Source organism: Oncorhynchus mykiss, chromosome 21 (assembly GCF_057628025.1).
Source record: "Oncorhynchus mykiss isolate SJ-2025 chromosome 21, ASM5762802v1, whole genome shotgun sequence".
Classification (NCBI taxonomy): Eukaryota; Metazoa; Chordata; class Actinopteri; order Salmoniformes; family Salmonidae; genus Oncorhynchus; species Oncorhynchus mykiss.
Window position 1 is genome coordinate 43,301,024 of NC_143042.1, and position 144,179 is coordinate 43,445,202.

Here is a 144,179-nt window from a genome sequence, read left to right on the forward strand (position 1 = left end):
GCCAAACACACCGAAATAGAAAACATAGAAATAAAGAAACTAGAATGCCCACCCGAATCACACCCTGGCCAACCCAAAATAGAGAATAAAAGCCTCTCTATGGCCAGGGCGTGACAGTGGGAAAAGTCAAGAGGTGTGAATACTTTCTGAAGGCACTGTAGCTGATAATTTAACACGTGAAATGTCTATCTTTATGAATGCAATATTTACTGTTAAATTCAAATCGTTTTTTTTGTCGATGTTTTGGGTCCTCTCACTTTTGCTTATTTCACTTGCTTTGGCAATGTCAACGTGTAAACACCTTAAACTTACAGAAGGCAGAAAAAAACATCCTAAACGAATTATAAGCATTGATATTAGTTGGCAGGGGTCTTCAACATGATTGTGGTTTGATGTATTTGTAATACCTTAAGACTTTTTCTGGTAGATGTTTTATAACACCCCTTCGGGAGAAAGAGCGAGGGGAAGCTTCCCTGCTACAATGAGTCGGACCGTTTGGATGAATCTCTCCCATCACAGAAACATCTGGCTGTGAAATCGGCCAGTAAAAGGCCCATTGGCCGCGTGCGTCATGATTGACTAATTGAGCCCCTTCAAATGACAGCCTTCACAAAATCAAATGTCATCATCACGCAGGTGTATCGACAGAGGCTCATCCATATTTAAAGAGAAATAGCTATTGCGATGGTTAAATCAGGTCAATCAACAAATCCAAATTCTTTACAGCCCAACTGTATTCCAGATCAAACTAATTGACAATACTAATAAGACCAAACTAATGGATGATGTCAAAGTGTTGCAGATAAACCATGAATGTGAAATAATTACACCAGCCTCGGTTGTCTTGACAGTTATCTGTCAGGTGGATTAAACTCAACGTATATTCAATTCAGCGTCTATTAACCATCATCTGTGATGCTATATGCAACAGCTAGTTAAGCAAGAAAACCAGGCAAGGTGTTGTCACAACTGGAGCGCGCATGAGGCTGTTCAGTAAGACATCTTAACCCTCTGCAGTACCAATGAAAAGCTAGGTTGTGAAGGTTCTAAGCACCTAAAAGCTAGTTTACATCCAGCTAACACCTATAATGTGGAAAGGCCGATTTCGTTTTTTACATGTTTTTTTTATTCGTTATTTAACTAAGGAAGTCAGTTAAGAACAAATTCTTATTTACAATGACGGCCGATTAAAGTACATGTTCTATCAAGAGCAGACACTTTTGCATGTGAACACTCCTTAGTTGTTACTCCACATGCTTGACATAGGTCACTTTAGGAGAAAGCTAAAGGTCACTCAGTTATTTCCCACAATGCATTGGAGCTGAAGTCTGATGATGGTAGGTGTGACAGGCCTGCCATGAGAAGGGAATGTTCAGCCATAAAGCATCGCCGGTTTTAACAGTGTGTGTTTTCACCAAACCGGAATGTACATTTCTAGAATATGTCATTTTGATGACTTTACCTGCGGCTTTGACCGGGGCATCAGGCTCAAGCCCGAGAGGCCACCCAGTTTTAAAACGAATGCAATAACGCTTCACCTGGTGCAAGCGCCCTCATTGCTGTCTTACCTTGTCCATAGACTGCTTGCAGGGTAAAGAAACCACTGTGCCATTTTGTAATTTGGGTGAATTATCCCTGTAATGACTGACTCTACAAACCGAAGCATGTGAGTTGAACTACTCGAGAGTCAACAGTAAGCAACAGACAATATTCAGATGCATTGTCACGCTCAACGTCCCAGCAAATAAGAAATAATAACAAAATATGTGCCTCCTCCCTTCGCTCTCTTGAAGTGAGAGCCCCGCTTTCTGCATACCTCTAATTCAGTCACTGGTAAATGTGTCATATCAGCTCGCTCCGAATCTTTAGACACAGTAGTAGACATAGTATTGCATGCAGGGACAGACAAGCTCACAGTGCCATTGTAACATTTTCACTAGACAACCGTGTATACACCCAGTAAATATTCAGTTATTTCCCACAATGCATTGGAGCTGAAGTCTGATGATGGTAGGTGTGACAGGCCTGCCATGAGAAGGGAATGTTCAGCCATAAAGCATCGCTGGTTTTAACAGTGTGTGTTTTCACCAAACCTGAATGTACATTTCTAGATATATGTCATATTTCACTGGGTACGAGTGGCTTTCTTCAGAACAGCACGCAGTCTAAAAGAGCTGTGTGTGTCACCCCTGCAAACACTATACCCAAGCGTGCACACACACACCGCATACAGTAAGTGCAGTACCCAGAGGTCGAGCCTCATGCACAGTTAATGTTTCTCCTGTCTAGATGATTAACATTGCCTGATCCCCACTCCCAAACGGCGCCCAAATTTCGGTCTCCTCCGGACTCACCTTCTGTGTTCAACACACTCCTGGGCCTCAGTAAAAATAGCTGTTCCACCCCTGTGGTTCACTTTGTTCCAGCTTGCTGTCAGAACAAGCTCTTTGTCCACTATGATGGCAGGCCTGGGAGATATCGATTTAAAGACAGGCAATGGAGAATGTTTGGAAAGTTCACAGTGCTACTTGTTTAAGCTGTTTGGCATTTTATTTATTACATGTATTATATCTATTCAGGCAAACACTTTTAACAATGAACTGACCACATTCACTGCCATACATAAACTCAACTACTTCCTGCTTTCTTCTGACAACTAACCTCTGACCAATCAGAATAGAGAAAAATAGTTGCTAGGTAGATAATCAATTACAATTCCAAGCAACTGATTCAGCATATTTTAGAACTACACAACATTGACTTAGAAAATTATATTTATTGTAATATAATTCTACACATGGTCATTTACATGTTAAAGGACCCATGAGCACCAACATATGGAGTTTATAGGAGCATATCAAATTTGGTGTCAAATGAAAGCTAAGAGACAATATTTTGGGGAATGAAGGCATGAATATGTTTTTCAACCATTTTCCATCCTGATGGAATAGGAATAGGAATAAGCAAAGGCTTCTGTTCCTGGTACTTCCTGTGTAGAGCTCCATTTTTGTGTATTTTCTTTTATTCCTCATGTTAGTTACTATTTCATTTTTTATTATAATTTCTTAAACTGCATCGTAGCGAAAGGTTCGTAAGCAATCACTTCACTGTAAAGTTTACACCAGTTGTATTCGGGGGCATGTGATAGATACAAGTTGATTTGATGCTTTGATTTCTAGTCACACAGATGGAAAAGGGGTCATAAAAAATTGACTTGAAAAAGTCTTATAAATCCATTAGAAATACATCAAAACACATTCATGTTGAAGTAAATTAATATGTAAGTTTAAGAAATACTTCCTAGAGTCTGGTCATTCTGTTAGAAGAAAAGAAACACATACAGTGTGCTCTGAAAGTATTGACACTTTGGTTGTTGTTTTGACTCTGTACTTTGGATTTGAAATGTTACAATGACTATGAGGTTAAAATGCAGACTGTCAGCTATAATTTTAGGGTGTTTTCATCCATATCGGGTGAAGCTTTTAGAAATTGCAGCACTTTTTGTACATAAACCCCCATTTTAGGGGACCAAAAGTATTGGGACAAATTCACTTAAATAAGTAGTCAAAAGTTTAGTGTTTAGTTCCATATTCATAGCACGCAATGATTATATCAAGCTTGCGACTCTACAAACTTGTTGGATGCATTTGCTGTTTGTTTTGGTCGTGTTTCAGATTATTTTGGGCCCAATAGAAATGAATGGTAAATAATGTAGTGTGTTATTTGAGTAATTTTGATTGTAAATAAAATTAGACTATGTTTCTAAACACTTCTATATTCATGTGGATGCCAATCATGATTACAGAGAATCCTGAATGAATCGTAAATAATAATGAGTGAGAAAGTTAGATGCACAAATATCATACCCCCTCTCACCATTGTAATAGCAGAGGAGGTTAACATTTTTTTTTTGGGGGGGGGGGGTTTGCATCTATAACTTTCTCAAGCATTATTATTCATGATTCATTGAGGACTGTCCGTAATTATGGTAACATCCACAATAATAATCAAAAACAACCAAAAGAAAAACAGCATGTGCATTCAAAAAAAGTCATTGTATCATTTCAAAACTAAAGTGCTGGAGTACAGAGCCAAAACAAAACGTGTTCACTGTCCAAGTACTTCTGAAGCTCACTGTACCTTTAACATATTATAACATCTCTCTCTCTCATAAGGAGGGAGGATTATGAAAGTTCAATTAGTTCATTTTTTTACGGATAAAATATGAATTATTAAGTGATTCAAATGCTGCACTCTGTTACCAAATCGGTAACAGTAAAAAAATAAATAATAAGAATTCAGGAACAGAATGAATGCAATTGAAATGGCCACAATGGGAAATCGTAGTAGTCACAAAGCACAGCTGTAGTAGAGTAAAGTAGAATACAGTACTGTAGAGCACAGTAGAATACAGTACAGTAGAGCACAGTATAATACAGTACAGTAGAGCACAGTAGAATCCAGTACAGTAGAGAACAGTAGAATCCAGTACAGTAGAGCACAGTAGAATACAGTACAGTAGAGCACAGTATAATACAGTACAGTAGAGCACAGTAGAATCCAGTACAGTAGAGCACAGTAGAATACAGTACAGTAGAGCACAGTAGAATCCAGTACAGTAGAGCACAGTAGAATACAGTACAGTAGAGCACAGTATAATACAGTACAGTAGAGCACAGTAGAATCCAGTAGAGTAGAGCACAGTAGAATACAGTACAGTAGAGCACAGTAGAATCCAGTACAGTAGAGCACAGTAGAATCCAGTACAGTAGAGCACAGTAGAATACAGTACAGTAGACCACAGTATAATACAGTACAGTAGAGCACAGTAGAATACAGTACAGTAGAGCACACGAGTAGAGTACAGTACAATGTCATTTATAAACCGGGGCGATCGAGCCCTGGATGCTGATTGGCTTTAAGACGTGGCATATGAGACATTATAAACCAAGTGGTTTGAGCCCTGAATGCTGATTGGCTGAAAGCAGTGATGTATCAGACCGAATACCACAGGTATGACAAAAAATGACTATTTACTGATCTAATTATGTTGGTAACCAGTTTATAACAGCAATAAGGTACCTCAGGAGTTTGTGGTATATGGCCAATATACCACGGCTAAGGGCTGTATCCAGGCACTCCGCGTTGCGTTGCGCATAAGAACAGTCCTTAGCCGTGGTATATTGGCCGTATACCACAAACCCCCTCGGACCTTATTGTTTAATATGCCATACTAACTTTACTAGTCTACTCTACTTTTCTTTACTGTATTGTACTGCAGTGGTTCCCAAACTGTGGGGATCGACCCCCTAAGGGTCTGCGGGGTGGGTAACTCACTCTGTCTTTAAACTTACTCTTCAAGTGGTAATGGTAGAATGCACAAGGTGTTTCATCAGTTTTCCTTGTCATGTCTGCCATTGCATACCGTAGAGCGCTATTTATAACTTGTCAGAAATGTACAGATCAATTAGACCATGTATGTCAGCTAACATTTTTTTTTAGCCCATAGATTTTGTAGTAATGTTCGAGTCACTCTAATATCACATGAATACACATTAGACATGCACAGTTTTTTATAGAATTGCAATAAAATTTGCTTTAAAACGGATCCAGAGCATCCCAAACGTGCTCAATGGATAACATGTCTGGTGAGTATGCAGGCCATGGAAGAACTGGGACATGTTCAGCTTCCTGGAATTGTGTACAGATCTTTGCGACATGGGTGAAACATGAGGTGATGGCGGCAGATGAATGGCACTACAATGGGCCTCGTCACAGTATCTCGGTGCATTCAAATTGCCATCGATATACAGTGCCTTGCGAAAGTATTCGGCCCCCTTGAACTTTGCGACCTTTTGCCACATTTCAGGCTTCCAACATAAAGATATAAAACTGTATTTTTTTGTGAAGAATCAACAACAAGTGGGACACAATCATGAAGTGGAACGACATTTATTGGATATTTCAAACTTTTTTAACAAATCAAAAACTGAAAAATTGGGCGTGCAAAATTATTCATCCCCTTTACTTTCAGTGCAGCAAACTCTCTCCAGAAGTTCAGTGAGGATCTCTGAATGATCCAATGTTGACCTAAATGACTAATGATGATAAATACAATCCACCTGTGTGTAATCAAGTCTCCGTATAAATGCACCTGCACTGTGATAGTCTCAGAGGTCCGTTAAAAGCGCAGAGAGCATCATGAAGAACAAGGAACACACCAGGCAGGTCCGAGATACTGTTGTGAAGAAGTTTAAAGCCGGATTTGGATACAAAAATATTTCCCAAGCTTTAAACATCCCAAGGAGCACTGTCCAAGCGATAATATTGAAATGGAAGGAGTATCAGACCACTGCAAATCTACCAAGACCTGGCCGTCCCTCTAAACTTTCAGCTCATACAAGGAGAAGACTGATCAGAGATGCAGCCAAGAGGCCCATGATCACTCTGGATGAACTGCAGAGATCTACAGCTGAGGTGGGAGACTCTGTCCATAGGACAACAATCAGTCGTATATTGCTCAAATCTGGCCTTTATGGAAGAGTGGCAAGAAGAAAGCCATTTCTTAAAGATATCCATAAAAAGTGTTGTTTAAAGTTTGCCACAAGCCACCTGGGAGACACACCAAACATGTGGAAGAAGGTGCTCTGGTCAGATGAAACCAAAATTGAACTTTTTGGCAACAATGCAAAACGTTATGTTTGGCGTAAAAGCAACACAGCTGAACACACCATCCCCACTGTCAAACATGGTGGTGGCAGCATCATGGTTTGGGCCTGCTTTTCTTCAGCAGGGACAGGGAAGATGGTTAAAATTGATGGGAAGATGAATGGAGCCAAATACAGGACCATTCTGGAAGAAAACCTGATGGAGTCTGAAAGAGATTTGTCTTCCAACAAGACAATGATCCAAAACATAAAGCAAAATCTACAATGGAATGGTTCAAAAATAAACATATCCAGGTGTTAGAATGGCCAAGTCAAAGTCCAGACCTGAATCCAATCGAGAATCTGTGGAAAGAACTGAAAACTGCTGTTCACAAATGCTCTCCATCCAACCTCACTGAGCTCGAGCTGTTTTGCAAGGAGGAATGGGAAAAAATGTCAGTCTCTCGATGTGCAAAACTGATAGAGACATACCCCAAGCGACTTACAGCTGTAATCGCAGCAAAAGGTGGCGCTACAAAGTATTAACTTAAGGGGGCTGAATAATTTTGCACGCCCAATTTTTCAGTTTTTGATTTGTTAAAAAAGTTTGAAATATCCAATAAATGTCGTTCCACTTCATGATTGTGTCCCACTTGTTGTTGATTCTTCACAAAAAAATACAGTTTTATATCTTTATGTTTGAAGCCTGAAATGTGGCAAAAGGTCGCAAAGTTCAAGGGGGCCGAATACTTTCGCAAGGCACTGTAATGCAATTGTGTTCGTTGTTCGTAGCTTATGCTTGCCCATACCATGACCACACTGCCACCATGGGGCACTCTGTTCACAGCGTTGACATCAGGAAACCGCTCGCCCACACAACGCCATACACTCTGTCTGCTATCTGCTTTGTACAGTTGAAACAGGGATTCATCTGTGAAGAACATACTTCTTCAGCATGCCAGGGGCCATCGAAGGTGAGAATTTGCCCACTGAAGATGGTTATGAACCCGAACTACAGTCAGGTCAAGACCCTGGTGAGGTCGATGAATACGCAGATGAGCTTCACTGAGATGGTTTCTGACAGTTTAAGAAGAAATTCTTTGGTTGCACAAACTCAGTTTCATCAATTGCCCAGGTGGCTGGTCTTAGACAATCCCGCAGGTGAAGAAGGCAGATGTGGAGTTCCTGGGCTGGCAAATTCTCTAAAACTACGTTGGAGGCAGCTTATGGTGGAAATTCTCTGGTGGAAATTCCTGCAGTCAGCATGCCAATTGCACACTCCCTCAAAACTTGAGACATCTGTGGCATTGGGTTGTGTAACAATACTGCACATTTTAGATTGTCCTTTTATAGTACCCAGCACAAGGTTCATCTGTGTAATTATCATGCTGTTTAATCAGCTTCTTGATATGACACACCTGTCAGGTGGATGGATTATCTTGGCAAAGAAATCCTCACTAACAGGGATGTAAACAAATTTGGGCACAACATTTGAGAGAAATAAGCCTTTTGTGTAAATGGAACATTTCTGGGATATTTTATTTCAGCTCATAAAACACTTTACATATTATGTTTATATTTTTGTTCAGTGTAGCTACATGCAAAATGTGGGTAATTGTGCATCAGTCAGATAATCAGCATTAGTATTTACCAAAGCCTATAAAATGGATCCCTTGTGATGCATGGTGTACAGAAGCTTCATTATCAAATCCAAACGTTTTAATTGTAGTGGTCCATATTCCAATAGACATTTTGAGTGAATATGGTAAGAATAAATAAATATACATTATACTGCAAGGTCGCTTTTAGAAAGCCTAGAAAACCAAGGCTATCTTGTGTTGTTTGAATCCACCTAGCTACTTTTTTGTTGCTAGCAGCTAAGTCATGATACTCGGCTGTCATGCACAGGCTGCACTCTCAAAGCAATGTTGATTAGGTCCAGGTGTGTGTTTGTCCTTCCAAATATGCTAATCAATACAGATTCTTTGGTCTAGTGGTTGTTCCCATTTACACACTCACATAACTACATCCTTCTTCTGGTTTTACCTGTCTATGTTTACTTAAGCCTGACAGGGTTCAAATACTTGAACAATCATTTCAAATGCTTTCACCATTTGCTTGAGTCTGCCTGGAGTGCCAGATGGGTGGGGTTTGCCATTTTGGCACTTTTCTATTGGTTTATTAAACCAGGCACACTTAAACAGGCACAAATAAATTATCTTTTTATTTGCATTGTGAGATTTTTTGTGGGGGGCGGGTTGCCATATCAGCATTGATGATATATGTATTTTTAGGCTACTGTGGGTTGCTAAAATGATGTACACGTTGTCTTCCTGTAGACACAAAATGGCTTTCCATATGACATTTAATTACCAAAAGACTCCCGCGTGAGCTTCCTTCTAGTATCCTGATATTCCCTGTCCAGTATCTGTAACAAGTAAGAAGCATGCTCGAATGAAGAACTGTCTCTCTCCTTCACACTGCCTGATTTGCTTAGCCAAGGCACTGACGTCTAACGCTGACCTGAACGAAACCAGTGGAAATCTTGGCTGTGTTTCAGAGGGCTCGATTTGGGCTAGCCCAACGACCGTCTCTCAGAGATCATAGAGAGTTTGCCGGGTCAATACGTCACAGCCAGCACAAGCTCAGAGAGAGAACAAAAGTGGAAATTTGAAATGTGTTGAAGGTGTCACTATTGTTTGTAGTAGACATGACTGGAGGAGTGTAGTAACTTGTGAACATGTGGCTCATGTCAGAACATGTATCACTGATTGATCATTGATTATTTGGATCATATTTTTTGTCATATAATAAATACACACTGGATATGTGTAAATATAGATTAGAATGCATCAAGATTTAGATACTTGTAATTTAAACTGTGTGACAATGACAATATTCTGCTTCTGGTCACTTCAATGCACGTCAATGCAACACATCAGAGATGCTCTATATCGTGATGAGATGGTCTTGTGTCCACCCTGACAATGGAAGTCGTTGTTGCAAAGGCAGAAAGGCAGGCGGGAGGAGGCGAGATCAGGTGGGAACATTCGAGCCAAAAAAGAGGGTCGAAACGTGCGTGAACAACAGACACAACGCCGATATAAAATAGTTTTTCTCAAAGTTGCAGAGATGCCACATGCGTCCACTTATATCAGTACATTCGTAACAACCTAAACACTACAAAACTTCTACTCAATGTTAGAAAATACAAAATACATGTATTTAAATTAAATACATCTCAAAATACAATTTTGTAGTTTATTTTTGATACATTGATCTTTATGGTATTTTATAATTGTACTAATATATAAAAACATTTAGACCAAATCTGACACTCTCTCATACTAAACATTCCCACTTGGTCTGCTTATCTCTGTTTTCTCGTATGGACAGATTTTGACGGGAGTGGAACCTCTCTCTTTGCCTCTTCCTCTCTAAACACTTCAATATTCAGAGCCACATGAACACCTACCAACCATCTCTTTGGGTGGGAATAATGTGTGAACCTTATAGGATGACATCCGTAGAGAATCAAGATAAACAACTGTAATCCGGAAGAATTCTCCAGACGTAATTATAGTGAGTGAAGTAAGTTAACCAACTTAGCCTTCCGGAGTATGTTGAAACAAAGTGTTAAAATGGGGTTTATTGAATTTCAAGACATGTCACAGAAGATTATGAAGCCCATGAAACACCACTTTAATGACGTTATTAACATGCGGATTAGGGCGTGGAGTATTTTTAACCAGTAATTGGAGTCACACTGTCTATGCATAGGGTTGGGCTAAAATGACAAAATACTAATACAAAGTACAATTACAAAATACCATAAGATCAATGTATCAAAATAAACTAGAAAATACATGTATTTTGTATTTTTAAATACAGAAAAACATTTGCAAGTAGCCGGCCCAAACAAATAAAATAAAATAAAATTGAATTTGTAACATGAGCCATGGTGTACAACAGGTGTAGGTAGACCTTACAGTGAAATGCTTACTTACAAGCCCTTAACCAACAATGCAGTTTTAAGAAAAATACCTAAAACAATAAGAAATACAAGTAACAAATAATTAAAGAGCAGCTGTAAAATAACAATAGAGAGGCTTATATACAGGGAGTACCAGTACAGAGTCAATGTGACGGGGGCACCAGTTAGTCAAGGTAATTGAGGTAATATGTACATGTAGGTAGAGTTATTAAAGTGACTATGCATAGATAATAAACAGGGAGTAGCAGCACCGTAAAAGGGGGGGAGGGGCAATGCAAATAGTCTGGGTAGCCATTTGATTTGATGTTCAGGAGTCTTATGACTTGGGGGTAGAAGCTGTTTTAGAATCCTCTTGGACCTAGACTTGGCGCTCCGGTACCGCTTGCCGTGCAGTAGCAGAGAGAACAGTTTATGACTAGGGTGGCTGGAATCTTTGAAATTTTTTAGGGCCTTCCTCTGACACTGCCTGGTATAGTGGTCCTAGATGGCAGGAAGCTTGGCCCATACACACTACCCTTTGTAGAGTAGTGCAACAACATTCTCAGTAACAGTTACAGAAACCTTTTACTTGCTATGACTGTGATATGTGATATGTTTATCTACTTTAGTTGAATGCACTGACTGTAAATCACTCTGGATTAGAGTGTCTGCTAAATGACCAAAATGCAAATGTGAAAATAAACATCAAAATGAACTGCAAAGCACACTGGGTATTACTATTTTCCTTGTTTTAGGGCGGAGCTCATTAGAGTAATAGTCATGAATTGCAATCGTACATCTTCAGATATACAGTACCAGTCAAAAGTTGACACACCCACATATTTAAGGGTTTTTCTTTATTTGTATTATTTTCTACATTGTAGAATAATAGTGAAGACATCAAAACTATGAAAAAGCACATATGGAATCATATATATTCGGCGCCCGTGACAAATAAACTTTGATTTGATTTGGTCTTTTACCAAATAGGGTAAAATCTTCTGTATACCACCCCTACCTTTTCACAACACAACTGATTGGCTCAAACGCGTTAAGCAGGAAAGAAATTACACAAATTAACTTTACGCACCTGTTAATTGAAATGCATTCCAGTTGACTACCTCATGAAGCTGGTTGAGAGAATGCCACGAGTGTGCAAAGCTGTCATTAAGGCAAAGTGTGGCTACTTTGAAGAATCTCAAATGTCAAATACATTTTGCCATTCCATATGTGTTTTTTCATACTTGTCATGTCTTCACCATTATTCTACAATGTAGGAGGTGAGTAGGTGTTTCCAAATGTTTTGACTGGTACTGTACATTTAGTTAATTTAGCAGATGCGCTTAACATACCATAGTGCCATCAGACTTCTGAAACTAAACTAAACATAATTGTGACCTGCTATAAACAAAATGATACAGAAAAGTATTTTGTATTTTGAAAATACCAATTACAGCTCTCAAAAGTATCTTGTTACAAAGTGCATTGGAGTGTAGTTCGGCCCAGTGTAATACAAATGTCAAAATACTCCGTGAAGTAATTGAAACACTCATTTCAAATACGTGTAACAGAAATACTGCCCATCTCTTTCCATGCATCTGAACACACATTGGTTGTGGTCTGCAAATTCTATTTCAAAATAAATAAGCCTCCCTGACGCGTTGAGAAAATGACATCTCAGTGTTATTTGGAAATGGGTCCTCTCAATATCTTCTGAATTAAATGGATATATGGTGTTATTGGGGTGTTAATGTGTCGTTATAGCTTTGGTTTCATGTGGTCTATCAACTACAATAGATACCCTAGAGGACAGTATTATTCTCAAAAGTTGTTACTGTTGTGTTCCCAAACAGCATGTACATGTTCAGTCTTGCACTCCAGACATTTATACGGAACAAAAATAAACGCAACATGCAACAATTTCAAAGATTTTTAAAAAATATTTTTTATTCATTAGGCCCTAATCTATGGATTTCACATGACTGGGAATGCAGATATGCATTTGTTGGTCACAGACACCTTAAATAAAAAGGTACTGTACGTTCCTGGATCAGAAGACCAGTACATTTGTGTGTATTTCCGTGACTAAGGTAGTTGTTGTGAATTTGTTAGATTACTCGTTCGATTTTACTGCATAGTCGGAACTAGAAGCACAAGCATTTCTCTACACTCGCATTAACATCTGCTAACCATGTGTATGTGACCAATAACATTTGATTTGATGCTTCAGCATGGTTATGCATGGCCCCATGGCGCAAGGATCTGGTGTATCTGGTGTGACCACCATTTGCCTCATGCAGCGCGTCACCTCTCCTTCACAATAGAGTTGATCAAGCTGTTGTTTGTGGCCTGTGGAATGTTGTCCCACTGTGCAAAGTTGCTGGATATTGTCGGGAACTGAAACACGCTGTTGTACACCTTGATCCAGAGCATCCCAAACATGGTCAATGGGTGAAGTGTCTGATGAGAATACAGGCCGTAGAAGAACTGGGACATTTTTAGCTTCCAGGAATTGTGTACAGATCCTTGCGCCATGGGGCCATGCATAACCATGCTGAAACATCAAATGAAATGTTATTGGTCACATACACATGGTTAGCAGATGTTAACGCGAGTGTAGAGAAATGCTTGTGCTTCTAGTTCCGACTATGCAGTAAAATCGAACAAGTAATCTAACAAATTCACAACAACTACCTTATTCACGGAAATACACACACATGTAAAGGGATGAATAAGAATATGTACATATAAATATATGGATGAGCAATGGCATGCGGCATAGGCAAGATGCAGTAGATGGTGTAGAATACAGTATATACACATATGAGATGAGTAATGTAGGATATGTAAACATTAATAAAGTGGCATTATTTAAAGTGACTAGTGATACCTTTTATTAAGTCAATTTATTTAAGTGGCTAGAGATGTGAGTCAGTATGTTGGCAGCAGCCACTCAATGTTAGTGGTGGCTGTTTAACAGTCTGATGGCCATGAGATAGAAGCTGTTTTTCAGTCTCTCGGTCCCTGCTTTGATGCACCTGTACTGACCTCACCTTCTGAATGATACCGGGGTGAACAGGCAGTGGCTCGGGTGGTTGTTGTCCTTGATGATATGTTTTGCCTTCCTGTGACATCGGGTGGTGTAGGTGTCCTGGAGGGCAGGTAGTTTGCCCCTGGTGATGCGTTGTGCAGACCTCACTACCCTCTGGAGAGCCTTGCGGTTGAGGGCGGTGCAATTGCCATACCAGGCGGGGAGACAGTCCAACAGGATGCTCTCGATTGTGCAACATGAGACATGAGGTGATGGTGTCTGATGAATGGCACGACAATGGCCTCCACTGCCCTGCACTCTTAGAAAAAATGGTTCCAAAAGGGTTCATTGGCTTCATGCATAGGAGAACCCCTTTTGGTTCCCGGTAGAACCCTTTTTGGTTCCAAGCGGAACCCTTTTAAGTTCCATGTAGAACTCCCTGTGGAATGGGTTGTACATGAACCCCAAAAGGTTCTCCCTGGAACAAAAAGAGTTCTACCTGAAACAAAAAAAGGGTTCTTCAAAGTGTTCTCCTATGGGGATAGCCGAAGAAGCTTTTTAGGTTCTAGATAGCAACTTTCTTCCTAAGAGTTTAGGACACACTGTGTGAAGAGCACTGCCATAAATACACAACAAAGTTTTAAAAAAAATGGCAGCCATTTGAATGTGTTGGGACATGTTCCCAAGATGTGATGTATCATCTAAAAGTAAAGCTTGCATTTACTGTACATTGAGGTAAATTGTTCACACAAATAATGTGTCCACTCTCCATTCTAATGTACAGTGACAGCTATTCCTCCCATGTGGTCAGCTACAACTGAGACAGTGTGTAAGTGTCTGTGCCTCACCGGAAGAGAGTTAGAGAGAGGGGGGGGGGGGGGGGGGGGGGGGTGGGACAGAGAGAGAGAAAGAGGGATAGAAAGAGGGAGAGCGAGTTGCAGCCAATCAGACTACATAAATGTGTCTGTCTGTACCCTTCCAAATATAATGTACCCTTCCAAATATAAGGTACATGGAGGTCTACACTGGAGAATCAGGTCCAATAATATGATGTACTGCTGGAGCAGGATAGTGCATCATTCAGTGTCTAATTGCCTCCAAGCTGTCTATTTGCAAGAGGAAATGAACATATTTGATTTGTCAGATTCTTGACTAAAGTCATTAAGGACAGTGTAAGTCACGGGAATTATGCTAACGGAAATTGATGCCACTTGATGATTACCAAATAATCACTGACGATTTGGCAAATGCACTCACATCACTTCATTTGCATATTTTATTCAACGCTAGCTCATCAACCATCACACTAAGTGAACCTCACCAAAACGCCTCACTATCACTTGCCTCTCTCACCTGCTGCTGGCCATTTGAATTTACAGTATCCTTGAGGTGGCTAGGCTATGTAGCTTTTGCCATTACAGTCAGGTTGCCCCACAAAGCACGGGCCTGTCAGGTCGAATCAATCCCCCTCTCGATCTCTTCCTTTCTCAGGTGATGCGCGCACAAAAAGGACACCTGTCTGCGGCCGGAACCCTGTTCTGTCAGTCGACTATCCCCATGGTGGCCGCGATCTTTCTGCTGACGTCCCGGTGTGGCATTAGTTGCCAGCCCCAGCATTCTAAAAGGCCTACCGTGGCCCGGAGGCATGGTAAATCCTTGGTAACAGGCACAGCGCAGGTGCGTCTTGTTGTGCAATCAGCTTCTCCTCTACGATTCAGACAGCAGCCTCAACTGGAGGCCTATCAACAAGGGAGGGTTGTAGTTGCGTCTGGGACTTTTTCGCTAATCCGCTAACGCTTTCTCTTTCCCCTCCCTGTCTACGCACAGTGGAGCCACATCTGATTCATTTGATCCCAACTTTCCCTTTTTTGTTGCTCTAATTAATACGGCACGTCTTGGGCACACTCAAGGTAATTAGCGTTGTTTTTCTCCAGCGACACACAGCAGATGGTGATTGAAAATAGAAGGATGAGTCGCTCAATCAGCCGCCATTTGTGTGTAACCATTAATTATCTAGGAGAAGTATCCACTCGTGGTCCCCAAAGTTGATAGTTTGTGGGGGGGGGGGGAGGGGGGGGGGGGACTGTCCGTCTGTTGTTCATTACTCTTTGAAAGACAACTGTTGGAATGGGGAGTGTGCGATCATAATAGCGCTGTCATAATCGTCTCCCCATCACTTGCCGCACGATAGACAGACGCATCTTGGAGGCCTATAGACGGCACTGGTGCTACTGAAACAGGTCTGGAGCCTTTGGAGCTACAAATACTGTACAGTATATATACTCTGTCAGTGCTAGTCGTGTGGTAGAGGCCAAAAACAACATAATAATATACTGCACCAAAATGATCATTTAATAGGATCCAATGAGAACAATATGACCGTGGGCCTCCTAGTTGTTAGCTCACATGACCATCATGGCACATCTTACCATGCCACAGACAGGATTAAAGAAGCAGACTTTCTTTTTGTGCATGGCAACCAATGGGAGTTGGAACTCTACCGGCGATGGGAATCATCAAGATGATCATGATCAAGAATATCATCAAGATATTTCAGGCGAAGATAACATTTAGCATCTTCCACCGGTTTTGGCAAGACTCGTTGGAACTGGCAAGCACGGGTTATGCATGAGTAGAGCTCATGGAAGGTATACTTTTCCTGGTGACAACGAGGGAACAGCACTGCTTATCAAATCCTCTAAAAATACAACTTGAGGAGGAGGGAGGAGAGTGGAGGTTTGGGGCTCAAGCTTAGGAAGTCTTGAAAGAAAACGTGAGGCAAGAGAACTGAGGAATCCAGGGACCTCGCCTCGCCTGCATCTCTTTGATGTCATTCAGTCATCGCTAACAGTTCACTAATCCTACTTCTTGGCACACTCTAATCCTGTTTTTTCTCCCCCTACTTCCCAGTCCTAATGGTGTCACTTAACTTGAATTATTATGATAGAATTATACAGGCAAGCGATTTAACTAGAATGCCAGCTTCACACTATTAGTGAGAAAAAAATGTGTTCCTTCTGAGATGGAATTTTCCCAATGAATCATGTGCTTGCCTGAGAATAAACTGGTCCTGATACTAAATTACGGGTAGCATTACACATGTTCCACCCCACAGCCTTTAATGAACTAGTCTTGAGTAGTGTAATATTCTTATCAAGGTTTTCTTCCCCCCCCTTCCACCCTGACCTGCATACTTTGTATGTGAGAGGCAAAAAGGTGTGGGAAACGTGTGAGAAACAAGGTGCTTGTTGTTAAAAACTGCCTTAAGGCCTCAATGACTTGACGATTTATTTCAAAATAAAAGTTTAATGCGACTTTGATTAGACTTCATTCTATGCTCAAGTTTAATACGTCTACTTTAAAATGGTCCATTTTGTACTCCACGGAGCGTTTGGACGACAGTGCCAACCCTAATACCAGTGCTACTCAATGAAGTGGACGAAGGACAATGGCCGCCCCGCAACTCTAAACAGCATCTCCTGTTTGTCCTGGAGAGAACCGAAGCTGATCAAACCCCATTATCTGCAAGGCTTCCACTTACTGTTCCCTTGCTTTTCCCCTCCCCCTTTTCCCCCATCACGATAGGATGCCCGACATGATCTGTTATGTGTTTTTTATTATTAACCAGTAAGATAAGAACCTATCTGGATTGAGATTTCCCGGGACTATTTCATTCTGTGGAAAGGGCAAGCAGAGAGACCTCCAGCTGGAGTGTTGCAGCTGAGCTGAAATGAAAGCTGGCCACCACTTTTTCTCTGGGGCTAAACGGCAGCCCTTAATAAAAAACACAATCAGACCCCCAGCCTTAAAGTTTAATGCACATTCCTCCCACATTTCCCTTCAAAACGGCAGAAAAAAAGGTTAGGGGGCTCGCAGTGAGAGGCCCAGACACGAGGGCAACCTGCGAGCGATACAGTCATAATGAGCAGCCCGTCGCATATCAACGAAGCAATCATCAGCTTGCCAGTACTCCGTCGGCCATTTTGTGACTTTAATGAATTTGTCCTCTCAACTTTTTTAATTAACTTGCAGAGTCATGGTGCGCTGGGCTAAAGTTGTAGACATAGATAACTAGGAGAATATATAGCATCGCTCAGGTGATAGGAATATCAAAAAGGGGAAAGCTGGGGTCTAATTAATTTCTTAGTGGTGGAGAGTGGTAGCTGAGGGAGAAGGATCCAACACTTGAAGGCATTGAAATGTTACATGAGTAGACTTTCATTTCATACAGTCCATGATGCTAGAGAAACCTAATGCGCATATATATATATATATATATATATAGCTCTGTCAAACCTACAGTAAATGCTAACAACTACAGGCAGTGTGGTCTCATGTCTAACATTGCACACAGTAAAACGGGTATGTTCATATATTAAGTTATAGCATAGAGGGTAGACTAAGGAAACGCCATTACAGTCATACCCAAATTAAATTGGTCACAATGATCCCTGACTAAGGCAAGTACACACTCTCACCATGACAATAAGAGAGGAAGCAGGAGGGATGAAGGTAAAGAAGAAAGTTACCTGACAGGACAGTTCCCAGTGAGTTTCTTTCAAACACATTTCCCTTTATTGACATGTTGAGGCTGATGAGAATTGCACATCAAAATAAAATTCACAAGAAAGTCATACAATAGGAACCACAAAAGGCATCGATTAGGACTTGGCAGAAGGCAATGTGGATAGGACACAAACAGGTAACAACCCAAAGCAACCCACCCACCCACCCCCCCCAACACACACACATACAGTATCTGCCTATAAACAGACACACACACACGCTCACACTCGCAAACATTATTGTCCTTCCAAAAGAAACATGATCACCCAACAAACGTTTAAGCAGTGGCGAATTCCTCAGTAGTTCACATTAATAAAGAGTCTGCCACAGGTGACATTTGGAGGACCATAAGGTGTTATAATATATTACTACTCTAGGCGATTTACAAAGCGAATTCTTTATTTTATTACAATGATTAAAGCCACATCTATCAAATGGGACGCGACGCCATTACCCATGCGCTGTACAGAAAATCAAAAAAGATGTTGAAATACAGGTGAAGGGGGAAATATTTCCCCCACTGATTTTTGCCTCTTTGCATCAGGAGAATTAGCTCGTTTTCATCTACACAGTCAATCTTAATGAAAGGTGGCCTGTGATCAGTGAAGCTTTCATACAAAAAAGGTCCTACGTCTCGTGATGGAGCCAGTTTCTTCTCGTTACTTGGCTCTCACTATAAACAGGATATTAATTCAACCAGAAAGCACAAGGTTACCTTTAATGTCACGGCGAAGGTGCTGTGATATCTGGACTGTGTGGCAGCATCGCCTAATGGAAAATGGTGCAGTAGCATGCAGTATTGAGTAGTTTCTCTAGGCTTATAGGATGTCATTCAAGTACTGCCATTCAGACAGGAGAGCCTGATAGCCTAAGTAGTTTGTGCTTTATCGGCTGTCATTTAATAGACATGCGCTACACAGACAAATGTTTTGGTGCTAGGATGCTTGTTGCTGAACACTACAGTTTTAACACTGTGTTTTCCGTTGCATTCGTTTACATTTGTACAGTTGCCACAAGGTTTCTACAGAAAGACACAGACCCAAACTAACACTAAATGTGCAAACATGAGTGTTGACTGACTAGAACATACTGTAAGTGTTCTCGGTTGGGTGATGAGTCATGTGACCGTGTTAAGAATGGAATGGAATCCCCGTATGTAGCCAGCGATTGGGTAATGGGTCAGATCTAAAACCACACAACAATATAAGCTAAAGTACAACTTTGAAAAATAATTTATTGCTTTTTTAAATACTTTTTCTTTCATTTATATTATTATTAATTATTTTTGTAATTACTGTGAATAATGTAAATATTATCAGCATGTATATATATTTTTTGAACATCAAATACAAGATTTAAAAAAAATTCTGGAAAGAAAATTGTAAACTTTTGTTTGGCATTCACATAATCAAGCGTGTGTGGAGCAACAAATCAGATTTTTACAGTGTGGTACAACAAAATACCTGCTAAATCATTTTATTGCTTCATGTTCTACGTGTATAAAGGAAAATAACGTGGTAGACATTTTGTCATGGCTGCAAACCACCGTTGTGGAGACAGAAATCACTTGGACAATGAGCAGCATATCTCATCCCACTGTTCGAGAAGATTGTTAAGAAAATGTTGATTGTTTCTGAAAGGCATAGAAAGAAATATTCCCACAAAACTGTTATTTATTGTTCATCTTACCACTGATTGTAAATGAAATAACAAAAATCTAATAACAATATAAATAGCTAAAATGTGTGAGGTACACCATGTGACATGGGAACCATAAATATTTTTGAGTCAAATATTAAAATAAATAGATAAATATGCATGGTTTATCCTGTTTAAACAGGTTAAACATAGTAGTAGTCTTTCCTCAAAGAGGGTAAAATTATCAAAACAAGAACCATAGAAATCATTGAAATCAAAATGAGTTGATACATACTGATTGTTTCAGAAATAATTCATAAAAATAATGGGGTTCGTTTTTTTACAATCATGAAAAAACACGTTAAAAATGCATTTTAGACTAGTTGTCTAAGGAAAAACACTGAGAAACTTTAAACAAAAAACTATAAATGGTTAACTTTTTATCCCAACAAAATAAAGGTCAAAAAAGGAGATTTGTTGACATGCTCCCTCGAAATGAGCCTCCAACACATTTTTACAATCATGTCATGTCCTCTAAACTTCATGTAGGTGTACAATATGTTTTACATCATTGTAATAACTACAGATCGACATTCTTAATTAAGAAAATTTCTTCATCAAAAGGCTGCATTTTACAGTGCATAGCTGTAACAAATAAAGAACTTTGTCTGATATGTACACAAAAAAATACAACATATTTTGATCATATCTGTAAATACAGGGCTACATTTTTGTCCGAAAATGTAGACAGCATTGTTATCTCTCGTTAATAGTGTAACACCACATCCAAACACCAGATTTTTAAAAAAGAAAAGAAAATCAGGCACAAAAGAAAAAAAAAAGAAAAAGCCTGAAACAACCTGCACATTTTCACCACTCAAAGCATTTGTTGGGTGTTTGTAGTGCTTGGAGAGAAAAATCTCATCAACGTCTTTGTCTTTCACTGACCGTTGTACAACAGTACAGCACACACATCTATCTGTACACAGGCTATGAGGATTCACTGGCTCTCCCGGTACTGTCTCTTCCCAGCTTCTTCAGAAGCTATGTTCATGTAAACATTGTTGTTAATATACTTTATATATATATATATATAGGTCTATATATAGAGATTCATCTTTATATACTCTCTTACATAGAGTGTAAAACTTCTGGAAGTCTCGTAGTCGACGGACAGAAACATTAGTGAGGTATCAAGACATCCCTCTTTGTAGACAGCAGGTGACAGGGCAACTGTTACCTTCTCAGGCTGCACTGGGCCTCTTTCAGCAAGCTGTCGAAATCCATGGAGTCGTACTTGCTTTTAGTGGAGGCTGGATCAAAGTCGTCAGAATGGGAGTCTGAAACGAGAGATGGATATTGACGTCAGGGTTAAGCAGTCTAAGTGGTCTCCAATTCTTGTCACAAAATCACCTCTCACCTTTGTTTTGTTTTGCGTATTGAGGGGCAGTTTCCTGGACACATAAAGCATAGTCCGAGACTAAAAAGCATGGCAAGAATCTCCACTGAAATTCCTTTCAGTCCAGCACTAAGATGAATCTTTGTCCAGAACTGCCCCTAAATGTTTGACAACTTAAGTCATCGTGAATTAGTTATATTCTGAATACATCCATTTCAAAGGACGTTCAAACCATTTGACATAATCCTATAAACAACTGCAAATCTGTATGACTATCTGCATCTATGTGAAAGGACTCATCTGAATCGGTTGCTTTTCAATAAGTCTGAAAGCTATCTGTACCCCCCCCCCCCTACAATGTTTCATATCTCCCCACAAATTAGATGTTTAGACACCATTCATCTTTACATCATTCAAAGGCTCAGGGTGGAAAATAAAGCTTTTCTGATACTGAGCGACAAAATCGTCAAAACTGAGCGAGCGGCAGGGGGCATTTATTTTGATTGGTCGGCGCGATAATAAATGTGTCTTATCTCTCGTGGCAGACAGCTTCACAAATGGGGCCCCCACACGGGCAGCAGCACGCTTTGAGAGCTTGAGAAATGGGAATGACCATGGCATGCAGGAGATGCCAGTCGTGATCTAATGCTATGGCCAAGGGGTACGCCGCGCACCTTGAGGGATGACAAATACCCATGTGCACTATTTAGAACTAATGGACAGTCAAAAAAAAAAAAAATGAGACGAGACGAGAAAGCCAGGCAAGATTGAGAGGAGGAACTGAGGCCGCTACTGCATGACATTATTTAAGTTCCCTCGCTTTGAACAGGAAGTATTTTCCTCTCCCTTTCTTTTATCCTACTCCCGTCATGGGCAGTTTGGGATAAACTGGTCTTCCTCTCTAAAAAAAGAGAAGGAAGCAGAATGAAGGTCTTTCTTTTCATCCCGAAACTGATTAGTAGTGTCAGTCGTCAATGTCTTTCCTCAAGGGCCTGGGATTAACGCATCGTCGCTGTACACTTCACAAACGTCTACGCCATGAATGCCACTGGTTTCAGGCCCGAGCCTCAGAAATAAACATTAACGTCTTTGTTCCTTGGAAGAACATTCCATTTCCTTTCCTCTGCTGTGACCTACTGACCTCCCAGTTCGCCCTGCATTAAACATTCCCCGCCCTACGCTTTGTCGTGGAACGAATGTCGAGTGGAAAATAGGATCAACAATACAAGCCCCACTTGGCATCTTAACCGCCATCATCAAATGGACCAAATGACACACAGACGAGCATCCATCTTGATGGACTGACTGACTCCGGCTATAGTGCTATTTAAACATCGCTCCCAGTGTCTACCGTCTGTTAATGATAGTGTGGCTATAGTAAAGAGAGGATGGAAAAAGGAGGGATGGAGACCCCACTTTCTGTTCTGGTTTTCAACAGGCGTCTACGTAGGGAGAAGCCAAGATTTGTCTCAGTGCCTTGCATTATTTATCAAATGCGTCATCCGGCACTATAGCCGTGTCCTTCTGAACAATGAGTGCAGTCTTTCGGGCGTATACGCTTTCTTTTTTCTGTGCATGCACTCGCACGTTGTGTACCTTTTCCTCAGATTAATCGACTAGCTCTACCCGTGCTTTTAAGTCGCCGGCACTTTGTAGGGCTGCCGCCATGAGGAGCCGACCCTGTGTCAGCGTCTGTGTCCAAAAGCATGAGGAAGAGAGTGCTGATTATTAGTCAATCAGGCCTCTGCTGTTAGGCTCCCTCCCTCCCTCCCTCCCTCCCTCCCTCCCTCCCTCGGTGGATGACACGCTGCTAGGGAACACAGCGAGGTCTTGCCTCTGTTGAACACCACAACAGCTGGCAACAGACGGAGGCTCACCCAGGAGGGTGGGGCTGAGGGGATTTAACCTTGCACCCCTCTTCCCTTCATCCCTCCCTCCCTCTCTCCTTCCATCTACCTACCTCTCTTTACCCTCCAGAGCATAAAATATACATGCCTGTATATAGGGTATCAAAACAAACCGCGGACTAGCTTTTAAAGGGCATCGTTCTCTTTCTTCCCAATTCCACACTTCTCGAGTATCGACTAAGTACAAAGATATAGGCTGTGAACAATTGAATGGAACAATGCCTCTCCATTCCTCAAGATATACTCCTATATGGGTGCTGGTTAAAGGGGAATTGTACACAGATTGACCCCTGAACTGTTTTTGCCCGTGATGACTGGAAGGTAGACTCTAACGCTTGAGGCAGGGTGATAAGAGTAAAAATAAGCTTTTTGGTTTTGAAAGGCATCATTCGAGCCTTTTTGCTTCCCGGCTTCCTGACCCTCCCCTCCATCCTTCACTCCCTTTGACAGTCTGCGTGTATTAGCAGAAGCTCCAGGGTTCTCCCGAGCAACAACAAAGCAGCACTTACCCAAGTCTGTATAATTCGATTTGCAGAACTGCTTTTGTCCACCGAAGCACAGCTCGAACTGGGGCTCGTTTGTCCGGCGCAAGGTGTGTCCGTTTTCAAGGGCAGCGACGGCGTCACAAGTGTAGCGGTAGGTGATGAAGCCAAAATTGTCCCTGCGGTCAAGAACAGAAAATGAAAAGTCAAACCAACAACGTCAGGTTCTCTTCTGGTAGCGGACATCCAGACTATTTATATGCAAAAGAGAAATCAATAAAAATTTATCTTTGGGGCTTTTTATAGGCTAGGGATAGATAGGATAACAGACATGACTGGAATGCAAAAAAGCGCCCTCCTGCCCTGCGTCTACTCCTGACTTTGACATAGAAGTCGATGCAAAGCCCAAAGTTTTCTGTGTTCCACCTAACCCAGAGGGTAGAAATGAAGGGAACGATGTACTACAATGAATCCTATTACACCCCCCCCATAAACCCAGCACACAAACACACACATGCGAGCACACAGTCCCGGGGCCTTACCCGTCATCTCTCAGGTTCACGGCACACTCTTCGATCTCGCCGAAGACTTCAAAGCGCCGCTTCAGCTCGGTCCGCGTGCTGTCGGACCTCAGTCTCCCCACGTACACCACCCGTCTCTCCTCCTGCTCATTAACGGAGAGAGAGAGGGAGAGAGATTAAAGGAGGAGTGTAATTCCTCTCCTTTCTGCTGTTCCCTCCCCTTCAGGCCCACTCGGTGGCCGTAATGAACTACTCGGAACTCCTGATGGCGAGCGCTGACTCGAGGCCACCCTTTTGTCACATCGCTCTTGTTTTTTTCCCCCGTTGATTGGTCGGGCTGTGCTAAATACCTCCTCTTATCTGATAGGACAGATTCGTTATGGTCCCTTGTCTTTTTTCTTTTTTCCCCCCTAGCCTTTATAGAACCGTATACATTAAGACTATCAGAGTTTTGCTCGTCCTCTTTCGTTTTGTGGTCTGAGAACCTAAAATGAGCCAATGAGTTGTTTGGTATTACACAACTTAAGAAGCCTGTATCTGTAGTCAAAAGAGGACAAATGCATTTTTAAGTGTCCTTCAATTATGGGTAACTGTTGCACTAGAGAATTAGACCTCTCGCTTGGCTCTGAATATCAGACAATAAGCTGCCGTTACACAAACACCATTAAAGAAACCTGTACGAAACACCATTACTAAGAACAGGCCGTGGGGGAGAAAACACCATTACTAAGAACAGGCCGTGGGGGAGAAAACACCATTACTAAGAACAGGCCGTGGGGGAGAAAACACCATTACTAAGAACAGGCCGTGGGGGAGAAAACACCATTTTCCACGAACCACAAAGGACACAAAGGTCACACCGGCATAATTTAGACCTACCGCACGAGGCTGCAATTATGGTTGTGGGAGCAATTTAATTGCATCTGCTAATCATATAATGCAGAACAAGCCTCTAGGCTGTTGTATCACTGGAATTATTTATTCACTCATTTACTTGCCATTACTGGGGCGAGTCTATAGAGATCCATTCAAATGTTGAATGCTACCCCGGGGCCACTGGTAACTGATACATGTAAATCAGTCACCTGGTAGTGAAACTCGAAGTTCACCTCCGCAAAGAACCTAGACTAAGGTTCTGTTCCAAATAGCACCCTACTCCCTACATAGTGCACTACTTTTGAGCAGAGCTTTATGGGCCCTGGTCAAAAGTAGTGCACTAAACTCAGCAAAAAAAGAAACATCCCCTTTTCAGGACCCTGTCTTTCAAAGATAATTCGTAAAAATCCAAATACCTTCACAGATATTCATTGTAAAGGGTTTAAACACTGTTTCCCATGCTTGTTCACTGAACCATAAACAATTAATGAACATGCACCTGTGCACCTCTTAACGGTCGTTAAGACACTCACTGCTTACAGACGGTGGGAAAATACAGTCACAGTTATGAAAACTTAGGACACTAAAGAGGCCTTTCTACTGACTCTGAAAAACACCAAAAGAAAGATGCCCAGGGTCCCTGCCCATCTGTGTGAATGTGCCTTAGGCATGCTGAAAGGAGGCATGAGGACTGCAGATGTGGCCAGGGCAATAAACTGCAATGTCCGTACTGTGAGACGCCTAAGACAACGCTACAGGGAGACAGGACGGACAACTGATCGTCCTCGCAGTGGCAGACCACGTGTAATAACACCTGAACAGGATCATCCGAACATCACACCTGCGTGACAGGTACAGGATGGCAACAACAACTGCCCGAGTTACACCAGGAACGCACAATCCCTACATCGGTGCTCAGACTGTCCGCAATAGGCTGAGAGAGGCTGGACTGAGGGCTTGTAGACCTGTTGTAAGGCAGGTCCTCACCAGACATCACCGGCAACAACGTCGCCTATGGGCACAAACCCACCGTTGCTGGACCAGAAAGGAAGGGCAAAAAGTGCTCTTCACTGACAGGTCGAGGTTCTGTCTCCCCATAGGGTGATGGTCGGATTCACGTTTTTTGTCGAAGGAATGAGTGTTACACAGACGCCTGTACTCTGGAGTGGGATCAATTTGGAGGTGGAGGGTCCGTCATGGTCTGAGGCGGTGTGTCACAGCATCATCGGACTGAGCTTGGTGTCATTGCAGGAAATCTCAACGCTATGTGTTACAGGGAAGACATCCTCCTCCCTCATGTGGTACCCTTCCTGCAGGCTCATCCTGACATTACCCTCCAGCATGACAATGGCACCAGCCATTCCGTTCGTTATGTGTGTGATTTCCTGCAAGACAGGAATGTCAGTGTTCTGCCATGGCCAGCGAAGAGCCCGGATCTCAATCCCATTGAGCACGTTGGATCGGAGGGTGAGGGCTAGGGCCATTCCCCCCAGAAATGTCCGGGAACTTGCAGGCGCCTTGGTGGAAGAGTGGGGTAACATCTCACAGCACGAACTGGCAAATCTGGTGCAGTCCACGAGGAGGAGATGCACTGCAGTACTTAATGCAGCTGGTGGCCACACCAGATACTGACTGTTACTTTTGATTTTGACCCCCCCTTTGTTCAGGGACACATTGTTCAATTTCTGTTAGTCACATGTCTGTGGAACTTGTTCAGTTTATGTCTCAGTTGTTGAATCTTGTTACGTTCATACAAATATTTACACATGTTAAGTTTACTGAAAATAAATGCAGTTGACAGTGAGAGAACTTTTCTTTTTTTGCTGAGTTTATATAGGGAATAGGGTGCCTTATGGGATACATTCTAAATGGTAAGACATGCGCTCCAATCCTCAGAAAAATACAAATGAACCGTAATATTCAGTATTGTTATTTTTTCTTCTCCTCCCTTCACATACAGTGTGAGACAAAGTGTTTGCTGAATTAGGGATTTAGATGCTGACAATTGAAAAATACGCCGGCTTTCCGAGACGGCACCCCGAGGCTGGCCGTCTGTGTGTGTGTGTGTGTGTGTGTGTGTGTGTCTGTGTGTGTTGCCCTCGCATCATCTGGCCTCCCAAACCTCTACTGACAGCTTGGCTTTGCTGCCCGTAATTGTCTCACCTAAAATGTATGCAGGCCAAAGATAGCGTGTGTGCATTATTTGACGTGCACATTTATCATCCTGTGTTAGCATGTTTAAAATGTGTGCAATCTCACACAGAGACAGGCAGAGAACGGAGAATTGATATTCATCCCATTTTCATTGAATTTGAACTAGATCACTGGAAAGATTCCTTATTTAAACAGTGTACATTTCCATGGCAGTGAATTTCCTTTTTTTAGCCTTGTTCCCTCTCTCCCTCTCTTCCTGTTTCTAACATCTGCCCCTGTGGTGTGATTAATAAGATCCGACACCGTTCCCAGACGCTGGAGACTTTTAAAAATACACAACCCTGAGATAAAGAGGAAACGCGTGGAGCCCTGAATGATTCAGTGACTCACTTTGCATCTATTCATTCATTACAGAGGAACAGTAGGCAGCAGGCACGGCAACGAGCCCTCAACTGTCTGCCCTGTCTAGGTAGTGCAGAGGGTGTGTGAGACAGCGATGGGGCACAGCCGGGCTATATTAATACCAGGCTGCCATTAGAAGGACGAGAGAAAGACAGAGAGAGCGAGAGAGAGAGAGAGAGAGAGAGAGAGAAGGGGGGGTTGAGAGATGGGCAGAGAGATTCACTGAGTATACAAAACACGAAGGATACCTGCTCTTTCTGTGACAAAGACTGACCAGGTGAAAGCTATGATTCCTTATTGATGTCACTTGTAAATCCACTTCAAAATCAGTGTAGATGAAGGGGAGGAGAGAGGTTTAAGAAGTATTTTTAAGCCTTGAGACAATTGAGGCATGGATTGTGTATGTAAGTGCGTTTCAATGGGGTATGGTAGTAGGTGCCAGGCTGCTGGGTTTGTCTCACTCAACAGTTTCCCGTTTGTATCAAGAATGGTCCACCACCCAAAGGACATCCAGCCAACTTGCCACAATGTTGGGAAGCATTGCAGTCAACATGCGCCACCATCATGGTGGAACGCTTTTGACACCTTGTAGAGTCCACGCCCCGACGAGTTGAGGCCGTTCTGAGGTGCAACTCAATATTAGGAAGGTGTTCCTAATGTTTGAAATACTCAGAATATAAGACAAAATGACAGGGGAACTCACTATTGCTTTTTCCCTTTGCCTCTCCCTCTGCTCAGCCCTCTCAAACTCCCTCTTCTGGTAGTCCTGGCGATACTCCTCCCGCTTCAGACACTCGTGCTGGTATTCCTCGTAGCTGTCGTACCTGCGGAGGGACCAAACCAAACCCATCACTTTCACTGTCCTCCACCGCCCTTCCGCTGTCCTTCCAACATCTGCCCTTCATTTTCACGTCCGCACTTCTAAAACGTATCGGCCGAAACCCCACCAAGGAGTTGGGCTAAATGTGGAGAAACAAACAAAGGCATTAATAAGAAGATGCCTTCTCCTGGTCGTAAAGGTTATCCTGCAGGAGAGGCCCACGGGAGAGAGCGGGTGAGATGCACAGTAGAGAGCTGGACAGCTGCCACTGTCAGCCCTACTTCACATCATTACTTTCAGCTTAGTTAGAGCTTCATCCGGGGAGAAAAAGTGCAACTTTCGTCAGATGTGGCCATGCATTGGAGAGATGGGAAAATAGGACTTTGGGCTTGTCTGGTGTCATCGGGCAAATCAATGGCTAAGGAAGGAGTGCCCATATTCAACACCGTGATCCACAATCGTGCTGGTTTTCAGTCAATACATATTTTTGGTTACAAGGCAAGGATGAAAACTAACTTCAATTGAAGGAACTGGATCATGAGGGACCCGAGCTGTTTACCCCTGGTTTAGTGTAAGGGATGTGTTGAACCCTTACCGTGGCCTGCGACTGAGGGGGGATCTGGACTGTGAGTGAGGGCTTTTGTGGGTCCTGGACCGCAAAGTGCTGGAGTCCATGTTGTGGCGAGACCTGCAAAAACAGAATACATATTAATCACCAAGATGTCAATCATCTGGAGTCTAATAATAAAGTATTGTCTAAATGTAACTGTGCATTCTGCGTAATTCAGTCTTATCGACTGCGAGCATTATTTCAATAAATTAAATCATATCTGAGATGGGTATCTGTGAATCTGATAAAATTGTCTAGACATACTTAGGCATTCCTCATTCATCATATCCTTTCCTTACAAGATGACAGAGCCACACTGTCAAATCTGACCATTTAAAAAAAACCACAAAGTCCTAATATATTCAGCAATATTTTCAGAACGCTTTTCCCAAGTTTGACTGAATTTGACTTCCTTCACTCTTCCCCTCCACAGTGCAGCTGGGTTTAAATGTTCTCACCTTTCCTCCCACCAGGGCCAGTATGTACTGTACAAGCACCACGTATCTATGTTAAATGAGGGGAAGTTCCTTAGGCCCCGCGGCCAAACGCTAAAGTTAGTATCCCGATAGAGTACAGGCTCTTTAGCTCCCATTGCTTTATTATTGAACTGATGCTGAAGAAGGGAGACTTGAATAATAGAAGGAGAGAAGTTAGGCTATGGTCCAACGTCCACAGAGTTAAGGAAGTGGAGAGTTTGAAAAGAGAGAGGGGGAGTAGAGAGACTTGAGGACATTTTGTTGAACATTTTTCACAGAGTTCTTGAGATACTCGGGTATCCCTGACCTTTTACGAGGTTACTTTTTCCCCGCTGTTCTTCTTTCAACCTCTAACCTGGACATCTTTAGCAACCTTTAGCAACCTAGTGTCTCTGTGTACTGTATCATAACGTTGGCGATAGTCCTCAGCCTGAATGATTTATCAAGGATATACTGCAAAACAGAAGGCAAAGCTCACCTCCCTTGAGACTGACCTTTCAGTAACCCAGCAAACCAATTCACTTATGAGCGTGAGGGAAGTGAATGAATAGTCTATCCAGTTTGCAAGGCACTCAATGCAAGACTGCTGAAAGTATACCTACTGTATATCCGTTCCCTTTGCTCTGATCAAAGGGAACCATGGGAAATGTAGTTTTTCCTGGGCTGCTGTGATGATGCACATTGTTTTCAGAGGAGGGGATAAAGAACTAAACTCCCCAGATTTGGCTTTCATCTCTGGGGACAAAGAAGGGGTCTCGCCTGGCGCTCAATGAAACAACAGCTGCTGCCTAAAACAACACGCGCCACATCAAATAGTAGATCCCGGGAAAACGGAGGTGGGAATGAGAGTGACAAAACGCTCCGATAACAGTCATTGCCAGGGGAAAGGAGGCTTTGACAACGTTGAAGCAACCAAAGCACAACACCTCAGGCGCCGCTCATTTTCCTAGTTGCCGCCTTCTCTGATATACAGTTTTGATCTCACAGTTTGACTAACACACCAAACCTCCTCGTCTGGTATCTGCTAGTGGAACCCTGGGTCTGCATGTACAAGCTTCTCAGAGTATGAGTACTGATCTAGGATCAGTTTCCTCAGTTAGATCACAATGAATAAGATTACATGTACAGGAGGGGCCTGATCCTAGATCAGCACTCCGACCCTGAGAAGTGTGAGACATATGGCCTCTGCTCTGTAGTTAAGCACTGAGACGGTTGAGCTTGGCTAGCCTCACTACACCAGCCTAACACAATCCACCGTCTAGTAGTCCAGCCAGGAAGGATTCTCCCTGGCCCCGTCACACTCTCTCCTGTTGTTAAAGCCTCTTTCACCAGGAACATAACAAGACTTCTCTGTGGTTGGGGATGCAGAAGCAGCTAGAGGCCCCATTCCGGGGAGACTGGAGAGCCTCATACCGCAGGGCCTATCCTCTCCTGACACCGTCTCTGACGGCTGAGGAGACCTGTTAACACGACTGAGCTGTCCACCTCCTGCCGGGAGCACCGTCAGAGCCGCCCATAACGCTTAGGCAACGTTCAAACAACAGAAGGGAAACGTCTCCCACCAGGAGGGAACGTGCTAGTTGGCTGTATTCCTATATTCACACTGGCAGGCTACTTAGAATGAAGCTAAGCAGTAGATATTTTGGGCATGATGTCTAAGTGGTGTGGTAGTACGGACATGGGAACCTAGCCACAGTGAGTAGAGGGTTTACTCACCTGGAGGAGGGGCGTCCGTCAGGCGAGCTGGAGAGGGAGCGCCTCCGGTGGTGGGAGGAAGAACTGCGGGATCGGGATCGGGAGTGAGAGCGGGAGGAGGGGGAGCCCGAGTGGGGCCAGTGGAAGTGTCTGGGGGAGAGGAGGAGGGAGGAGGGGGGCGAGACGGAGCCCCGTGAGGGGGAGCAGCTGGACAGCGAGCAGGACGGCGAGCAGGACTCGAAAAGCAGGTCCAAAGGGATGCCCTCCCAGGGGTAGAGGAAGTGCCCCTCGACGCCTTGACCCTCCAGCTCCTCGTGGAAGGGAGAGAGGCCCGGGTGCAGGTACCCAGTAGAACCAGACCCAGAACTAGGGAGCTTGGGGTAGTTCTCGTACCCAGCAGGGCTCTCTTTGGAGGTCTGCAGGGCTCCGGCCATCTCCCCTCCTCCCCGTCTCCCCTCCTCCACCACCACCTCCTCCCCCTTCTCACCCTGGCTATAGATGGCTTGCTGGGGGCGGCCAAAGTGCTTGTTGAGCTCCGCCCGGATATCCTGGTCTCGCAGGGGCTGCTTCCTGCTGGCAGAGTGCTGGTCCCCTTCTGGGGTCTGTGGTGGGTGTGGTTTGTCCTGGGTGATGGGGGTCCGGTCCTGCCCCCGAGCCTCCTTACCCACAGGGGAAGAGCTCTGCTGCTGCTGCAACTGCTTGGCCAAAGAGGATGAAGATGGAGGAGGAGATGTAGAGGATGAAGAGGAGGAGGAGGGTGGCATGGCTGAGTCCTTACATTCCACATGCCTGTCCTCCGCCACACCCGGATTGGGCTTCAGAGGGGTTGTCGTAGTAATCGTCATGGTAACGGTAGCGTTAGCCGCATTAGTGTTAGCGCCGGCGGCAGGGTCCTGTTTTGTGCTGGTCGCCGTGGACTGACAATAGTCGTGGTCACCGTAGCAGCGAGGCTGGACACTCCGCTTGTTGTTGCCGCAGCAGCGCTCCTCCTTGCAGCCCCCTGTCGTCGCAGCAACCACAGAGGTGGGGAGGGCAGTGGACGCTTTGCTTAGCTGGGCGTACAGCTCAGTCTGCTCTGGGCCCTTCCTGCCTGGGGCCGAGGTTGGGGCTAGGGGCCTGCAGGGTTTCGCCTCGCTCAGCCGAGCCCTCTTGCACGCCAGGGCAGATGGGGAGCATGAAGACAACTTGGTTTTGATCGATGCTTTGAAAGGGTTCTCTTGACTGACTTTGTGGGGGGGCGTGGTAGGTGGTGTCAAACCTGGAGAGAGAGAGAGAGAGAGAGAGAGAGAGAGAGAGAGAGAGAGAGAGAGAGAGAGGGTCGATAAAAGAGAATGGAAATATAATGCATTCTTCCTCCCAACCTTCCACCCTCTCCTCGCACTCCCTACAACCTGTTTAAAGACAGTGGACACACACAGGGGTTGATTAAAATATTCACTTTCATCCCTGGTCCTAATCCTGATCCGTATTTTATTGCAATCTTGACAGATTAATGCAATGCTCTGTGTAATTTAATATGGTGGAGCCGCTACACGGCTCGGCTACCACCGCCATCCCTCCCTGACCTTGGACCATCCCTCATTCAGGAAGAAAAGAAAAACATTGGCAGCAGACAAACATCCTCCTCGAAGTGGAGCGTCCTTCGAACATGTAACCGTCAAATCTAGCCGACACGTTGGACGATGGCCAAGCGATTTCAATAAAAGCAAAGGCATTTTGGCTCAGTTTTGAAAATCTATCACAAGTGTCCTATGTTTTGGGCTTCTGCTCTCTACTGCAAGTCAAGGTGGTGAGATATGTCAGGCAGCGAGATGTGTCAGTTTTCGGCACTGCATGTTGCTATAGCGTGCCACTGTGCTGTCATATGATAGTGGCGGCTTGGTGCGGGGGAGATGTCTGACTGGTAATGGAGGCTCAGTGTCTGCCGGGGGAATGGGTTGTCATTTTTCTCAGATCCTGCTTGCCTCTCTGTGGCTCGTGCCGAACCCGACCCCTCCTGACAAGTTTACGAGCCGACAGATGGCAGTTATATGGGAAGTCCTGAGATGGGCCTGCTTTATAGCATTGTTAACTATCACGCAAACAACCAGCGCTAGGTAGGCAGTCCCTTTCCTTCTGTCTCCCTCTCGTCTCTTCCCTCTTTTTTCCCGTTCTGTCTCCCACTCCGGTTCAATCTCTCGTTCTCTGTCTCTCTAGTTGGATCTCTCGTTCTCTGTCTCTCTGGTTCAATCTCTCGTTCTCTGTCTCTCTGGTTCAATCTCTCGTTCTCTGTCTCTCTGGTTCAATCTCTCGTTCTCTGTCTCTCCGGTTCGATCTCTCATTCTCCGTCTCTCCGGTTCGATCTCTCGTTCTCCGTCTCTCCGGTTCGATCTCTCGTTCTCTGTCTCTCTAGTTGGATCTCTCGTTCTCTGTCTCTCTGGTTCAATCTCTCGTTCTCTGTCTCTCTGGTTCAATCTCTCGTTCTCTGTCTCTCTAGTTCAATCTCTCGTTCTCTGTCTCTCTGGTTCAATCTCTCGTTCTCTGTCTCTCTGGTTCAATCTCTCGTTCTCTGTCTCTCTGGTTCAATCTCTCGTTCTCTGTCTCTCTGGTTCAATCTCTCGTTCTCTGTCTCTCTGGTTCAATCTCTCGTTCTCTGTCTCTCTGGTTCAATCTCTCGTTCTCTGTCTCTCTGGTTCAATCTCTCGTTCTCTGTCTCTCTGGTTCAATCTCTCGTTCTCCGTCTCTCTGGTTCAATCTCTCGTTCTCCGTCTCTCTGGTTCAATCTCTCGTTCTCCGTCTCTCTGGTTCAATCTCTCGTTCTCCGTCTCTCTGGTTCAATCTCTCGTTCCCTGTCTCTCTGGTTCAATCTCTGGTTCTCTGTCTCTCTGGTTGGATCTGGTTCAATCTCTCGTTCTCTGTCTCTCTGGTTCAATCTCTCGTTCTCTGTCTCTCTGGTTCAATCTCTCGTTCTCTGTCTCTCTGGTTCAATCTCTCGTTCTCTGTCTCTCTGGTTGGATCTGGTTCGATCTCTCGTTCTCTGTCTCTCTGGTTCGATCTCTCGTTCTCTGTCTCTCTGGTTCAATCTCTCGTTCTCTGTCTCTCTGGTTCAATCTCTCGTTCTCTGTCTCTCTGGTTGGATCTCTCGTTCTCTGTCTCTCTGGTTCAATCTCTCGTTCTCTGTCTCTAACCATCTCTATTTTTTTACACTGTCCGTCTTTCTCCTCTAGACAAATACATAGGCATGCACACACGGACACACACACACACAATAGTCACATACAGCCTCCTTCTCTGGAGTGGAGCTCAGGCACTTTGAACACCTACGCTCCCTGTCTTTGCCATTGTTATGAATGCACATCACTCTCCCTTGCAGTGAATTGCACCAAATGACAGCTATTAGTATCAAATCCTGTGTAAGAGTATTTACTGCTGAGGCTTGGAGCCTGAAAAAAAGAGAGGGAGAGAGAGAGAGAGAGAGAGACATAAAAATTCAGTTGCGGGGCCATTTCCTGAGTTTGGGCTCTCTAATCCAACCATCTTATCATCTAGACTTATCTGGATTTTACGGTAAAGCCGAACCGCAAACCCCCATCCCTCTTTAACAGTCAGACGTGGTACACCGATAGCGACACAGAGACTTGATGCAGTATTTCAGAGAGATAGAGATGAGAAAGAGGGCTATATTTATCATTACGCCAATGAAATGAGCTATGAAAAGGGAGGGCCGGTGTGGTGCCTGAGGAACTTCTGTTTCGCCAATGAAACGCCATCTGTGCAAAACAATGCGCACTAGGGTCATAAACTAGGAGCCATTAGTGCCGGGGTGAAATAAATCAGAATTAGATAAATATGCGCCTCTCAGTCAAACCGGCTTGGGATGGATGCTCGGCAGACACAAACACCAATCATACAGCGAATAGAGTTATTTTTTTCTCTCTCTTTTTTTCTGTAATCTGTTTCTTTCCGGACTGTAAATTGCGAAGAGACCTCAGAGCAAACGACTCTGACGCCAACTCAGGGCTTAAAGAGTTGATCCGGTGGTAAGCCATGCAAATAGCAACACATAGACCCAACCCCGGTGTCATGAGATACTGTAATTAAAGACAACACAGTAAATCTATTAGCAAAAGGAGATTAGTCCTTCCAGTCAAATCCATGGGCTCTCTCAGTAGTGGGGTTGTCTAAGGTTTACCTTGTGATGGAGGTGGGACAGGGCCATAGTAAAATGATCCTCGTGTAAATACAGTTTGCAGTATCAAATTCTGAATAGAAGATAATTACAATTACTTTTCCTACTACTACTACTACTCCTCCTACTACTACTACTCCTACTACTACTCCTACTACTACTCCTACTACTGATAATGTAGAAAACAACGCTATGTGTCATTCTTGAATTGCGGTGGCATTTGGGGATTTATGAAAATGTTTACCTTCTTGTTTTTAAATTTTGATTTAAATGTATTTGGGTACATCTTCCCCTTCTAAATCACTAATATGGCAGCTTAATGACTTTAAATACCGTTACACTCTGAGAGAAAAAAAAGGTGATCTAGAAACTAGAAAGATCTAGAAAATAAAATGGTTCTTCGGCTGTCCTCATAGGAGAACCCTTTGAAGAACCCTTTTTGGTTCCGGGTAGAAGAACCCTTTTGGTTCCAGGTAGAACCATTTTGGGTTCCAGAAGAACCTTTTCCACAGAATGATCTACATGGAACCCCAAAAAGGTTCTACCTGAAACCAAAACGGGGTCTCCTATGAGGACAACCGAAGAACCCTTTCCGAACCCTTTTTCGTAGGATAACATTGTACCACCAGGAAGAGTAGTAACACCAACGATGGTGACACCAATGAGACATTTTAGGTTATTGTGGATTTTCTTAAATGGAGGCCCCATATTTGTATTTATTAAAGATCCCCATTAGTTCCTGCCGAGGCTGCAGCTACTCATCCTGTGGTCCAGCAAAATGAAGGCGCTTATACAATTTAAAAAACATTACAATACATTCACAACAGATTTCACAACACACTAAATGTGTGCCCTCAAGCCCCTACTCCACTACCACATAGCTACAGTACAAAATCCATGTGTACGTATAGTGCGTATGTTATCGTGTGTGTGTATGCACGTGTCTGTGCCTACGTTTGTGTTGCTTCACAGTTCCCGCTGTTCCATAAGCGTGCTTCAATTTTACCGCTTGCTTCAGTTACTTGATGCGTAGGTATTTAATTTTCATTTATTTGAGTAGGGACAGATGCAATAATACTGACACATTGCAATGTACAACAGTAAGATGAATTGCATCATAACACTATCTTTGTAATGAGAGGTGTTCAAGGTGGTAACACCAAATGACATAAAACTGAGGGGCAGACATTATCCTAGTACAAAAAAAAGGTATTTTAATAGCCTTTGTTTTTATTGATCTATACAATATATTACATCTTTTTTTTTCTTCTTCACTTTCTAGCATTCAAAATAATAGATACATATCTCTAAATCCCCAAAACATGTCAGTACAACTCTACACATTACTACTGGGACAAAGCCAATTTTCTTACCCTAAGTACATTAAACAATACCTAACCAAAGACTTGCAGTATAAAGGACATTATGTGGTATCATAGTTCAATATCAACAAAAACATGTATGATGTGTTAACTATTTCTCATGTAAAGTGCAAATGCCACTGCAGTTCAAGAACGACCCCCATGTCATGGAAAAGTTTACAACTGAAATGCTAACCTACTACTGTACTACATAAATACGTACAAGTGTCTCTCCTTAAAGATGCACTATGCAGAAATAGCTCCACCGTGGTTGAAAAAATGTATTCTTATAGTTCCCCTAATAACAGTTGATGTGACACACCAGGCGGTCATAGTGTAGAGAATCATTGTACCATTCTAAACCGCTGTGAAATATGCTTTACAAAATAAAAAAATGTTGTGTTTGAAGCTGGTACACAAAACCAAAAGTAAAAGAGGCAAAAATGAAACTTAAAAATGGGAAGCATAAAATAGCACGCATAGAGAATATCTATCGCTTCTTAGACTTGTTTCAAAGGGAATGAAAGATCTATAACTCACATTTCTATGTGGATTTGGTCGGGCCGCCCAAAAAGTTACATTTTGTAGCTTTAAACTTGCCACGGAAAATTCCATGTCCGATTGAAGCACTGACCTACTTCCACCTGAGGGATGACCTTCCTCCTTTGGCTTACCTCCACCTGGTTATCAATTAAAGAAGCCTAATCTCCAGATCTACTGGAACGGGTCTGCTGAGGACACATTAACTCAAGGGATCACAAAGATTTCATTCCCCCTGTTTCTCCATATCTGGCGTTCCTGAGTCGCCTACCACACGGGACTAGACTAATCCTTAAACGTAAAGGGGCTCAGTATCCGTTACCATTGTCCTCTAATGGCTTTTCCCCTAATATCTAATCCCAAATCCCAAAGGGCAGTGGAGTCAGAGTTTGGCTTTATTAACTATGGCAGAAGCAGGAACACAGGGAGACGAGGAGAATGGGACTGGATTTAACCCTGAGGTCAGAAGCAGTAAAAAAAGAAAGAAATATTAACCGTGTTTGATTGCTCCAAAGCTCTTCATTCCCTATGGGTGTCCCCTCTAACCTCGGATGCTTATGTACACACAGGATTAAATGGCAAGCGGAGCATGGTCAACTGGAGGAGCCCCCTTGGGACTTTGGTGTCCCACAAATCTACCCCCTCCCGACTCTAAAGAGATTCCAGATCATTCCTTCCCATTGGGCCTTGTTCCCAAACAAAACACCACCTGGAGTCTAGGAGGCGAGTCAGGTGTGTTACGTCGAGGGCTATTTCTTTTATCCGTTAGCAAATGAATACCAAAAAGGCCCATTGACGCGTCACATTGTGAGGGAGAAGAAAAGGGCCGCCATTTTGCTTTTATTGACCTGGGATGATTCATCTCAGGGCAGGAGTGGGGGGGTTGGGAGGGAGGACACTGAAATAATTACCTGCATAATTCACACAGAGAGAGAGAGAGAGAGAGAGAGAGAGGGAGAGAGAGGGAGAGAGGAGAACTGCTGAAGCCTGGTGTTTTAGATTTGCCTGACATTCACTTCATCTGGCTTTTAATTACCTTTTGCCTATAGCTTCTCACCGACGTACTTAATGAATAAGTGTATAATATACAGGGATAATGACAATAATAATTTTAAAATCCCCCTGCGTTGACCCCATTTGGAAAATTGCATCCTTCCCATAAATACAGACCCTTAAAATGGGAGAATACCTTACATGTCTCGAATCAAATTACCAGACTGTCTGAGGGAAAAAAAGAGACACAGATAATATCGGTCAAACCGAATTATGTGGCAGAACCAATTAAAACAATAATAATGCCACATCAGTTTGTCGGTGATGCGTTGGTTAAGTGAGCATTGCAGTCAAAGAGCATTAAGATCCCGGCATATGAGAGAGAGAGAGAGAGAGGGAGAGGGAGAGAGAGAGAGAGAGAGAGAGAGAGAGGGAGAGAGAGAGAGAGAGAGAGAGAGAGAGAGAGGGAGAGAGAGAGAGGGAGAGAGAGAGAGAGAGAGAAAGAGAGAGGGAGAGAGAGAGAGAGGGAGAGAGGGAGAGAGGGAGAGAGGGAGAGAGGGAGAGAGAGAGAGAGAGTGGCAGCATATTAACTCTTCACAGAGAAGAGGGGGGGGATCTGTCTAATAAACCCAAAGGAGATTGGATCTGTTAATCAACAGTGAGGCATATAAAACATGTCACCCTGTGTCCTAGTCCTTCACCTTGAACTCTGAACTTTTATGGAACTATCAAGATGGTGTGAAAAGCCCCGTGGGTAGTGACTGGAATGTAACCCCTAACTGGCTTAGTAAGAGAGCTGGGGTTTACCATTATGCCGGTACAAAGCAAGGTGAGCTACTCTGTGATTTGTGTGAACATTTGCATCTAGCCCTTCCTCATAAATTCACTGGAAACACATTCTTACCTGGGGTTCCAGAGATCTCCACACTCAATGTGCGTTCAATGGTTTTGTTCTCAAACGGGGATCCCTTGTGGTCACTGAAAGACAAAAGAGATTGAACACACCGTTTTACTTCACATGGGAAAATGTGACATCAATAAAGGCCGTTGTGATCTTAGAAATGGAAATGAGAGTTAACAAAATGCCTCATGTTGGTGCACATTTTTTGTCTTTTCGATTTACAGTAAATACACAAAAGTATGAGGACACCCCTTCAAATTAGTGGATCCGACTATTTCAGCCACACCTGTTACCGACAGGTGTATAAAATCAAGCCCATAGCCATGCAATCTCCATAAATAACATAGGCAGTAGAATGGCCTTACCGAAGAGCTCAGTGTCTTTCAACGTAGGCACCGTCATAAGATGCCACCTCAGATCGTAACATTTCTGCCCTGCTTGAGCTGCCCCGGTCAACTGTAAGTGCTGTTATTGTAAAGTGGAAATGTCAAGGAGCAACAACAGCTCAGCCGCGAGGTGGTAGGCCACACAAGCTCACAGAACGAGACTGCAGAGTGCTGAAGCGCGTAACGCATAAAAATGGTCTGTCCTCGGTTGCAACACTCACTACAGAGTTCCAAACTGCCTCTGAAAGCTCACGTCAGCACAAGAACTGTTCGTCGGGAGCTTCATTAAATGGGTTTCCATAGCCGAGCAAGCCTAAGACCACCTTGCGCAATGCCAAGCATTGGCTGGAGTGGTGTAAAGCTCGCCACCATTGGACTCTGGAGCAGTGGAAAAGCATTCTCTGGAGTGATCACGCTTCACCATCTGGCAGTCCGATGTACGAATCTGGGTTTGTCGGATTCCAGGAGAACACTACTGGCCACAATGCAACAATGCCAACTGTAAAGTTTGGTGGAGGAGAAATAATGGTCTGGGGCTGTTTTTCATGGTTTGGGCGAGGCCCCTTAGTTCCAGTGAAGGGAAATGTTAACGCTACAGCATACAATGACACTAGACAATTCTGTGTTTCCAACTTCTTGGCAACAGTTTGGGGAAGGCCCTTTCCTGTTCCAGCATGACAATTACCCCGTGCACAAAGCGAGGTCCATACAGAAAGGGTTTGTTGAAGAAATTGACCTCAAGCCCATCGAACACCTTTGGGATGATTGGATGCCGACTGAGAGCCAGGCCTAATCGCCCAACATCAGTGCCCGACCTCACTAATGTTCTTGTGGGTGAATGGAAGCAAGTCCCCGCAGAAATGTTACAGCATCTAGTGAAAAGCCTTCCCAGAAGAGTGGAGGCTGTTATAGCAGCAAAGGGGGGACCAATTCCATATTAATGCACATGATTTTGTAATGAGATGTTCGACAAGCAGGTGTCCACATACTTTTGGTCATGTAGTGTATCTTTGTTGTTTTCTTTCGTGTGCTCTATGTAGAATGTTGAAAAACTCTTGCACTTACTTTGGAGACTCTGGGGTCAAAGGAAGTGGCAAGGTGGTTGGTTTGGCTGCAGAACACAAAGGAACATGGGTAATTATTTAACTAGATAGATAACAAGTTGAGGCAAAAGAGATCAAGTCCACGTCTGCAAATCAATCTCAGATTGGCACATTAACAGAAGGCAGCATTCCAAAACCCAACCCAGTACGGTTAGCATAATGCTCTCTTGCTATTGATTTACAAGAGCAAAAAACCAACATCTGTAATTTTTGTTCACTGTTGACTTCGTGAGGATGAAGTGATGGAATTGGCAAGTGTACAGAGTACAGAGTTTGACACAGATATCCCACTCAATAAAAACAAACTAAAGAGGCGACGGCACAAACATCACACTGGGAGGTGGTGGTCGTAGTGGTTAATGGGAGGTGGTGGTGGTCGTAGTGGTTAATGGGAGGTAGTGGTGGTCGTAGTGGTTAATGGGAGGTGGTGGTCGTAGTGGTTAATGGAAGGTAGTGGTGGTCGTAGTGGTTAATGGGAGGTGGTGGTCGTAGTGGTTAATGGGAGGTGGTGGTCGTAGTGGTTAATGGGAGGTGGTGGTCGTAGTGGTTAATGGGAGGTGGTGGTCGTAGTGGTTAATGGGAGGTGGTGGTCGTAGTGGTTAATGGGAGGTGGTGGTCGTAGTGGTTAATGGGAGGTGGTGGTGGTCGTAGTGGTTAATGGGAGGTGGTGGTCATAGTGATTAATGGGAGGTGGTGGTCATAGTGGTTAATGGGAGGTAGTGGTGGTCGTAGTGGTTAATGGGAGGTGGTGGTCGTAGTGGTTAATGGGAGGTGGTGGTCGTAGTGGTTAATGGGAGGTGGTGGTCGTAGTGGTTAATGGGAGGTGGTGGTCGTAGTGGTTAATGGGAGGTACTGGTGGTCGTAGTGGTTAATGGGAGGTGGTGGTCGTAGTGGTTAATGGGAGGTGGTGGTCGTAGTGGTTAATGGGAGGTAGTGGTGGTCGTAGTGGTTAATGGGAGATAGTGGTGGTCGTAGTGGTTAATGGGAGGTGGTGGTCGTAGTGGTTAATGGGAGGTGGTGGTCGTAGTGGTTAATGGGAGGTAGTGGTGGTCGTAGTGGTTAATGGGAGGTAGTGGTGGTCGTACTGGTTAATGGGAGGTGGTGGTCGTAGTGGTTAATGGGAGGTGGTGGTCGTAGTGGTTAATGGGAGGTGGTGGTCGTAGTGGTTAATGGGAGGTGGTGGTCGTAGTGGTTAATGGGAGGTGGTGGTCGTAGTGGTTAATGGGAGGTGGTGGTCGTAGTGGTTAATGGGAGGTAGTGGTGGTCGTAGTGGTTAATGGGAGGTAGTGGTGGTCGTAGTGGTTAATGGGAGGTGGTGGAGGTCGTAGTGGTTAATGGGAGGTAGTGGTGGTCGTAGTGGTTAATGGGAGGTGGTGGTCGTAGTGGTTAATGGGAGGTGGTGGTCGTAGTGGTTAATGGGAGGTAGTGGTGGTCGTAGTGGTTAATGGGAGGTAGTGGTCGTAGTGGTTAATGGGAGGTAGTGGTGGTCGTAGTGGTTAATGGGAGGTAGTGGTGGTCGTAGTGGTTAATGGGAGGTGGTGGTCGTAGTGGTTAATGGGAGGTGGTGGTCGTAGTGGTTAATGGGAGGTGGTGGTCGTAGTGGTTAATGGGAGGTAGTGGTGGTCGTAGTGGTTAATGGGAGGTAGTGGTGGTCGTAGTGGTTAATGGGAGGTGGTGGTCGTAGTGGTTAATGGGAGGTGGTGGTGGTCGTAGTGGTTAATGGGAGGTGGTGGTCGTAGTGGTTAATGGGAGGTAGTGGTGGTCGTAGTGGTTAATGTGAGGTAGTGGTGGTCGTAGTGGTTAATGTGAGGTAGTGGTGGTCGTAGTGGTTAATGGGAGGTAGTGGTGGTCGTAGTGGTTAATGGGAGGTGGTGGTCGTAGTGGTTAATGGGAAGTGGTGGTCGTAGTGGTTAATGGGAGGTGGTGGTCATAGTGGTTAATGGGAGGTAGAGGTGGTCGTAGTGGTTAATGGGAGGTAGTGGTGGTCGTAGAGGTTAATGGGAGGTGGTGGTCGTAGTGGTTAATGGGAGGTGGTGGTCATAGTGGTTAATGGGAGGTGGTGGTCGTAGTGGTTAATGGGAGGTGGTGGTCGTAGTGGTTAATGGGAGTTAGTGGTGGTCGTAGTGGTTAATGGGAGGTGGTGGTCGTAGTGGTTAATGGGAGGTGGTGGTCGTAGTGGTTAATGGGAGGTGGTGGTCGTAGTGGTTAATGGGAGGTAGTGGTGGTCGTAGTGGTTAATGGGAGGTCGTGGTCGTAGTGGCTAATGGGAGGTGGTGGTCGTAGTGGTTAATGGGAGGTGGTGGTCGTAGTGGTTAATGGAAGGTAGTGGTGGTCGTAGTGGTTAATGGGAGGTGGTGGTCGTAGTGGTTAATGGGAGGTGGTGGTCGTAGTGGTTAATGGGAGGTGGTGGTCGTAGTGGTTAATGGGAGGTGGTGGTCGTAGTGGTTAATGGGAGGTGGTGGTCGTAGTGGCTAATGGGAGGTGGTGGTTGTAGTGGCTAATGGGAGGTGGTGGTCGTAGTGGCTAATGGGAGGTGGTGGTTGTAGTGGCTAATGGGAGGTGGTGGTCGTAGTGGCTAATGGGAGGTAGTGGTGGTCGTAGTGGCTAATGGGAGGTAGTGGTGGTCGTAGTGGCTAATGGGAGGTGGTGGTGGCTAATGGGATGTGGTGGTGGTGGTAGCGGCTAATGGGAGGTGGTGGTGGTGGTAGTGGCTAATGGGAGGTGGTGGTCGTAGTGGCTAATGGGAGGTGGTGGTGGCTAATGGGATGTGGTGGTGGTGGTAGCGGCTAATGAGAGGTGGTGGTGGTGGTAGTGGCTAATGAGAGGTGGTGGTAGTGGCTAATGGGAGGTGGTGGTGGTAGGGGCTAATGGGGGTGGTGGTGGTGGCGGCTAATGGGAGGTGGTGGTGGTAGGGGCTAATGGGAGGTGGTGGTGGTGGCTAATGGGAGGTGGTGGTGGTAGCAGCCAATTGGGAGGTGGTGGTGGTAACGGCTAATGGGAGGTGGTGGTGGTAGTGGCTATGAAGTAATTGTTGCATGCATTTGGAACCAAAAGCAGAGGAAGAAAGGAGAGTCAAGGAATCTTGTGCAGTTGCCTGAGGCTCTGGCTGTCTCCAAATGCAGTTAAAGAGTGTCGCTCAGTCAGACAATTAAGTCATTAGGGCAGAGCTCTGCCCAGAGTAACTAGGTAGACATTCAGCACCTCCGCTTGATCCAGCCAGATAGTGGTTGATTTAACAAATGCCATGCTGAATCAAAACATAACAGGCTACTACCCCTCTCCCACCTCCCTGTTAAGTCAATGTTGAGGCAAGGGTCTGTACCAATTCTAAAGAATGCCTTTTGGAATAGATGGTGCACCAAGCAATTTATTTTTTGTACTCAGAGTGATAGCGTCGAATTAGCATTGGGGTTAGTGTGTAGTCAAACTGGGAAGTGGTTAAAGCAGGAGAGGGAGAAGAGAGAGAGGGCAGGGATGCAGCGATGATTACCTAACAACAGGAGGCTCTGGTCCTCGGGGTGCCTGCAGACTGCCTGCATGTGTAGGTGCTGCTGTGTGACGGAGGGAGTGGGGTCTGGATTTCTAGAATCTGGGAAGAATGGGCTTGGCAGGCCCCATGAGAGCGCCATGGGGCTGCCTATGGCATCATCATCGCGAACATCCTCCCCGAAACAGTCAGCCTGCTCCACTAGGCCAACCTCTAGCCAGCCCAGCCCCAGCCCCAAATCTAGCCCCTGGTCTGGCTGGCTAACCCAGCTGCCTAGGCCTAAGCTCTCGGCCAACAGGGGGTCCGAATCAGGCTCCTTGGCCTGTCTGAGACCCCATCTGCAGGGATCGATATTGACAGTCCCTCTGTGCTCCTTCTCCTCCACCTCAATAGCCTGGCTGGGACACTGATCCCTCTCCAGGACTCCAGAGCTCATTCTTGAAGAACGGCTCTTGCAAGGCTGAGGGGTAGTAGTGGGCGGGAGCAAGTGGGCCTGATAGCGGGCGGGCCTCTGCTTGGAGGTCAGCAGCTGGCTAAGCAACGGATGCCCTGGCTCCTCCTCTCTTTTCTTAACGGTCACTGCAATGTGCCTAGGCGCCGCCCCACCACGGTCATGCCTGCCCCAGCACTCAATTGCCTGAGTGGCAGCGCCCGCCTTATGGCAACGCCCACAGCTGCCTGTCTGACCCGTCTCTCTAGGAGGGAGAGAATAAGAATGCATGTACCTAATGAACCTAGCGGCTGCCAGGCGCCCCGCGTCCACCGCAGGCTGCAGACCTGGCGGCCTTCCTTCTTCACTGGACGGCCTGCGCTCCAGTTTGGGGCGGGCATGGGCGCTGTCGTTCCTACGTGCCTGGGGGACAGGAGCGGGTGCCGCCGCGGGTTCGGACTGTCCCTCAGTGCCACCAGCCCCATGAGCGCAGCGACGCCACTTCCCAGCCCCCACACCAGCCACACTACACTCGCCAGCAGCCCGGCTCTCACCTCGCTGGTGATGTGGCTGCTGCTGCTGCTGCTGTGACACGACAGACGACGAGGACGACTTCTTCTTGGAGGCGATCGAGGAGGAGGAGGAGAGGGAGGAGAAGGAAGTGGTGGAGGACGGTGAGGAGGAGGAGGACGAGGCGCCCAGCAGGCCGCCCTTGTCTTTGCCGCCGCCCCCCCAGGCGCTCTTGGCTTCGCTGGCTTTGGTCTGGAGGAGGATGTCGTCGGTGGCGGTCAAGTACTTGAGCAGCTCGGTGCACGGGCGCCTCACTAGACGGCTCTGCTGCGGACAGCCCCCCCTCGGCTTGCTGTTCCAGGAGATCTCCGTCTGCAGGGGGGTGTAGAAAGACAAAAGAAAGAGAAAGAAAAAGAGAGGAAGAAAGAGAGTGGAAGAGAGAGAGTGAGGCTCAGCATAGTGGGTCGCCCAACTGTCTGGGAGGCGGTGGTGGGAGCGCCGCCCGCCCATCATCTTAATTGCGTGGCCCCCGAGCGCCACCGCAGCAGCGCTGTCCTCAGGGAGCCTTCCAAGCACCGTGCTCCAGAAATGGATGTCAAAAGTACGGTTTAAAAATAGACTTTTCAGAGATGTGTAAGCTGTGTGTATGCACTGTTTACCAGACAACAATGCTCCCAACGCATTCCAAATGCAGTTTTTTAAACACTGAGGGACGTATATTCAGGCGTATATTCATACGTTTTTCCAAACAAGGAAGAGTAAACAAACGCATTATTTATGTGCCATCGTACTAAATAAAAATCTAATCTTCAGGCGCATTCATCATGTTCCAATGAAATGCTGCAAGTAGCAAAATACTGGAACCACCTACTTCATTTAATTGGCATTCCTGTGCCCATTATACTTAAACCCAGTGAAATACTAGATTATCTCAAAAGAAACCCATTCGCTCTACAGAACAGTAACAGTAAGAACGGGTAACAACATCAAGACTGTATGACTAGATATTTAAATCTAGATCTAGCAGCATCAATCTTACCGCTTGTCAACGTTTGATTTTCCACAGACACCGTTACAAGGGAGGGGGGGATAAGTGCTTTAGCTAATGAGACAACAGTCCTGAAACAGGCAATCAGGCTGTTTTCATTACGAGATGGCCCCCAGGAGGGTACAGTGGAACAGAAGTTTAACATCTTCCAAGGCCAAAAAAATACAAGAAGAACTGAGACGGTGAACAAACATGGAAGGGCCCACGGAAGCGATGCATTTGAAGTGAACCAATGGCGCGACTGGGTAGATACCTTGACAACAGCAGGTGGTGGTCTGATCCGGTGGTTGCTGGCTGCATGGTTTTGTGCCTTGTCACCTATGTATTGATTATAGCTGAGCTGGGAGTTCGCGGGCGCCAGAAGGAGCTTCTTCAGCTGCAAAAGACCCAAACAGAACAGGGAGGAAAGGGGAGGAAGAGGAATGAATGGAGAAAAAAGGGGTGAGCAGAGTTAGAGTTTACCCAAACGCTGCCTCTGAAATGTCATCATTTCACTCAGTTAAACAATCCGAGAGAGATGGTCAATGCTTTTGTAAATGTGTGACTGAGGATGTTTGATTCATCTCAGTGTACAGAAACAGTATGAAGACAAACACATTGCCGCCTATCAATAGAGGCCTTTCACCTTGTTGTTTACAGTGCTAAAATGACAAGTCAAAGAGGTAACCTGTCTTTCACCTCGTTGTTTACAGTGCTAAAAGGACAAGTCAAAGAGGTAACCTGTCTTCCACCTTGTTGTTTACAGTGCTAAAAGGACAAGTCAAAGAGGTAACCTGTCTTACACCTCGTTGTTTACAGTGCTAAAAGGACAAGGCAAAGAGGTAACCTGTCTTTCACCTCGTTGTTTACAGTGCTAAAAGGACAAGGCAAAGAGGTAACCTGTCTTTCACCTCGTTGTTTACAATGCTAAAAGGACAAGTCAAAGAGGTAACCTGTCTTTCACCTCGTTGTTTACAGTGCTAAAAGGACAAGTCAAAGAGGTAACCTGTCTTCCACCTCGTTGTTTACAGTGCTAAAAGGACAAGTCAAAGAGGTAACCTGTCTTCCACCTCGTTGTTTACAGTGCTAAAAGGACAAGGCAAAGAGGTAACCTGTCTTTCACCTCGTTGTTTACCGCTCCTAAAAGGACAAGGCAAAGAGGTAACCTGTCTTTCACCTCGTTGTTTACAGTGCTAAAAGGACAAGGCAAAGAGGTAACCTGTCTTTCACCTCGTTGTTTCCAGTGCTAAAAGGACAAGTCAAAGAGGTAACCTGTCTTTCCATGGCAGGTGTTTTGGGATATTGACACAATGTGCTTTACTAGTGTGATTCACAGAACAATGAGGAGGGGTGGCATTAAATACATGGACTATGACTCACCAAAATAAACAACATTCCAGGTAAAAACCCCCTCAGGAAAGGCCTGATCGAATAAATGATGCCACTGTCATTATATGAGGTGAGATGGATTTCATTTTTCATCCCTAGCTTGATTTCAAGGCCCGTGGCATAATGTCGACCATTACAGACCCACCGCAGTGCATGTTTCATTACATTGGTGCTGCTCGTACGCTACAATGTAATTAGCACCTCACAGCTAACACTGAGCCATTCGATTTCCTCTTTCATCCAGGCATCTGCATCATGGTCAGCTCAGCACACAGACATGTATGGGGGGCTGCAAGGCACACAGACGCTTTTGGTCACTGGCCTGCTTCGCTCGCAGTTCCTTATCTGGTGTCGGCGGTGGCCCCAGGAAAGGGGCTGGAGCGAAGGGGGTGTGCTGGGGGATGAGGGTTTGTGGTCGTGGATGGTGGGGAATTGGGTGGTGGTTGTGGTGGAGGTAGGGATAAAAGAGAGGTCGTGGAACAGAGTCTTACCAGGGAGGGTTCCTCTGGTTCGGGGGTGCGCGGCGAGCCGTCAGGGGTGGAGGGACAGCTCTGGTCACTGGCATTGGTCACGTCCCCATCTGCCAGGGCCTCGAACGAAGGCAATCCGTCCTCGTCCACTGGGATGCTGTCCAGGGTTTCTGTAAGCACTGCCAGCAAGTTGGCCTCATTTTCCTCATCTATCTTCTTGGGAGGGGAAGAGAGAGAGAGAGAGAGAGAGAGAGAGAGAGAGAGAGAGAGAGAGAGAGAGAGAGAGAGAGAAAGAGAAAGGGAGGGAGAGAGAGAGATGGAAAGAGAGAGCGGGAGTGAAAGAGAGAGCGGGAGGGAGGGAGGGAGAAATAGGACATTTTAGTTTGGAGAAGTTGCTTTAGCAATACGTCTTTTCTTTGCAGATGGGGTTGGGAGGGCGAGTGTTTACACGCTTCTATTGTTCATAGAGTAGGCCAGTTTTGCAGCAGAGCGGCTCTTTTCAGCAGTCCTATCTTTTTAAAAACAACTCTCTCTGTTCGCATGAGAGTCAGCCCTGTCACTCATATTTTAAGCATGCAGCTTACTGGACCAAAATAATATCTCCCCCAAGAAATCCATTAACAAGGCTGACACACAGCAAAGTGTCTAGGGGGGAGGGAAGTTGAGTCGCCTCAATCCCCCAACTCTCCCCTCAGAAAAGGGAACGATCGACTTGTCGACAAGATGTTTGCAAGACATCCTCCGATAAGGCGAATTACCGCCTGCTAATGCTAAATGAATCTGATATTTTTAAGTGTCAGGAAAAGACAACTGACCTTCGTCGAGGAGCATGTGCGGGGGGAGGGGATGTTGTGAGTTTGCTGCAGCTGTTTCCCACTTAAAGGGGTGACATAATGAGAGAGGGAGCAAATGAGACAGAGAGGGAGCGATGTGGGCTGCCTAGCATCGACAGGGGAGTTGAGAGAGACAGAGGATTATGGAGGGGGGAGACAACAGGCACTGGAAGTTCCAGGACCAAAACCCAGGGGAACCGGGAAAAAGTTAAACAGCGAGTCGCCAATAAGAATAAGAACAAATCCTTTTATACCACATGGCAGGATTAACATTGCTTGCCGATAGCGTGCAGTGATCATCGCGCCAAAGGGGAACCATCCCTAAAGATAGCGCTGCTTGCCTGCTCATGCTTGGCTCCCACATGCAGACAATTACTCCAGGCCGCTTGCTCCCATTCAACCCCTCTGAGTTTCCTAGGATTCCACACCGCCGTGGATAGCTCTAGATAGTGGACATGTCATCCCCCCCCCCCCTCCCTTTTCTTGCTTAGATGACACAGATAGCCTCAGCATTTGTGTTAGCCATCTGACCGGGAGGAGAATGTGAATCCAATGCTCTTTCATACGATATTCATCCTCTAACAACATAAAAGTGACATATTTCCCAGAGATAACAAAACGGTGACTGGGGCCACGCCAGCACTGGCAGTAAATGGTTTGCAGGAAATTGCTCTCGATGAGGTACCATGCTGTTTAATTACTTGCAAAGAGCTTCAATCCACTGTGCCGGAACCTATGTTGCTGTTCCCAGTTTTCAGACATCCCACTTTATTAGCCGAGCGCTAAGCGGGTGGGTAATAACAGTTGATACAGACAGAGACTTTTCTTAGAACCTAACACTCGCTCCTCAGCTAGAAAATTGTAACTGGGATCATTTCAGATTATCTCAAAATGAGAACCATCTGTTTGGATTAAACTTGAACAACTTTTCACAGAAGGCTAGGGTCTCACTTTTTCCAGTCTATATATGCAGACGTTTTGGCAGCGAAATCAAGACCTCCATCTTACCTAAGTGCCAGTCAAATTTCCCCACGCCACCGAGCTTCATCGGCAGGAGTGGTCTCAGGATTTTCACTCCGGATAATACGTGACTGTAGCAAATCCATACCTGGGTTCAAATACATGTGTATTCGAGCATCTGGTATTTCAACAAAACAAATCTGTGTATTTGCAAAAACACAGCCCAAAACAAGTACTTTTATTTGAGTATTTCAATGGTTCTTTGTAAAAAAAAAAAATGGTGTGCCAACTAGTTTTTGAGAGTATTTTCAAACATTTATTTCAAATATTACTTTCAAATACCTGGGTTAAATGCATGGGAGTGTACTTGAGTCATTGTATTTTAGTATTTTCAAATACTTTCCAAGTGTATTTCCAAATACATTAAAATATTAAACTATTTGTCTTTTCAAATAAAAAATATCTGAATAGTTACTTTGAATGTATGTGAAAGTATTTCAGATATTTGAAATAGTATTTGAACCCAGGTCTGCTGTTTGGAAAAAAAAGAGTTTGAACAACTCTTACTAAAGTCTAGAGGACTGTAATGCAGTGAAAGGGACACTTGTAAAAGCTCAAGTCGTGGCGGTCATGCTACAGGCCTTGCTAAAGCTCCGGCTGGTGAGTCCCAGGCCAGTCAGAGGATTTTCAGGGGCTGTGGAAAAAGAAGAGACCTGAGTAAGTGGTTCTCCTCTCGAGAGAGCCCCTGTCCAGCAAAGCCCAGCTTTGCCACGCCAGCTTAAGACTATCCTCACGCCACTTCACTAGACCAAAGTCAATCCACTACCTCTTGACTCGTCACCACCCAAAAGCTATGCAACCCCAAAGGAGGATGACATCAGAGCTAACCTGGCAACCCAATGACGGCCGCGTCCACATTTATCGATTACCACAGCGGCTGTTTAGAGACCGAAAAGGGTGTGGCAAAGGAAAAAGATATGGCCTCGGGTGGAGCACCATCTCTCCCATCCCGTTTAATGGACCTCACCCAATTAAAAGACATATTAACCATCCAAGACTAAATGTAGGATCACGATATATTAACCAGCTTCAATTCCAAAGGGTGCCATTCATGGCTGTTTTACTCCAAGCGTTTCAATTAGCCATAAAGCATGATGGCAGGCGCCGGTAGGGCCGCTCCATCTTTCTCCCCCCTCCCTCCTACCCGCGTAGCCCTCTGCCTCTCACTTCGGAAAAGAGAAAGCAGCACACCAGTCGTTCATTATCAGGTGAGGGTATCTTGTTATCAGACGGGCTGTCTTTGAAATCCTCCTTGCTTTCAACTCTTTGACTGAGTTCCGCCGAGCCATTGTGACCCAGAGATATAATTCATGTCCCTGGTAACGGGATGTGCGTTTTTTTGTTTGTTGTAAATACAGACTTTTGAACTCTGACTTTTGAAATCCAATTTAAAACAATGAATTGCTTCTTGAAGATTTGTAGCCTCTGAGCAATGTCCCAGGGATCACATTTCAAGTAGGCATTTGGCAAGGCATCTTTACATTTTTGAAGAAACGGGAATAATAAAAAACACTATTCAATGTTTCTGCAATTACAAACCTGACCATTTAATAACACACAGGTTCATCTCATACACTGCTGTGATCTCACAATGAGAGACAGAAACTGTTACAACTGCCACTCAGGGAGAAGAAGAAAACCCCTTGCATTCTAAATGAGTCATCTGGTTCTGAAAGTATGGCTTAGACTCGCTCCGCAAATACAGGGAGACATTTTTTTTTAAAAAGAGACCAGTCTACTCAGACAGAAAACATTTCTTAATAAATTGGCCTGCGAATTGATCGGGGTTAAATCCATGCCTTGACAATTGAATTGTGCTACTTCGTCTAGAGATGCACTGGGTACCAAACATTAGGAACACCTGCTCTTTCCATGACATGGACTGACCAGGTGAACCCAGGTGAAAGCTATGATCCCTTATTGATGTCACCTGTTAAATCCACTTCAATCTGTGTACATGAAGGGGAGGAGACGGGTTAAAGAAGGATTTTTAAGTCTTGAGATAATTGAGACATGGATTGTGTATGTGTGGCATTCAGAGGGTGCATGGGCAAGACAAAATATTTAAGTGCCTTTGAACAGGGTATGGTAGTAGGTGCCAGGCACACTGGTTTGAGTCAAGAACTGCAACGCTGCTGGGTTTTTCAAGCTCAACAGTTTCCTGTGTGTATCAAGAATGGTACACTAACCAAAGGACATCCAGCCAACTTGACACAACTGTGGGAAGCATTGGAGGGAACATGGGCCAGCATCCCTGTGGAACGCTTTTGACACCTTGTACAGTCCATCCGCCGGCTGTTCTGAGGGGGGAGTGGAGCAACTCCATATTAGGAAGGTGTTCCTAATGTTTTGTACACTCAGTGTATATTTCTCTCACACTCACAATTTCAAAGGCATTCCCTCGGACGATATTAAACGAGTAGCCAGACATAATCATAGAACAATCAGAAACGGGGGGGTCACCTCAACGCGGCATTACATTTTATTTAGATTTCATAAACAAATAATGTATTCTGTATTATTGCCCCAGATTTCAGAGAACATGAATCAAAGTCAGCCACTGCTGAGGCGTTAGTCGAGCTGACACAACGGCTGGTCACACAGGCGCAACATATGGCAGGAGAGGGGCGAAGGGAAGGGGAGAGGGGGGCGAGAAGGGAGGGAAAAGGGTAGGAGAGGGGGGAGGAGAGGGAAGGGGGAGGAGAGGGAAGGGGGAGGCAAGGGGGGAGGGGTGGGGGAGAGAGGGGAGGGGGGGGGGGGTAGAGGTGCAGCAAGATGCAGAGCATAGACATGTCATGCAGCCACCAGAGACGACCAGTCATTTAGCACTCATTATCTGCTAGTGAGAGAGAAGAACATTGTAACCTATAGGACTGACACAATACAATACTGTGCTGTATAGATCGGGTGTGTGTGTACATGTGACTATGTCTATGTCTGTGACTGGCTGCACTGTTCATCTCAGTTCTTCGAAACAACATTAACTACATGTTAAAACTGTCAAATTGATCAAGGCCATGCCAGAGTTGAAGGCTGGTCTCCTTTGACCATCTGGCTATGGGAGTCAACAGTGCGTTGGATTATTCAAAGTCCATTTTCCAAGCAAACGATCCTTCGGGCTAGAAGAGACCGGGTTCTGCTTGCTCTGGACATAAGGCTCACTGTGTGGCATCGGTCAACACCTTCAAATGGTCGCAAGCCAAGTCAAGACTATCGCCCCTGCTCCACGCACACACAAATACACACACACATAAGCGCACACACACACAGCCCATTTACACAGCAGTAAATGTGTAATTCCTTGAGGTGTCTGGGTTCCTCTCTGAACACAGATAAGAGTGGTCAACAGCAGCACCGTGGGTCGTCCAGACCAATACTCTCTGAATACAGATGAGTGGTCAACAGCAGCACCGTGGGTCGTCCAGACCAATACTCTCTGAATACAGATGAGTGGTCAACACCAGCACCGTGGGTCGTCCAGACCAATACTCTCTGAATACAGATGAGTGGTCAACAGCAGCACTGTGGGTCGTCCAGACCAATACTCTCTGAATACAGATGAGAGTGGTCAACAGCAGCACTGTGGGTCGTCCAGACCAATACTCTCTGAACACAGACAAGAGTGGTCAATAGCAGCACCGTGGGTCGTGCAGATCAATACTCTACCCTGATGAACAACGGGACTCATCTCCACACCTGCCTAAGCTCCTAGGAATGTACTAATAGAGATCCTGCAGTAGTACATTGACCGTTTGATCCAAACCAGAACTTTTGGCCCACACGCGGTTTCTCAGTTGCATCACATCAAGGAGTGACGTCAAAGACAGGACATCTCTGTCAGATGTCACTTCCATTGACAACCAGTGTGAATATTCTACAGTGGAAACTCCATTCGACATGTCAATGAAGCCTCGGACTGTGTGAGGGAGAAGTGTTCGAGCGAGGGAGCGCTGATGTGTCTCCTGGGAACCATTTGGACCGTTAGAGCGCTATCAGATGAGAACAGAGAGAGAGAAAGACAGAGTGGGAGAAAGAGAGGGAGAAAATCCTCCGGTGACCAATTCTCTGTCGAAGACCGTCAAACCTGACAACTCGCTCGGATTCTGAGAGAAACCTAGACGTGTTCCCAAGAAACTCTACTCTGCTTTGTAAAAGGTTGACGGACAGTCTTTGACCGACAGTTCCAGCACTCCTGCCACAATTCCTGACCGAAATCCTGACCTGAAACAAGACCAGGTCTCTGAGATCTGCTGACGCCACCTCGCCCTACGGCCATTTTTAGACTTCAGCCTTGCATGTCGTACAGTACTGTTGTACCTCGGGGTCAAAAGTCAGGAGAGAGTCGGCAAAAAAATACACCACCACCACAACAACATCATCATCAGCAGGCATGAAATAAAATGTCATCCTTGGTCAGGATTCTCTAAGCAGGTGTACCCATGACAGAAACACACAAACACAACAGCTAGTTCTCGAATGAGGATGGACTGTCGGACAGCAACAAACGAAGGGAAGGACAGTGATACACCACCAGCAAGGGGGAACAGAAGGCTTAAAACAAACTCTACTCCCCTCCAGGAGGTTTGGACTTGTCCTCCCAACACCACTGCTGCTGACGACAACTGAAACTCTCCAGGTACTAGAATCGCTAGTCTAAGGAGAGGCTTTTAGTCACAAGTGTTACGGGCCCAGGAGAGCCCTGCGATCACCAAACAGCTGAAGCCAAACCACGAGGGGGGTTTATATTAACAGTGTGAGCAGGAGAATCTATATCTAAGGCCTAACGCAGAGCTGCTGTCGTTTTTTCCCCTCTTTCCAACAGATGGTGTTCTTCGGTTTGTTTTACTCCAATGTAATTATACACCAATGTTTGAATGCTCTTTCCCATAGTGGTCTAGGGGTAAAAAAAAAAATTGTATTAGCCAGGTCGATGCAAGAAATGAAGGTGCTGGCGTTCCTACTTAGGTGAAATGGGAATTCTGACACGAGTGCTTTGCTTTTATCAAACATTCCACTGGATATACAGAAGTGAGTTAGGGAATATTTTCTGGCTGTTTTTCTCATAACATGCAAATAGCTGTTTGCTTGAGTAGGCAGCTATGAATCTGCAGTGCTAAGCATCCCTTGGTACGTGTCGGCGCGTAGATGGTGAGTAGAAGGAGAGAGAGACGGGTGGAGGAGGGGCTGCTCTGACATCAATCCAGTAAAACGGACATTGTCACGTTTCCTTCACGCAGGTCGGTGTAACACACAAAACCATCACAAATTTGGGTTGTTGCTACATTTGCAAGGAGAGAGAGCAGAATGGTCAAAGCCTCTCCGATTCTCACAGAACGGCCAAGGATAACATACTCTGCCCCCCCCCCTCCATCCCTCCATCCATCCCTCCCTCTCCTGACCTTTCAGACCCTGCCAAGCTCATCAACGGCTGCAGGCCTTTTCATTTGTCACAGTATTATCAGAGGAGGATGGGGAGAGCAAGGAGAGAGCAAGGATGGGGTAGACAGATACTGTATCACACAGTAGTGTTGTGTACTGGGATGCAAACAGGAAAATATTGTTATGCAGGGAAGCACACTTCTGCTTCTAATGTGTGTGTGTGTGTGTGTGTGTGTGTGTGTGTGTGTCATGTGTATGTGTGTGTGTGTGTGTGTGTGTGTGTGTGTGTGTGTGTGTGTGTGTGTGTGTGTGTGTGTGTGTGTGTGTGTGTGTCATGTGTATGCTTGTTGTGGAGAGTATGGACCCAACATCACAAATGTATGGTAATTGAAACCACAGAAATCTTTTTGGAAAATGCAGTCAATTTGATTATGCGGCAAAAGGTCACCCTATTCAATTTACACTCTATGCGGAGTACAATACAGAGGGGAGATAACACCTGAAATGATCTTATCAAGCTTACAGACCTCAGCACTTACCTACTGCATTAAAGCTATTTGCTGATTACTAAATAAACGCATTATCTTTTACCTTGACTTCTGAGCATGGGTGTGGCTTTGTTTCCCCCTGTTTCAGGTCAGGGTGCTGCAGCAGGTAACCCTGGTCCGTGCCTGGACTTTGTGAGCAATGGAGCTGGGATGGAGGGATTTGGAGCTAGCACTTTTTGGGAAAACGGATTCTCCTGGAAAGAGTCGATTGTTCGAGACAGCTAGATAATCAGGTCGACAGCACTCACAGAGGACAAACACTTTATTCCCTGAATGTGTCATTGCACAGTTTCATAACAAACGTGTGTTCTTCCTGGCAGTGAGAATGAACACGCTAATCTCTTAACACACACACACACACACACACACAGAAAAACTTCTCACACACACACACACACACACACACCATGAGAATGTCCGTGCCACAGCTTTCTCCCTAGCCTACTGTCTGTCGGTGGTGCTGATTGTCAAGCCATGTGAGTCATCCCACTCTCTCAAGCGCAAGGAGTTACTTCAAGAGCTTCTTCAACTATTTAAGGCCCTGTCTGAGACCAAACATTCAATTATAGAAAAGCACAAGCTGGAACCATATGCATGCTCTAACGTTAGCATAGCTCTACTGATCTGAGTGTAATTCTGGAATGACCAGGTTGGGGACAGAGTTTGAAGAGGAGACACTGCAAAACAACACGCAAGACCAGCTACGTTGTAAGAGACCGAACAGACAAACTACATCCGGTCTATAAAGCCAATTGTATATTTCCAGTGCAGACAAAGACATCCTATTCTATGGAGTAGGGGCCAAGGGGCTGGCTATAGGCTAGTGATAAGCACTAGTGAAGAAATGCTAGCTTCAGTTAAAGGTGGCTGAGCTGGTCTGGGGAGGGCTGCACACCTCTGATCGATATGCCTCTCCCGGAGAGTGGAAGTGGAGGATCACACAGGACTGATAGCGCTTCACATCTAATCACTGAACCAATGGATTGAAGGTCTCCCTCTCGGCTTCTTTCTTTTGTTCACTGGCTCTCACTATCTCTCTGTCCCTCTCTACCCCTACTTATCTCACTATCTTTCTGTCCCTCTCTACCCCTACTTATCTCTCTGTCCCTCTCTACCCCTACTTATCTCACTATCTCTCTGTCCCTCTCTACCCCTACTTATCTCACTATCTCCCTGTCCCTCTCTACCCCTACTTCTCTCACTATCTCGCTGTCCCTCTCTGCCCCTATTTCTCTGACTATCTCTCTGACCCTCTCTACCCCTACTTATCTCACTATCTCTCTGCACCTATTTCTCTCACTATCTCTCCGTCCCTCTCTGCCCCTATTTCTCTCACTATCTCTTTGTCCCTATTTCTCTCTCTTTTTCTGCCCCTCTCTCTATCCCTATTTCTCTCACTATCTATCTGTCCCTCTCTATCCCTATTTCTCTCACTATCTCTCTGTCCCTCTCTGCACCTATTTCTCTCACTATCTCTCTGTCCCTCTCTGCACCTATTTCTCTCACTATCTCTCTGTCCCTATTTCTCTCTCTCTTTTTCTGCCCCTCTCTCTATCCCTATTTCTCTCACTTTCTCTCTCTCTCTACTCCTATTTCTCTCCCTCTTTCCATCTCTCTCTCGCTCCGTGCCCATTGCATAAGTGTGTGTGTGTAAATAGCATTCCAGGAATCCAGTGTTCTTACACCCATTTGAAAGAATACAGTATTAAATAATACAGGAAGGGTTGGCTTGCTGTTTGAGTTTCTGTGTATATGTGAGTGAGGGGGGGGCTAAGCATTTCTGGCCTGGTTAAACAGAAGTGGTCCTGAAAGGCTCTTAGTAGAGATTACCCCCTTGCACTAAAAATAGCCACGCAACCACCAACAGACACACACAGACAGACACACACACAGGAAGTCTATGGAAGTGCAGCGGCTAGCCATTTATCACATGCAAATGGAACCATATTTTTCTGAGTTGTCTCACTCACATGTGCGTCCTCAGGCGCACATACACTCACACACCACACACACTAGCTATTGGTATAGCTGGAGGAAGTGTCCGTGTCTATTTAGTGCAGCAACGGCCTGACAACTTTACTCCTTAGTCTCACTCTTAGAACAACACACACACACACACACACACACACAGAAGGAAAAAAACACACACACACACAAAATATACCCTCACCCACAGACACATAAAATACACCCCACACACACACACAGATAAAATACACCCATCCTATACACACACAGGTAAAATACACCCCCCCACACACACAGATAAAATACACCCCCCCCCCCCCCACACACACACAGAAAGACAAAATACACCCCCTCACACACACAGTTAAAATACACCCCCCCACACACACACAAACACACACACAGTTTGAATACACCCCACACACACAAAAGTCCCTCTACTTGTATTTGAGGTGAAAATGATGAATCAGACACCTTATCGATAGCAACAGCTCATGGTCCTCCTGGAATCAGAAGTTTTTGTTGACTCAATGGAGGAGCGTAGTCAGAGAAATGCTGATGAATGTCTTGCTCGAGCTGTGTATGCAACTGGTTCACCTCTAATGCAAACAGGCAATGTGTATTTTAAGTGTATGCAACTAGTTCACCTCTAATGCTAACAGGCAATGTGTATTTTAAGTGTATGCAACTAGTTCACCTCTAATGCAAACAGGCAATGTGTATTGGAAGTGATTTCTGAACGAAGCAAATCATAGAGAAAGCTGTTTGTGGGCCAGGAATAATGAACTACATCATCTCCACCCCTCAACCAATATTCTACAAGAGCACAGACACAAGGGACAACAGACACACGGGTCTCTATACTGCAGATGAGCTGAAGGCAGTCATCAATGACCTTGGACCACAGAAGGTATTTGCACTGGTGACAGACAATGTTGTGAACATGAAGGCTGCTTGGTCTAAAGTGGAGGAGTCCTACCCTCACATCACAACCACTGGCTGTGCTGCTCATGCATTGAATCTGCTCCTCAAGGATATCATGGCACTGAAAACAATGGATACACTCTACAAGAGAGCCAAGGACGCAAAGTTCAAGGGGGCCGAATACTTTCGCAAGGCACTGTACATGTTGGACCCCAAGTACGCTGGCAAGAGCATCCTGTCTGGTGCAGAGATCAACAAGGCCTATGGTGTCATCACTACCGTGTCTCGCCACCTTGGCCTGGATGAGGGCAAGGTTCTTGGCAGTCTGGTGAAGTACACTTCCAAGTCGTGCCAACATATCTCATCAGCCACCTGGTGGAAGGGGCTTTGTGGATCTGTGGCTCTTTCCCCTGTTGCCCTCACAATCCTCCAAATCCCACCAACATCAGCTGCCTCGGAGTGAAACAGGTCCTTGTTTGGGAACACACACACCAAAGCACACAACAGGCTGAACAATACAAGGGTTGAACAATTGGTGGCCATCCGTGCAAATTTGAAGCTTTCTGACACTGACAACGAGCCATCCTCAACAAGGTTGGAAAGTGACAGTGAAGATGGAAATGTTAGATTACTTGTTAGATATTACTGCATGGTCGGAACTAGAAGCACAAGCATTTCACTACACTCGCATTAACATCTGCTAACCATGTGTATGTGACCAATACAATTTGATTTGATGTGAAGATGAGGCCTCAGAGTCTGATGTTCAAGAGGTGGACATTGAGGAGGTCCAGGGAGAAGACATGAAGCCTGAGAGGAAGACAACCAAAGCTTTTGTTTCTAGACCATCATTTTACAGATGTATGTTGAAAAGATTTTTGAAAGATGCGATGGATCATTGGGGATCATTCAATATTCCCTTTCTTTTGTTGTTCAGTGAAATCATCCCATGTGAAGAGTCAACTCATTTAATTCAAGTTCAATTCATAACTAAATAGTTTTTTTGTATTTCTATTGGAAGGATTTAATAATTTGCAATTATTTCTACTTATGAAATGAAGGTAAAATGTTTATATTTCTGTCTCCATATGATAGGGTAAATATATACAATGCAAAAAACTTCTAGATTTAAATGGTACTAATATTAATTTGCATATATTTAATTTAATTCCCATATATTCCCGTTAATTCCCACAGAAGGTTCCACCTCTGAATATTCCCCAAAATGTGCAACCCTACCCCCACACACCCACACAGTTAAAATACCCCCCCCTGCCCAGTTAAAATACCCCCCCCCCCCACACACACACACAGTTTAAATACACCCCCCACACACAGTTAAAATACCCCCCTCCCACACACAGTTAAAATACCCTCCCCACACATAGTTAAAATACCCCCCCCCCCCCACACACACACACAGAAAAAATACCCTCCACACACACACAGATTAAATACCCCCCCCCCCACACACACACAGATAAAATACCCCCCCCCCACACACACACACACACAGTTAAAATACCCCCCCCCCCCCACACACTGTTAAAATACCCCCCCCCACACACACACACAGATAAAATACCCTCCCCACACACACATAGTTATAATACCCCCCCCCCACACACACACACACACACAGATAAAATACCCCCCCCCACACACAGTTAAAATACTCCCCCCACACACATTTAAAATACCCCCCCCCCCCCCCACACACACATAGTTAAAATCCCCCCCCCCCCACACACACACACACAGATAAAATACCCCCCCCCACACACACACACAGATAACATACACCCCCCCCCCCACACACACACACACAGATAAAATACCCTCCCCACACACACATAGTTAAAATACACCCCCCCCCCCCCCCCCCCCCCACACACACACACACACATTACAACCTCAAAGAAAACACAACCTATCCTAATAGACAATAAACCAGCTATGGGGGCTTGACTCAAGTGGCTGGCGAACACTGTCTACTTTGACGTGACCCTTTCATGGTTAACCTTTACCCCCATGTCCTCATTAGGGCCTTCGGGAAGGGGACAGGCATGACTCTAGGTCCCATAGTGGGTCGCCAGCCTGGTGTCGTCAGATGTCACAGTCAATGGGTTTTCCATCCAGGGAATGTACATCCAGTTCAGATTATATTATTAGACACACACACCCCCGAAACATTAGGACCGGCTAGCACACTACACACACACAAACGCTACACACACACACACCCACACTCTACACACACTCACTCTACACACACACACACACACACACACACACACACACACACAAAATAGTTTTATAATGGGTGTGTGTGTGTGTGTGTGTGTGTGTGTGTGTGTGTGTGTGTGTGTGTGTGTGTGTGTGTGTAGAGTGTGTGTGTGTGTAGAGTGTGTGTGTGTGTAGAGTGCCTGTGTATAGAGTGCTTGTGTGTGTAGTGTGTGTAGCGTGTGTGTGTGTTTGTGTGTGTAGCGTTTGTGTGTGTGTAGTGTGCTAGCCGGTCCTAATGTGTGCAGGTATCTTATTAACCAGAAGAAATCAGCCAATATGTTTGAGGAGACTCAGGTGAGACATTTATTTGCTCCAACCCAGCCCTCAATCAGAACTATCTCTTCTGTGAGACAAACAGCCAGCCAGTTAGCCAGCCAGTCAGTCAGTCAACCAGTCAGCCAACCAGTGGGTCAGTCAGCCAACCAGTCAGTCAGTCAGCCAGCCAGTCAGTCAACCAGTCAGCCAGCCAGTCAGTCAGCCAACCAGCCAGCCAGCCAACCAGTCAGTTAGCCAGCCAGTCAGTCAGCCAGCCAGTCAGTCAGCCAGCCAGTCAGTCAACCAGTCAGCCAACCAGTCAGTCAACCAGTCAGTCAGCCAACCAGCCAGCCAGTCTTGGGGTGAATTAATTTGTTTATGCCCACTGAAACTTTCTAACAGGGCTGCTTGCGGATGGCGTGTGTGTGTGTGTGTGTGTGTGTGTGTGTGTGTGTGTGTGTGTAAGAGAGTTGGAGAGCCAGTGGACTGTTCTACCAGGGAGGGAGAGATCGAGAGAGAGAGAAGGATAGAGGGGGAAGGAGAAAGAGGGAGAGTCTTTGCTGTGGAGTGAATCTGACAGACGCTTGGAGATAACGCTCGGACTCAACCATCGTGTGTGTATGTGTGTGCGTTTGTCAGTTAGGGCTGTGGCTGTCACAAAATTTAGTCAGACGGTGATTGTCAAGCAAATAACTGCTGGTCTCACGGTAATTGACTGTTAATTAACATGAACACATTTAGCATCTCCTAGCTTCCACTCATAGCCTACAAGCCACTGATGCAGACCTCTGTAACATCTACATTTTAAAAAGTCTAATAAATCACAATAAATCAATGATATATGTTAGACAGGTCTAAAGAAACATGGTATGAAGAAAATGTATTTCAGAAGAACAGAATAACATACTCTGAGTTGTCCTTATGTTAGGCCATGACCTGGCTATGACATATGGCTGTGGGTTACACTAGTTCATTTAGCAGACAAGATTTGCTTAGAATCCCGTGGCATTCTTTTATATTATTTTATAGTATGAAAAATACATAGCTGAATAAAATAGAAAGGATATTTTCTCCAAACTATTTGAGGGACTGTACATGAGGCTATTCTGTGTTGAGTGGTTAACAAAGAAATAGGTACTCCTATATGTTTCATTTAGAGTTATTAATGTAACTTTAGTTGTTCTACAAATGTTGGGCTATATGTTTAGATTTTTAATACATTCTAAGGCTGCATGATGCAACTAATGATGATTTGAAAAAGGTTTGCTCAGGCTGTACACAGTCTATCATTCACAATTTGACAAGCACTTGATAATGTCTCAAATTTCACGGCGGCATCCCCTTTGTGTGGCCGTAACGCACCCTAAAAAAAATCCATGCCTATTTGCGGCCAGTTTCCATTGTGCACTTGGGCTGAATATAATAATTATAATTCCCTTCTCCCTGAGTGCTGCGTGGCGTGATCATCACGTGATCAGGTCTTTCTCACAGGCTATAAGTGAAGAGAGACACATCAGGGATGCAACTGCGTGCTTCCTTATCCAATTCCGAGGTGCATATTGAAGATATTGGAAGAACGGTCCACATTTACTTTGTCAGCCAGCAAGATGAGTAGGTCTAACGAACAGTAAAAGCACTAGCCTATGTCAATCTACTATCCCCCATAGTACAAAAGTTGACCTATTCTATTCTGTGCGAGAAGTAAATATTCCAAACATAGTCTGGGACTTTTTTACACAATGAGGAAGACTAAACAGATCCGAACGTTTAGCTTTAAATGTTGATAGACTATTAGACTATTTGTTCACATTATAAGCGCAGCAATGCGCACATGGCAGTAGGCTAAAAGTGCAAATGTTCCATTAGCGAGAAAACACCATTATCAAAAGTGACCACAAATGTGATTATGCATGTTCTGCTTTTATTATAGATGTGCATTTTTATGGTGAAAATGATCTTCCCCAAACTTCAAACTCAGGCGCTGCGAATGTATGCCAGTTAGGGTCTACACTCGTTGTAAAGCAGATTAATGTTCTTTAAGAAGTTATTTAGCCACTTTAGTTGTCATTAGGGATGCACAATATATTGGTGAACATATCGGAATTGGCTGATATTAGCTAAAGATGCCAACATCGTTATCGGCCCGATGTCTAGTTTAATTAACGCCGATGTGAAAAACCGATGTCAAAGCGTTCTCTGTCGTGGGTGATGTTGTCTTTTCGCTTTTTGCTCGACTGGTCGAGCACCGGTACACACTAACGTTACCAAGTGAGCTGTTGTTCAGATGTTGCCCTACCGGAGTTACACAGTAATAGTGTCACTGCTATTAGTTTCACGACATACTATGGAACGCCATTTGGGTCTTTGCGTGTCGAAAAAGATACACGTCAAATAACACTATTTGACGCGTTAAATAAGCGTTTAATTTGACAGGTCAAATAACAGTTCTATTATAGAATGTTGTGTGTTCTGAATTTGCATGTGCAAGCCAAGCACCATCACTACTATCAGTAGCACTGTCAAAGATGTACAGAAATGTCTGCAAACAAGCAAACACCATCCACGAACGATGTGTTTACAATACCGCGTTGGTAATAAAGCATTATTTGTTCGATCGCAACTTCTGGGGTAGCTAGCTAGCTTTAGCTTGGTACCTAGCTAGCACCAATACAACCAGCCTGAAAACATTGGCGAGTAGAAACTGCAGTCACTTTCACTATTCTTAGCAATGATTTAGGAATCCTTGTGAGTAAGTATTTACTAGGTAGCCACTTGTTGTTTGCGTATTGAAATGTAACTTCAGTTCATGAAAATAAATAGCTAGCCAGCTACTTAACCCTGTTGCCCAAAGCTAACGTTATAAGCAGCCAGCTAGCTTCATCTGGCTAGTGAGGCTCGACCTGACCGGGTTACGTGTTGTGAAGCTAGCCACAATAAGGATTAGTCATAATAGTGGAATTTGCAGTTTGCCTTCCATATAAAAGTACCTCTTTGAAAGTGATGCAGAAGGTTAAAATTGGTGGAATTTATGCCATATTTAGACTAGATAATGTTAAACAAGGTTGGAATGTGAAGCAATGAATTGGGGTATCAGTCTACTTGGTGACACCCACAGAACACAATTGTTCTGAAGCGTTTATGCAAATATTAGCGTTGTAGCTCTTATCGTGCACTGTGACTGTGTGAAATCACCTCCCCAGTCATTAAATTGTGTGTATTGACAATCATATTGCACTGTACAGCTTTACTTACGGATTGGGGATCAATGTTGATTTTATATAACAACATTCCAACCTCGTTTAGCATGATCTATTCAATTATGGCATAAATCTATTTGTATGCATTTGTGTCACTGTCAATGACATACTTTTATTTTGAAGGCTAACCGCAAAGTCCACTATTGTAGCTAATCCTTATTGTGGCTAGCTTCACATAGATGGGTCCGACACCATTAATCAGTGTTATTTGACCTGTTTCTTTTTTGACATGCAAAGATCCAAACGGTGTTCCATAGAATTAGAATGAAACGACTGAATAAATGAACAACGAAACAGCACAGTAAGTAACTGAAAAAATAGGTTTTGATTAGGTTTTACTGGAAATGGGGACAGACGTAAATGCAAACAAAATAACTTTTTGATCAGTGTGATGTGTGTGTATTATTTAACTATACTTTATTTAACTAGGCAAGTCAGTAAAGAACAAATTCTTATTTACAATTGGGTTTGGCCTACCCTGGCCAAACCCGAACAACGCTAAGCCTATTATGCGCTGCCCTATGGGACTCCCAATCACAGCCGAATGTGATACAGCTTGGATTCAAACCAGGGACTGTAGTGACGCCTCTTGCACTGAGATGCAGTGCCTTAGACCGCTGCGTCCATGTGTGTGTGTTAACTATTGAACTGTCTAGAATACTTAAAAGGCTGCAAAAATGTTAAATATTGGTTATCTGTATCGTTTCTTTTGACAAGCAAAATATCGGATATCGGTATCGGCCAAAAATGTCATATTGGTGCATCACTAGTTGTGATACAAACCTTATCAAAACATATAGGCCTATGGGCTAGGCTACATGAGGTGTGCGACTAATGATTCAAAAAAGTTTTAAAAAGGCACTGCTTTTTCTTTATGCTGGGCATCATTCAGAAGTGATAATATATAATTCACAAGTGATAGGCTAATATTGTCACCCATCAGACTAATCTTGATTTCATCTTGTCTTTACATATACTAAATAAAATATGTGTGAAATTTGTTTTGATTTAGAATGGACCATTTATCATGAACCTGTCTCAAAACAGGGGCAGCGGAAAAAATACGTCATCTATGCACTTAAACAGCGAATGGAGGACGCTTTTCCCATGGTTCATTTTCATGCCAGCCAGGTAGGCTAGGCTCCTGTTGTTAAGAGAAGCAATGTGATATTAATATTAATATTAGGAAAGTTGAGAAATAAATATAGTAGGCCTAGCCTATAGAAAGTTGATGGGATCCTCCTCCTTTTAATAGAGGCCATCACTCTGTTTTCTCACTCAATTGCATAGCCTATAGAAAAATGATGGTATCCTCCTCTTTTTAATAGAGGCCATCACTCTGTTTTCTCACTCAATTGCATTGCCTGTAGAAATATTACGCAACATGTGCTCATGGGCTCTTGTCAAGTGTTTGATTCGATTTTCGATCACATTTGCATTGATGTCAGAGTGATTACAGGGACAATAGAGTGCAATAGAGTTAGCAAGTTTGGTAGACTACTAATGACCATCAGCAGCATCAGAGCTTGGAGTAGCCTAATTACCGTGACTAAACGGTGTGACGGTAATGCGGTCACCGCAACAGCCTTATTGTCGGTGTGTCGGTGTTCCTATTAGTCTACACGTGTGTGTATTAAAGAAGGGAGTATTGGAACAAAACATTTTGATCAGCACACTTGCAACACCCCTCCCCCACAAAAAAACAAGACTACTTTAAAGTCGGAATGACAGATCCCTGGGTCTCTTACACTGTTACAGAGATCGCCTTTGTTTTTCAGAGTAAGGGGAGCCTTGCAGTGCAAATACTGTATGTGTGTCACGCCCTGATCTGTTTCACCTGTCTTTGTGATTGTCTCCACCCCCCTCCAGGTGTCGCCCATCTTCCCCATTATCCCCTGAGTATTTATTTAGACCTGTGATTTCTGTCTGTCTGTTGCCAGTTCGTCTTGTTTGTTCAAGCCTACCAGCATTTTGTGTCTCAGCTCCTGCTTTTTCCAATTTCTCTTTTCTTATCCTCCTGGTTTTTGACGCTTTGCCTGTCCTGACCCTGTACCCACCTGCCTGACCACTCTGCCTGTCTCTGCCCCTGCCTGCCGTCCTGTACCTTGGCCATGACTGGATTATCAATTCCTGCCTGCCTTGACCTGTCGTTTGCCTGCCCCAGTGGTTACCATAAACATGGTTACTTCACACAGTCTGCACTTGGGTCTTATCTTGGTACCTGATAATGTGTGGACAAAGCAGGGGCCCTAACAATGAGGGGAAGTGTGTTTGATTTTAACAGGGCTCACATGAGAAAATCGTATTATACAGTACAGTATGATAATTCATGCACCCCGGCGCTGTACACTCAAATGTCAGCATAAATTTGCAAAATAAACTTAGCCACCGCTCAGCGGGGACTGGTAACAGGGAACGATGAGGGTCTGTGTGTGTGTAAGTGTGTTGGTGTGTGTTAGTAATTGTGCCTGTGTGTGTGTGTGCAAGTGTTCTACTTGTGTTGTACAGTATGTGTCTAGGGGTAGGGAAGGGGGGCTATTCAACAAGACATTTTAAACTTGACACATTCAGCACTTCCAAGCACACACACACACACACACACACACACACACACACACACACACACACACACACACACACACACACATCCCCCTTAATCAATCCGGACTGCCTTTCTCTTCCTCACCCGGCTATGACTAAGCACTGCTTCTGCCCAGGGAAACATGTCAACAAGAAATAAACAAACTGCAGAGGAGCCTCTCCCAGGCACAATACCTTCTCCGCCTAACAATCCCAATCCTGCCGCAAGAAAGATCGCCCACCTTCGATGACTAATCTAATGTGTGCGTGTGCGCTCAGGTGTGTGTGTGCGATCGACACAGAAAAAGCCATTTCATATACAGTACATTGCCTGGCTAATGCTCTAAATCCTCTGTCTTTCTCCACTCCCTCTCTGTCCCGCCTCTGTTGCTTTAAATTCATCAGTGGGGGGATTTCAGCTGGCACTCTACCACCGCGGCCCAATTCCATCCCTGCAGTGAAAACGACGCCGATCACTCAGCCCGCGGGATCATCGACTTGTCGACACACTCAACATCTTGTTTTACCTCTGGTGATGTTGACTTCCTCGCTATCCTTAATGAGAGACTCACTTAATCGTCTGATTGCTTTACTCTGTAATGCTGAGTGATTGACAGCTGGGAATAGTCGTCTTTAAACGGCTTGATCCGTGTGTCTGAGGACGCCTGTCATTGAGCTAATGCTACTTCCACTCCCTACTTACAAGAAGACGGCAGCCATATTTGACGCAGTGGAGAGTAAGTTGCACCTCTCAACTGATAATGGATTAGATCTTGTTTAATGCGCCTAATGATTTAGGTAGGGAGTGAAGATAATGTCATCTGATCCTAGGTAGGGCAGGGACGATACCAGTATATCGCGATACTCATTTGTATCGTGACAAGGAAACAAAACAAAGTGGAATTAACTTCTTTAGGAGAACAGCCCTAATGTTGAAAACAAACATCATTATGTTGTCATCCAGAGTCACATGTGTTTATGTTCTAAGCTACAGCACACTGTTTACATACAGCAGGACGTATGTACATACAACAGGACCAGAGTTTGGTCTGCTTCATGTTCACAGCTCTAATTCTAGATCTGTCGTTCGGTTGGAGTAACTTTGAGATCCCACGTGACTCTCGTTCCACATTGGCAGGCGGGTTGGGAAGTTTTGGACATAATCCCAGTATAAACTCACTGGAAGCCCCAAAAAGCCAAAGTCTGACATAGAAAGTGTTGGTTTAGTGGCCGGGCCATGTTGAAGAGGTATTGGAGAACACTGTGGTCCAGACTGATAGCTGGCTTGGTAAGAGGCTGTGTGCCATTCTCAGCATAGGCCGGATCCCACTGGACTATCGCTGGCAGAGTACAATAGGCAGTCCAAGAGACAGCATACACACACATAACGTGCGTGCAGAAGCAGACAGTCTCACACACACACACACACCACAAACACTATATCAACACTTTATACTAGTCACACACACACACATATACCACAAACACTATATCAACACTTTATACTAGTCACACACACACACCAGCAGCAAGCAACATTTTCAATTTCAAAATATGGAATAAGAAGGCTGTTTACACATGTTCCACTGCCTGTTACGCGGCTGGCAGCATCTGCATCATACAACACTACTTTTTGTCTGTCCATTTTAAGAAGGATTCTCAAAGGCTGTTCTTTAAAAAAAGCAAAAAGGAAAGACAAAGATTTATTTCTCTTGCCTCTGTCGCTCTCTCTCACCGTCTCTCCCTTCTCTCTCTCTGTGTTTCTATCTCAGTCGCTCGCTGTCTCCATCACTCTCGCTCTGTCGCCCTATGTTTATCAGTTTCTCTCTTTATCGCTCACTCTCTCTCTCCCCCTCCCTCACTAGAGTTGTGTGCAGTAGCCAGAAGGAGCCTAGAACACATCCCCCTGTTTTGGTTCCTGCTTCCTACCACCCACGCTACAGAGAGGGGCCCCACGGTGACAGCTGCACCCAGCTTCCAGGCACCCTCCCTGGGGAGCAGCGCAGCCTCCACTCCCCTACTACCACCATCACTCCCAACCTCCTCCAGACTCAACTCCACCATTTTAGCCCCGGAGATGGGCCGGATAAATCCTGGCCAAGCGGACTGGCACTTAAGGGCATCAGCTGTCAAGTTTGCAACAATCCACCGTGCCTTTTCTGCTGCTGCTCCCTGATACTATCTCTCTCTCTCTCTCTCTGTCTCTCTCTCTCTCTGTCTCTCTCTGTCTCTCTCTCTCTCTGTCTCTCTCTCTCTCTGTCTCTCTCTCTCTCTGTCTCTCTCTCTCTCTGTCTCTCTCTCTGTCTCTCTCTGTCTCGCTCTGTCTCGCTCTCTGTCTCGCTCTCTGTCTCGCTTTCTGTCTCGCTCTCTGTCTCGCTCTCTGTCTCTTTCTCTGTCTCGCTCTTTGTCTCACTCTCTGTCTCTCTCTCTGCTCATCTGCCTGCCAACCCTGTTCTGTTCTGTGCACACTAGAAGAACTCCATGATAATTCACACATGCAGGATAAAAAACTGCACTTTGTGTGTGTGTTTGTGTGTGAGTGAGTGGGTGTTCGTTTGTGCATTGTTGAAGGTTTGGGTTGAAATGACCTACCAGGAACACCCGGTAACCCCTAGTCAGGTAGTGAAAGAAAACAGTGGCAGTAGATTGTGAGAGAGGGAGAATAAAACATCCCCTGTGCCAACTTGTCTCCCACAAGAGCTGACCAATCATGAACATATTCTGAAACCTGACGTTGTGATTGGGTGCTGCAGTGCCCCACACAGTCCAATCAGGGAAGTGCCGGAAGTGCGTTAGCAGCTACAAGCATCTGACTTGTGAGCGCACACACACACACACACACACACACACACACACACACACACACACACACACACTTAGAACCAACCAACTTTCCCCTGTCAGATTAGTAAGGATTAGCAATAACAAGAGCCAACTCCCAGCGTTGCTGTATGATGTACTGAGCACTTCGTATGGCAACTTGAAAACTTTCCACTTTCCAATTCCAGATGGCAACTGCCAGTACAAGGGTGGAATACATTAGTTGATTGTAAAGCGAGCTCATTTGAAATGCATCACATTCATTACCGTTTTTGGGTCGTCTCCCATGGCAAGGCAGAGCCAGCGGTGTAGTATGGGTGTTGAAATAATGTAGTTTACTACTGTTTTCCTGTATGTTGATATGTGCACAGATCTGCCCACACACACACACACACACATGTCGTACTGTGCTGGTTTCTCTCAAAAAGTGATTCAACGAGTATTAAGCTCCATGCTGTTTTAAAACATGACACAGACACTCTCTTTTACACACACACACACACACACACACACACACACACACACACACACACACACACACACACACACACACACACAATGACCCTAGTCATAGACTGTTCTCTCTGCCCAGTGGTACCGGAGCGCCAAGTCTAGGTCCAAGTGGCTTCTGAATAGCTTCTACCCCCAAGCCATAAGACTCCTGAACATCTAGTCAAATGGCTACCCAGACTATTCACATTTCCCCCCTCCCCCCACTCTCTGTTGTCATCTATGCATAGTCCCTTTAATTAACTCTACCTACATGTACATACTACCTCAACTAACCGGTGTCCCCGCACATTGACTCTGTACCGGCACCCCCCTGTATATAGCCTCCACATTGACTCTGTACCGGCACCCCCCTGTATATATTATTTTTTACTGCTCCTCTTTAATTACTTGTTACTTTTATCTCTTATTCTTATCTGTATTTTTTTAAACTGCATTGTTGGTTAAGGACTCGTAAGTAAGCATTTCACTGTAAGGTCTACACTTGTTGTATCCAACGCATGTGATAAATACCATTTGATTTGATTTGACAGCCATTTTTATCCATCCCCCGAGCCACGGACCCCCGAGCACAGGGCACTGTCTAGGGCCCCCCCTGTTATGAGGTTGAAGGACCACAGGGAGGTGTGTGTTTGTGTATATTTGAGTGTGTGTGTGTGTGAGTAAAGAATTCCGTCTGCTATCAACTTCTCCCCGATTGGGCCATTGAGACAAACACATGTCCACCCCAAAACACGACGAGCCACAGAAACACAGCGGCATCCCCCTAGCATTCTCCTCTCTCCAGCCAAGCCAGCACCAATCTCTGTCTTCCTTGCCTATCTCCCCGCTGATAAACCAGTAATGAACTGGCTCTCGTAGCTCATGACTTTATTGCCCCGCCAGCGTGCTGCTTTCAGTGGACTTTCCCCTGAATGTGAGAGAGTGCAGCGGGTTGAACGTTGAAAGTTTTACTCCCAAGCCCTGTGGAAGGGGAGGGATTATGCAATATGGCCGACGGCCAAGCGCCGGGTTTAATCGTGCTAGTGGAAGTTGTTACCTGTCTTTCGTTAGATGTGTGCTGCAGCAGAGCAGAGCTTGGGCTGGACTGGAATGAAGGACGTGGGGGATGAATGAGGTACTGTTAGAGAGAGAAGCCAAAAGCCAGGACAAAGGTCTCTGGGCTTATCGCTGGGCCCCCCTGTTAACTTGACTTTGTACTTTTCAGGGGGGGATATAAAGTCCCTGTTTGTAAACTAACTCAATAAAGTCAGTAATACTACATACTATTACAAGGCGGGAGGTTTTTTATCAAGTACCTGGAAGGCTTTCGACAGATGGCGACCTCAGCGTACAGAGTCGAGTCTGTGTGGCACGCGTTTGTTTTTAATCGCTGACTTGAGCTCAAGCTGGTGACCTCTGGAGAGTTCATTTACCTGGCCTACACTTCATAAATAGAAAAGAAAATGTATCGGACATGAGTCCAGGCTACCATTAAATCTGTAAATAGTTCATGACCATATCATAAATCATGTTATAATTTGACATTTGAGTCATTTAGCAAACGTTCTTATCCAGAGAGACTTACCGGAGCAATTAGGGTTAAGTGCCTTGCTCAAGGGCACATCGACAGATCTTTTACCTTGTCGACTAGGGGATTCTAACCAGCGACCTTTCGATTACTGGCCCAATGCTCTTAACCGCTAGGCTACCTGACTCTGGGGTAAAAAGGAGACCAGAGAGACTTGGGAAAGAAAAACAAGATGTAGTATGATATGCTCTCTTACCTCAAACAAGTTAGAAGCCTCGTTGCCATATTGACTGGAAATTATCTCTGATTGGTCACTGTACCACTTGAGCCCGCCCAGGAAGCTATCTGCATCCAGGTCGCTGACATCAAGCTCTGAGAGGTCAAGTTCGGGGAGGTCCGGGCAGAGGGGTTGGTCTTCGCCAACCAAAGCAGCACACTGGGGAGACAAGAAGATGGGAGGAGTAAAAAACCTCATCAACACACACGAAGGTGCGCAGAGACACACAAACACACAAACTGAGGCAAATGATGAGCGACAGTTTTTCACATGAATTCACAAGGTAAGATTACCCCCACAGGTATTTAGGGTTATTATGCGATATCTGCACACTCCATCCAGACCTTGAGAACATTCATTGCTTCTTTGATGGTTCTTGTCACGTTGGTATGAAGAGATTCGGAGATCCGGATTCGTTTTCTAATAAGCCCAAATTACGGCGTGCCGTGTAAAGGCACGGGGACGAAGACCAAACAAACACGTAACAAAACACAGGGTAGAAACCCAAAACAAAAGAGCGAGTAGTACCTCGAATAAATAACACTAGCGCACAATGATTATCACACGGGACGAGACCCGTAATCATCTGCACAATCCACAAGGGCGTGAAATCCCAAAACACACAGAACAGGTACTCACACGCACCAATGTAACAATAATCGACCGCACCATGGTGAACAAAGGGCACATATATACAAATACAATCACTGGGAATAGGGACCAGGTGTGCGCAATGAAAGTTCCAGAGGGATCCGTGACAGTTCTGATTATAAAAAGTTATCTTTATTGATAGGCGTCCCTCTTCTAATTTGTCATACTGCATGGTTAAGTGTCATACTGCATGGTTAGGAGTCATACGGCATGGTTAGTTGTCATACTGCATGGTTAGGTGTCATACTGCATGGTTAGTTGTTATACTGCATGGTTAGGTGTCATACTGCATGGTTAGTTGTCATACTGCATGCTTAGGTGTCATACTGCATGGTTAGGCGTCATACTGCATGGTTAGTTATCATACTGCATGGTTAGGTTGTCATACTGCATGGTTAGTTGTCATACTTCATGGTTAGTTATCATACTGCATTGTTAGGTGGCATACTGCATGATTAGTTGTAATACTGCATGGTTAGGTGTCATACTGCATGGTTAGTTATCATACTGCATGGTTAGGTGGCCATACTGCATGGTTAGGGGTCATACTGCATGGTTAGGTATCATACTGCATGGTTCGGTATCATACTGCATGGTTAGTTGTCATACTGCATGGTAAGGTATCATACTGCATGGTTAGTTATCATACTGCATGGTTAGTTGTCATACTGCATGGTTAGTTGTCATACTGCATGGTTAGTTATCATACTGCATGGTTAGTTGTCATACGGCATGGTTAGTTGTCATACTGCATGGTTAGTTGTCATACTGCATGGTTAGTTATCATACTGCATGATTAGTTGTCATACTGCATGGTTAGTTATCATACTGCATGGTTAGTAGACCATGAAAGCCTGCAAGCCTAACAAACTAGGCCAGACATTCATAAAGGCTGATAATGCATGGGTATTCTTACTATTGCTCTCTGTTCACATCACTGATAGGTCAATCTAAATGACAGCGTGGCTAGATTTGCCACCTGACTGGTTGCCCAGGGCGCATGGGTGCGTCAACACAATGGTAACAGTAACCGATGGCACAGATTTCACTCCAACGCAAGGGTCGTTTTCCACACGGCACATTGTGATCCAAACCGGGCCTCGCTGATGCTAAATGCTACCTGTTGACATTTCATTATTCACTGTCCGCTTTTATGTAGGGGCTTATGTCTATACGACAGCTGCCCCGCTGTGTTTCAGACACAAATCATTGGCTTCATCGAACTGCGATTGAGGAGATCCACAGACCTTAAAGGCCCAATGCAGTATTTTTTTCTCTCTCAATGTCAAATCATTTCTGGGTAACAATTAAGTACCTTACTGTGATTTTTTTCAATCAAATTGCCAAAAAGAAACAAAAATAGCTTCTTAGCTAGGACAATTTCTCAAGCAACCATTTGGGTAGGACTATCTGGGAGTGGTCTGAGTGGGGAGAGGAAAACTGAAAACTAGCTGTTATTGGCAGAGAGGTTTGGAAATCTCTTTCTTATTGGTCTAATAACCAATTAACAGTCTGATGATGTCAACGGGCAGGCCAACACTTTATCCCACCAATTTCTGGCTGTCTTTTAAAACAGCTCTTTAGCTAAAAGGGCATTATCATAATTTCCACAATTTCACAGTATTATTCCAACCACATAGTGTGGAAATATATATAAAACACAGGAAATCACGTTTTTGACACTGGGGCTTTAAAGGGGCTATCAGCAAGCTACATCAATTTTTGGACTCATAAATTAAGGATATGTACCCAATAACTATTTAGGAATATATGAGTTTAGTTCAACTGTCATACCCCATCATAACCCAAAATATAACCTTGTTTTACTACAATGTTTGTAACCAAAGTACATGCTAAGTTAAACATAGTTAAAACTATACATTTGCTCTGTGGTTACATTTCTCCAGCCCATCACTCTGCTTTTTCCCGAAACAGGGACAAAAAGGCTTCGTTATTATTTCTACAGTTGATTGACACCTTTACATCTGTCAACACGCGTTGGTGTGGAGAGAGGAGGGAGATGAAGGCGCAAAGTTTGACTGCGCCTGCAGTTGCAAGCTCAATGTAAACAAGTTCCAGGAAGGCGCTTTGCTAACTTACATGTCTTATTCAAGTGCCAAGACGTTACAAATGTTAATTGCTTCAGAGGCCCGCGCTTGCTTGCAGCAAGGTTTACCTACTCCATCACTGCACGGAATGCGTGCATTCCGTTCTGGAACATGGCAGTCACTTCGTACAACCCCCAGGCAAGCAAGGAGAAGTCAGCTCCGAGTGAGCCAAATGTAGGTATTTTTATCCCAACGTAGCCTACTCAAGCGTCTGCTCACTCACACCCTCGTTACGCATAGATAAACAGGCGCTTCGAGTGTGGTAAATGTCAATTCGAACCCCACATGTCATACATGTTGGCTAGGGAGTTGGCAGGATTCAATGTATTCATATCAGATTTAAGGGAGAGTTAATGGTGATATCCTCGGGCATACCCGGGAGGCAGTTAGTTGGCCAATGTGCCAGAGACGGGGAGGGAGTCTTGTCTGGAGACAGAGATGAGCCCAGGGTTCGGCTCGGGGCAACAGAATGACAGATACACAAAAAGAACAACGCTCGTGCCGACATGTGCTACAGTTGATCAGGCCTCTGGTTGCGCTCATGCGATGTCATAGCTCACCTATATGTATACCGCAACTCCCTCTCCTTCGCCCATAGGCTAGGTTAAAGATGCTAATTCATCAAAGTCAAAGTCCCAGCTCTGCAAAATGCCTCACTTTATCAAGATAGGGGGGGGCGAATCAAACGGGGATCTGATAAAAAGAAAATCCCTCAAAAGGTACATCTCCTTTCAATCTTCTCATCGACTTCCAAGGAAGTTAATGAAATAGCGCCGCCAGACAGAGCGATGGGGAAGCGCGCCGTGTGATTTACGCACACAGAACACATAAAAGCACCTGCTATGGTGAGATTATTAGGAATATGACTGGGGACTTGTAGTGCAATTCACTGATTGTAAAAAAAAGCGGGGGGGCTTTGAGAATTTCACAGCATGATTTATGCTCAACTCAGAATGAACTGACGCACTCAGAAAAGAAAGAATAACTAATGCATGTCACAAGCAAGACAGGTTATTGAAAAACACGCACATTTGTACGAGGGGATGCAACACTATAGATTGGCAGCAGACATCAATACGCTGATCTACTCGAAAATGCCCAGACAAACAAGAAAATAGATTATTTTTTTCTTTGACACGCTGGCTCAGCCGACCGAGCATCCGTCAACCTTTATGAATAATTGAGGTAAAGTGTAAAGGAGTGCTACAGTTTCATAAAATCATACGCCAAACGCTGTCAAGGAAAGCAAATAAATACATGCATACTTGGTAAGTAAATCATGGATTATTAAACTGACATTTCCAGGCATTTGTCAAGGGAATTATTTCCATTCAAGCTTGCCTCATATTGATTGGTGATAAACAGACAAACGGAGAAAAGCTGATAAACCAACTGCAGTCGCATATCGAAGATGAGCTTCGATCCCATTAATGCATTTAAGTCGATGGTATCTGCAGACAACTATACTGCTCAATGCCTATAACAAACTACATAGACATGCATAACACAAAACGATGATAATAACAGATCTCTAAATCACTATTTGCATTATTTCATGTTATTTTATTTAAAAAATCATCCCATTGAGTTGCCAAGCTACCCCCCTGTGCGTTTTAAACCAAGAGCTTACTAAATCTGCTATGGGTAAAAACATCCCCTATGGCAATTACGCAAATCTTTTGATTAACGGGACGAAATATTCCCATAGCCTACGAAAAACAAGACAGTTGGTCACATGCAACTAGGCTACAGATATTCTTTACTCATCCAAAGGGATGACGCCACATATGTTAAGACGCGCCCGATACCATGCAAGAGAAGATGCTCCTCCTAAATACCAAACCTCGGCGCCTGTGATCATCTCTGCACTTTCCAATTTAAAAATCAGATAAATCCAGACAAAGCCTATATTAAAAAAGACACACATCGTCCGAGAGGTAGTTTATGGCACTGTACGATACCTGATTTAGAAACATTTCTGTAATTCTAACTTCAAGAGCGAACCCGTCACACAGCAGCGCAGGAGGGAATACAGTCCGTGACTGGAAAGATTCCACAAGCATGTAAACATTCTTTCCGACTGCACGACATCCTAGGGAGACGCAGCCAGCAGCAAACTCCAGCGCTGCAAGATACGCACCGCTCCTGTAGCCTACAACCTTTATTAGATCTAACAATTTAAACAGACAATATGAAGTAAAAAACTGCGATTATCCCCTCCACTTGTCATAAAATCCTGCGCTTTGTATTTCCCCCGTATCGTATCCTCAGCGCAATAACTGCGATATTACGCATCCCGTGCCAACACCAGCAAAGGAAAAGCCGTATTCGCAATCGGAAATCACGGTATTGGATGTTCTGCGCAGTCCATTTCCCCCAAAACGGTCCAGACTGGTACAGTTGACAATAAGTTGGATATTTTAGAACTGCTCACCTCTAATTCTCTCCAGACCGAGTCTTGGTTACACCTGTCCCACGCCATCCAGGCACTGAATGACGGTCCGAAAGAAACAAAAAAGAAATCAGGCAAAAAGAAATCCACTCGCGCTACACTCGATCTCGTACAGGCAACTGCCCCTTACTGAGAATAAACTGAGGGCACCTATCTTACAACTGCTTTCAATCACATGACAAAGCTATTAAAAGTAAGCAGGGGAGTGACTTCCTTCAGTTCACCCCTGCCCACTACTCGCCAATGACGTACTGTAAAGCAGGCGGAGTCTGGCAGGCGCATAGTAAATCTTTTCCCAACTATAAAATCGCTCAATTCTAATGAGACAGCGAGATAAAATACATTTCGAACGCAAACCACGTAAATTGTTGCTTGACAATCGAATCACCACCACGGATGCAGAATATTCAAGACATCAACATGTACAGTGGTGATATCAATGAAGTATTTGTGCCGCCCTTGTTCACCGTGCCTACAGGTAATCTGTCCAAAATAGTAATTCCAAACATTGTAAAATAGCGACGTTTAAAACGAACCAGCGCCATAATCTTATTAGGCTATTCTCTATATTAAATATGATGGGGTAGGCTTAACAGTGTAGGCTACAATGAAATCACGCACGGTGTTTAGTTATGTTAAACAAATAGTAAGCAATTACCGATGCTCATCTATTCAAAAAAAGTGGGCGTTCTGAGTTCCTATGGGCGAGATTCTAAGTAATAATAACGGATCATGTGAATATAGAAGGCGACAAAACATGACAAAAGGTTACAAACAAACAGGTTAAAGTTCAGCCTATTGGTCGGACTTCAAATCACCTATCCCGAATGTTCCAAATATGCACTGTAACGTTTTAAGATATCTCTAGCCAAGACTACTGCATTTCCCACCGGAGTGTTTCAGTATCTCCTGGGCGACGCAAGGCTTGTGCTTAATTTCCACGCCGCCCTTGTGCCTGCATGCTACTCCAAAACCACAGACTAACGTCAGACGAATTTCTTGAATTTCCAGTCTTCTTCCCGAATACCAGTAGAGAGAACAGAAATTGTGCATGTGTGGACATGATTCCCCTTCTCAAAGGATGTTACAGTTTTAGACATTTTAGCCAACTGTAATTTCAAGACAGTAACCTTATACATGTTTGTTTGAGACTAATGTAAACCCCCCCTGTGGTTTCTGTCTGTTTAAAAACAGAACATTTACATACATTAAAAAAAATGCTGGGTTGTTTGGATAACTTAACTGCTGGGTTGCAGGCATTTGGGTCACTTAGTTGGGTTGTTTTCTTTAAAAAGAGCAAGGTTGGGTTGTTGAGGCTGCTTTATTGAAATATGACCCAGCTGGTCAGATCAGAAGACTGAAGCCATGGCTTTCATATAGTTATTTTTGGCCACCGGTGAGAGTAAATGTCATTCCTGTTCATCTGTTCTGTTGTATTTTTAGCACATGTTAAGGTTGAAAAAATGACAGCTTATGAGGCTTACAGACGTGTATTTGTTCCTTAAGACAGAGGTTCTCAAACTGGTGTCCGCGGAGGTCCTGCAGGGGTCCGCATTCGGAAAGTATTCAGCCCCCTTCCCCTTTTTTCCACATTTGGTTAAGTTACAATCTAATTCTAAAATGTATTAAATTATTTTATTCCGCTCATCAATCTACACACAAGACCCCATAATGGCAAAGTGAAAAGAGCTTTTTAGATTTTTTTGCAAATTTATAAAAAACAAAAAACAGAAATACCTTATTTACATAACTATTCAGACCCTTTGACATGAGACTCAAAATTTAGCTCAGGTGCATCCTGTTTCCATTGATCAGCCTTGAGATGTTTCTACAACTTGATTGACATTCCTAGAGTTGGCTGCCTGGCCAAACTGAGCAATCGGGGGGAAAAGGGGCAATGGCCACTCTGACAGAGTTCCAGAGTTCCTCTGGGGAGGTGGGAGAACTTACCAGAAGGACAACCATCTCTGCAGCACTCCACCAATCAGGACTTTATGGTAGAGTGGCCAGATGGAAACCACTCCTCAACAAAAGGCACCTAAAGGACTCTCAGACCATGAGAAACAAGATTATCTGGTCTGATGAAACCAAGATTGAATTCTTTGGCCTGAATACCAAGCGTCACGTCTGGAGGAAACCTGACACCATCCCTACGGTGAAGCATGTTGGTGGCAGCATCATGCTGTGGGGATGTTTTTCAGCGGCAGGGACTGGGAGACTAGTCAGGATCAAGGGAAAGATGAACGGAGCAAAGTACAGAGAGATCCTTGATGAAAACCTGCTCCAGAGCGCTCAGGACCTTAGACTGGGGCGAAGGTTCACCTTCCAACAGGACAATGACCCTAAGCACACAGCCAAGACAATGAAGGAGTGGCTTCGGAACAAGTCTCTGAATGTCCTTGAGTGGACCAGCCAGAGCCCGGACTTGAACCCGATCTAACATCTCTGGAGAGACCTGAAAATAGCTGTGCAGCGACGCTCCCCATCCAACCTGACAGAGTTTAAGACGATCTGCAGAGAAGAATGGGTGAAACTCCCCAAATACAGGCGTGCCAAGATTGTAGCATACTTCCAAAGAAGCCTCAAGGCTGTAATCACTACCAAAGTTACTTCAACAAAGTACGGAGTAAAGGGTCTGAATACTTATATAAATGTGATATTTCAGTGTTTTTTATTTTATACATTTGCAAACATATCTAAAAAACAGTCTTTGCTTTGTCATTATTGTGTATTGTGTGTAGATCGAATAGGGAAAACATTATTTAATCAAATTTAGAATAAGGCTGTAAAGTAAAACAAAATGTGGAAAAAGCCAAGGGGTCTGAATATTTTCCAAATGCACTGTATATACAAAAGTACGTGAGCACCCCTTCGAAAGAGTGGGTTTGGCTATTTCAGCCGCACCCGTTGATAAAGGGGTATTAAATCGAGCACACCGCCATGCAATCTCCATAGACAAACATTGGTAGTAGAATGACATTGCTGAAGAGCTCAGTGACTTTCAACGTGGCACCGTTATAGGATGGTTTCCAACAAGTCCGTTTGTAAAATTTCTGCCCTGCTAGAGCTGTCCCGGTCAACTGTAAGTGTGCTATGGTGAAGTGGAAATGCCAAGGATCAACAATGGCTCAGCCACAAAGTGTTAGGACACACAAGCTCACAGAACGGGACCGCCGAGTGCTGAAGAGCGTAGCGCATAAAAATGGTTTGTCCTCGCTTGTAACACTCACTACCGAGTTTCAAACTACCTCTGGAAGCAATGTCAGCACAATAACTGTTAGTCGGGAGCTTAATGAAATGGGTTTCCATGGCTGAGCAACCGCACACAAGCCTAAGAACACCATGCGCAATGCCAAGTGTCAGCTGGAGTGGTGTACAGCTCACTGCCATTGGACTCTGGGGCAATGGAAATGTGTTCCCTGGAGTTATGAATCACGCTTCACCAATCACGCTTCACAAATCTGGGTTTGGTGGATGCAAGGAGAACGCTACCTGCCCCAATGCTTAGTGCCAACTGTAAAGTTTGGTGGAGGAGTAATAATGGTCTGGAGCTGTTTTTTATGGTTCGGGCTAGGCCTCTTAGTTCCAATGAAAGGAAATCTTAATGCTACAGCATACAATGACATTGTAGACTATTCTGTGCTTCCGCAGTTTGTCGAGATGTTGATGTTGAAGTACTTGACTGGGCTGCACAGAGCCCTGACCTCAACCCAATCGAACATCTTTGGGATGAATTGGAACGCTGACTGAAAATGAACCGAAACAAAATGTCAAATAAAAATCTAAACCAATAGAAATTAAAACTAATATTAAATCACAAAACTATAATAACATTGGTTCTGTCCAATATTTACCCAGCGCTGGGTTCCCCAAAAAATCCAAATTGAGTTGTTTTTAACCCAGCATTTATTTTTTGAGTGTAAAAGTAAAAGAAGACATTGAATGGCAGGTGACGAGTACCAACCGTGTTTACAGTGTCAACAGTGCGTGTATACAAAACAGCAGCATAGACAACTAAAAACACAAGCTCTGTGTGGACATTTCAAATCCCATCAGTGGGATTGTGCGAATACCTATTGTTTGTGGTAGCCTATTCATTTCCACAGATAATACACTTGTAGTAAGACCATACATGGTATGAAATTAGATATAATTCTCATCAAAGGAATTTTAAAAAATGTAGTCCAAAATGTTTCACTAAATTGACAACTAAAAGTTTAACACATCATCCATCACCTAGGACACATCTTATATAATTCCAACAATTTAATGAAGATATTTTATCAGGTAAAAAAGCAAAAACCCAATGATAATGTAGCCAGAGGTCAATGATAGATATTCCTAATATTTTTCAAGTGAATGACCCTTGTGATGACATTGAACATCAGTAGAATAATTCAAGGAAGATTTGTGTATTGCGAAATAACACAACTCCATTACAATTAAATTACAAAGCAATTACTAAATTACAAAGTAACAACAAATTAATACATTGTTGTTACTATAATTGCGCCATTACAACTCAGGTATAAGAGCAACTTAATGTAAAGTGTTACCAATGTACAGTGCCTTGCAAAAGTATTCATCCCCCTTGGCATTTTTCCTATTTTGTTGCATTACAACCTGTAATTTAAATATATTTTTATTTGGATTTCATGTAATGGTCATACACAAAATAGTCCAAATTGGTGAAGTGAAATTTAAAAAATAACTTGTTTATTATTATTATTATTTTTAAATGGAAAAGTGGTGCGTGCAAATCTGGTGCAACCAATTACCTTCAGAAGTCACATAATTAGTTAAATAAAGCCCACATGTGTGCAATCTAAGTGTCTCAGTATATATAAACCTGTTCTGAAAGGCCCCAGAGTCTGCAACACCACTAAGCAAAGTGCACCACCAAGCAAGCGGAAATACGAAGACCAAGGAGCTCTCCAAACAGGTCAGGGACTAAGTTGTAGAGAAGTACAGATCAGGGTTGGGTTATAAAAAAATATCAGAAACTTTGAACATCCCACGGAGCACCATTAAATCCATTATTAAAAAATTGAAAGAATGTCCCCACAACAAACCTGCCAAGAGAGGGCCGCCCACCAAAACTCACGGACCAGGCAGGGGGGGCATTAATCAGAGAGAAAACAAAGAGACCAAAGATAACCCTGAAGGAGCTGCACAACTCCACAGTGGAGATTGGAGAATATGTCCATAGGACCACTTTAAGCCATACACTCCACAGAGCTGGGCTTTACGGAACAGTGGAGAGAAAAAAGCCAATGCCTAAAGAAACAAATAAGCAAACACGTTTGGTGTTCAGCAAAAGGCATGTGGGAGACTCCCCAAACAGATAGAAGAAGGTACTCTGGTCAGATGAGACTAAAATTGAGCTTTTTGGCCATCAAGGAAAACGCTATGTCTGGCGCAAACCTCATCATCCCGAGACACCATCTCCACAGTGAAGCATGGTGGTGACAGCCTCATGCTGTGGGGATGTTTTTCATCATCAGGGACTGGGAAACTGGTCAGAATTGAAGGAATGATGGATGGCACTAAATACAAGTAAATTCTTGAGCGAAACCTGTATCAGTCTTCCAGAGATTTGAGACTGGGACGGAGGTTCACCTTCCAGCAGGACAATGACCCTAAGCATACTGCTAAAGCAACACTTGAGGGGAAACATTTAAATGTCTTGGATTGGCCTAGTCAAAGCCCAGACCTCAATCCAATTGAGAATCTGTGGTATGACTCAAATATTGCTGTACACCAGCGGAACCCTTGAAGAATGGGCAAAAATCCCAGTGGCTAGATGTGCCAAGCTTATAGATACATACCCCAAGAGACTTGCAGCTGTAATTGCTGCAAAAGGTGGCTCTACAAAGTATTGATTTGGGGGGGGAATAGTTATGCACGATCAAGTTTTCAGTTTTTTTTTACTTGTTTTTTGTTTGTTTCACAATAAAAAATATTTTGCACCTTCAAAGTGGTAAGCATGTTGTGTAACTTAAATGATACAACCCCCCCCCCCCCAAAATCTATTTTAATTCCAGGTTGTCAGGCAACAAAATATAAAAAATGCCAAGGGGGGTGAATACTTTCTCAAGCCACTGTACTCTTTAGCGGTACATAGGATAAACATAGATCCTTCCATACAACACAACACAACGAGGAATAACATTTAACTCCATGGAATAGACCAGCCTCACTTCAGGTTTGTTATCAAGGGCCTATTAACTCCACCTGAGCATGCGAGGAGCAATTGTTTCCCTAAATTAGCAAGCCACATAAGCCTCAAAAACATGAAATTACACAGAAACCTGTAAAAAGGCTTCCGATGCTGGAGCTGGGGACTTTTTTTGTAGGCGGTGGTGGCAATGTGTCTGCTTATTGCTATCCGAGGGCCTTTTCTACCAGTAAACCTACACATCTGCTTTGCCATGCATGCCCATTGCCCACAGACACTACCCAGAAGCCACGACGAAACCTTATTTGAGCAGGTGGCGTGCGGTGACCTCACTGGGCCCAGATGGAACAACCCCACCCTCACACACACACACACACACACACACACACACACACACACACACACACACAATAGTTGGTGGCTCTGGAAGCATATCTGATATATAAAGCATCGAGACAATGTATACTCAACGGAGCACGGCAGATTTAAAACATTGAGACAACGTATACTCAACGGAGTATACGTCTAGACAAATGCTGAAGTCTATTTTGCTCCACTATGCTACAGCACAGGACTCACACACCCAGCTTCTAGACCATCATACTGTTGAACAGCTTCTATTACCAGACCATCAGACTGTTGAACAGCTTCTATTACCAGACCATCAGACTGTTGAACAGCTTCTATTACCAGACCATCAGACTGATGAACAGCTTCTATTACCAGACCATCAGACTGTTGAACAGCTTCTATTACCAGACACTCAGACTGTTGAACAGCTTCTATTACCAGACCATCAGACTGTTGAACAGCTTCTATTACCAGACCATCAGACTGTTGAAAAGCTTCTATTACCAGACCATCAGACTGTTGAACAGCTTCTATTACCAGACCATCAGACTGTTGAAAAGCTTCTATTACCAGACCATCAGACTGATGGACAGCTTCTATTACCAGACCATCAGACTGTTGAACAGCTTCTATTACCAGACCATCAGACTGTTGAACAGCTTCTATTACCAGACCATCAGACTGTTGAACAGCTTCTATTACCAGACCATCAGACTGTTGAAAAGCTTCTATTACCAGGCCATCAGACTGTTTATCAGCTTCTATTACCATCAGACTGTTGAACAGCTTCTATTACCATCAGACTGTTGAACAGCTTCTATTACCAGACCATCAGACTGTTGAACAGCTTCTATTACCATCAGACTGTTGAACAGCTTCTATTACCATCAGACTGCTGAACAGCTTCTATTACCAGACCATCAGACTGATGAACAGCTTCTATTACCAGACCATCAGACTGTTGAACAGCTTCTATTACCAGACCATCAGACTGTTGAACAGCTTCTATTACCAGACCATCAGACTGATGAACAGCTTCTATTACCATCAGACTGTTGAACAGCTTCTATTACCAGACCATCAGACTGATGAACAGCTTCTATTACCAGACCATCAGACTGTTGAACAGCTTCTATTACCAGACCATCAGACTGATGAACAGCTTCTATTACCATCAGACTGTTGAACAGCTTCTATTACCAGACCATCAGACTGATGAACAGCTTCTATTACCAGACCATCAGACTGTTGAACAGCTTCTATTACCAGACCATCAGACTGATGAACAGCTTCTATTACCAGACCATCAGACTGTTGAACAGCTTCTATTACCAGACCATCAGACTGATGAACAGCTTCTATTACCAGACCATCAGACTGTTGAACAGCTTCTATTACCAGACCATCAGACTGTTGAACAGCTTCTATTACCAGACCATCAGACTGATGGACAGCTTCTATTACCAGACCATCAGACTGTTGAACAGCTTCTATCACCAGACCATCAGACTGTTGAACAGCTTCTATTACCAGACCATCAGACTGTTGAACAGCTTCTATTACCAGACCATCAGACTGCTGAACAGCTTCTATTACCAGACCATCAGACTGTTGAACAGCTTCTATCACCAGACCATCAGACTGTTGAACAGCTTCTATTACCAGACCATCAGACTGTTGAACAGCTTCTATTACCAGACCATCAGACTGCTGAACAGCTTCTATTACCAGACCATCAGACTGATGGACAGCTTCTATTACCAGACCATCAGACTGTTGAACAGCTTCTATTACCAGACCATCAGACTGTTGAACAGCTTCTATTACCAGACCATCAGACTGTTGAACAGCTTCTATTACCAGACCATCAGACTGTTGAAAAGCTTCTATTACCAGGCCATCAGACTGTTTATCAGCTTCTATTACCATCAGACTGTTGAACAGCTTCTATTACCATCAGACTGTTGAACAGCTTCTATTACCAGACCATCAGACTGTTGAACAGCTTCTATTACCATCAGACTGTTGAACAGCTTCTATTACCATCAGACTGCTGAACAGCTTCTATTACCAGACCATCAGACTGATGAACAGCTTCTATTACCAGACCATCAGACTGTTGAACAGCTTCTATTACCAGACCATCAGACTGTTGAACAGCTTCTATTACCAGACCATCAGACTGATGAACAGCTTCTATTACCATCAGACTGTTGAACAGCTTCTATTACCAGACCATCAGACTGATGAACAGCTTCTATTACCAGACCATCAGACTGTTGAACAGCTTCTATTACCAGACCATCAGACTGATGAACAGCTTCTATTACCATCAGACTGTTGAACAGCTTCTATTACCAGACCATCAGACTGATGAACAGCTTCTATTACCAGACCATCAGACTGATGGACAGCTTCTATTACCAGACCATCAGACTGTTGAACAGCTTCTATCACCAGACCATCAGACTGTTGAACAGCTTCTATTACCAGACCATCAGACTGTTGAACAGCTTCTATTACCAGACCATCAGACTGCTGAACAGCTTCTATTACCAGACCATCAGACTGTTGAACAGCTTCTATCACCAGACCATCAGACTGTTGAACAGCTTCTATTACCAGACCATCAGACTGTTGAACAGCTTCTATTACCAGACCATCAGACTGCTGAACAGCTTCTATTACCAGACCATCAGACTGATGGACAGCTTCTATTACCAGACCATCAGACTGTTGAACAGCTTCTATTACCAGACCATCAGACTGTTGAACAGCTTCTATTACCAGACCATCAGACTGTTGAACAGCTTCTATTACCAGACCATCAGACTGTTGAAAAGCTTCTATTACCAGGCCATCAGACTGTTTATCAGCTTCTATTACCATCAGACTGTTGAACAGCTTCTATTACCATCAGACTGTTGAACAGCTTCTATTACCAGACCATCAGACTGTTGAACAGCTTCTATTACCATCAGACTGTTGAACAGCTTCTATTACCATCAGACTGCTGAACAGCTTCTATTACCAGACCATCAGACTGATGAACAGCTTCTATTACCAGACCATCAGACTGTTGAACAGCTTCTATTACCAGACCATCAGACTGTTGAACAGCTTCTATTACCAGACCATCAGACTGATGAACAGCTTCTATTACCATCAGACTGTTGAACAGCTTCTATTACCAGACCATCAGACTGATGAACAGCTTCTATTACCAGACCATCAGACTGTTGAACAGCTTCTATTACCAGACCATCAGACTGATGAACAGCTTCTATTACCATCAGACTGTTGAACAGCTTCTATTACCAGACCATCAGACTGATGAACAGCTTCTATTACCAGACCATCAGACTGTTGAACAGCTTCTATTACCAGACCATCAGACTGATGAACAGCTTCTATTACCAGACCATCAGACTGTTGAACAGCTTCTATTACCAGACCATCAGACTGTTGAAAAGCTTCTATTACCAGGCCATCAGACTGTTTATCAGCTTCTATTACCATCAGACTGATGGACAGCTTCTATTACCAGACCATCAGACTGTTGAACAGCTTCTATTACCAGACCATCAGACTGATGAACAGCTTCTATTACCAGACCATCAGACTGTTGAACAGCTTCTATTACCAGACCATCAGACTGTTGAACAGCTTCTATTACCAGACCATCAGACTGTTGAACAGCTTCTATTACCAGACCATCAGACTGTTGAACAGCTTCTATTACCAGACCATCAGACTGATGGACAGCTTCTATTACCAGACCATCAGACTGTTGAACAGCTTCTATCACCAGACCATCAGACTGTTGAACAGCTTCTATTACCAGACCATCAGACTGTTGAACAGCTTCTATTACCAGACCATCAGACTGCTGAACAGCTTCTATTACCAGACCATCAGACTGTTGAACAGCTTCTATCACCAGACCATCAGACTGTTGAACAGCTTCTATTACCAGACCATCAGACTGTTGAACAGCTTCTATTACCAGACCATCAGACTGCTGAACAGCTTCTATTACCAGACCATCAGACTGTTGAACAGCTTCTATCACCAGACCATCAGACTGTTGAACAGCTTCTATTACCAGACCATCAGACTGTTGAACAGCTTCTATTACCAGACCATCAGACTGATGGACAGCTTCTATTACCATCAGACTGATGAACAGCTTCTATTACCAGACACTCAGACTGTTGAACAGCTTCTATTACCAGACCATCAGACTGATGAACAGCTTCTATCACCAGACCATCAGACTGTTGAACAGCTTCTATCACCAGACCATCAGACTGTTGAACAGCTTCTATTACCAGACCATCAGACTGATGAACAGCTTCTATTACCAGACCATCAGACTGATGAACAGCCATCACTAGCTGTCTACCAGGTGATGCACACTCACACACAAAACAAACATACAAGCAATCGCACGCACGCACGCACGCACACACACACACACACACACTCATTAAACTAAACCACTGGACACCTCCCATTTCATACTGTGTATTTAAATACTGTATACTCAACATATCTCATTCTAATATATCTACTACTGTACATTACATTGTAGTTACACTGTTTATACACAGCGCATATTCATTTATATACTGGATTCTTGACATAGCTCATTCTAATATATCTACTGCTGTACAAACCATTCTTAGTATATCTAGCGGGAAATGCATCCAGTGTACAGACGTATAGATTGCATTTGGGATTACTTTTACAGTGCTATTTGTGTTGTTAATTAGATTTGTTCTGACCTTTCTTGATTTTAATTTAACATTTTAAATGATTTGTGTACTCATTTTACTGCACTGTTAGGAGCTAGTAACATCAGCATTCCGCTGCATCCGTTATAACACCTGATAAACGGTGTATTCGACCAATAAAGTTTGATTTGAAGCAGAAGCTTTGAGGATTGACACATACTGCATGCTGGTGACCCCAATCTGACAGCTACATGGTTGTGAATCCTCCATCAATAGTTCTGCTTTTACGTCATTTAGTAAATTATTAGAAACATGCTGTCAGTTTCTATGGCAAACTCATCACTAGCTAGCTCCTTTGTCTTTGTCTGGCAATTCTTTGCCAGTTGGGAGAACCAGAGACTGTTCCATGAAGCCCTTTGTAGACTAGATTAGATGACGGCATTTCACAGAAATGGAATTCCTCTAAATGGTTACATGATTTGTCCAAGAATTAGCCGACAGGTGCATCATCTGGAATTCTCAATATCCAAAATAATCCACAATTATCTCACTTTGACCTTTGCACTTCCAATATTGCCAGAATATTACTGCATTTAAGCCTCTAATATGAGATAGTTATATTCAAACATGCCTATATTCAATATTTTCCCATGATGAATGAACTGCTTAGAGGTTGGCCTGATGCCACTGTCCTTGATTTCAAGTCATGTGCCCCAGTTATAGCTATTACAGATCTCCACAGAGTTAGGTAAATCTGCTTTACACCTGACATGTGGAATATTCTCCAAGGCTCTCTAAAGTTGGATGAATTGGTGCCTCTGGGGAAATTCAAAAAGGCTGATTGAAGACATTTTTACCGATGAATGTGTTTTGTTTTCCTATGATCGTGTTTGCTTGTTGTGTCTTGATGTGAATATCGATGCATATTGATGTGATTTATGGTGTATTGATGCGCATACAGGGCTCATCTGTAAAAGAGACCCTGGTCTCAGCATGACCCCCTGTCAAAATAAAGGTTCAATTAAAAAAATAAATAGAAAACATGACAGAAAACCCAGACAGATGTTTCACCCCTGTATTTCTCATATATTCTGAACTAGAAACTAGAAAGACGTTCTAATCTAACGTTCAGAACCCCCCCCCAATGATCAGGAGGCTTAGTTTGAGACCATTGCTACCATTTTCACCATCATTTGTTACAGGAAACAGTCCCTTTAGGGAAGTTTGAGTGCTATGTTAATCATTTTGGCAAAAGTGACCATTAATCCAGAATATATGAGCCTATGAGAATATGTTTCATGGAGCTCACCGAGACAGTATCTAACACCTTTGGAAGGTGATTCATATCACTTTGTCGTGTGTCACGCCGTCCCAACAGAATCTACCCAAGCATCTGGCTAGTTTGATGCGCAACCGACGCATGTATATGAATTAATGGCAAGCAGAGTTGGCAGGGGATGCTCAGTCTATTTGTGTGTTGTACAGGAACAAGATAAGATATGCCATCTCTTCTTTTGATCCTCGTTTGACGTCTCTTCAGACGCTCCAGAGCCCCGGTCATTTTTCCTTTAATAAATGAGTCGTTCGCTCCGGAAAAAAAAAGAAGTGTCTATTTCAGGATGGGTCACGACCCCTGCGAGGCCACGCTTCCACACAACATTGACGGCAGCAAATGTAAAGGGATACGTGTGCTATGAAGATACGACCCATTGTGTTGGCTTCATGGCTTCCTTATATGTAAGATACACCTTGGACAAACAACTATGAGGCAATTTTTCCAATGCAAAGACCACCAGGTGCTATATCTGTGTAGGATGTCGGGTTGAATATTTTTGACATATTTTGTTAAAATTCTATTACCTATTAAAGCATGACAAGCAGGCCATCACATAAGTGTTATTGAAAAGATGGAACACATAGCCGAGAAATGGAATTAAAAAATTAGGGAGGGCACTCAGGGTGACTCACTACCCTCCCATTACGAATGGGATGCAGTAGGCACTTTCTGTGAAGAACACTACACAAGGAGTGCTTAACACAAGGATAAACATGCATAAGCAATCAGCTTACTCCCTTTGTCATCTAGGTGAGCCACCTCTTTCCTGTAAACATGATCCATCGCCTTTGTGCAGTGCCCTTCATAGAACATGTCGCTTCGCCTCGCGCCCTGTGTGCAAGCATGTAATCCTTTCCATCAATGAACTCCACTGTGTCATTAAGCAGGTCTCAGGGTGGCGGCGATTCTCCCCGTCGAGAGTCCGGCCCACGTTATTAAGGCAAATGGCATGACGGGGGCTGGGGCCGAGTTAGCCGGGACTGAGCCTTGAAATTGAAAATAACATCAGTCCCACGCAGGGGCGGGTAAACACAAAAGGGGCCCGGGGCGCTGAAGGGCGGCCCCCCCGTCCTTATTTTCGAGGAGCGTAGGGCGCAGTGGCGAGCCTCGCTCCCCCTGCCGATGAATAATATCGTGGTCACTCAGCGAAGCGAGTTGGAGTCCCCTGTCGGAGCTCCCTGTTGTAAGGGCTGTTATTGGGCCTGTTGAAAACCACCACTGAGTCATGAAAGATGCATGGGAGAAAGTGTCGGCGGAGGGAGAGGCCAAAGAACCAATGCATAATGCTCTTGGTATAGAGACCTGTGGTACGCTAACTCTCCGGGCAGGCACCGTAGGGCCGCTTTGGGTTTTGCTTGGGTGGCACTCGAGAGCAATGCTAAAACTGCTGGACCATAGGGGACAAGACTGACACACATGCATGCTCACACCAAAACATGCAAAAGTTTACATAAACTTGAATTTTAAGACTGTTGTAAAATTCCTACAGATGCCAAATTATGCAAATTATGTCAAATGTGACAAAAGCTGACAAAAAGTGAAAGAATTTAGTGGAGTCGTTTTAGACTTAAATTCAATGGGATCACCATAAACAATGCAGTTTAATTGCCAAATACTAGAAAGGCACCTGTTGGAATACCTTGAAAGCGAGTCTCGTGCTCCTTATGTACACTCAGCACAGGAAGTGTGCCAGACAAGAATTAGGTCAACCGAAGTACACCGTGTCTTGTAGAACTCAATGCTAAAACCACACCAGAGGAGGAGGGGAGGTGTCACATACAGGTAGAATGTTCTAGACCAGCACAACCTTTATTTTCTCCTTCTTTTCGTCACGTTTCACAGAACAGTGAGCAAGGGCGTTCCGCCTACGAGACCAGACGGCGGCCTAATTATTTTGAGTAATAAAAAGATGTAAGGAGAAAAAAAAAAGCTGGTGAATTGCAATTATATCCTATCGGCCTGCACTGTGCATATACGGGGTGTGTAACCACAGGTGCACGGAAATCCTAACGCCACAATAAAACAGATTTTTATCATCACCTTTTCCCCCCCTTACAGGGTGCATTTCAACTCTAGAAAAAAGACAAGCAGGTGAACACAGGGGAGGAGAGCAGAGTGACTAAAAGGGAGGGATGGGTTGAAAGGTCTACGGAATTGAGCAGCTCCCCGTCATGTGACAAGATCTTCCTGCTTACGATGTGTATCTGGCTGTATTCATTTAATGGAAAGTCTACATTTCCACGCATGGGCACAAAAACACACACACACACAGCCTACACACGCCCCTCTGTTTCCAATGCTAACATGACCTCACTGCCCAGGGTGAGTATCTTGTTTCGAGGGAAACGCAATTCACCTTTGCAGTTTCACTATCTCTTTAGTCAATAATATCTCTTGGAGCGAGGTAATGCATTGTGAGTGCTATTCATTGGTGGTAAATCGGGGTTGGTGTCAGATGCTGACAGATGTGGTTAGACTTAGATACACTACATCAATATTTTTTTATTGTGTGTAAGCATATCATTCTCGGAGATAAGCATCAATGTTTGGCCTTTTCCCATGAATGGGCAACTTTCATGGCGCTTTGGTGTTTTTTTCAGGCCTTTGTTGCCTCTGCTACTCAGTCCTAGGGCTATTCCCATGGTAAAGAGATCCAATAATTTACATGAAACCGCTCTGAATCATTATAGCATCAGCAGATCCCCAACTGTTAAGACTAGACCACTGTATGTCAGCTGTCTGTCTACTAGTGGCTAATCATAAACACCTATTTACACGTTCATCACCAGAACACCCAGAGCCCATTTCTCTGTCTGTCTGTCTGTCTGTCTGGTGGCCAGCCATAACCACAGGGACTCGTCGCTACGGTAAACAGGATTAATCAGCGCTGGTGACGGGCACACTGGTCCAGATGACGCGTGTAATTAAGGAGTAATTGGCATGTCAGCCAGAGATACGCAGAGGTGCAACAATCGCAAAGGGGAAAACTGGCAGCAGTGGCGGCCATGACAGTTCCACTGAAGAGCCTAACTTCCAACGTCCTTCTTACTGAGGAATACTTCTTCAATGTCTTTATTTACTCGACTAACTCACTCCCTGGCATTGTAATTCACCCGCTGATTCATTTATTTCTCGCTAACTCGCTTACACACTAATTTGCGAACTTCTTCATTTATTTACATGCTAACTCGCTTACACACTAATTTGCGAACTTCTTCATTTATTTACATGCTAACCCTCTTACACACTTGTCGCCACCGACTTATTAATTTATCCACATCCGAGATGACACAGTCGCTTGCTTGCGTATTTAGTTATGCACTTGGGAAGTCACTCTTGTTCTCGCTCGCTTAATTGCTTAGACCTCTATTTTCTTTTCTTTTTTTTTGCACAAAGAAGAGGGTTTTATTTGGCTTAATATAGCTACTGTAGTGCCACAATGTGAGATGGCTGAGATGCCCTCAGATGTTTGGGGTCACTCTGGCCACAACAATGGGCTGCTCCGCTCTTATCTCTGCTTGTAAATGTGTGGAGCTGCAGAATAAAGTCGGGCATAACTGCAGGAGTGGTGGTGGTGGGGGGGGGGGGTTTCTCCAGTGTGTATTCGCATGGATTCAACGGGGAGTTTTGTTGAAGGGAAAAAGGTATTGCTGTGGTCCATGGTGCTAAGATTTTACAACCTGATTGGATTCTACCTGTGTTAAATAAAATTGGTCTATGGTGGTATTGTGAGCTCATGAGTTCCTGTTGTGTTTCAGTGTTTCATGAAATCCTCAAAGGAGTATTGATTTGATCCCGGTCTGTGTTTGTTTCAATGGATCTGATTTTGATGTCTTGTAAGTAAAAGCGAACACAGTAACAACCACCAAACTCGATCAATCAAACACTTTGGTATCGTCAGCAATCAAACCAATCCTATCCACTATTCTCCACCTAGTCAGTCAACTGCTGCAAAGCAGGAGCAGAACAGCTCAGCCTTCTAGTGAAGTTCTGCTGGAGCTGCAGATGGACCGTCGCTGGTTTCCAGATGTGGGAGACGATTGCCGGGAGGGAGTCGGCGGTGGGCAGGCCTGATAACCTGAAATAGCTGCTGGGTAATTTGCATTGTGTTGCCTATCACAGTGGACACCCCAGCGCCGTGCTGAGGGGAGAGAGGGACGCTATAATGGCAAAGCAAATGGCTCATAGAGGTATCCCAGTTGTTTTTCATCACATCAATTTCACGGCCGCGCCACTGGGTTTCTGAGAAACGTGACAAGGTGAAGATAGACAGACAGAAAGAGAGAATGAAAGAAAGAGATTGAAGGGAGAAATGGAGAGAGAGAAAGAAGTGTTCCTTTTAGTGGCCCTTTGGAGGTGTGTGTGTATGTGTGTGTGTGTGGGTACAAGTGTTTGCACTTATGGACTGAATATGAAGTAGGTGAAGGTTTTACTTGAATTCTTATGTAAAACGAGCTTTGGGTAATCTCAGATTTCTCTTCAGAGAATCATTTTTCTGCAAAAACATTTTTGTGTATGGAAAAACACGGTAATGACTTCAAAGCATGAAAATAAACATTATTTCATACGAGGGCATATTTCCTTAGATTTCAGTTATTGCAAATGTATTTCATATCTGAAGGAATATCTTACCTGCCATTTCTGTCTTCAAGAGAAATGTATTGCCATGATATTCCAAAAATGTTCCCTTCCACTGAATCTTTGTGAATAGCACAGTTAGCGATCTCATCCGTAGTGCAAACAAGCCTGTTTATCCAAGATGAATATCACTACTAGGACCTAAAGCACCATCTCACCATGTTCAGAGAATATTTAACTTGACTAAGTTTGACTGGTTTCTTGACGTTGAGGTGTTTTATAGCACCCTGGGTCAACGATTGGTCAATGAGACTTTCTGTAAAATATGAATCAAGGGGTGGTTAATTTGGTGTGAGATTGGGAATTCCTACACACAGAATTATCCTAACAAATGAATATGCCCTGTCAATGAGCGTTGACCTCATTTGTGACCAAACATGTTCAAATACTTCCCAATGTTAGCTTTGAGGTGCCAATTAGACAACAAAAAAAAACTGAAAAAAAGGAAAGATATGCAGGCAAAAGGAACATAATAGTAGTAAGTATTAAGACCCCTTGACTTTTTACACATTTTGTTATGTTATTGCCTTATTCTAAAATTGATTAAATACATATTTTTTTCTCATCAATCTACACACAATACCTCATAATGACAAAGCAAAAAACGTTTTTTATAACTTTTTTGTAAATGTATTAAAAATTTTAAAAACGGAAATTTACACAAGTATTCAGACCCTTTGCTGTGCGACTCGAAATTGAGCTCAGGTACATCCGGTTTCCATTGATCATCTTTCAGATGTTCTCACAACTTGATTTGAGTCTACTTGTGATACATTTAATTGACTGGACATGATTTGGAAAGGCACACACCTGCCTATATAAGGTCCCACAGTTGACAGTACACGTCAGAGCAAAAACCAAGCCACCAGGTCGAAGGAATTGTCCGAATAGCTTCGAGACAGGATTGTGTCGAGTCACAGATCTGGCGAAGGGTACCAATATATTTCTGCAGCATTGAAGGTCCCCAAGAACACAGTGGACTCCATCATTCGTAGATGGAAGAAGTTTGGAACCACCAAGACTCTTCCTAGAGCTGGCCGTCCAGCCAAACTGAGCAATCGGGGGAGAAAGACCTTTGTCAGGGAAGTGACCAAGAACCCGATGGTCACTCTTACAGAGCTCCAGAGTTCCTCTGGGGAGAATGGAGAACCTTCTAGAAGGACAACTATCTCTGCAACACTCAACCAATCAGGCCTTTATGGTAGAGTGGCCAGATGGAAGCCACTGCTCAGTAAAAGGCACATGACAGCCTGCTTGGAGTTTGCCAAAAGGCACCTAAAGGACTCTCGACCATGCGAAACGAGATTCTCTGGTCTGGTGAAACCAAGATTGAACTAGTCAGGACCGAGCAAAAAAAAGATGAACAAAGCAAAGTACAGAGAGATCCTTGATGAAAACCTGCTCCAGATCCCTCAGGACCTCAGACTGGTGCAAAGATACACCTTCCAGCCAAGACAATGCAGGAGTGGCTTCGGGACAAGTCTCTGAATGTTCTTGAGTGGCCCAGCCAGTGCCCGGACTTGAACCCAATCAAACGTCTCTGGAGAGACCTGAAAATAGCTGTGCAGCGACGCTCCCCAACCAACCTAACAGAGCTTGAAAGGATCTGCAGAGAATAATGGGAGAAACTCCCAAAATACAGGTGTGCCAAGCTTGTAGCAGCATACCTAAGAAGACAAAGTACTGAATAAAGGGTCTGAATACTTATGTAAATGTGATATTTCATAAATGTGCAAACATTTCTAAGACCCTGTTTTTGCTTTGACATTATGGGGTAGTGTGTGTTCATTGGTGAGGGGGAAAAAAATATTTAATCAATTTTAGAACAAGGCTGTAACATAACAAAATGTGGAAGAAGTCAAGGGGTCTGAATACTTTCCGAATGCACTGTATACATACAAATGCTGGTAACCGTAACACAGAAAAAAAGTTTTAAAACATTGCAAACAAAATGTATTTGTTTGAAAATAAAATGTTTAACCACCAATTATAACTTCTTACAAAAAGTTAATTTCTCCATGACAAAGAGGGACTTTCAGAAAAAGGGATGTTTGGGGGCTAACCGTGACACTCGAGAAAAAACTAGCATACAGAAACTGAAAACTATAGGTGGTCCAACCATAACGAGACTAGAACACATAGTTCTCTCCCCGCGTTAAAACCAACGGGTAAAACTTAACCAGCGATCTCCTGCTCTGACAAAATTAATGACTGCACTTTTTGAATTGACCCCGTGCAACGATGTTTAATCGAGCCCCGCAGATCCCCATATTAACAGAGTTAGGTTAATGATAGAGGTATTTTACTTGATAGCATTTTTATTACTCCTGGTAAGTATGCAAGCAATTAATTAGCGATGGGCGAATTAAGTCCCCCCTCCTGTAATGGCCTACCAACACCGGAGATCAGGACCAATTTCTGGAATAATTCATAAAGGGGAGAGTTAAAGGGTACCAACGGTGGAGGGGGGATACAAAATTAATATTCCCCCATGTAGTTTTGATTTTCCATATTATAAAGGATTAAATGATGTACATGGACTGTCAGCAGATGGGATACACTGGTGGTATTGCATGCCAAGTAAGCCGCATGGATCAAAGATGGCCGCCTGAAAAGTCATGCCTTTGACACGGTTGGTGAAAAGTTTCATCGGACAATACATGCGTAGTGGGGGGTGGTGGGCATACACTGTGCATGAATAGCCTGGATTAAAGATGGTTAAATGAGTGAGCAACAGAGAGAGAAAGACAAAATGAGTGATGGAGGAAGAGAGGGAGAGGGCTCAATCTATTCTATCAAAAGTGGAATCAAATAATGGACCACAGAGAAATATACAAAAGAGGATAATGTTTTAAGCTTTGAATCTAAAGGTAATCTTCCATTAAAGAATACTAGCAATTTTTCAGTGAAAAAGAAATGCACAGACAGCAGAACTAGAGTGACTATTGGTTCGACTCTTTGAATGGGGAAAGATTGAAATGGTAAAGGGTTTAGTCTCTAAGGCTGAACTACTAAAACAGTGGGTGTTCATTTGAATACAGCGTGACACACACACACACACACACACACACACACGAGACCCACACACACCCCACTGAGTTGAATCAACATTGTTTCCACTTCATTTCAATTAATAGACGTCTGTGCCCAGTGGAACAGAGACACAGCAAGAAAGCGAGACACACACACACACACACACACACACAGATTGAGGTATTCTTTGGGACATAAGAGATGAGATCCAGGCATGGATTCAGAGTGAATGTATCTGTGGAGTTATCTTCTCTAACGTGTTCAGGTTATCTTCTTTGTTGCCTGACGGCCATGTCTACCCTCTACCCTGTTGCACTCAATATGCAAATGCAGAATAGGGTCACACCTTGTGGCCATCCGTATCATCTTGTAAGCTCTTGTTTTTCTTCGATAAACTCTCTTTCTCTGTGTGTGCGTGTGCGCATTTCCGCACAACTCATCAACAGGTGCAGCGCTCTGTGCAGAGGTGGCGAATGCCTGCTTATCTATTTGCACATTGTATCGCACAAACCGCATGTCTGTTTACCGGTCTGGCTTGCCTGACAACACACGACGAGGCAGAGATATATTTGTTTGTTTGTTTAATTGGGTTAGTGGGCCACACTTAGCTCGGTTCACATGGGTGCCAGCAGGACGGCACGGGCGTTGTTTCGCCCTGTGCCGACGTCACAATTGGCGAGGGGGGTAAACGAAACAGAACTTAATCTCATAGAAATGTAGCCTTGCAGTCTCCAGCGCTCATTGATCATGCACTTCCATGAATCTAGCCCTGTCCGCATTTAGCGAGGGTAGCCTTGTGTACAGTTTAAAAAACAAAGCACTAATATGCAGGTACTTTTGGCTTCGTAGGGCCTTCAGCCAAGCATACTGTTTTCTGAATGTAGAATTTTCCATTTCATAGATAAATGGAGGACAGTGTGCGGCCAATAGAAGAGGCAAGATATGAAATTGGTTGATGGCAAGATTTGATTCGTTCAAAAGAATTTTGGTCAAGTCTTGATAATGGAAAGAATAGCAGCTTAATGTCATATCTACAATGCTGCAGATAATACATTCAGAATCCATTTCCTATTTTGCAAATGTGGATTATAATGAGGAAATACGCATTGGGATGGTATTGGACCTCCATGACAATGCTAACACATTGGGACACAAATGACTAGACACTAAAAAATGAGGGTTCCTCAAGGGTTCTTTGGAAAGGGTGATGGTTCTATGTGAAACCATACTGACCCAAATAACACTGAGCCCTACCATGGTTGTTTGTAGTTCAGAAAAGGGTACTTTCGTCTTTTAGTGCTAATTAAAATGAAGGGGCAGCGGCTCATTAGAATATGTTGGGGGTGTGGTTTTCTCATAGCTCTTTTTGTGAGACCGTGAGTGAGTTTCATTGCAGTTTATCTAATCTGTGGTGTTATTTCATTACATGTTAAAAATGATGATGGCCTTGTGTCAATTGAGAGCTATTGTGTAAATCGGTGGTTCTCAATTCTCTCCTCAACGACCCCCAGCCGTTCCAGAGCTAGCAAACCTGATCCAATGTGTCAACAAAAAAATAACTATAATAAACACAATATAATATGGCTAACCAGAAAAATAACCCTGTATGGTTCTTCACAAGGTTCTTTGTAGAACTTTTGAGATTGAGAATGGTTCTATAAAGAACCATTAAAAAGGGTTCTGTACAGTACCATAAAGGTGGAACCATTTTTGGTGGTATATAGAACCGTAGGAAAGGGTTCTTTATAGCACCATAAAGGTTCCATTAAGAACCGTATGAACATGGTTCTTTATAGAACCTTCAAAAACTGGTTCTATATAGAACCATTTGTTTTTAGAGTACATAACACTGTCAAAATGATGACATACAAGGTGCCATACAGTCTTGAAAACTGATGTCAGAATTTAGATAGAGCCAAAGGAACAGCTATGACTCAAACCGCTAGCTGTTAGCAATCTATCTCATCTACTTAAATGCATCTGTAACATCAAGTCTCATGAGCTGATATCATCGGTCAGGACTGTTTATCCCATCTGTTATGGCATCATTATGACAGCTTTATGTAGTCCTGAAGAATGAGGGTCCAAGTCAAGTGCCACCCACATTAGCATGGGATGGTGTTAGCATGGGATGGTGTTAGCATGGGATGGTGTTAGCATGGGATGGTGTTTGCAAGGGATGGTGTTTGCACGGGATGGTGTTTGCACGGGATGGTGTTTGCACGGGATGGTGTTTGCACGGGATGGTGTTTGCATGGGATGGTGTTTGCATGGGATGGTGTTTGCATGGGATGGTGTTAGCATGGGATAGTGTTTGCATGGGATGGTGTTTGCATGGGATGATGTTTGCATGGGATGGTGTTTGCATGGGATGGTGTTTGCATGGGATGGTGTTTGCATGGGATGGTGTTAGCATGGGATGGTGTTTGCATGGGATGGTGTTTGCATGGGATGGTGTTTGCATGGGATGGTGTTTGCATGGGATGGTGTTTGCATGGGATGGTGTTTGCATGGGATGGTGTTAGCATGGGATGGTGTTAGCATGGGATGGTGTTAGCATGGGATGGTGTTAGCATGGGATGGTGTTGGCTTCTCAAAGCTATGTTGGTCACAAGGAAGGTAGTGGCATGAATGACAAAAACCCAGTCAGTGGGCTTTCCCTCCAAACCCACCTGTTAGCACACTTAGGGCTAGCAACTACATGAGCAAAGTCCGCGCATCGACTTCCAACAGCACATGTCGGCGCGCCTTCCATCTTGACCTGAGAGGGATTCACGGGTCAGACTGATATGGTACAGATTTACATATCCCACGGCTAGTATTACAAAAGGTGTGAGAGGGTGGCATACTGGCTAAGCAGCCATACATTTAACATGTCACAGCCATGTCACAATAACCTACAGTACAAGCTGGTCATGGTGAGTCACGCTAGATCACGGTGTTGGCGACATAAATACATAATGAGGAGAGCGCTTGGATTTTTAAAGGGATGGTTGTTTCACGAGGCAGCGCTGCGGTCCAAGAGGGAGGAGGGATGGAAGGAAGGAGGCACGCTTCCAAAACCTGGTGAAATCGCTCCAGAGACCTATATCTCAGTTGAAGCACTCCTCCACACAAACAGAGATGGGAGGGTGTGTGTGTGTGTGTGTTTACGTGTGTATGAGTGTGTGAGTGAATGTATGCCAGGCCTGTAACCTCTCAATAATTCCACACCTTAATATTTGCCCTTAATTTTCCTTTAGTATTGCTAACTGGTCAGGGTTGCGGTTTTTATTTAATTTAACCTTTATTTAACTAGATAAGTCAGTTAAGAAGAAATTCTTATTTACAATGACAGCCTACCTAAAGGCAAAACATTTTTTTTTTATATATATAGGACAAAACACACATCACGATAAGAGACAACACAACACTACATAAAGAGAGACCTAAGACAACAACATAGCAAGGAGGCAACACATGACAACAGCATGGTAGCAACACAACATAGCAACAGCACAGAGTACGAACATTATTGGGCACAGACAACAGCACAAAGGGCAAGAAGGTACAACAATACATCACACAGAGCAGACACCACTGTGAGTAAGAGTGTCCATGATTGAGTCTTTGAATGAAGAGATTGAGATCAAACTGTCCAGTTTGAGTGTTTGTTGCAGCTCGTTCCAGTCGCTAGCTGTAGCGAACTGAAAAGAGGAGCGACCCAGGGATGTGTGTGCTTTGGGGACCTTTAACAGAATGTGACTGGCAGAACGGGTGTTGTATGTGGAGGATGAGGGCTGCAGTATATATCTCAGATAGGGGGGAGTGAGGCCTAAGAGGGTTTTATAAATAAGCATCAACCAGTGGGTTTTGCGACAGGTATACAGAGATGACCAGTATAGAGTGCAGTGACGTGTCCTATAAGGAGCATTGGTGGCAAATCTGATGGCCAATTGGTAAAGAACATCTAGCCGCTCGAGAGCACCCTTACCTGCCGATCTATAAATCATGTCTCCGTAATCTAGCACAGGTAGGATGGTCATCTGAATCAGGGTTAGTTTGGCAGCTGGGGTGAAAGAGGAGCGATTACGATAGAGGAAACCAAGTCTAGATTTAACTTTAGCCTGCAGCTTTGATATGTGCTGAGAGAAGGACAGTGTACCGTCTAGCCATACTCCCAAGTACTTGTATGAGGTGACTACCTCAAGCTCTAAACCCTCAGGAAGTAATAATCACACCTGTGGGGAGAGGGGCATTCTTACCAAACCACATGACCTTTGTTTTGAAGATGTTCAGAACAAGGTTAAGGGTAGAGAAAGCTTGTTGGACACTAAGAAAGCTTTGTTGTAGAGCGTTTAACGCAAAATCTGGGGAGGGGCCAGCTGAGTGTAAGACTGTATCATCTGCATATAAATGGATGAGAGAGCTTCCTACTGCTAACTGGTCAATGTTGCTCATTGTAAACAGGTCATAGATAGGACCACGGGCATGCAAAAAATATTGCATGTGATGTTTTAGCAGGAAACTGGCACATTGCTGCCATCACCTCCAAAAACATGGGCACTCAATATTTCATCAGGTAAGTTGACTGAGAACACATTGTCATTTACAGCAACAACCTGGGGAATAGTTACAGGGGAGAGGAGGGGGATGAAGGAGCCAATTGGAAGCTGGGGATGATATAAAGGACAGCTTGAGAAGTTTAGCCAGGACACCGGGGTGAACACCCCGACTCTTACGATAAGTGCCATGGAATCTTTTAATGACCTCAGAGAGTCAGAACACCCTTTTAACATCCCATCCGAGTGACGGCACCCTACACAGGGCAGTGTCCTCAATCACTGCCCTGGGGCATTGAGGTATTTTTTAGACCAGAGGAAAGAGTGCCTCCTACTGGCCCTCCAACACCACTTCCAGCAGCATCTGGTCTCCCATCCAGGGACTGACCAGGACCAATCCTGCTTAGCTTCATAAGCAAGCCAGCAGTGGTATGCAGGGTGGTATGCTGCTGGCAAATATATACAGCTGTTGTTTTTATAATGCTAAGTTTAATCATTTTCATTTATTGTGTCTTATGACCGTGAATCCTTGTTCTAAATGTTGTAAACAATTTGTATACGCGCCATTTCATGTGAATGATGACAAAATGGAAAACTTTACAGTACAACAACAGCATTTATATTAAATAATGATTATTTCAGCAACATTACTTAGACGATAGCAAATGCTTTGAATGTAGCGGTCAAAGGTAAGTATGACTTAACGTAATCAAGCTAGTTTGACTACTTTTTATGTTTATGTTCCCACTACTTACTTAATTGAATGTCTTAGTTTGAAAACTGTAAAACATAACCGTCTATGTACTTCACTTCAAGCACTCAAAAAAAACAACCCAGCAAACCAAAATTGGTTCTGTGAACATTCCCAGAACATTCATTATGTGCCACAAAATTCTAATTACACAAAAACTGTCCAGTTGTGCTGATGATTATACAATGTTTGTATAGAACATTCGCCTGATGTTGCAGGAACGTTCCCAGAACACATTTGGTTATTATATAACCGGGAAACCTAATAAGATCTTTAGGGGAATGTTCTATGTTAGTTGTTACAGATGTTGTGCACAACATTTTAGTGAACGTTAGAACATACCAAGGATTTTATAGAACAAAAATGTTGTTACCAAAACATTATTTGATTGTTTTTGGGATGTAATCATCCTAATGTTAAATAAACTAGAGGTCGACCGATTATGATTTTTCAACGCCAAAACCGGTTATTGGAGGACCAAAAAAACCCGTAATTGATTAATCGGTCGATTTTTATATATATACTTGTAATAATGATAATTACTACAATACTGAATGAACAATGAACACTTTTATTTTAACTTCTTACGGAGGTGGTCCCTGCACAGGGACAGCTCAGCGGAAATTTCAGAGCGCCACCTATAGTACTCGAGTATAGTACTCGATAAATCTCAAACTTTCATAAAAATACACATGCAAGGTACTGAATTAAAGCTACACTCGTTGTGAATCTAGCCACCAGGTCAGATTTGTAAAATGCTTTTCGGCGAAAGCATGAGAAGCTATTATCTGATAGCATGCACCCCCCCAAAATACCAGCACGACACGTAAACAACAGATTTTGCGGTAGCCGGCGCTACCCAAAACGCAGAAATAAAATATAAAACATTCATTACCTTGGACGAGCCTCTTTGTTGGCACTCCTATATGTCCCATAAACATCACAATTGGGTCTTTTTCCCGATTAAATCCGTCATTGTATACCCAAAATGTCATTTGCTGAAGGCCAGTCTGATGCTGCAAAAAGCCCATTTACAAGACGCAACGTCACTTTTTAAAATTACAAAAGTCGCCTATAAACTTTTACAAATCACTTCAAACGACTTTTCTAAATCAACTTATTTATTTTAGGTCGCCTTAAACAATACATTGAATGGCGGACAAATATTTTTTTTGTGTTTTTGGTAAACAGTTTTACCAGGGAGTTTTACTCCTAAACACGTTTTGTTATAGCCACAGACCCGATTTAACCAGTTTTAGAGACTTCAGAGTGTTTTCTATACACACATACTTATCATATGCATATACTATATTCCTGGCATGAGTAGCAGGACTTTGAAATGTTGCGCGATTTTTTACAAAAAGCTGCGAAAATTCGCATCATCCATATTAATATAATATAATATAATACATCTATAACATCAATTTAGTATCAAATAAATAATGAAACATGTTATACATTTGGTTTAAATAATGCAAAAACACAGTGTTGGAGAAGAAAGTAAAAGTGCAATATGTGCCATGTAAAAAAGCTAATGTTTAAATTTCTTGCTCAGAAGATGAGAAGATATGAAAGCTGGTGGTTCCTTTTTACATGAGTCTTCAATATTCCCATTTAAGACGATTTAGACTGTTGTTAATATAGGAATTATGACTCGTTGACTATTTCTCTCTATACCATTTGTTTTTCATATACCTTTTGACTATTGGATGTTCTTATAGGCACATTAGTATTTCCAGCCTAATCTCAGGAGTTGATAGGCTTGAAGTCATAAATAGCTCTGTGCCTCAAGCAATGCTAAGAGCTGCTGGCAAACCCAGTAAAGTGCTGTTTGAATGAACGAGCCTGCTGCTGCCCACCACCGCTCAGTCAGACTGCTCTATCAAATATCAAATCATAGACTTAATTATAATATAATAAACACACAGAAATACAAGGCTTTGGTCATTAATATGGTCAAATCAGGGAACTATCATTTAGAAAACAAAACATTTATTATTTCAGTGAAATACAGAACCGTTACATATTTTATCGAATGAGTGGCAGCCCTAAGTCTAAATATTGCTGTTACATTGCACAACCTTCAATGTTCAAATCAAATCAAAGTGTATTTGTCACGTGTGCCGAATACAACAGACCTTACAGTGAAATGCTTACTTACAGGCTCTAACCAATAGTGCAAAAAGGCATTAGGTGAACAATAGGTAAGTAAAGAATAAAACAACAGTAAAAATACATGCTATAAGCGAGGCTATAAAAGTAGCGAGGCTACATACAGACACCGGTTAGTCAGGCTGATGGAGGTAGTATGTACATGTAGGTATGGTTAAAGTGACTATGTATATATGATAAACAGAGAGTATATTAGCAGTAGCGTAGAAGAGGGGTTGGCGGGTGGTGGGTGGTGGGACACAATGCAGATAGCCCGGTTAGCCAATGTGCGGGAGCACTGGTTGGTCGGCCCAATTGAGGTAGCGTGTACATAAATGTATAGTTAAAGTGACTATGCAAATATGATAAACAGAGAGTAGCAGCAGCGTAAAAAGAGGGGTTGGGAGGAGGCACACAATGCAAATAGTCCGGGTAGCCATTTGATTACCTGTTCAGGAGTCTTATGGCCTTTGGGTAAAAACTGTTGAGAAGCCTTTTTGTCCTAGAATTGGCACTCCTGTACCGCTTGCCATGCGGTAGTAGAGAGGACAGTCTATGACTGGGGTGGCTGGGGTCTTTGACAATTTTTAGGGCCTTTCTCTGACACCGCCTGGTGTAGAGGTCCTGGATAGCAGGCAGCTTAGCCCCAGTGATGTACTGGGCCGTTATGTCATAATTATGTAAAATTCTGGCAAATTAATTATGGTCTTTGTTAGGAAGAAATGGTCTTCACACAGTTTGCAACGAGCCAGTCGGCCAAAACTGCTGCATATACCCTGACTCTGCTTACACTGAACGCAAGAGAAGTGACACAATTGTGAAGTGCCTTGCGAAAGTATTCGGCCCCCTTGAACTTTGCGACCTTTTGCCACATTTCAGGCTTCAAACATAAAGATAAAAAACTGTATTTTTTTGTGAAGAATCAACAACAAGTGGGACACAATCATGAAATCACATTTATTGGATATTTAAAACTTTTTTAACAAATCAAAAACTGAAAAATTGGGCGTGCAAAATTATTCAGCCCCTTTACTTTCAGTGCAGCAAACTCTCTCCAGAAGTTCAGTGAGGATCTCTGAATGATCCAATGTTGACCTAAATGACTAATGATGATAAATACAATCCACCTGTGTGTAATCAAGTCTCCGTATAAATGCACCTGCACTGTGATAGTCTCAGAGGTCCGTTAAAAGCGCAGAGAGCATCATGAAGAACAAGGAACACACCAGGCAGGTCCGAGATACTGTTGTGAAGAAGTTTAAAGCCGGATTTGGATACAAAAATATTTCCCAAGCTTTAAACATCCCAAGGAGCACTGTGCAAGCGATAATATTGAAATGGAAGGAGTATCAGACCACTGCAAATCTACCAAGACCTGGCCGTCCCTCTAAACTTTCAGCTTATACAAGGAGAAGACTGATCAGAGATGCAGCCAAGAGGCCCATGATCACTCTGGATGAACTGCAGAGATCTACAGCTGAGGTGCGAGACTCTGTCCATAGGACAACAATCAGTTGTATCTTGCTCAAATCTGGCCTTTATGGAAGAGTGGCAAGAAGAAAGCCATTTCTTAAAGATATCCATAAAAAGTGTTGTTTAAAGTTTGCCACAAGCCACCTGGGAGACACACCAAACATGTGGAAGAAGGTGCTCTGGTCAGATGAAACCAAAATTGAACTTTTTGGCAACAATGCAAAACGTTATGTTTGGCGTAAAAGCAACACAGCATCCCCACTGTCAAACATGGTGGTGGCAGCATCATGTTTTTGGCCTGCTTTTCTTCAGCAGGGACAGGGAAGATGGTTAAAATTGATGGGAAGATGGATGAAGCCAAATACAGGACCATTCTGGAAGAAAACCTGATGGAGTCTGCAAAAGACCTGAGACTGGGACGGAGATTTGTCTTCCAACAAGACAATGATCCAAAACATAAAGCAAAATCTACAATGGAATGGTTCAAAAATAAACATATCCAGGTGTTGGAATGGCCAAGTCAAAGTCCAGACCTGAATCCAATCGAGAATCTGTGGAAAGAACTGAAAACTGCTGTTCACAAATGCTCTCCATCCAACCTCACTGAGCTCGAGCTGTTTTGCAAGGAGGAATGGGAAAAAATGTCAGTCTCTCGATGTGCAAAACTGATAGAGACATACCCCAAGCGACTTACAGCTGTAATCGCAGCAAAAGGTGGCGCTACAAAGTATTAACTTAAGGGGGCTGAATAATTTTGCACGCCCAATTTTTCAGTTTTTGATTTGTTAAAAAAGTTTGAAATATCCAATAAATGTCGTTCCACTTCATGATTGTGTCCCACTTGTTGTTGATTCTTCACAAAAAAATACAGTTTTATATCTTTATGTTTAAAGCCTGAAATGTGGCAAAAGGTCGCAAAGTTCAAGGGGGCCGAATACTTTCGCAAGGCACTGTATATACTTCTGTGTATTGATTTTAAGAAAGGCATTGGTGTTTATGGTTAGGTACATTACTGCAACTATTGTGCTTTTATCGCGAATGTGCTTTTGTTAAATCATCACCCGTTTGGCGAAGTAGGCTGTGATTCGATTATAAATTTAACAGGCACCGCATTGATTATATGCAACGCAGGACAAGCTAGTTAATCTAGTAATATCGTCAACCATGTGTACTAGTGATTGTGTGAAGATTGATAGTTTTTTATAAGATAAGTTTAATGCTAGCTAGCAAATGACCTTGCCTCCTTGCAGCCACAAGGTCCTTTTGATGCTGCACTCGCGTAACAGGTGGTCAGCCTGCCACACAATTTCCTCATGGATTGCAATGTAATCGGCCATAATCAGCGTCCAAAAAGGCAGATTACCGATTGTTATGAAAACTGGAAATCGGCCCTAATTAATCGGCCATGAACTTAAGGCGAATACTAATGTCCTGAGAAGGTTCCAGGTTTGCTGGGAAAGCTCAGGGAATGTAATTCACGCCGTCTTGTTAATTACTAAGGGAAGTATTGACTTCAGGTAACAACTACTGAAATACAATTAGCAATCAATTAACCTTTTAACTCAATTATCTCAACTACATCGTACTCCTGCACATTGACTCGTTACTGGTACTCCTTGTATATAGCCTCACGATTTTATTGCGTTACTATTTCCTTTTTTATTTAGCCAATATTTGTCTTACTTTTTGGGGAATGGGCTCGTATTCGGCAAATGTGACCAAAAATCTGATTTGATTTGACCTACTCATTTCCTAACATTACGGTGCTGTAAACTGGTTGGTAACTTGTGTATCAAGAAGAAGAAGTCGTTTTGAAATGGAGGTTGAGGCTGTTTGACATCAGCTTTTAGTAAGGGATTGTGGCTATATGTGTTATTGATTCGGAAAGGCTTGTAGAGATGTCCGTCTTATCTTATAAATGCAAATCTCACTACAAGGATCTAACTACAAGTACAACTTTCAGATATTAATCTAGAGTTGATGATAGCATTCATTCTCATCTAGTGTGAGAGAAAGACAATAGATGTGTCCATCTGCCTTTATCGCGGACCTGAACATTATCTCGGCTTGAAACCCAAGTAAGAACCAAACCACCACCGTTTCTCCCCCCAAAAACGACAATGCTTCCACACACTGGGGCAAAGTAATTTGGCTCCCTGGTTCGTCTGTTCAGTCCAGTCCTCGGCTGGGAATGGATTCTGAGATTTCGATCTTTTTGTGTGTGCGTTGTCTGCTGTGCTCTTTGTCTCCATTGTGAGGACTTTTGGAAAAACAAGTTTGACCGTAACACAGTCAATTATCTCCCAGGTGTTGGACGGCCACGGTTGTAAACGATCCCGCTGGTTCCCCCAGGACCCGGAATGAGAAGGGTTGAATTAGTTCAGAACAAAATCCAATTCAGCAAGAAGTGAAGAAATAGCAGTTTAAATAAGATGGGGAAGAGAATGCAAAGAAAGCCTCAGAAAAGGCTCGCCGGCGCTGGACAAAGTTGAATCTGGTCTCTTTTTTTCTCCCTTCTTTCTCTCCCCTTCTCCCCTAACACTGCCTATCATATAGCCAGTCCTTAACAAACTATAGCTGTACAATTGTGTCTGTGGCGGTTTCCAATACCTTTTTGTACCCAAGGTTAATTACTGGCCAGGCATGAGAAAATTACATTCTCAAAATAAAGTATTATGATTGGCTCCCTCCAGCCAGCTATTTTAAGTCCATGCATGGTTTTCATATTAGATTGCTGGCAAACTAGATTTGCAGACTTGTCCAATATCAAGTAACCTCATTTGATGTCCCTATTGAAGTCACTATTCTGACATGCAAATTACATTTTCTTTCTCCCCCATCCATCCCCAAACATGAAGGTGAAGTTATCCCCTGTACTTGAGCACAGTGCCACACAGTATTATAATAACACAGGCTGTTCTTATTGATATCACTGTGTTTTCTCTGTGCTACAGGTGTAAGAGCTTCATTTGAGCCTGTTTTCCTACAGCAGGAAAATAATCCTGCAGCAACAGGAAATGTGAATTATTATGTGGATTAGATCATCCATGGACATTTTTGTAGGGGTGTATAAATGTCTCATAATGGAAAATCAAGTCTGAAATGTCAAAGTGGAAATGAGAAACTTCAGAAGCCTTTTTAAACCTAAAATACAATACAAGTAAAAAAATGTCCTCCATTGCAGGCAAGTTCTCCTGCAACAGTGCGATCAAATTAAGATCCCGCACTCGGTATATCTCTCTGTATGGGGAAAGACATACAGGAGATTGACATTTAGAAAGGAGGAAGGTGGTGGTGGATAGTGTGGATTGTCATGCATAACCTGCAGTCCACACATACCTTCATACCAGGGGAAGAAAACCGAGAGAGAAACCTAAGCAAAGTGAATGGCTAACCAACCAGCCGGTGGTAACTCAACCTTTGTGGACAGCGAGAGCCAGAGCCAGCTTGAGTTTGCATGGATCTCATGACACCTTGGCCCAGAGGAAAAGATGGTGCAGGTTGTTTTCTCGCTGGACTCTTATTTACCCTCGCCTTCCACATGAGATGGCGACGTCAAGCATGGTTTTCGTCCCCCGCGCTTGCGGTCGTCTGGTAGTGCTGCACGCTGGCTCGCACCCATCAAGGCTAATAAGTACAGGGCAGGGTAATAACACTGTCGGGCATAGCTTTACCACAGGGAGGCTGGACGGGAATGCAGGGAACTGCGAACTTGTGCAGGCACGGAGCGTGCTTTTTGCTTATAGAGGAGCCCGGTCGTCATGTGAGAGTTAATAGTGTAATAGGCTGCAATGAGCATGTAAATCAGTGACCGTCAACCAATACTCCAAGGCTGAAACCCATTGGGCAAATTGCACAACCCCCCTCAGAACCAGGAAATGTCAGCTAAATAGTTTTGTAAATAATTAATGGGTGGGTAGCCATTGAGGCCATTTCATTAGGTTAATATACTTCATATAGCCTAATAGGTCTATTTGTCGGCATGTCTACGCCAGAAAGAGATAGAAACCTGAAATGTGGTTCTCCACACAGCTTAGATAATGTGTACATACGCTCTTGACCAAACATGAATGCCTCAAAGTGAGATGTTCTCAACTTTAGCGATGTTAGCTAAACACCAAACCTATTTCACAGGTCCCCCAGTACAAAGACAATCTTAGCCAATCAAATTGGCAAAGAGGTCTCTCATGGAGATCTGTGGGACCCTACTCAGAGATGGGAGGATCAAAGATCCATAAGCCCCAGGACAACACTCCTTCACAGGGCCAGCACTGATTATGGTAGATAATGCATATAAAGGTCTATACATGCCTACACATTTGCGATTAAACAAATAGAATGAGACGCGCGATGCATGAAATTGCCAAAGAAAAGTCACACGTTGCTATTGTGATCTGGGCAAAAATGAAAAACTGTGACAGCGATTATTGCTTTGTCCCTTTTGCCACTTAAGGGCGAACCCTCAATGCGATTTAAAAGAGCCTGCCAATATCGACACCGCTCTCCCCTCCCATTCAATAAAGGAACAGACAACCAATTAATCCAAATCGAATGGGAATCACGGCATTCGGCGCCGTTCAGCTACTGAGCCTCTAGCTACTGATGAGGGATGGATGGAAGAGAAAGAGTGAGAGATAATGAGGGATGGATGGAAGAGAAAGAGTGAGAGATAATGAGGGATGGATGGAAGAGAAAGAGTGAGAGGTAATGAGGGATGGATGGAAGAGAAAGAGTGAGAGGTAATGAGGGATGGATGGAAGAGAAAGAGTGAGAGATAATGAGGGATGGATGGAAGAGAAAGAGTGAGAGATAATGAGGGATGGATGAAAGAGAAAGAGTGAGAGATAATGAGGGATGGATGGAAGAGAAAGAGTGAGAGGTAAGGAGGGATGGATGATCAGCTACCTTGTACCCCTGCATATTGACTTGGTACCGGTACTTTGTTGGTTAAGGACGGGTAAGTAAGCATTTCACGGTAAAGTCTACACCTGTTGTATTCGGTGCATGTGACAGATACTTGTATTTTATTTGACAGAGAGGGTCTTCTGATCGGGGTCCTCTGACGTCCAGGCCTGACTCATGGGACAAAGGATGAGCTTTCCCTTTCTCTGAGAGAGGAGAGTACAGTGTAGAGTGGCTCTTGATTGAGTGTCACGCTGGCCGATGATAGCTGTTTAGTGGTTATCACCCTTCAACACCAGACCAATTAGCTTTTAATAGTCTGAAAAACAACTCTTGAGATGCACTCGTGAAGTGCATCTTCTCCACGTTTGTATGCGTGTGTGTCGGGGGAGGGGGCCGATGGGTAGCTTTGCACTAGGCTAATCAGGAGAGGCCCATTGTAAGTGGCATGTCCATGGTCTATGTCATCGATGATGTGGCAGGGAAAACAATGGACGGGGACTGTGTCGGCGTCGGCGGAGATTACAAAGGTCTGCGGGGGAAGCGGAAGACTGATCACTAACATATTGGCGGTCTCATAAGATGCCGACACACCGTACACAAAGCTGTTGTGAATTATAATGATAGCTCAGGGTGGTATTGGGTGACATTTCAGCATTAGCTCATCTTCTACAGAGCATTAGCTTGAAATGGCTATATTTTGTGGTTTCTGAAAGCAATTTAATGCTTTAGAATGACTTGTATACATTGTGCTTTGGAGTAGATCCTACATGACTTTGTTCTTTTTTATATAATGTCTATAAGACCGCGTGCGTGACTAGATCCGTGATTAAAATAACTCAAAATCTTGTCCTTCGTGATGTAATGTGCACTATTCTTCAATGAGAAATTCCAATGACGAAAGCACAAATATTTGCAAACGGTATCAAGCGGCTTACATCCCAGACACAACATAATCAAACAAATATTGGCAAACATGTCGGAAGGGATTTGTTAATTGATGCCGTCCTTCCTCCCCTTTTAATCGCATAAGCTTATCTAAATCTTAGTTTAATGGGCTGATAACCAAGCCTTTGGCACTTTAAAAAAAAATATATATATATATATATATATATATATATATATATATATATATATATATATATATATTCCTGGGCCCCAACCTGAACAGATCACGGTCAAACTCAAACGTTCTTTTTTTTTTTGCCACACGCTTAGTCTGGAGACATGGGAAACGAGATCGTTGTTGAGGGACTCTTTGTCAGAGCGCATTAGTCCACTCTGATGATCCCATCAGGGGAGTCCAGACATGTTCATGTCGTCATCACCTCCCATCTGAGCTTGCCGGATCCAAAGGTTTGATTTGGCGAGGAGTTGCATTGTCTTAACGTTTTGCATTCAATTTGCTTCCCTGGACGTCTAATTAAACACAATTTCAGTGTGTGATGAATATTGAATCCCTCAACAACTCCCCTGTAAATTCATGCTTCATTCAATGTCGGTTTTGAATAAATTTTATTGGAAAAAAACTGAGCATGGCGGTTTAGACTTGATTCAAGGGCCAGGCCCTTTGAAGTCAACATCGCAGCTATGTATCTCTTTTCAAAGCAACAAAGCAATGTCCAATCCACCCCCATTTTGAATCATCACATCCCTGAGTGATGATTCCAATCCAGGTGCAAATATGACATCTAACAGTTAAGCAGCCACGCCGCTCCACCGTCCACCCTGAAGAGTCATCTGGCTCTGATGTGCATGACTCCTGCAAGGCCTTTGGTGTCTCTGCGACCGGGAGAGAGGCAGGAGAGCCGCACGCATTAGCTGTTCCATGATTACTTTGGAGGAGGAAGGTGATGGCTGTCCTGTCCCCCTGGCAAGGTGTAATAACGTTGTGGACACCCTGACCTTGTTGACAGTGCTGTGTGAAGCCCCCAGAGATGAGGACGGCCCAGAAGGCTGCCCGCCTCAAATCTGATCCGCCTGGCACTTAAATTGACCACCAACGTGTCTGTGTGTCTCTCTCTGTGTGTGTGTGTGTGTGTGTGTGTGTGTGTGTGTGTGTGTGTGTGTGTGTGTGTGTGTGTGTGAGATGATAGTGAGAGTGAGAGTGTGTGAGTGAGAGCGAGAGAGACACCCACCTGTGCTTATTGGCACATTACATCAAATCACATTTTATCGGTCACATACACGTGTTTATCAGATGTTATTGCGGGTGTAGTGAAATGCTTGTGCTTCTAGCTCCGACTGTGCAGAAATACCTAACACGTAATATCTCACAATTTCACAACATATACGCAATACACACAAATCTAAGTGAAGGAATGGAATTAAGAATATATAAATATGTGGATGAGCCATGTTAGAGTGGCATAGACTAAGATACAGTAGAATAGTATAGAATGCAGTATATACTGTATACTACCGTTCAACTGTCCTTGTTTTCATAGAAAATCAATTTTTTTGTGCATTAAAATAACATCAATTGATCACAGTGTAGATATTGTTAATGTTGTAAATGACTATTGTAGCTGGAAACAGCTGATTTTTTATGGAATATCTACATAGGCGTACAGAGGCCCATTATCAGCAACCATCACTCCTGTGTTCCAATTGCACATTGTGTTAGCTAATCCAAGTTTAGCATTTTAAAAGGTTATTTGATCATTAGAAAACCCTTGTGCAATTATGTTAGCACAGCTGAAAACTGTTGTTCTGATTAAAGAAGCAATAAAACTGTCCTTTAGACTAGTTGAGTATCTGGAGCATCAGCATTTGTGGGTTCAATTACAGGCTCAAAATGGCCAGAAACATAGAACTTTCTTCTGAAACTCATCAGTCTATTCTTGTTCTGAGAAATTCCATGCAAGAAATTGCCAAGACACTGAAGATTTGGGGGTTTGAGAAGTCAATGAGAGGGAAAGGGAAAAATGATTTGTTAGTTGTTAATTTTCTTGAAATCTAAAGGTACAACCTAGATTCAAGCCAATGTCTTAAGTAGTTGAATATGTTTTTGGGCCAACCTCGTGAAAGTGACATGTTTAGATTTTTGTCAGAAACAACTTTATATTGAAGGAGTGCCTTTGATTTGACAGCCTGCACATGGGCAGTTTGTGGCACAAGAAAACCGTTAGACCCGATAATGTATTTGCACGCATGAGCTTAGCTAGCCAACGTCGCCATGACATCGCCTACAAGTCTCATCGGGGATTTCTATTGGAGAAGCCGTTTTAGCCTATCTTCATACTGTATTGTCTTTGCCAAAACGTTGCTAGCTAGCCACTTAATATAACTTGTTTTCTTAAATGTATGTTAGCTGGATAAGTTTACTTTATATTTTATGTAACCTTTATTTAACTAGGCAAGTCAGTTAGCCATGCTATTAATACAACTCCCATCAAATGTCGACATCAGCAAACGATTTGAGGGCACTAGCTAGTTAACTCCAAAAGTGGTTAGTAGCTTTGGCTGCATGTTGACAGTGAATTCAGAGCCATTCAGTGGCTAGCCACACTACATATTTTTACCAGGTTCCCCTGAAGCAATTTCCTGATTAGCAAGGTGTAATCTGTGTTTAATTTCATTGTGTATTAAAAACACAGTTTGAGATCATTGTGAGGGGATTTCGCAACTGGTTAGATGGGGGAATTGGGCTTTCCGGGAAAATGTTGTCAAAGATTGTAACAGTAACCAAGAGGGGAGGGGCTTCGCAAAGGGTAAATTACAGACAGTACAAAGCATTTTCAGCCTTGGCCTTCTTTCCTCTTTATGGCCTACAGCCTTATTGCCTGTTGTCAAACTCATCGCCCTGTCAAATTCCCTGGCTCCTAGCTCGGCCCCCGACTCATAAAACCCCTCTTTTCCAGTGTCATGGACCACGTTTTGACATGTATATCTACCCTCCCATCCATGTTTGCACCAAATCTAATGCTTTAAACTGAATGAATGAGGGGGAGTGAACTAAGGCTGGGAGTTGCCAGGGACGTCACAATATTATCACGATACTCAGGTGCCAAAACGATATGTATTGTGATTCTATATGTATCACAATTCAATATGTATTGCGATTTTATTGTGATTCTATGTTCCAAACATCAAATCAAATCAAATTGTATTAGTCACATGCGCCGAATCCAACAGGTGTAGTAGACCTTACAGTGAAATGCTTATTTACAAGTCCCTAAACAACAATGCAGTTTAAAATAATTGAATAAGAATAAGAAATAAAAGTAACAAGTCGTTAAAGAGCAGCAGTAAAATAACAGTACAGAGTCAATGTGCGGGGGCATCGGTTAGTCGAGGTACTTGAGGTAATATGTACATGTAGGTAGAGTTATTAAAGTGACTATGCATAGATAATAACAGAGAGTAGCATTGTCTGGGTAGCCATTTGTTTAAATGTTCAGGAGTCCTATGGCTTGGAGGTAGAAGCTGTTCAGAAGCCTCTTGGACCTAGACTTGGCTCTCCGATAGTGTTCATATTGCTCACCATATGTCTGCTCCAGAGGAACAAGAGAGAGCACTGACAAAACACATCTTGGAGATGAGTGCTCAAAACATGTTGGCACACCACACCATTTAAAATATTTAAGAATAAGATGGAAAACAAGCTATAGGATGAGAAATACCAGTGTTTTGGCACAAGTACAGCCGACTAGCGCAAGATAAAGTAACAACCTTTTTTTTTTTTTTACAAATCGATATGAAAACCTGAAAAAATAATATCTAACTCATTCCACGGAGGTCAGAGTATCTTGCGGGTTTTCACCTTGGGATTGTTTGATGAACTAAGGTCACTAATTAGTAAGGAACTCTCCTCACCTGGTTGTCTGGGTCTTAATTGAAGGAGCAAACCAAACACCAGCAGGCACTAGGACCCCCCCCCATGGAATGAGTTTGACAGCCCTGCTCTATACTGTTTCCCCCCCAAATCCCTAGAGTGATCAAGTGCACTTCTGAAGAAGGGTAGAGAATCGTAACGCAGCCAATGTCCTTCTGTGATCTCTACAGTACATGTCAAGGGATGTGTGCGGAGGCATCCCTCCTTGTGTGCAGAGCTCAGGGTGATGGTTGGGGAGTGGCGTGAGGACCAGAACAGCTAATTATAAACAGTAAGTGTTTTCAGCCTTGGCCCTCTGTCCTCTGTATGGCCTACAGCCTTATAACTTGTTCTCACACTTATGCCAATAACAAACTCCACCCCTGACCCCTAGCGCGACCCGCGGCCCAGGCAGCTTTCGGCTCATATAAAAAATAGAAATAATCCGTTGTCAGGGACTCACGGAACACGTATCATCGCCGAAATCCTGCTTCAAAGAAATACCATTAAGGGGACGTCTTAACTTAACATCGAACATCTTGTGGGTATTTGTGGGTATTTGACTTTGAATCTGGCCCATGTTTGGTAATTAATAACTGTATGGGATGTTATCTCATCTAAAAAAGGGTAACAAATGAAAACAAAGCATACCATTGTCACTTTAGCCATACTATGACATCTCCTTTTGCACTCATTGCTGAGCGATAAAAACTTTCAGAGGAAGCTCCGCCTTATCTCAGTTCACTGGTCACGATGGCAACACCCACCCGTAGCACGTGCTCCAGCAGGTGTATCTCACTGATCATCCCTAAAGCCAACACCTCATTCGGCCGCCTTTCGTTCCAGTTCTCTGCTGCCTGTGACCGGAACGAAAAATCGCTGAAGTTGGAGACTTTTATCTCCCTCACCAACTTCAAACATCTGCTATCCGAGCAGCTAACCGATCGCTGCAGCTGTAAAATCAAATCAAATCAAATTTTATTTGTCACATACACATGGTTAGCAGATGTTAATGCGAGTGTAGCGAAATGCTTGTGCTTCTAGTTCCGACAATGCAGTAATAACAAGTAATCTAACTAACAATTCCAAAACTACTGTCTTGTACATAGTCTATCGGTAAATAGCCCACCCAATTTGACCTACCTCATCCCCATACTGTTTATATTTATTTACTTTTCTGCGCTTTTGCACACCTGTAGATGACCATCTGATCATTTATCACTCCAGTGTTAATCTGCAAAATTATAATTATTTGCCTACCTCCTCATGCCTTTTGCACACTTTTCTTTTTTTTCTACTGTGTTATTGACTTGTTAATTGTTTACTCCATGTGTAACTCTGTGTTGTCTGTTCACACTGCTATGCTTTATCTTGGCCAGGTCGCATCTTGGCCAGCCTACCTGGTTAAATAAAGGTGAAATAAAATAGAAAATAAATAAAGTGTTGTATATTTTTGATGTCACTGTATTGGCATTTCTCTGCTCAAATTGTTGTGTGACAATAAGGCAATCTGAAACAGATAGGACAAAGCTTTTACGATTGGATGTGCAATTTCTTCCAGTTGTCGAAGAAGACCTATGGATTGAAACATCTCGCCATCCAAGCCGGAAAACAAGAAGAGCTCAACAGTGCGTTTTCAAGGCACATAGACACGAGAGTGTGTGAGAGGGAGTGTGATGTGTGAGAGGGTCAGTGAGAAGGGCGAGAAAGCCTGAAGGGAGTCTCCACGGCTGGGCTGAGATGTTTGGTTAATCCCGTTGTTGTTTTGAAAAAAAAAACACACAATATACAGTGTTGAACAATACGCACACGCGTCTAGAGACGGAACCAACCATTTCGGGGCTAAATCCGTGAGAAAACATCTACTCCCTGCCGGCCTACTTCAATAGTATGACCCGTTTGGCTCTAAAGTCATGAAGCAGCACTTCAGTAATGTGCAAAGCCGCCAGTTGTTGTAATTATATTTCCCATTCTGAAAATGATTAAATCAACACTGATCTGAGATGTCCCGCGCATACTGACGACCGTCGTTGGAAAGCCAAGAGCTCTGTCCGTTAGAGACATGGTGAGGGGTTTAGCTGTGATGCTGCCGGCGTCGGGAAGCTAAATTAAATGAGCGTTCACGCGATATTGACGGGATAATCTCTCTGTGTTTCACTCTAACGGCGAGCCATTGACCAGTCTAAAGCCTCTCTCCTTGTCGGCATTTAAAAAAAAAAAAAGCATTTCCGTCAGATAAAATAGTTCTGTCCTTCTCCTCGCCAGTGTTTATCTGCTTTTTTCACATCAGCAAACTTTGCTATAGCCCTTGGTTTTCCCATTTAGCTGTCGTTCACTGCTGTCTGTGTGATATCTCGCTGGAATGACAAGCGACTGAAGGCTGGGAGAAATAAGTCATCTGTGTTTGCTCACAATGGATTTCACTTATTTTTATTTCTGCTGAATGTGTCTGTATTAGACCACATTGAAAGCAGAGGGTGCTGCATGGAGCCAGTGGGAGTTTGTTTTTGGGATAAGGATAGAGTAGGATCGCCTGCTATTGGATATATGGAACAACATCGGCTTTGGTTATCTGTGTTCGCATGTGAATACATCAATCCAGTAATGAAATAAGGATATGGGGGTAAACAGGCAAACTTCCTTAAAAAAAAAAAAAAGGGACAAGCATAAAGTCACATTGATCATTTACATGGAACTAATCTCGGTTAACCCAGAACAAAAATATTGTGTCATTTGGTCAGATTCTCGTTTAGGTACGTTTACTTAGTCTGTTAACATGAAAAACGGATGCTACTACAGGCTGTAGTAAAGAGAGCAATCAAACACCACCAAAACAATAGAAAAAGCCCCCCTCCCTTCTAAATATTATGCAGCGAAAACAGACAAATATATCCAAATCCGATTTTAGTAACCTCCTTGTAGGCACATAAATCATGACGCATTTGACAAATATCCACTTTGTCAGATCAGCTTTTTTGAATGGGCGCCAACGACCGTGGTCACTCTTCTATCCGCCACGGTCTGGGCTCCACTGATCTCTTAACCATGTGTATTGTATAGCGATCAGAGATATACTGTGTTCTATAGAGTTGTTTGTGTGTGTGTTCCTCTGACTAGGGGAAGTAGAAAAACAGCCTAAACACTTGGGCAATCAGATGTGTGTCACCTTAAAGGTTGTCACCTGACCTGACCAGTCAATGACTGGTTATCAATTGGAATAAGAAACCGAAAAGGGCAGATGGGTTGGAGAGAAATGGGAGAGGAAGGAGATCACCTCCACCTAATGCAAATAATGTCCTCCTTTTTTCCGCCTTCCCCTTTTCCTTGCCACCAAAATGAGGCTAATGTGCTTTGAAAGGTGTCACAGATTTCACACCTTCTGGGGCCTGCGGAGAGTGCGGGCCAGCTGTCCTTATAACAGCACGGGTGTTGCCGTCTACCCCCGGCCAGAGAAAGCAATGGGCGGCAGGCCGGTGGAATGAGAGAGAGAGAGAGAGTTAACCACTTGCACATCGATACAACACTGGATATATACATAATATGACATTTGTAATGTCTTTATCCTTTTGGAACTTCTGTGAGTGTTAATGTTTACTGTTTATTTCACTTCTGTATATTATCTACTTCACTTGCTTTGGCAATGTTAACACATGTTTTCCCATGCCATAAAGCCCCTTGAATTGAATTGAGAGAGGGCTTCCCAGCTGGATGCCTGCTTCAAAATTCAAAACGCTTCTTCAACGGGGTGGCCTCTTGGGGAGGGGGGGTGGGGGGCAAAGGAAATATGCAGCTACAGCCAGGTTCTCACTCCACTGGGCAGTGATAGTCACACACACACACACACACACACACACACACACACACACACACACACACTGCTCGCTCCCGAGTGGTCAGTTCAAACCAGGATTGCAGAATGCCACAGAAACAGCAGCCTAAGCATCCCAGAGATAGTATTCAATCTCCCAATATCACGGATCACAACACCTCACCAATCCTTTGAAGTCTTTTAAACATCTCCCTTCATTCTATCTGCCTCCCGTAACTAGATCAAATATATGCTACCACACTAGTGTGGTGTAGTGCTCTCTAATTTTCCAGAAAGTTGTTGTCTCCCTGCCCACACACTTGCACGCACACACACAAACTATTAAAGCAAGTGAGCTAGACAATAGGCCAGCGGATGAGATGATCTGTACAGCCAATCATCACCTGAGTGCCAAATACTTAATTTACAATGGGAATTACTATTTAAATGAGTGAAAAGGGTGAGAATACAGTAGCTCAATGAGATACAGTATAAGACAAGGAGGAAGAAAGGGTTATTGAGGTAGAAATGTAAGCAGGGGTAAGTTTGATGTTTGCTTCACTTGGCGTTTGGATGAAATCTTCCATCTTCCAAAAACATCTGAAACCCTACCTCTTCAAGGAGAGACCCCCTTCTTACCCCTCCCACCCCCAAAAAACTGTTGTGAAATAACACTCACACTTGACATTAATCCCCCCCCCCCCCATTTACTAGCTCTGACCTTGCTGATAGCTACTTTATTGAGGAAACATGTATTTACTATGACTGTGATATGTGGTTGTCCCACTTAGCCATCTTAAGATGGATGTACTAACTGTAAGTCTCTCTGGATAAGAGTGTCTGATAAATTACACAAATGTAAATGTAAACCAATGGGGCTCTACTTGGTCCATATGGGAGAGTGTGGGCTAAATCTGTAAGTGATTGACAGTGCATGGTAATCCCGCCCACCGTCAGGTTCCGTGAGCCTCATTTCACCCCTCACTAGTTTTTTCTTGGTGATCATACGTCTCGTTTTTAACTCGAGGCATTTTTCTCTGAGAGGGAGAGAGAGTGAGTCACAGAAAACCTATCCCAATATTTTAAATCCTCGGGATTTAAAAAAAATATATATAAAAGGTATATATTCATCCTACTATTCCAAGCTTCAGTGTCAGAAATACAGAACAAATAAGCCTTGGCAATTATTCCTCAAAACAACTTTTGTTTCTAATGAACTTAAGTCCCCCACAAAAAGTTGACAAAACTCTGTTTAAAGAGGGATGGACCAATGCCAAGATTCCCTCAAATATATGCTATTCATGTTTCCTTTCATCGCTCTGCAAGCTAATGAAAGCTTATGTGGCCATTTTGCCGAGTGGCTAATTATGCTAGCGATAGCAACAAGCTTTGCCAATGCATGTGTTCCACATAACGACTCGCGGTGCTTCTAATGCCACCCTTGCTACGGGCGCTAGCAGTCACGTGTGGTGTGCTGAAATGCAGCATAGCTGAGCAGCCGAGTTGAAAGCCAGTGGTGTGGCCCTCGACAACGTGAGCGCTTAGCGTTAGCGTTAGCTATGTTGGTGCTCCGGTCATGGGGCTGCCTGCCTGAATTCCATCCCCTCCGTGTGGTACTTTAAAAAGGGAGCAACGGCGGTGGCTTGCCTTTTATATGTAGCTGATTACACCGGCTATTTTAATTCCAACCTGCTGCTCGCTGCAATCACACACATTATGTTCCGACATTTAGAGGCCATTTTGAAGAAAGCTTATATCTGGGAAGGAATCAAGAGAGGTGGCCATTGTCTTGATGATGGGCTGTGATAATAGTGAAAAGCCAATTGAAGTGCTTTTTTGGGGGTTTCTTGTCCTGCCTCATTGTTGTTTTAAGGAAGTGTACTTCTAAAGGGGCCCTTGGAGCAACGCCCTCGGATGTGTGAGGTGCGGTGCATCTCTGAACTCGATAACATTGCCTCTCTGCAGTGCAGTGGCGTGCCAGGTCCAGAATGGTCCAGATTCTCAACCAAGACTGCCAGGACCCTTAAGTGGCTTTCCGATGTAAGAATTGATAGTGCTAAGCCCCTAATAGCGCTTTCTCTGTAATCTTTCCTATGAAAGGCTAAACTATGGGCTATTGATTTGTGGAGAGTGAGAGAATAACTCCATCAGAATGAACCATCTTGAAGTGTGACAAAGCTCTTTATAGTACGAGGGAGATAAGCCACAAGAGTGAGACGTTTTATCAGATAAATATCTGGAAATGTTGGGGATGCGTAAGCAGAAAAACAAACAAACTGAGGTGAAAAAACACGAAGTGATCAAAACAACGGACAGCTAACAACAATGGCCTGGTCTTTGGCTCTTATTGTCGCTATCACGGCCCACTGAATTCGGAGGTGGCCGGTTCAAAGACTCTCGCTGTGACTCGGACCGCTAGGACTGCGTTGGAGATCGCCCTTGGTCAGGCGCTCCCATGACAACAGCGGCCATTGTAGTGGAGGGCTCATAGAAAGTCATTGAGGAGGCTGGGAAGGGAATGTGCCATTTGGCAGTGCAGTAGCAGCCACTTATGTGCCTGTGCAATAGGCCTGGGTGCAGCGGTATAATCAAGAACCCACTGCTATTCAGATCAACAGACTGGAGGGAGCCAATAGACACGCCGCAATTGTATTTTCACCCCCATTTATGGTCATGTTTTATGTTTCCCTCTAGATACGGAAGTATGTAAAATATGATAATGGAGCTATTCTAAGTAGCTATAGCAACAGCAGAGATAATGCTCTCTTTGTGGTACTAGAAACAACTTTTTCTATGGTCATCTACCCTGGATGTGGCATACAGTAGATACGAGTGGTCTTTCAGATTGCAAGAACTGTTTGACTATTAATAAGTATAGCCAACTACATCCTCAATGTAATCCAAACATTCCACATACATATACTTTATATTCCAGGGCATACTTCTACACTAAGAAATACTGATGGTATCCAGTCGGTTTGACGTTTAGGGTGGAACAGTAAAACTTAGTTAGTCTGCAGACTAGATCAGCTGTCCCCTGAAGGCAGGAGGTCCATCCTATTTCCAACCCTCGCTGTGTTGTGTTCGTTCACTCAGCTCGACCTACACTGGATCTATAAAAACCCAGACGGCTGTTTGCCTGATCAGTTTGTTCCCTAAAAAAACACACTTCACGCTGAAGCAGTAACACCAGTATTAACACTTAATAGAGGAGTGCATGTGGGTGCGTGGCTGTTTGCACACAAGAGGTCTAAAAAAAAAAAAAAAAGTCAACTAAAGCAACCCCAACTGAGGAGATCGATACATTACGGAGAAATTAACTACTTGACATAGATTTTTACAAATAACGCAGGAAATTATGCTTAAAGAAAACCCACTCACGGCCCACTTGGCATCCTGTTTGGGTGTTTTTGTAAACACTGTGAAGGGAGCATGGGGTGATCCCCTCTGCCTCCCTCTCAATAAAGCCCTTGTGGATTTTTTTACATACACGTGACCTCCAAGGGTTAGTCATTAACAATTAGTGATGGAGGGGAAATAAATTGATACAGTTACATATTGGGATATTATTCCTGATGCTGTATTGTATTGTTTTGACAATATCACAATATTATTTTTTGCACTAGTTGGCTATGTCTGCACCAAAGTCATTTCCCTTCATAGCCTGTTCTCCATCTTCTTTTTAAAGAGGGAGACCATTTTTTCCCAGCACTTTTATTTTCATGACTGATCATGAAACTACTACTCTCTCTTGTCCCTCTGCAGCAGACATACATACGGTGAGCAATATGTTTGAAACATCAAATCATTATATCGAATCGCAATACACATCGTATCGGCACCTAAGTATCATGATAATATCTTATTGCGAGATCCCTAGCACTTCCCATCATTATTAATAACGGGGGGGGGCAAAGGGCAGAATAGAAGGGGAAGCCCAGTGTCTGCTGGTCTAGGACATGGGTGGGCCGGTGTGGGTGGAGGGTTTTGCTCCACCCCAGCAGTAATTACTAATCATTTTTGATTCTACCACCCAAATAGTAATCTTGTGTTTTATTGCTTGGCTGCACACCTCTGTCCCACCCCCGGAGTAGATAGTCAGACCATGCCTGCACGCTACCACCTGACCTGCAAACAGTAGGTTGAGCGACTCGGACATCGCTCATTTGTTAAGGCCTTACAGACCTGTCCCAGCTGGTAATCAACTAGAATTAACTAAGAAATCATATGGATAAATAATACTAATCAGGAAGAATACAACACAACTAGTAACTGTACAATGATACAAGGCTATACTTGGTCAATTGAAGATCTATGAAGTCATTATGCCATTTCTAAGTAAATAGCAGTGAATAAAGGACTATACCATACAGATTGCCTTGGCGCACGAGGCTCCCGCAGCTCTAGAACGTTCTGTCTGGAACCACTGTAAACACACAGACACTCTCTCTCTCTCCCCCACACACAAACACACCCACATTTTGAAATTATTTTTCTAACCTTTATTTAACTGGGTAAGTCAGTTAAGAACAAATTCTTATTTACAATGACGGCCTAGGAACAGTGGGTTAACTGCCTTGTTCAGGAGCAGAACGACAGATTTTTACCTTGTCAACTCGGGGATTCAAAAGTCCAACACTCTAAACACTAGACTACCCTGCCGCCCCATCAACAAACACCCAAACAAAAACACACATATACCCGCACACACGCCCAGTGAACTGATTTGCAAGTCGTTGAAGATACAGTATGGGATATTAACACAATTTAAGAGAGCTAATGGTTTTGCTTTCTTGAAATGGCATTGATGTACAAAGCAACCATTGATGTAAATACAAGCCCTGATAGTAATTGTATTGGAAATATCATCATCTAACAACAATATCAATTACATGACGTGTGTGAGGTGACCGGGTTTGTGACCTCAGGGGTAGGTAGGTATGGGGGAGGGAGGGACATTTTCAAATGAGTGAACACAATGCGATCAACTCCATGCCTGTTACTGAAATGTTATGTTATCCAACGCCTGCGTGCACTATGGGGTCAGCCAAGATAGCTCTGACATTTAGGCGTAGTTTGATCATGTTGCTTTCGACTACACAGTAGCCCCACTGTGGCGACAGTGCCTGTGTTTGGGGTCCTGCAGGTGTCACACTGAGTGAGGCGGCAAGGGAGATGCCCGAGGCAAAACCCGGGCCATGTGTCAGGCCCATAGTGTGCCTGTTTTTAAATTGGTAAAACACGGTGATTCCCTCTGACATTAGTTTGAATAATTGATAGGCCGATAGGCTGAGTGATCATACAAACAAGTCACATTAGTCCATATTATTTCATCTCTGCTCTTAGTACTTTATATGCAATATTATGATATACAAAAATTATGTATTCAGTCAACTTTGAGATTAATATCTAAAAACACAGGCCTGTGTGCTATTAGGCGAGCAAATCAATTATGAGACATATAGAAGTGAGATTAAATCTGTGAGATAGGCAGTCAAATTAACGCCTGGCTTGTTAGCGAGGAGAACCTGAGATTTTGTCTCGGCTTTCTTACGGATATAGAGGGGTTCATTAATGATAGTTTCAAAATTGTATTCAGTCAAATTGATCACTAGTGGCAACCGTCACTCATAACACAATCCTATCTAGCATGGGCCTAGATCCTGATCTAATCGTCAATGTCGTCAAAATCGCTCAGAAATCCATCAAACTTTAGCTGGAACCCTCCAATTCACAACTTGCCCTTTTCGTGCTGTGCAATCAAGGTACTGGATAGGGGGATCTGTGTCTTTTCGCGCCTTTCTCTCTACAGGGCCCCTCATCCTAATTAACTTGCTTTTGTCTCGCAGTGTTTTCAGAAGAGCAAAGAGAAGCAGCATCAACCGGCTTTTCTTTAATCACTCATAAATGTGCCGGTGGTGTGTTGCTCTGTAATTAGCCATAGGTACAACAATGCGGACTGTGGAATTATTGGCCCTGGCTCTTTGCTCGGCTTCGCCATGAGTCACGAACGGGGAAGGGAAAAAGCATTGCCCTGTCGGGAGAACACAAGCTCCGTTGCGGGGAGCTGTGGAATATTCCTCCCAGTTCGGCTGGCAGATTAACAATGGAAACAGTTTTTGTTTGTAATCTGCCGGGCTGTGATGTCATCTGTGTGATGGAATCAGTTTTGAATAGACAGGAAGAAGCAGGGGGACACTTTCACATTCAGAGTATAATTATTGCATGGCTGTAGTATCAGACGGTCTGCAGTGCCAGTGTGTGTGGCTGTAGTGGTCATGGAGAGGTAGATCTGTATAGTGTGTTTGGCCTGTGCCTTTTTTTTACTTAAATTGGGGTGTTTATGCATCACTATCAACACGGAAAGGCGGAAAGGGAGAAATTTGTGCATATTAGTGTATAAATAGAGAAGGTGGCACTTCCTTGAAACACACAGTAGTGTGTTTACAGTATACATACCAATGAACAGTGTGGTTTTATGCTCCAGCATGCATTATAAACGTCATTAGGGGTATGAGTCCCTACGTCTCTAGGCTTCGCTGCGTTCGTATGCGTCTCATGGACACGTGTCCGGCTGTCTGGCACGTGGACCTCCCCTCTCGCATTGTCTCGCCGTGATCTTTGCTGTACCTCCTGTCGGCTCCTCGGCTCTCTGTTTTGATTGATTGGGGTTTTGTTTTACACCCAGGCAGGGAGATAGAGAGAGAAGAAGCCCATTCAGGTTGATTGTTTTCCCTTGCCCAACTCCTGAATAGGTGAAGGATATTAAAAAGTAGGCTCTCGCCGCTACTGTTCTGTCACTCCTCTCTTGATTCTTTCGCCCCCCCCCCCCCCCCCCCCCCCCCGAGTCTCCCTCCACCCTCCCCCTCCCTCTCTCGCGACAGGAGAAATGCCTGGCAGGGATTAGAAGGCATCTGGGTAGAATGGACATGTTGTTCCCATAACCTGGCCCCCTGGAGCTGTCAACAGCAACTTTGGGGGAATGGAATCACATACTGTAAGATGGGGCGTGAGGGGCGGGGGTGTGGGGGGGTCAGGGGCGGGGTGAAGGGCGTGAGGAGTGGGATGGTAAAGTTGGAGGAGGGTGAGGAGGAGGGGGAGATTTAGGAGTGGGTTGAGGAGGGGTGAGGGTGAGGAGGGTGAGGGTAGGAACCATTCCAAGTGAGTGAAGTCTGCCACCTGCCTCCCCCTTCGACCCTCTACTACCCGCCATCCCAGCCACCCCAAGACACATGACTAGCTAGCTACTGTAAGTCAAAGTTTGCCCTTCAGCTGAACTTTGGTTTAGTTGAATTAAAGCACCAGGAGTAGAAGAGGGAGAGAGGAGGGGGAAAGGAAAAGGAGGGGGGAAAGAAAAGGAGCGGGAATGGAGGGGAAGAGGAGGGGGGAGAGGAGGGGAAGAGGGAGGGAGGGAGAGGAGGGGAAGAGGAGGCGGAGGCAAAGATAGCCTTAATTGGCTGAACGTGGCACTCCGTGGCATTTTGACTACCTTCCCGAAACACACCCACCATTCTCTCCTCAGAGAGGGAAGGATAAAGGAGTGGTAAGAGGGAGGGAGAGAGGGAATGAGAAAGTAGTGGTTCCAAGTGAGTGATGTCTGCCACCTGCCTCCCCCTTCTACCCTCTACTACCCGCCATCCCAGCCACCCCAAGACACATGACTAGCTAGCTACTGTAAGTCAAAGTTTGCCCTTCAGCTGAACTTTGGTTTAGTTGAGCTAAAGTGCCAGGAGGAGAGAAAGGGAAGAGAAGAGGGAGAGGAGGGGGAGAGGAGGGGAAGAGGAGAGGGAGAGGAGGGGAAGAGGAGAGGGAGAGGAGAGGGAGAGGAGGGGGAGAGGAGAGGGAGAGGAGGGGGAGAGGAAGGGAAGAGGAGGGGGGAGGAGGGGAAGAGGATAGGGAGAGGAGGGGGAGGCAAGGATAGCCTTAATTGGCTGAATGTGGCACTCCGTGGCATTTTGACTACCCCCCCTCCCCCGAAACACACACACCATTGAGAGGGAAGGAGAAAGGAGTGGTAAGAGGGAGAGAGAGAGGGAAGGAGAAAGGAGTGGTAAGAGGGAGGGAGAGAGGGAAGGAGAAAGGAGTGGTAAGAGGGAGGGAGAGAGGGAAGGAGAAAGGAGTGGTAAGAGGGAGGGGGAGAGGGAAGGAGAAAGGAGTGGTAAGAGGGAGGGGGAGAGGGAAGGAGAAAGGAGTGGTAAGGAGGGAGGGAGAGAGGGAAGGGGCAGCCAGAGGAGTCTGTCTGAGTCCACTGGGTGGTAGAGGAGAAGTGGCGGAACTTGCGTCATTGTCACCTGCTGCAACCTCATGCCGTTGTGTCGGTGTGGGAGTTAGTGGAGTGACCCTCAATCACGAGGCATTGAATTAATGAATAACTGGGCTAGAGGGTTTGTCTGTTTTAATTTGTGCTAAATTAGTATTTGCGTCTGTGTGTGTTTCCATGATTGGTTGCACACGCAGGCACAACGATTGGACATTCTAACTAGTTAAACCTGCTCTGAAATCTCTTCTCATGGTGGTACCGATGCTCCCGGTATATGGCCTTGCTTGTTATTGTACTGCTGCTGTTTAATTATTTGTTACTTTTATTTTCTATTTTTTAATTAACACTTATTTTTTATAATTGTTCTTAAAACTTCTTAAAGCATTGTTGGTTAAGGGCTTGTAAGTAAGCATTTCACTGTTGTATTCGGCGCATGTGACAAATAACATTTGATTTGATTTGATGGGCTGGAGTGGAAATGTGTAGGCTACATGATGCCTTCCTGCTTACTTGGTAATAGCGACACATATTTTGCTTAGTGAGATCATGGTGAATTCTCTGAGAATCAAGGGAGGTGGCAATTCCCCATAATACAGTCCATTCGGAAAGTATTCAGACCCCTTGACATTTTCCACATTTTTTTACGCTACAGACTTATTCTAAAACAATTAAATAGTTTTTTCCCCCCTCAACACAATACCACACAATACAAAGCAAAAACACGTTTTTAGATTTTTTAGCAAATTAAAAAAATATATATACATACATTTGCATTAGTATTCAGACCCTTTAGTCAGTACTTTGTTGAAGCACCTTTGACAGCGATTTACAGCCTTGAGTCTTCTTGGGTATGACACTACAAGCTTGGCACACCTGTATTTGGGGAGTTTCTCCTCTGCAGATCCTCTAAAGCTCTGTCAGATTGGATGGGGAGAGTAGCTGCACAGCCATTTTCAGATCTCTCCAGAGATGTTCAATCGGGTTCAAGTCCGGGCTCTGGCTGGGCTTGTAACAAAGCCACTCCTGCATTGTCTTGGCTCTGTGCTTAGGGTCGTTGTCCTGTTCGAAGGTCAACCTTTGCCCCAGTCTGAGGTCCTGAGCGCTCTGGAGCAGATTTTCATTAAGAATCTATGCTCTGTTCATCTTTCTCTCAATTCTGACGAGTCTCCCAGTCCCTGCTGCTGAAAAACATCCCAACAGCATGATGATGCCACCACCATGCTTCACCGTAGGGATGGCATTGGCCAGGTGATGAGCAGTGCCTGGCTTCCTACAGACATGACGCTTGGCATTCAGGTCAAAGAGTTCAATCTTGGTTTCACCAGACCAGAGAATCTTGTTAGTTATGGTCTGAGAGTCCTTTAGGTACCTTTTGGCAAACTCCAAGCGGGCTTTCATGTGCCTTTTACTGAGGAGTGGCTTCCGTCTGGCCACTCTACCATAAAGTCCTGATTGGTGGAGTGCTGCAGAGATGGTTGTCCTTCTGGAAGGTTCTCCCTTCTCCACACATGAACTCTGGAGCTCTGTCAGAGTGACCATCGGGTTCTTGGTCACCTCCCTGACCGAAGCCCTTCTCCCCCGATTGCTCAGTTTGGCCGGGCGGCCAGCTCTAGGAAGAATCTCGGTAGCTCCAAACTTCTCCTATTTAAGAATGATAGAGGCCACTATGTTCTTGGGGACCTTCAATGCTGCAGAAATGTTTGGTACCTTTCCCCAGATCTGTGCTTCAACACAATCCCGTCTCAGAGCGCTACGGATAATTCCTTCGACCTCATGACTTGGTTTTTGCTCGGATATGCACTGTCAACTGTGGGACCTTATATAGACAGGTGTGTGCCTTTCCAAATTGTGTCCAATTAATTTTATTTACCACGGGTGGACTCCATTTAAGTTGTCGAAACAATTCAAGGATGATCAATGGAAACAGGATGCACCTGAGCTCAATTCTTTTAGCAAAGGGTATGAATACTTATGTAAATAAGGTATTTTTAATTTTTTTTCCGATTTGCCATTGAGGTATTGTGTGTATATTGATGAGGAAAAATTTTAATTTAATCCTTTTTAGAATAAGGCTGTAATGTAGCAAAATGGGAAAAAAGTGAAGAGGTCTGAAAACCTTCTGAATGTAGTGTAGTGAAAAGCTTGATGTGTGTGTGCGTGAAGGGTGTGTGTGTGCACTCTCTCCACACTAAGGTGCTGTAGTACCTCCCACACACACATTCCCTATTTCTCTGTCGCACGCACGCACGCACGCACGCACGCACGCACGCACGCACGCACGCACGCACGCACGCACGCACGCACGCACGCACGCACGCACGCACGCACGCACGCACGCACGCACGCACGCACGCACGCACGCACGCACGCACGCACGCACGCACGCACGCACGCACGCACGCACGCACGCACGCACGCACGCACGCACGCACGCACGCACGCACGCACGCACGCACGCACGCACGCACGCACGCACGCACGCACGCACGCACGCACACACACACACACACACACACACACACACACACACACACACACACACACACACACACACACACACACACACACACACACACACACACACACCACACAGAAGCGCGTCAGAGTTGCCCAGGTTTACAGGCAGTAGTTCCACACACATACACACCCTTCTTGTGATTCAGGATGACAGAGAAGAGATGGAGAGAAAGGGAGGAGAAGATAGTTAGAAAAGCTATTCTTTCACTCTGTGGGAGTGGGAAGGGTGGGTCGGGACAGGACCCGAGACTGCAGCACCATGAAAGATTGAATGCTCCCACTGACTCTCATCTACCTGCCGTTTAAAGAGAGAGAGAGGGAACGGTAGTGGAGGCGGGAAAGTACTCAAAAGTTATATGTATCTACGCATGACCGTAAGTCGCTTTGGATAAAAGTGTCTGCTTTATATGTATATATATATATATATATATATATATATATATATATATATATATCACACACACTACCGTTCAAAAGTTTGGGACATTAGAGATGTCCTTGTTTTTGAAAAAAAAATTGTACATTAAAATAACATTAACATAATAATAACAATAACATAACATGTACATTAAAATAACATCAAATTGATCAGAAATACAGTGTAGACATTGTTAATGTTGTAAATGACTATTGTAGCTGGAAACGGCTGATTTTTAATGGAATATCTACATAGGCGTACCGAGGCCCATTATCAGCAACCATCACTCCTGTGTTCCAATTGCATGTTGTTTTAGCTAATCCAAGTTTATCATTTTAAAAGGCTAATTGATCAGAAAACCCTTTTGCAATTATGTTAGCACAGCTGAAAGCTGTTGTGCTAATTAAAGAAGCAATAAAACGGGCCTTCTTTAGACTAGTTGAGTATCTGTAGCATCAGCATTTGTGGGTTCGATTACAGGCTCAACATGGCCAGAAATAAAGTACTTTCTTCTGAAACTCGTCAGTCTATTCTTGATTTGAGAAGTTAAGGCTATTCCATGTGAGAAATGTGCATAACTGAGCAAGAGGACAAGTACATCAGGGGGTCTAGTTTGAGAAACAGACACCTGACAAGTCCTCAACTGACATCCTCATTAAATAGTACCCGCAAAACACCAGTCTCAACGTCAACAGTGAAGAGGCGACTCCGGGATGCTGGCCTTCTAGGCAGAGCTGCAAAGAAAAAGCCATATCTCAGACTGGCCAATAAAAATAAAAGATTAAGATGAACAAAATAACACAGACACTGGACAGAGGAACTCTGCCTAGAAGGCCAGCATCCTGGAGTCGCCTCTTCTCTTTTGAACGGTAGTGTAAATATATATAGGAACACCTTCCTAATATTGATTTGCACCTCTTTTCCCTCAGAACAGCCTTAATACGTCGGGGCATGGACTCTACAAGGTGTCGAAAGCATTCCACTGGAATGCTGGCCCATTTGGACTGCAATGCTTCCCACGGTTGTGTCAAGTTGGCTGGATATCCTTTGGGTGGTTGACCATTATTGATACACAACATGACCAAAGTATTTGTGGACAACTGCACATCTAACATCGCATTCCAAAATCATGGGTATTAATATGGAGTTGGTCCCACCTATGCTGCTATAATAACAGCCTCCTCAGTCGGACTGCAAGATGGTGAAGCGTGATTCATCACGCCATAGAACGCATTTCCACTCTTCCAGAGTCCAACGGCGGAGAGCTTTACACCACTCCAGCCGACACTTGGCATTGCACATGGTGATCTTAGGCTTGTGTGCGGCTGCTCGGCCATGGAAACCCATTTCATGAAGCTCCAGACGAACAGTTCTTGTGCTGACGTTGCTTCCGAGAGGCAGTTGGAACTCGGTAGTGAGTGTTGCAACCAAGGACAGACGATTTTTACACGCTACTCACTTCAGCACTCGAAGGTCTCGTTCTGTGAGCTTGTGTGGCCTACCACTTTGCGGCTGAGTCGTTGTTGCTCCTAGCAGGGCAGAAATGTGGCGAACTGACTTGTTAGAAAGGTGCCATCCAATGACGGTGCCACGTTGAAAGTCACTGACCTTTTCATTTAGGCCAATCTACTGCCAATATTTGTCGACGGAGATTGCATGCCCGTATGCTCGATTTTATACCCCTGTCAGCAACAGGTGTGGCTGAAATAGTCGAATCCACAAATTTGAAGGGGTGTCCACATACATTTGTAAATATAGTGTAAATCAAAAGACAAGGGGTGTCCCCATACATTTGTATATATAGTGTAAATCAAAAGACAAGGGGTGTCCCCATACATTTGTAAATATAGTGTAAATCAAAAGACAAGAGGTGTCCCCATACATTTGTATATATAGTGTAAATCAAAAGACAAGGGGTGTCCACATACATTTGTATATATAGTGTAAATCAAAAGACAAGGGGTGTCCCCATACATTTGTATATATAGTGTAAATCAAAAGACAAGGGGTGTCCCCATACATTTGTATATATAGTGTAAATCAAAAGACAAGGGGTGTCCCCATACATTTGTATATATAGTGTAAATCAAAAGACAAGAGGTGTCCCCATACATTTGTAAATATAGTGTAAATCAAAAGACAAGGGGTGTCCCCATACATTTGTATATATAGTGTAAATCAAAAGACAAGGGGTGTCCACATACATTTGTATATATAGTGTAAATCAAAAGACAAGGGGTGTCCACATACATTTGTATATATAGTGTAAATCAAAAGACAAGGGGTGTCCCCATACATTTGTATATATAGTGTAAATCAAAAGACAAGGGGTGTCCACATACATTTGTATATATAGTGTAAATCAAAAGACAAGGGGTGTCCCCATACATTTCTATATATAGTGTAAATCAAAAGACAAGGGGTGTCCACATACATTTGTATATATAGTGTAAATCAAAAGACAAGGGGTGTCCCCATACATTTCTATATATAGTGTAAATCAAAAGACAAGGGGTGTCCCCATACATTTGTATATATAGTGTAAATCAAAAGACAAGGGGTGTCCCCATACATTTCTATATATAGTGTAAATCAAAAGACAAGGGGTGTCCCCATACATTTGTATATATAGTGTAAATCAAAAGACAAGGGGTGTCCCCATACATTTGTATATATAGTGTAAATCAAAAGGCAAGGGGTGTCCCCATACATTTGTATATATAGTGTAAATCAAAAGACAAGAGGTGTCCCCATACATTTGTATATATAGTGTAAATCAAAAGACAAGGGGTGTCCCCATACATTTGTAAATATAGTGTAAATCAAAAGACAAGGGGTGTCCACATACATTTGTATATATAGTGTAAATCAAAAGATAAAACATTTGCACCAAGATGAGAGAATGCCAAGAGTGTGAAAAGCTGTCATCAAGGCAAAGGGTGGCAACTTTGAATAATCTTAAATATAAAATCTATTATGATTTGTTTAACACTTTTTTGCTTACTACATGATTCCATATGTGTTATTTCATAGTTTTGATGTCTGTACTGTTATTCTACAATGTAGAAAATAGTAAAAATAAAGAAAAACCCTGGAATGAGTAGGTGTGTCCAAACTTTTGACTGGTGCCAGATAATGCACACAGGCTCACAGTACAGGGTTAAACCAATGTTTCCATCCATTGGCCTGTACCTGCACATTCCCTAACCACACAGATGCACAGATCCACAGGTATGCACACACAAACACACACAGTAAATCAAACCATTCTGGATTCATTAGCACATCTATACACACGTGTGGTTGCTGCATAGCTTGACTGACCTCGTTTGTGGGGCTTTGGGGCTATAGTAAAGGGTCTCTCTCCAGGTTGTGGAGAAGATGGTGGTCGGTATGATAGAGAATCATGTCCTAGATTAATTTCCCCTACAGGGAACCGAGCAGTCCATCAACAGGCCTATTTTTAATGGATGAGGCTGTCTAAAATGGATCAGGACCCCTTACACTGACACGTCTCCTTACAGGCATATCTACATCCAAGACCAGGGTTCCCCAACTGGTGGCCCTGTGAATTTATTTGGACACCCAAGTTTTCTGGAAAAAAAAGATTGGTTCCAAAGTATTCCCATGCATAATAGTGAAATATATGTGATCGTATACAAATGTAAGCAAGGTTGGACATGATTACATTTTAATCAAATATTCTATCTGTTTGGGCTTACTGTGGTCAATTTGCAGATGTGGGATTTTGTGGAATTGTCAGCGGGCCCAACATCAAGCCTTGGGGAACCCCTCTCATACTGTACATGAGCCAATAATAATCTTTGAACCTTCCCCTATGGGTGCAATTCCCTCTTTGCTGCTCCTTGAATATGTTACATCCTCTGAGACTATTGGGTTTGGAACACATACGTGTTTGCATCTTGTCTGCATCTTTCTCACGAGCGATAGGCGTTCCCAGCACTGACTGTATTCGCGCTTCTCTTCTTTACTTGGATAGGCATCTCAAGATGCAAAAACACTGCAAACGCGCATGCACACACCCACACACACACACACACACACAGCCATAAATCATTCAAAGCTCAATACTTTTCTGAGAAGCGCAGAAAAACCGGCTGCTGATAGATCAATCATGTATCACGAAAAGTCAAGGGAAGAGCTGGGGAAGAATGGAGAAAGAGAGAGGAGAGTGGTGAAGAGAGCCTTGATTCCCTCATGTGGGAAAGGGTCTTATATGTGAGAGGGATGGTACATCGGTGTGCACTGATCTGTACGTTTGTGTGTGTGTGTGTGTGTGGTGCAAAGGGCCTACAGTCAAAGGCTCCGGCTCTACGGGCGCAATGCATAATGCATCGGGCTGCTCGCCAATACCTGGAATTAGCAATGCTTACACGCAACCAGCACATGCATCATGCCTTCCCTTCTGTAGGGACTAACGCATAAAGCAACCCTCTCTCTCTTTCCCATACTTCTCTTCCTCTAGTCGGAAGGAGCGGGATAAGATAAGTGCTGGGTTATCAGTGGTGTTTGGCCTCTATTTCAAAGGGACATGGTGGCAGTGGAGGAGGAGGAGGAGACAAAAGGAGGTGTACCATAGAAAGTGGCTTGTTTTGGGCTAGCAAAGGGCGGAGCACGACAACAACAGGCAGTCCTCTCTGAGGCCTAAAGGGGATAGAGATATGCGAACGAGTGTAGGTGTGTGTGTGTGTGTGTGTGTGTGGGGGGGGGGGGGGGGTGTCAAATCAAATCAAAGTTTATTTGTCACATGACAGAATACAAGTTAAAGCATACAGTGAAATGCTTAATAATGTGTGTGTGTCAGAGAAAGTTCCCAGAGAGCAAATCGTCACATGACCATACCACAAGATCGACACAGAGTTGACCAGGAAGCCTGTGGCCTGTGGAATGTTGTCCCACTCTTCAATGGCTGTGCGAAGTAGATGGATATTGGCGGGAACTGGAACACGCTGTGGTACCCGTCAATCCAGAGAATCCCAAACATGCTGGTGAGTATGCAGGTCATGGAAGAACTGGGACATTTTCAGCATTCAGGAATTGTGTACAGATCCTTGCGACATGGGGCATTGATTCATCATGCTGAAGCATGAGGTGATGGCGTTGGACAAATGGCACAATGGGCCTCAGGATCTCGTCACACACTTTCATCAGCTGTCCAGGTCTCTGATGATCCCGCAGGTGAAGAAGCCGGATGTGGAGGTCCTGGGCTGGCGTGGTTACACGTGGTCTGCATTTGTGAGGCTGGTTGGACGTATTGCCAAATTCTCTAAATAATGTTGGGGGTGGTTTATGGTAGAGAAATTAATATTAAATTCTCTGGCAACAGCTCTGGTGGACATTTCTGGAGTCAGCATGGCAATTGACTGTTTTTATCCCCAGCACCATGTAATCATCATGCGGTTTAATCCACTTTTTGATATGCCACACCTGTCAGGTGGATGGATTATCTTGGCAAATGAGAAATGATCACTAACAGGGATGTAAACACATTTCTGCACAAAATTTGAGAGAAAATATTTGTGTGTGTATGGAAAATTTCTGGGATCTTTTATTTCAGCTCATGATACATGGGACCAACACTTTACATGTTGCGTTTATATTTGTGTTTAGTGTTATTGTAGACTACTTTGTCACTAGCCAATTCTATTTATTTCTCTCTTCAGTTCTCTCTTTAAAAGGGTTTGTTTGATGTAACAATACCAGGGGTTAGCGTTAGGCAGGATCACAGAGGATCATTCTGCTTTACAAATAAATTAAGTCAGTATAGTGACGGAAAGTAGCCTTTACCCTTTCCAAAAAAACTGACCTAAACCAGTATTTGTCAACCCAGGAATTGGGATAAACATCTTTGTCCCAGACCCGCATCTGATTCAACATATCAACTGAACTGGGACAAAGATCAACCCTATTATAAAAGTGTCCTTCAGCTCCCAGTACCACGACATGCTGTGGGCATTACACACTACAACTCCATCATCTAACCACACCAAGTTGGCAAATGTTCCTCGTCCTTCCCAAAGTATCCGTCTCCCTTCCCGGCCAGACTGGGAAAAGGTAGGAGAGCATTCCTCAAAAAACGAGGCATGCCCGCCTCCAATTTATAATGTCCCGACACGACCAATCTGCCCCGAAGACGGAGCGAGCAGAGCAGTCTTCGCCAGAGTGCCAGGCCATGTGTAACCTTATCCACCTGATGGATGTCAACCAGGCTAGCTTTTAATCCAGGGCCAACAGCCAGCTCTCTCTCTCTCTCTGGCCTCTGATTACAGCACAGAGAAACAGGCCACAGGCCAAATATGTGTTCCCTCTGATACTGAGAGCTGCCCCTAATCTATTTATATGTTTGTGTGTTTGCGAGAGCTGCTGTGTGTGTTTGAGAGAGAGACGGTGTGAGTTTGTGTGCGTATGTGTGTCAGTGAGTGAGTGAGTGAGTGAGTGAGTGAGTGAGTGAGTGAGTGAGTGAGTGAGTGAGTGAGTGAGTGAGTGAGTGAGTGAGTGAGTGAGTGAGTGAAAGGGAGAGCGATCCTATTATTTTCTCTGTATTGGGTTTTGCTTGACCTAAAATCACCACCATCAATCTCTGTGAATAGGTAGGTATAAGCGTCTAGAGCAGACAGAGTCAAGCACAGGAGGTTGGTGGCATCTTAAATTGGGGAGAACGGGCTCACGTTAATGACTGGAGCAGAATCAGTGGAATGGTATCAAATACATCAAACACATTTGACTTTGGGGATCCCGAGTAGTGCAGCGGTCTAAGGCACTGCATCTCAGTGGTAAAAGCGTCACTACAGACACTGGTTCGATTCCATGCTGTATCACAACCGGACATGATTGGGAGTCCCATAGGGTGGCGCAAAATTGGCTGAGCGTCGCCCGGGTTAGGGTTTGGCCGGGGTAAGCCGTCATTGTAAATAAGAATTTGTTCTTAACTGACTTGCCTAAATAAAGGTTAAATAAAGATATAGAACACATGGTTTTCAGGTTTATGATGCCATTCCATTTGCTCCGTTTTGGCCATTCCTGTGGAGTCAAGTGTTTTAATTCGCACAGAAAGACACACACAATATGGAAAATTGTATCTGTGCAGGTTCCTAAAAAATAAAACAATTATATTTCCTCTGTTTGCATATTTATACAAATCACTACATTCAAGGGGTTGCACTATCTGAGAAACCCAATCTTCTCGATTGGTATTATGATCTACACAATTTCATTGTAACACAAAGTTAGCATTTTTTCTTTCAATTATTTGATGGCACAATCCCTTCTGCAAAGCCACCACAAACAGAAAAATAACCTCATCCCGGGTAGACCATTTAGCATCATTTATTGTAGTGTAAAGGATGATGCAGCAATCAGCAACCAAACCGATAGAATGAGCGACCAGCCAGCTTGGGTAGCAACCTTAGACGTGTCGAATGAATACATTTATCCCAATACAGTTTATGAAAATGTCATTAATAATTTGAATATATTGGTAAACCGTTGTGTAAAAGTGATAATGCCCTCGAATCCGGTGTCGACTTTGTCTCGGGCCGAACAACAGCCGTGCCAATATATCCTCCAAAAAAAACGTCTTCTCGGGCATTATCACTTTAGTAAAGGATGATAGAGCAATGAGCAAATGCAGTGTAGAAGAGGGGTTCACAATGAACGTTAGTCAGCTCATAATACATAAAACTTGGACAAAAAAAACACATTGTCGAGGTTTTTGTTCAGACATACAGAGATACTGTATGTAGAAGATTTAGAAAAGCTTACTAGGTAAGTCATTGACAACTCCTTGTTAGCCTACTATCTAAGTCACAACTCAATGTTAGCTACGAGCTAACTTAATGACAGATTCTAGCTGACATAATGTAAACTTCAAGCTAACTCTTTGACAACTCATTGTTAAACACCAGCTAACACCTTGACAAGTCATTGTTAACTACACTGAACAAAAATATAAAAAGCAACAATATTTCATGAGCTGAAATAAAATATTGCAGAAATGTTCCAAATTTGTTTACGTCTCTGTTAGTGAGCATTTCCCCTTTGCCAAGATAATCCATCCACATGACAGGTGTGTCATATCAAGAAGCTGATTGAACAGCATGATCATTACACAGGTGCACCTTATGCTGGGGGCAATAAAAGGCCACTCTAAAATGTGTAGTTTGTCACACAACGCAATGCACAGATGTCTCAAGTTGAGGGAGCATGCAATTTGCATGCTGACTGCATGAATGTCCACCAGAGCTGTTGCCGGAGAATTGCCGCTTCCAACGTCGTTTTACAGAATTTGGCAGTACGTCCAACCAACCTCACAACCGCAGACCACTTGTATAACGTTGTGTGGGCGAGCAGTTTGATGATGTCAACGTTTTGAACAGAGTGCCCCATGGTGGTGGTGGGGTTATGGTATGGGCAGGCATAAACTGAGGACAATGAACAAAAGAGCATTATATCGATGGCATTTTGAATGCACAGGGATACCGTGACGAGATCCTGAGGCCCATTGTCGTGCCATTTATCCACCGCCATCACCTCATGTTTCAGCCTGAAAATGCACAGCTCCATGTTGCAAGGATCTGTTCACAATTCCTGGAAGCTGAAAATGTCCCAGTTCTTCCACGGCCTGCATACTCATCAGACATTTCACCCATTGAGCATGTTTGGGATGCTCTGGATTGACATGTATGACAGCGTGTTCCAGTTCCCGCCAATATCCAGTAACTTAGCACAACCACTGAAGAGGAATGAGACAACAATCCACAGGCCACAAACAGCCTGATCAACTCTATGTGAAAGAGATGTGTCACGCTGCATGAGGCAAACACACCAGATACTTACTGGTATTCTGATCTACGCCTCTACCTTTAAAGGTATCTGTGGCCAACAGATGCATATCTGTATTCCCAGTCATGTGAAATCCATAGATAAGTGCCTACTGAATTTATTTCAATTGACTGATTTCCTTATACAGTTGAAGTCGGACGTTTACATACACTTAGGTTGGAGTCATTAAAACTAGTTTTTCAACCACTCCACACATGTCTTGTTAACAAACTATAGTTTTGGCAAGTTGGTTAGGACATCTAATTTGTGCAAGCTTCTGATAGGCTAATTGACATCATTTGAGCCAATTGGAGGAGTACCTGTGGATGTATTTCAAGGCCAACCTTCAAACTCAGTGCCTCTTTGCTGACATCATGGTAAAATCAAAAGAAATCAGCCACGACCTCAGAAAAAAAATTGTAGACCTCCACAAGTCTGGTTCATCCTTGAGAGCAATTTCCAAATGACTGAAGGTACCACGTTCATCTGTACAAACATTAGTAAGCAAAGAAAAAACACCATGGGACAGGAAGGAAGGAGAGGCGTTCTGTCTCCTAGAGATGAACGTACTTTCGTGCGAAAAGTGCAAATCAATCCCAGAACAACAGCAAAGGACCTTGTGAAGATGCTGGAGGAAACAGGTACAAAAGTATCTATACACAGTAAAACGAGACCTATATTGACATAACCTGAAAGGCCGCTCAGCAAGGAAAAAGCCACTGCTCCAAAACAGCCATAAAAAAGCCAGACTACGGTTTGCAACTGCACATGTGGACAAAGATCGTACTCTTTGGAGAAATGTCCTCTTGTCTGATGAAACAAAAATAGAACTGTTTGGAGGAGGCTTGCAAGCCGAAGAACACCATCCCAACCGTGAAGCATGGAAGCTTGGTTGCAAATAGGTCTTCCAAATGGACAATGACCCCATGCATACTTCCAAAGTTGTGGCAAAATGGATTAAGGACAACAAAGTCAAGGTATTGGAGTGGCCATCACAAAGCTCTGACCTCAATCCTATAGAAAATTTGTGGGCAGAACTGAGAAAGCATGTGCCAGCAAAGAGGCCTACAAAAACCTGACTCAGTTACACGAGCTCTGTCAGGAGGAATGGGCCAAAATTCACTCAACTTATTGTGGGAATCTTGTGGAAGTGTTTGACCCAAGTTAAACAATTTAAAGCAATGCTACCAAATACTAATTGAGTGTAAGTAAACTTCTGACCCACTGGGAATGTGATGAAAGAAATAAAATCTGAAATAAATAATTCTCTCTACTATTATTCTGACATTTCACATTCTTAAAATAAAGTGGTGATCCTAACAGACTTAAGACAGGGAATTTTTACTAGGATTAAATGTCAGGAATTGTGAAAAACTGAGCTTTAACGTATTTGGCTAAGGTGTATGTAAACTTCCGACTTCAACTGTACGAACTGTTGCGTCTATATTGCAGGGTACCCAGTCCACAAACAGCAGTGGGATGCATTCATCGATGGGAAGGGAAGCCAAGCTTCCCCAAATATTTGACAAATAAAACATTTTACATTATAAAATAATTAATATTTCGTCTCTCTCTGTTTTCATAATTTTTGGTCAATTCGCAAGTTGCTGAATCTCATCAGAGAAATCGTCTGAGCGAGGGAAACGGAGCCCCTCTGCCAGTGTGTGTAGCCCATGTATTTGATGCTGTCTGGACCAAAAGAGTATGACATGTTGAATATGTAGCCCTTTTAGGCTCATGTTAACTAGCTAGCTAACTTTGCTGGTTCATTTTTGCCTGTGTGAGGAAGTTAGGCGAGCAAGCATTTTAGCTAGGTAGCCTATGACGACAACAAAAATAAAAGCGTACTACAGTACATGACAGAGCCATAGACCAATTTGCCGACATAAAAGAGAGCGAATGGCATTGATGGTCAACTAGTCTACAAGTAGGGTGTCTCAATTTTATTTTATTATTATTATTATTTTTTTTAACTTGTGCGCACGAATGCTCACGCACACACACAGACAGAAATCAGTACCATGGACAGCCACATGATATTTAGCTACATTGATTGGACTAAATTGTTTTTTGGTATCTTTAAGTTTCTGTTCAGTGTATTAAAACATGCATATGTAGCCTTTGTTGATTTGATGATGTTTAAATGTTTAAGTTGAAATGGTGCTGGAATAGCGGAGGCAGTGCTCCTGTTGTCTTTGTGCTGACTTGCGGTAACTCTCTGTGGATGTAAATCAGTAGTTGTTCAGTAAACCGTTGAAAACATGCTGCAGGTTTGTTAAATGCAATATTTTCTTTGTGGACTTCACCAGACAGATGTTGCTCTCCAGTTTTGTGATGAAACAAATGTATGTGTAGATCAGTTTATTCTGCCACTATGTGACTGTTGTCTGTTTGTTGTCTCTGCCTTATTGTATGTGACGGTTGCGTATGAACGAATGAGTTACAAAGAAAACAATGCAATTATCACAGCATAGGTTGTAATATGTTGTTTTTTACTGGCTTGGCTTTCTCAGGGATTTTACCCACGTACCCCTACTGCCAAACAGTAAACTAAGCCCTGGCCTCACAAGGACTTCATCCCACATGCTAACTGGATAATGTTGGTGTCAGCTGGCTCGCTAGGAGGCATCCAGGGGAGATTGAGGCTAGGGTTCTTGTGCTGCTGGTCTCGAGGCTCGACGGGGGCTTTTACGACCACCTCAGCTGCCTGGGCTCTGTCCTCCCTGACAAGGGGAATGCAGGCATCTGTTCCGTTTACAAAGACAAGGGGACGCAAGGGTCACACAGCACCACAATCACCTCAGGACAGACAACGACAGGTTAACACATGCAGCCTCTGGAACTTGGAAGTCAATGGGTGCATATAGACACTGCAAAAGTGCAAATGTTACTGAAAATGACTATCATTTCAAACACATGGCACAGCTTCGGATGAAGGAATCCTGGAGATTGTGGTTGTATCAGATACTCACTCTACTTTTCAACCAAGATAAATCATCCATTTCATTTTCTCACAAAAATATGTTTAGAAGTAAATACCTTTACAAGTATTATGAGAGCAGATCGATTGCCAAAGTTGTGCTTGTGTAACCGATGTGAAATGGCTAACTAGTTAGCGGTGGTGCGCTCTAATAGCGTTTCAATCGGTGACGTCACTCACTCTGAGATCTGAAGTAGTTGTTCCCCTTGGGCAACGATGCTTCGTGGGTGTCAGTTGTCTGTGTGTGCAGAGGGTCCCTGGTTCGAGCCCGGATCGGGGCGAGGGGAGGGGATGGACGAAAGTTAAACTGTTACACTTGACAAGTAGGCCTAACCCAATAGTTACATTTTCTTGTAAACAAACGGTCTTCGACAATTAATCTAACTAATCCCATCCAAAAGGGTGCCTTATGGTGACCACAGTGCCTTTCCATCTGTGCCAACTGCCAACCATTGTCTTGCCATTTGTAAAATGGTTTCCTGCGGTAGCATCAGGGCTCGAATGATCGTAAATGGCAGTGCCACCTTGGGCTGGCACAATGCCCAGACACTAAGGGGGCACATGTGACACGAGCACGTGCATTAGGGCTAATCCATGCCAACTACCAACGTCTCTTCCACCCCCAACCCCTCCCTCCACCCACTCCTGCCCCAAAAGGTGCCCTCTTAAACGTTTTAACCTGCCAATATGCCTTCAGGCACATAGCCTTGCCAACCTCCAGCAAAACCTCCATCAAACGTCCCCTCCTAAGCCCACTCCAGGGAGTAGTAACATGGCACTTAGCTGACGCCCTTGTCCAGGAGAGCGCAGGTATAGTACGCACAGAATGTACAGCATAATCCATCTCAGCTCCTGGGTGTAGCATGCGGATGAAGCTACCTTGCCTGAGGGTATGAGCTGCATGGCGCACCACCTCCTATGGGAATTAGAACGGTTACACTCAAGAGTCACCTCTCTCTCACACACACACACTCCTACGTCTCTCCACTTCTACTCAACCTCCTCTCCTTCACTAAACAGCCATACTAAATAGACAGCAGGCTTAAGGGGTTTCTGAGAGGCTGGAGTCTCCCCCTAAACTAATGGTTCCCAAAATTAACTCTAATGGG

At 43.8% G+C, this 144,179-nt stretch overlaps 1 protein-coding gene across 6 annotated transcripts; it reads right to left on the bottom strand.

Moving 5' to 3' along the window:
• Positions 1 to 18,203: 18,203 nt before the first annotated feature.
• Positions 18,204 to 77,529, bottom strand: LOC110500614 (peroxisome proliferator-activated receptor gamma coactivator 1-alpha). 6 transcript variants are annotated; one of them, XM_090213318.1, is made up of 13 exons: positions 77,323 to 77,529; positions 72,109 to 72,288; positions 47,984 to 48,175; positions 46,378 to 46,500; positions 45,121 to 45,448; positions 40,612 to 40,657; positions 39,164 to 39,237; positions 31,219 to 32,455; positions 29,012 to 29,104; positions 28,300 to 28,420; positions 24,186 to 24,307; positions 23,671 to 23,822; positions 18,204 to 21,195 (listed from the first exon to the last, which is right to left on the bottom strand). In XM_090213318.1, exons 1-13 carry the CDS (start codon positions 77,368 to 77,370, stop codon positions 21,092 to 21,094), a joined length of 2,820 nt encoding a protein of 939 aa, XP_090069444.1. In that variant the 5' UTR covers positions 77,371 to 77,529; the 3' UTR covers positions 18,204 to 21,091. The 6 variants fall into 6 exon arrangements, with proteins under 6 accessions (XP_090069444.1, XP_090069442.1, XP_090069443.1 ...); XM_090213316.1 differs by having other exon boundaries at positions 44,140 to 45,448; XM_090213317.1 differs by having other exon boundaries at positions 47,984 to 48,178.
• Positions 77,530 to 144,179: the final 66,650 nt, after the last annotated feature.

Coding starts and splice junctions, on each gene's coding strand:
- LOC110500614 (XM_090213315.1), bottom strand. CDS start 77,370: ATGGCGTGGGACAGGTGTAACCAAGACTCGGTCTGGAGAGAATTAGAG. Junction 23,823..24,185: donor GTGAACCTGAGAGATGACGG/GTAAGGCCCCGG, acceptor TCTTGACCGCAG/GGACAATTTTGGCTTCATCA. Junction 21,196..23,670: donor ATCGAATTATACAGACTTGG/GTAAGTGCTGCT, acceptor CTCTCGTTTCAG/ACTCCCATTCTGACGACTTT.